At 34.7% G+C, this 144,179-nt stretch overlaps 9 protein-coding genes, 1 long non-coding RNA gene and 2 other non-coding genes across 17 annotated transcripts; 10 read left to right on the top strand and 2 right to left on the bottom strand.

Moving 5' to 3' along the window:
- Nucleotides 1-37,426: 37,426 nt before the first annotated feature.
- Nucleotides 37,427-41,205, top strand: LOC113689322 (protein ULTRAPETALA 1-like). Its single transcript, XM_027207110.2, has 3 exons — nucleotides 37,427-37,692; nucleotides 39,026-39,347; nucleotides 40,881-41,205. Exons 1-3 carry the CDS (start codon nucleotides 37,455-37,457, stop codon nucleotides 41,053-41,055), a joined length of 735 nt encoding a protein of 244 aa, XP_027062911.1. The 5' UTR covers nucleotides 37,427-37,454; the 3' UTR covers nucleotides 41,056-41,205.
- A 13,393-nt stretch (nucleotides 41,206-54,598) lies between these two features.
- LOC113689321 (uncharacterized) lies at nucleotides 54,599-55,312 on the bottom strand. The gene has a single exon (XM_027207109.1). The coding sequence runs from the start codon at nucleotides 55,310-55,312 to the stop codon at nucleotides 54,599-54,601; it is 714 nt and encodes a 237-aa protein (XP_027062910.1).
- Nucleotides 55,313-58,338: 3,026 nt separating this feature from the next.
- Nucleotides 58,339-67,062, top strand: LOC113689319 (uncharacterized). Of its 5 annotated transcripts, XM_072050797.1 has the most exons (10): nucleotides 58,339-58,624; nucleotides 60,030-60,100; nucleotides 64,409-64,513; nucleotides 64,635-64,894; nucleotides 64,983-65,186; nucleotides 65,262-65,354; nucleotides 65,436-65,537; nucleotides 65,675-66,064; nucleotides 66,331-66,567; nucleotides 66,661-67,062. In XM_072050797.1, the coding sequence occupies exons 3-10, from the start codon at nucleotides 64,411-64,413 to the stop codon at nucleotides 66,679-66,681; spliced, it is 1,410 nt and encodes a 469-aa protein (XP_071906898.1). In that variant the 5' UTR covers nucleotides 58,339-58,624; nucleotides 60,030-60,100; nucleotides 64,409-64,410; the 3' UTR covers nucleotides 66,682-67,062. The 5 variants fall into 5 exon arrangements, with proteins under 5 accessions (XP_071906898.1, XP_071906896.1, XP_071906895.1 ...); XM_072050796.1 differs by lacking the exons at nucleotides 58,339-58,624; nucleotides 60,030-60,100 and having other exon boundaries at nucleotides 64,114-64,513; XM_072050795.1 differs by lacking the exons at nucleotides 64,409-64,513; nucleotides 64,635-64,894; nucleotides 64,983-65,186; ... (3 more) ...; nucleotides 66,331-66,567; nucleotides 66,661-67,062 and adding exons at nucleotides 60,728-62,815; nucleotides 62,921-63,229; nucleotides 63,296-63,395; nucleotides 63,482-64,288.
- Nucleotides 67,063-72,070: 5,008 nt separating this feature from the next.
- Nucleotides 72,071-75,277, top strand: LOC140007713 (uncharacterized). Its single transcript, XR_011815076.1, has 2 exons — nucleotides 72,071-74,225; nucleotides 74,655-75,277. It is a non-coding gene; the product is annotated as an uncharacterized lncRNA (long non-coding RNA).
- Nucleotides 75,278-86,808: 11,531 nt separating this feature from the next.
- Nucleotides 86,809-87,694, top strand: LOC113689854 (ribonuclease S-2). The gene is made up of 2 exons (XM_027207646.2): nucleotides 86,809-87,057; nucleotides 87,145-87,694. The coding sequence occupies exons 1-2, from the start codon at nucleotides 86,809-86,811 to the stop codon at nucleotides 87,514-87,516; spliced, it is 621 nt and encodes a 206-aa protein (XP_027063447.2). The 3' UTR covers nucleotides 87,517-87,694.
- Nucleotides 87,695-96,520: 8,826 nt separating this feature from the next.
- On the top strand, nucleotides 96,521-97,701 carry LOC113689853 (uncharacterized). Its single transcript, XR_011815075.1, has 2 exons — nucleotides 96,521-96,649; nucleotides 97,079-97,701. It is a non-coding gene; the product is annotated as an uncharacterized protein (transcript).
- A 4,238-nt stretch (nucleotides 97,702-101,939) lies between these two features.
- LOC113689318 (ribonuclease S-2-like) lies at nucleotides 101,940-102,825 on the top strand. The gene is made up of 2 exons (XM_027207106.2): nucleotides 101,940-102,188; nucleotides 102,276-102,825. Exons 1-2 carry the CDS (start codon nucleotides 101,940-101,942, stop codon nucleotides 102,645-102,647), a joined length of 621 nt encoding a protein of 206 aa, XP_027062907.1. The 3' UTR covers nucleotides 102,648-102,825.
- Nucleotides 102,826-105,945: 3,120 nt separating this feature from the next.
- On the bottom strand, nucleotides 105,946-106,736 carry LOC140007284 (uncharacterized). The gene is made up of 2 exons (XM_072049998.1): nucleotides 106,685-106,736; nucleotides 105,946-106,574 (listed from the first exon to the last, which is right to left on the bottom strand). Exons 1-2 carry the CDS (start codon nucleotides 106,734-106,736, stop codon nucleotides 105,946-105,948), a joined length of 681 nt encoding a protein of 226 aa, XP_071906099.1.
- Nucleotides 106,737-117,445: 10,709 nt separating this feature from the next.
- Nucleotides 117,446-121,318, top strand: LOC113688821 (putative Peroxidase 48). 2 transcript variants are annotated; one of them, XM_027206622.2, is made up of 5 exons: nucleotides 117,447-117,758; nucleotides 119,275-119,466; nucleotides 120,182-120,347; nucleotides 120,455-120,621; nucleotides 120,727-121,318. In XM_027206622.2, the coding sequence occupies exons 1-5, from the start codon at nucleotides 117,546-117,548 to the stop codon at nucleotides 120,940-120,942; spliced, it is 954 nt and encodes a 317-aa protein (XP_027062423.1). In that variant the 5' UTR covers nucleotides 117,447-117,545; the 3' UTR covers nucleotides 120,943-121,318. The 2 variants fall into 2 exon arrangements, with proteins under 2 accessions (XP_027062422.1, XP_027062423.1); XM_027206621.2 differs by having other exon boundaries at nucleotides 117,446-117,758; nucleotides 120,455-121,318.
- Nucleotides 121,319-126,566: 5,248 nt separating this feature from the next.
- On the top strand, nucleotides 126,567-129,130 carry LOC140007283 (uncharacterized). Its single transcript, XM_072049997.1, has 5 exons — nucleotides 126,567-126,764; nucleotides 126,864-127,205; nucleotides 127,314-127,596; nucleotides 128,265-128,416; nucleotides 128,552-129,130. The coding sequence occupies exons 1-5, from the start codon at nucleotides 126,567-126,569 to the stop codon at nucleotides 129,128-129,130; spliced, it is 1,554 nt and encodes a 517-aa protein (XP_071906098.1).
- A 466-nt stretch (nucleotides 129,131-129,596) lies between these two features.
- On the top strand, nucleotides 129,597-130,100 carry LOC140007282 (secreted RxLR effector protein 161-like). The gene has a single exon (XM_072049996.1). It carries the CDS (start codon nucleotides 129,597-129,599, stop codon nucleotides 130,098-130,100), a length of 504 nt encoding a protein of 167 aa, XP_071906097.1.
- A 13,418-nt stretch (nucleotides 130,101-143,518) lies between these two features.
- On the top strand, nucleotides 143,519-143,626 carry LOC113691203 (U6 spliceosomal RNA). Its single transcript, XR_003448615.1, has one exon. It is a non-coding gene; the product is annotated as a U6 spliceosomal RNA (small nuclear RNA).
- The last annotated feature ends 553 nt before the right edge of the window (nucleotides 143,627-144,179 follow it).

The raw sequence follows: 144,179 nt of genomic DNA, 5'->3' as shown, positions 1-144,179 counted from the left end.
GAATGGGTCAAATGTGGACGTAAGAACTTGCATAGTTTCAGGTGGAAAACTTCATTGTCACCTGATTCTTTTGAATTTTAAGGTGACATACATAATGTGGTATCTGATTCCAAGTCATAAAGCATAATATATATAAGTTGCTTAAGATGGAAGCTTATCTGCTATATCACAAGAAAGGTAGGTCTACCATAATTTAAACTTAATCCATAGAAAGAAACCAAAAAACTTATAAGGCAATTCCTACTCTGAATCCTAATGATTTTACCATGAGACAAAGTTTCAAATTGTCAATTAATACCATCAACCATCATAAAACCCAAATTGTAAACAAAGTGTCCAATGCAAACGCTCCACTCTACTTTGCATCTGGAATTTATGAATCATTCTTGGGTGTCATGGTTTTTTAATCTCAAGTTTTTGACTCTTCAGATTAAGCAGCAACTAAGTTATTAACATGATATGCGTAAGAGAAAGACCTAAATTGAAGGGTGAAAAAGATAGATAAAGATGAAGCGGGGAAACTTTCTTTATCTATAGGTGTTCCACCTTATAATTGAATAGCGAAAAAGATGTGTGTGTTTGTGTATATATGTATGTATGTATATATAAACATATTCGACGTTAGCCACTTCATACACTACTAAATAATACTGTAAAATTAATGTGGTGGACAAATCTATTTACGAATGATTTGCTTTGTGAATTTATAAAAAATGAAATAAATGACGTTACTTATTGTAGCATTAAGCTTCTTTGCTAAAATTAGGAGTGTTTATTGCCTGGTAATTGGAACTGTTAACTATTAATTATTTTCAATTTTTTTCCAGTTAAATTGTTAGAATATATATGGTAACTTTGGCATATGACTATAAAAGGTAGGGTTAATTACATTTAGGGTTAAATACCAAAAACCCCCTGTGATTTGACTAATATTCACTTTACCTCCCTATGATTTGGAAACCTACAATTTAACTTCCTATCGTTTCAACTAAAATGAAAGTCTAATAGAAAACATCTACAACAACGGTATTTCTATCAGACTTTCACTTTAGGTGAAACGACAGGGAGTTAAATTGTAGATTTCCAAACCATAGGGAAGTAAAGTGTACATTTGACAAACCACAGGGGGGTTTTTGGTATTTTACACATTCTCAAATGCACGAAACATTCTTCCAAGGGTTTGACTTATAGAGGGGCAATTTTGACATTTTCCGTTCAGACGTTAGTTTAGATATTTTCCGTCAGACTTTTACTTTAGTTCAAACGATGGGGAGTCAAATTGTAGCTTTCCAAACCATAGGGAGGTAAAGTGAACATTAGTCAAATCACAGGGAGGTTTTTGGTATTTAACCCTTACATTTACCTCCCTGGAGGTTTGGACATATTACTAAAGAAACCTTGTAGTATGGCAAAATAACAAAGAACCCCTAATAGTAACATCTGTTAATTTGGTCTAACAGAGCTGGTTAAAAGTCCAAAATGCTATTCCTAGAATAGGGAATTACGAAAACATATGTAAAATGCTAGTAAAACACTCCTCTCCCACCGACACAGTGATGGCTTTACCCAATAATCACACCGGCTTTCCTTCCTCTCCTGCTTACCATGAAAAAGATTATAAACAATTCTTTCTCAACAAAGATGATGCAATAGGAAAAACACAAAAGAGATAACCCAATTGGATTTGCTCCAATCATGGTTAAAATTCATAATGCAGAAACAAAAGTCTGCAAAAGCATCTATAAATTTTCAGGTGAACCATATATGGTTTGGGACCTCTTCATCTACACCCAAAAGCCACCTCAAATACCATCAGATCAATCTCCTTAATTTTCCTCCAATTGGTTAGCCATGAGTTTATTATAAAAAAAAACAGAAAATATGACCCTCTCTCACGAAATTTTATTTTCAACAAATACCACAAAGGTGGTCCTCTTCTCTTGTATGAATATGATCTGCCATCAGTAGAATCAAGAGGAAATCATAATTTGTATAGATTTGGCTAGTAAGGAGATTTTGTAGTGTAGTTTTAATTGGTAGAATTTGAAGGAAGTTGCTTTGCTATTTTTTGGTTGATGTTCTTAGAGGTAGGGAGGGAGTTATGGACTTAAGGAGATTGGGAAGGGGTTGTGGATGAAGTTTGGTGTTGGAATTTGTGGAAGAACGATGCTATGCTATGTAATGTGGGGACTGCGGAATTGGGGAAAAATGAAGAATAGAAAAGAAGAGAACTTTGTGTCTGTGGAGAAGAAGGATATTTTGGGATTATCTTTAACGACTGAAGATGGCAGGAGAAATTTGATGAACCTTTTAATAATCAAAGGAGTTGACTCTTATTTAGTCAAACCACAAGGTTTATTTGGTAATATGGCTATACCTTAGGGTAGGTAAATGTAATTAACCCTAAAAAGTATGAGAGAGGAGTGTTTAAGTGAAAAAATTATTGTTAGAATTGCACAAATTTTTTTTGTGAATTTTGATTTTTTCGTTTCCAATTACTTTTTCTTTTTTTTAAAAAAAAATAATTGTTAGAATATCAAGGGTAATTTAATATAAAGTTGATATAGTAGAACTAGAACTAGATGAGAGAGATATTTAAGTGCGAAAGTACTTGTTTAGTAGCCATTTTTTTGCAAGCATTTAGTATTTTCTCTTCCAATTTTTTTTTCCCTAACTAAATGTTTAAATTGCAAAGACGATTTAACATGAAGTTGGCATTAGAGGCATAAGAAATTTAGAGAGGGGTTTAAGTGCAAATATACTTGTCATAGTAGCCATTGTTTTTATCGATGCAAATTTTTTTTTTCTAGATTGTTTTCTAAAATCTAGAGTGTTGGGCTTCCATAAAACCCCATGCCCAACATAGAGTTTATTAGTCATATTTTTATTTTTTATTTTATCAATTATGTCTCTTTCATATTTTTTTTGCTAAAGAATTGTTAAAGTGGTGATAGTTTTTTTTTTATAATAATTCGTACGATGTGTTGGTGATTAATGGTTAGGTCAACAGACTTTCTATTTGTCGCATTATTAGAGTATGAGAATATTTGATTAAAATAAAAGGGTTAAAAACAAAAAAGTCCCCTGTGCTAAACCTAATATACAAATAAGCCCCCTATGGTTTCAAAATATACAACGCGACACCTCGTGCTTTGAACTAAGTTGTAATCGTGACGGAAATCGGTAAAATTAACGAGACTGGTGTATTGGAAGTTAATAACAAATTCTTTATACTTAATTTTTAGCAAATATTCCTATTGTACCCCTTAGCCCCCAATAAAACTCCCTTCCAGCGATGCTTGTGTACAGAATCGATTTCTACTTGATTGAGAGAAATTGAACTAGCCTTTGGGAGAAATCAAATTACCACCCGAATTCCCACCGGTATCATAGAATTACTAGGTACCGTATGAACAGGCATGAGAAAACCCCTGTATGGCTTCTTCAATTTCTCGATAAAGAGAAATATGACCAACAGTGGTTCGAATATATAGAAAAAGAATTTCTTTTTTTATACTTTTTACTATTAGATAGTGTCCATAAATCTCATAATAAATCCCTAAAGATTCATAGTGAACTTCAATGGGAATTATAGCACGACACTTGTATTGCTCTCCCACAACCCCGTTTTCACGGTTTAGGCTGCTCCCATTTCGCTCGCCGCTACTACGGGAATCGCTTTTGCTTTCTTTTCCTCTGGCTACTAAGATGTTTCAGTTCGCCAGGTTGTCTCTTGACTGCCCATGGATTCAGCAGCAGTTCGAAAGGTTGCCCTATTCGGGAATCTTCGGATCTATGCTTATTTTCGACTCCCCGAAGCATTTCGTCAATTACTACGCCCTTCCTCGTCTCTGGGTGCCTAGGTATCTACCGTAAGCCTTTCCTCGTTTGAACCTCGCCCTTCACTTTTATTTTAAGGCTATGCCATCCTAAGGTGCTGCTAAATGGATGGATCTTATCAACGTCCATGAATGATAGATCATAGATCGAACCACCGAATTGGAAAAATTGGGTGCTATTATATAGCTTTGTATCGGCTAAGTTCACGCAGGAGGTTTGAAAGGTAAAGCCATTCTCTAGATACGAAGTCAACCTGCGAGGAACTACTACACAATCTTGGCTAAGGTAAAAGGATTTGATTTTGGGTTTTGGCTAACAAGTGACTGAGTCATACTCAAACACACAAACACACACAAACAGATCCTACTCAACACCCCTAATCAGCAAAAATTTCCCATCACAAATGGAAATTTCAGAAATTATTTGCTTCACCTAGTCAACACCCAAATATCAACAAAAATCTCGGCTTTAAATCCAAACTTGCAGTCCCAAATCAGCAAAAATCTCCCACCAGAAATGGACATTTCAGAAATTATTTGCATGACTCCTAGTTCCAACACCCAAAATTTTAAAAAAAAATCTCGGCTTCAAAACCAAAGTCGTAGTCCCAAAACAGCAAAAATCTTCATTTTAAATCCAAAGTACTAGTCTCAAAACTCACAAAATCAGGAATTTTCTAAGGTAAACACCCAAATATTGCATATTTGGATGTAAATAACATCATCAGCCCTCAAAATCTAAGATGGATAACCCTAAATTGTAAACTAATTATAACATACATGAACTGATTTTAATTAATTATAACATGAACGAAGTATAGCATACATACCCATTTGCCTTCGATTTTCTGGAATAAATCTTCGTCTCCTTCGATCTTTTTACTTGATTCCGTTTGGTTGGGCTTTACTTCCTCTCTCTCGCTCTCGCTTTCTCTCTCTCTCTCTCTCTCTCTTCGTAGGGTTTGAAGGGAAGAAATGAGTCCGTTCAATTGCCTTTTGGGTATTATACAAGGGCATTTTGATCCTTTCATCAGTTCCTGTTAATTTTACTGATTTCCGTCAGTGTTACAACTTAGTTCAAAGCACGAGGCGTCGCGTAGTATATTTTGAAACCATAGGGGGCTTATTTGTATATTAGATTTAGCACAGGGGATTTTTTTGTTTTTAACCCAAATAAAAATTATGGCTAACTTTTCGCAATAGTGACAAAATTTATAGTCTTTTCTGTAATATATATATATATATGTATGTATTTTGGGTCCTATATCAGCTTTGGAAAAAAAAATGGAAATCAAATTCATCAAATGACGTGTAAATTTTTCCCAAAATTATTAGTGGAGATCTCAATGCATTGACCCGGGAATACGCAAATTGTACCTTAATGGCAAAGCATCCAGCGTAGCATATCTGTTGCCTTGTTAGTTATGTAAAACAGGCCATTTTTAACAAGTCATCATGTATTGCTATAGCAAGATCAAAATATTGAATGAGTAAAAGTTTAAATTTTTCATAAAGCAAAGGGAAAATGACCTGTTTCATCATTCACATTTCGTAAAAATATTCTTTTCGTGCCTCACTTTTTAAATAAAGCAAATTCATCTTTGACATTTAAAAATTAAAGCTATTATATTCCTGAACCTAATTTTCAATCTGAATCAAACCATTTAATAGCCCAGTAATAAATTTCGGAAATAGAATTAATAGATCACTTGGTCAATTTCATCATATTCACATGACATTTATTAAACCAAAAAAATAAAAATTATAACATAAAAGGCCAATCTTTGTCTTGGAATAGTGGGAATTTTTTTTTTTTTGTAAATCTTTTCATACACCGTTAGTATATCCGCTTGTGAATCTAAATGTGTATCATAAATATAAAATTTGGTGTTTAAATTTAAATTGAAATGATATGGCGGTACATAAAACCGCCAGTGTATACAATGACAATGTAGGAAAGATTAATCTTTCTTTTTTATGTTATAATTTTTTATTTTTTCTTTTTTGGTTCATTAAATTTTACATGAATATCAAATTGAGTTAACCAAATGATCTACCAATTACACTCCCAAAATTTGTAATCAGGTTGATTGGTGGTTTGATTCAGATTGAAATTTGGGTTCGGGGATGTAAGAACTTCAGTTTTTAAATGTCAAGGATGAAATTGCTTCGTTTTAAAAGTGAGGGACGAAAAGAATATTTTTGTGAAATGTGAAGGATGAAACCGATCATTTTTCCTAAAGCAAAAGCTAGGTAAATAGCAGCATATCACGTATATAGCTAATTGATATACTTAATCTTAGACTACTATATCATCTTTGATGTAAGACAAAAAATTAAATATCACATATTGTAATAAAATTTTGGTGTACTATATTTTTATTGATTGAAATATTACTATAAAAAATACATAATAGAAGTAAATTATAAGTATTGAATTGTAATATTACTTTTAAAAATTGATCCTCATGCTCAATTTGAGATTGTCGAACAGGATGCATCAACAAATCCAAATACTACTCTTTGTTGGTACGATTAGAATTCCTTATTATCTTTGTGTAGGGTGGAATTCAAGAACGCATGATTGAATAAAAGTTTGGTTCATAAATTTTGCAACGGTGTACGTGTTGAAAAAAAACTAAAGATTGAATGGTGGGTTAATACTCTTGAATTGAGTCACCTAAAATTAGTTAACAATTAGCAGGATGGGATCGGAAAACTTTGAACTCGTTTGGATTGTAAGCTTTTAGAGTTTATGTTTTAAAAAAATATATATTGTAACAATTTAATATACGTGAAGTAACAAAATAATTAGAAAACATGTCTGATACAATGTAAAATGTAACGCATATATATATATATATATATAAGTTGTTAGTTAACTATGTTATTTGATCTTTTATCTTATGTAGAAACTATTTGATTTTGTTCTTATATTGTTCAAATAGGTCAAGAGCTCAATTGGAGATAAAACCGGTCCAAAAATGTGGCGTGAAAAAGTAATGGAAGAACAAAACATGAAGAGTAAGAGGTTTAGTAGGATTGACATATTTCAATATTTTGCAATAATTTGAGCTACTAAAATCGGATTGAGATGATTCTTGATTCAATTTGAAGTTAAGAGAACAATCTACAATTATTATGAGACATCAAAGTCTGGTTCTCATGTTTTCATAACCAAATATTCAAAATACTAAAGTATAGTTGCGCTGCGATGTTCTTTTGACCAATTCTTAGTATTTTGGGCAGATTTCAGCTTTTAGACCTCCAAATAATATGATTCTTATGGCATTGGAAAATTAATTCAAAGGATTACAAGTTTCATGTTTGAGAAAGAGCTGATTCGGCCTCGTTGATGGAGATTTTTGGCCTTGAAATGAATCCGTGCGCGGATCGGAATCGATCCATCTGCAAATCCAGTGTAACTTGCACCAATCTTAAGTTCGGTTTTCTTGCTAGTATTTCTCTGATCCCAACACTAGCGCTTGAGTTTAGGCAGGTGTTTGCGCCAGTGTTCATCAGAAAAATGTGTGAAATTGTCATTTTTTAACTGCAATAAACCCAATCCTACTTCGTTTCAAGTACTACTTTAAGAAACTATAAATTGGAGCTATCTAAGACCTATTTCAGTATGGAAAAACATTAGTCTAGACCAATTTTAACATCTTTTCATCATTTATTCTTGAGAGACCAAGATCAAAGAAGGCAAATCAAAGACCACGCAAGGAGAAGATTATAGCAAGCAACTGAGAAGTTTTCTTACTCTTTTTCTTATCTTTGTAACAACTCTTTAAATTCATGGTTTTAATTTTCTAATCATGCTGAACTAAATTGTTTCTAGGGTTAGGGTTTTTATGAAGGAATTTAATTAGTTTTTCTAGTTTAATTTCTTATCTTTTGTTATGATTTATTTATCTTGATTTAATTACGTGTTTATACTTGGCCACCATAGACAGACTCTTAGGGTTTGTATTGAATTGAAAAGGGATACACAGCTATACACTATATAAGTAAATATACTTAACCTAATTACAAGAGTAGGTTGGGGTTTGTATAATGCACTTATATCACCAAAGTTTTTAAAGGATTTAATTGAATACTTGTGATTTCGAGAAAGACGTAGGATTTAATTAGGCACATAGATAATCTAAAATACAATTATATAATGCATTTATAGTTTGTTAAGAAATTAACTAGATAATTAACTCAAATTCTAGATTAAAGCCTGAAACCCTATGTTCACATCTATTATTTACTTACCACTACTTTACTCTTTTATTACTTAGTTAGAAAATACAACTTGTTAAATTTTAAATTTTGTTGTTTTGATTGAATAATTAAAACAAAAAATTAACTTGTTTATATGAATTTGATCTTGATAATTTATTATTACGATCGAACCTGTGCAGTTGTAAGAATCTGTCGATCAATGTCAGGTGAATTTTTCTACAAAAACTCAGCAATCTTAATAAGACCCTTGACTAATTTGTAAGCTACATTACCTCGGACTAGGGGTGCAATCAAGTCATCAAGTCAAGTTGCTCGCGAGTAGCTTGTGAGCGGTTTGGTCAAAAGCTTGGCTCGAGTTCGGTCAAACCAAGTTCGAGCTCGAGCTCCAAAAATAAATACTCGAATGCTCGACGAGCTTAATCGAGTTTTTATATTATATTTATATTATATATTCATATTATATATATTATATTTATATTATATATTTTGAGAAAATATTACAGGTTTAGTTCAAAACTCGAGCTCAAACTCGAGTAGATCGGGCTTGATATTTACTCAAACTCAAACGAGTCGAGCTCGAGTTTAATTTTATTTTATCGAGTCGAGTTCGAGTCTAAATTTATATACTCGTTCAAGTTCGAGTAATACTGATTGTGATCGAGTTTGAACTCGAGTATGATGCTACTCGAACTCGACTCGGCTTGATAGCACACCTACCTCGGACCCAAGGGAAAGGTAGTGCTCCTATTACAATTGACAACTTGAGGAGTCCCACCACCATCCTTCCCAACTAAGTGGCCAACCAAGTAGTCATGTCACATTCCGGAATTCTAACTTTAGGCAACCAATTGACGGTATTTTACTATATCTTTTGCTCTTCTGTTTAGTCCTGCCTTCGTACGGATTTGATGTGATAATTCTATAATAATTGTATCGGTTTGGACCACTATACCATATTTAATTTAGATGTTTATTGTTCTACAAATTACTCCTAGAAATTAAGAATAGACTCACACACGCACCTATAGAAATAAAAAGATGGCTCCCATATTCTCTCTCCCTAATAAATGCTAGCGGGCAATTATACATTTCCTTTACATGTTTGCCCTCCATTCTTTTTTATTTCAAGGGAGACAAGTAGGGAAGCATACAAGAAATTTTGCACTATTTCAATGGTATTTTTTTGAAAGTCAAAGGAAGGGTTTTTTTAATATAAAATGATTTGAATCCAAAACCGCTTACTTACAACCCTTCCCATCTTTGCACCCAATCCAACCCCCTCCCTTCCTCACTTAGGAGGGGTAGTTACTTACCCTCATCTCTACATATAGGCTATCAATCGAGTTATTTGAGTCGAGTTTTGATAAGTTTAAGTTCAATTCACAAACGAACTTTTGAATTTTTGGACTTTTGGGTTCGAGAGTAGATTAAAAGGCACAAGCTCAATTCATACTTGTACATGAGCTTTGGGTTCAAATTGAGCTAAGCCTAAATTCATAATTAAATACATAATTATATTTTATAATTATAAATTACTATGAATTTAAATATAAATTATTAATATTTTATGTTATAATATGTACACTTATAAATTATAACTATTATTATATATTTTTTATATGTATAATTTATAATTATACTTATACATGACCAAGTCTTAATTGAGTCTGAACCTAATAAAACTTAAATTCTACTCATATTTAATTCAGATTTAATAGTTAAACCTAAATTCCCTGATCCAATTAGTATCAGGTTCAACGGGGTTTTGAGTCCGACCTAGTCCCTTGACAGTCCAACATAAAGCTGTCTCTGCCCCTATCCTTCTCCATCATTGTTTCAGATATGATTGTCCAACCAACATCGGTGGCTTAAGGGAGACGGGGCAGGGATGGTCATCAGAAGGACCGTCCCTGAACAGTTAACGGCTAGGATTTTGTTCAAAAAAATTGTACGGTTCAGATCACTTCTTGTACTGCATTGTTAATAACGTGTGTGGGATCCATAAAAATTTATTCTAAAGTTACACGTTGTGCAAACAAAATTACACCGTGTGCAAACAAAGTTACACAGTATGCAAAATGCACAAAATCGTTAGAAACGGTTGCAAGTGCAACCGTTCCTACCTGGGGTCTAGAAGCTAGGCAATTCCGGTAGCCTTCCTTCCTGCCTTTCTGGGAATTCCCTCGACAAGGGCCCGCTATCCTATACCTAAATCAATGGTGGTCTCCTGTTACTTCAACTACTACCGTCTTCCTTAATACTCAAGAATCGTGCTCCTAGAATTAGTGAAAATTCAAAGATAAAAAGGGAACATATTAACATAATACGTGCTTTTGGCAGAGTCTCAAGGTTTTCAGCTTCTTCAAGTTTGCCTGCAATTTCAAGGTAAAAATAGATCATACTTCATATGATTTTGTAATTTTTGGAGTTGTTTTCTTACTTTATCATGTTATAATAGCTTTACGTGTCATGGAAATCTTAATTCGATTACCATCCATTCACCAACACTCAAAAATCATGCTTCTTGTAGTAGTGAAAACTAAATGAAAATATATAACACACTTTTGTCTATTGGCAAAATCTTGCAGTTGTCAGCTTCTTCAAGATTTACTTTTCCTAAAAATTTGCTTCTCAATCTTAATTTTGTAATTTTTTAAAAGTTGTTTCTTATTGTCATCATGTCAAATTTAACTTTATGAGGCACAAAGATCTTCATCACTTCTTTTTTCTTTCAACTAGGGGTGCTCTTTTTTCGCTTTCACATGATTGACATTTTACATAGGTGCAGGGTAGGGAAAGGGAGGGAGGGGGAAAGAGGAAGGGGGAAGGGAGAGGAGGAAGAAGGAGTGGGAGGTTGGCTGTGGAAGGTGGAGAGTGGTGGTTGCAAGAGGTGGGGGTGATGGTGGAGGAAGAAAGGGGGTGGTATTTTATTTTTATTTATTTATTTTGTGTGTAGATAAAGAAGAGTTGTATTTCGGAGTTTTTGGATTGTTTTTTGGGGAGCTTTGGAGTTAATGTCACTATAGCATACAGTTGCAGTAGGGATAAAAATTTTTGGAAAAACTCTAATCCAAGCAGAGTAAGTTTTTTTTAGGAGACCTTTATGGCTAGATTTAGGGATTGAAATACTAATTTCATCTCATTCATTATGTAGTTCAGCAAAATCAGTTGTAACTCATAAATTCTTCTGCTTTGTAGTCATATTCTTCATTACTACTACATATTTATAGATTCATTTTTAACTGAAATCTTAAAGTACAGAAATGAACAAAAAGCTTCCTCAATAACTTGACAAGATAACCTCTCTCTCAAAAACGTTAGCCGGTGATTAATGTACCTGTATGGGGTGCAATTTTTAGCACATGATCGCTAATCATCTGACTGTGATTCTGTCAGGATGCAGAAGTTAAGCCATCATGCGGCATCGTTTTTGTAATCAATCAGTAGGGAAACAGGTTAAGTGCAACGGTGTCGTTTCAGGACCAATTAGTGGAACGGTGGCGTTTCATGGGTATCAGATTCAGTTAGAATTAGTTAGTTGAGATTAGTTGGAGTCGGTTAACCACACTTATTTGTACGTAAACATCCAACAGAAATAGAAGGCAAGAATAATCACAGAATCTCATTCTTTTCATTCTTTCTCTCTCTATTCCTCGCTCTCTCTCTTTCTGCTCTGTTTTCTCTAGTTCTCTCTCCCCTTTTTACTCGTTTTTCCCCCAAATTTAAGTGTAGAATCCCGAATGTTGAATCCAGGATCCTGACATTTGGTATCAGAGCAGGACGGATCCTCGGAGGAAGTGGAATTCCATGGCAGAAAGCACCCGGTTCAAGACCTTGGAGGAACAAATCAAGAAGCAAGATCTCAAGCTCCAGGAAGTAATGGAAGGATTGCAGGCTTCACAGGCGCAGCAGCTGAGAATGAGGGAGGAGTTCCGGACGGAATTGGAAGGAAGCAACTTGAGGATGGAAGGTTTGGTGGCAGAAATAAAGCAAGAACTCAGCATCTTTATGAAGGCGTTGATGAACAGGGAGAAAGCTGCATCAGAGGAAGATAGGTTGAGGATTGAACAAACACCACTGTTGCTTACACCGCCATTAAATCAGAGACTACCAGTAGGAGTTGATAACAACAGGATGGCAAGGAAAGAGGTAGGTAGGTTCTTGGTCCCAAATCCTCCAAAAATTGACTTGCCTATGTTTAATGGGGAGAATCCGAGGGAATGGATTAGAAAATGAAACAAATATTGTTTAAACTATCAAATTCCTGAAGATCATAAAATGGAAGTCATAGAAATGTACTTAGAGGGAAGGGCAGACAACTGGTTTCAAGGAGTCAAACTGGAGAAACCAGGTCTAGTATGGGGAACCTTCATGGAATTGTTGTATAAAAGGTTTGACCACAGGAGTGGCAGGGATGTGGTAGAAGAATTTAATAAACTACAACAATTAGGGCAGGCAGAGGAGTATCAAGAAAAGTTTGAAGAACTCAAAACCCTCATGATGCTTAAGAACCCCCACCTAGGAGAGGAATACTTCGTATCTAGCTTCATCAGTGGACTCAAGAACGAGATTAAAACAATGGTGAAAATGTTGAAACCCGCAACCTTGTCCAAGGCATTTGAGATGGCTGTGCTACAAGAAGATGCATTGAAACTCCAGACCAAAAGCTGGAAAAGTGCACCTGAAGGCAGGTTTGGAATTTCCAGAAGTCCTTCCCAACAGCAGAGCCATAGTCCTCACTATAAAGTTCCTTCTGTCAGTACCTTCAGGAATATCTCATTCAAAGGAAAGCCAATTTCTGCTGCAGATATTGAACCTAAAAGGCTATCAGCTCAAGAATTACAATACAGGAGGAGTAATGGGCTTTGTTTCAAATGTGGAGAAAAATTTGGACAAGGTCATCAGTGCAAGTCAAGTCACCTAAATCTTTTGATCACAGAAGAGGAAGAGGATTCTGAGTTTAAGGATGCAGTGGGTGAACAAGATGAAGCTACAGGCAATCCTGGACAAATCATGGAAATGTCCCTTCACACATTGTCAGATGCATTGCAAAGGAAGACAATAACTCTGGTAGGGAAGCTGGATGGGGAAGAAATGCTGATACTAGTTGACACTGGGAGCTCAGACAGCTACATCAGCAGTGAAAAAGTAATTGCCTTTGATGTTCCTTATCGAATGGTTGAGCCTTTCTCTGTGATAGTAAGGAATGGAGCTTGTGTAACTAGTAAGGTCATTGTCCTAAGGTGGAGTGGGAAATCAATCAGCACAAATTCTGCTATGATTTAAAAGTAATGGACCTGAGTGGCTGGGACATCATTTTGGGAGTGGACTGGATGACTCGCTTTAGTCCCATCACTTTTGATTTCCATCAGTTAACCATCTCCCTACACAATCAAGGGGAAGTAGTTCAGCTAAGGGGACAAGCTGAAAATTGTGACTTGGATCTTATTAGGGGGAGTGATCTAAGGAATTTTATTGAATATAAGAAACAGATGTGTCTAGCAATGAGGATGGGACAAATGTGCAATCAGAAAAGGGGGATATGCCTACTGAGGTTCAAGGCATCATTGATGAATTTGCTGATGTTTTTGAGACACCCTCTGACCTTCCTCCAGCCAGGGAAATAGATCGTGAGATACCTCTCAAACAGGGATCCCAGGCTTTTAAAATGAAGCCATATAGGTACCCTCATTCCCAGAAGAGTGAGATAGAAAGACAGGTCACAGACATGTTGCAGCACGAGATTATCATCCACAGCAACAGTCCCTTTGCCTCACCCATGCTGTTGGTTAAAAAGAAGGACGGGACATGGCACTTTTGTGTGGATTACAGGCGCCTGAATGAAATGACCATCAAGGACAACTATCCTATTCCAAACGTAGATGAGTTAAACAATGAATTGGCAGGCTCAAGGTACAAATCCAAGCTGGATCTCACTCCTGGCTATCATCAGATCAGAGTCAAACCCAATGACACTTACAAAACTAACTTCCAAACCCATTGTGGCCATTATAAGTTCCTGGTAATGCCTTTCGGACTAACTACCGCACCTGCAACCTTTCAGGCCCTTATGAACCAAATATTTCAACCCTATCTAAGGAAATTCGTGTTGGTTTTCTTTGATGATATTTTAATATACAGTCCCACGTTGGAATCCCACCTAGAACATCTGAAAATAGTGTTAACTGTGTTGAGAGAGCACAAACTGTTTGCTAAGAGATCGAAATGCTCATTTGCACAGCATACTGTGGACTACCTTGGTCACACTATATCTGAGAATGTAGTATCCATGGATCAGTCCAAGGTGGAAAGCATTAGAAACTGGCCTGTCCCTAGTACAATTAAAGAGCTAAGAGGTTTTTTGGGGTTAACAGGCTACTACGGGGGTTTATCAAGCATTATGGGACCCTCTGTAAACCACTTACGCTGTTGCTCAAGAAGGACAATTTCTGTTGGAATGAGGAAGCACAGAAGGCTTTTACATCTCTGAAACATATTATGTGTACTGCTCCTATTCTCAAACTGCCAGATTTTCAGAAGCCTTTCACAATCGAAACCGATGCTAGTGGGAGTGGTATTGGAGCTATACTAATGCAAGAAGGCCATCCCATTGCATTTCTGAGCAAAGCTTTGTCTTCCAGGAATTTGGGGCTGTCAGCCTATGAAAAGGAACTACTGGCGTTGGTGATGGCAGTTTCCAAGTGGAGGCATTATTTGGTAGGATATCATTTTATTATTAAGACAGATCATCAATCCTTGAAGTATTTGTTAGACCAAAAACTCACCACTACACTGCAACACAAATGGTTAACCAAGCTGCTGAGGCTGGACTATGAAATTCAATATAGAAGGGGAACAGAAAATAAGGCAGCTGATGCACTGTCAAGATTACATGGGACGACTCAAGAACCTTCTACTCAACCAGGATCTTGTTTTGCCCTTTCTACTGCCCAACCACTGTGGATACAAGAACTCCAGAAAAGCTATGAATCAGATTCTCAATGCCAGGACATTATTTCTCAGCTACTACTGGACCCTCAGGCTCACTAACCTTTTGAGTGGGACAAGGGATTGCTGAAGTACAATGGCAAACTTTATGTAGACTCAACCAGTGGACTGCGGGACAAGCTCATCCAAACACTCCATGCATCAGCAGTTGGGGGCCACTCGGGACAAAGAGGCTGTTGGCAGAAGTTAAAAGCTTTGTTCTATTGGCCTACTATGAAGAAGGATGTTATCAGACTTATTCAAGCCTGTGATACCTGCCAGAGGTACAAATTTGAGCATGTATACTACCCTGGTCTTTTGCAACCCTTGCCTGTTCCTCGCATGGCCTGGACTCATGTGACTATGGACTTCATAGAGAGTCTGCCAGAATCATAAGGCTATGACACAGTGATGGTGGTGATTAACAGATTCACCAAAGTGGGACATTTTCTTGCATTATCTCATCCATTCACTGCCAAACGAGTAGCTCAACTCTTCCTGGATCACATATTCAGGTTGCATGGCATCTCAGAATCCATAGTATCTGATAGAGACAGGATCTTTACTAGTGCTTTCTGGCAGGAGCTTTTCAAGTTACTGGGCACGGAATTGAGTTACAGCTCAGCCTATCACCCTCAGTCTGATGGACAGACGGAACGTCTCAACCAGTGTGTCGAAGCCTACCTGAGATGCATGACTGGGGGAATTACCCCACCACTGGAACAGGTGGCTAGCACTAGCTGAATGGTGGTACAACTCCTCCTATCACTCAAGTTTGCAAATGACTCCATTCGAAGCCTTATATGGGTACCAGCCTGTTCCCTTGCCTTTAGGACCTCATTTTGACACAATCATACCAGCAGCTTCCCATCTACTCCAAGAGAGGTTGAGGATCTCCAGCAGCATCAGGGATCACCTACTCAAGGCATAACAAAGGATAAAGTTCTTTGCTGACCAGAAACGTACTGAACGACTTTTGAGGTAGGTGACTGGGTATTTCTGAAGCTGCAACCTTATAAACAGCAGTCAGTAGCTATTAGGAAGTGCCTCAAGCTGTCTGCAAGGTTCTATGGTCCTTTCCAGGTGACAGCTAAGATAGGGCATGTGGCTTATCGTCTTGCATTACCTGCAGGAGCAAAGATTCACCCCGTATTCCATGTCTCCTTGCTTAAGAAGAAATTGGGACCTCTGCAGCCCATTTCAACTACACTGCCTGAGATTGACACTGATGACCAGTGTCCTCTGCAACCAGAATCCATTCTGCAACGGCGGGTGATCATGCGAAATGGACAGTCGGTGATACAATACCTCATCAAATGGTGCCAACTCGATCAGGAAGAAGCTTCATGGGAAGACAAAGATTTCATACACGCACAATTTCCTTAGTTTTAGTCTTGAGGACAAGACTGTTAAAAGGGGAGGGCAATGTCAGGATGCAGAAGTTAGGCCATCATGCGGCATCATTTTTGTAATCAATCAGTAGGGAAACAGGTTAAGTGCAACGGTGTCGTTTCAGGGCCAATTAGTGGAACGGTGGCGTTTCATGGGTATCAGATTCAGTTAGAATTAGTTAGTTGAGATTAGTTGGAGTCGGTTAACCACACTTATTTGTACGTAAACATCCAACAGAAATAGAAGGCAAGAATAATCACAGAATCTCATTCTTTTCATTCTTTCTCTCTCTATTCCTCGCTCTCTCTCTTTCTGCTCTGTTTTCTCTAGTTCTCTCTCCCCTTTTTACTCCATTTTTTCCCGAATTCAAGTGTAGAATCCTGAATGTTGAATCCAGGATCCTGACAGATTCTTGGCTCATGATGACTAATTTGTTCAATGCATGAGCTCTCAACTGAAAGTTTTTTGTTAGCTCATCACCAGATGCACGTGCATCACACGTGCTTTTTCCTAGTTCTTTTTTTAGAAATACTACAAAAGGTATCTATCTGAGAAACTGATAGAGGTGGAAACTGATAGAGGTGGTTCTCGTGCATAGATCTTTTTTGCCTTTTCGGGAGAAAGAAAAGACATATAGTTGATCGATGAAATTTCTATCGCATTGCATTGAAGAAAAATGACAACCATCAGCTACATCAAGTGAATTAAATTTACACTACTAGGTACAAAACCAATGGTTCTTAGATTTCTTTATTTTCATTGACTCTTCTTCAGATTCTGATTATGTTGGGTATTAATCAATTCGAAAGAATAACTAGTTTACAAAGATAAAAGATAAATGGAGACAGGGTATGGGACGATTAGTAGGGTAATGTATTAATGTCGTGTTCAGTGAAATTATTAAATTAAGAATCTAAAAATGCTTGATTAATTCAGTGCTTTACAATTCAAGTTCTTTAAGTTTTACAAGATTGATATTCATACAGTTTTGACATTTCGCCAAATATTGAGTGAATTATTCTACTTTTGGCGGTCGGAAGAAACTCTAGATAGGCTTAAGCTGCATAATTGTTGGATTGACTGAAGAACTTATATTTTTCCTTCTAAATCTATGGTGATTGTGTTAAACAATGTGCATGGTAACTTTGACGTCCTCCTTCATTTTAAGATTCGGATATACTTTAATTTGCTTTATGCATCTAAGCTTGACACATTCTTGCAATCTCTAATCCTACTAGATGATACAATCATTTGGAAAAGCTCTCGCCAAAATAACTGTGGAGTTGGTAGTAGAAAATTGCATGGGAGGGAGCGATGTGGACAACATGCAAACGCTTAAAAGAAATTGGCAAGAATTGAGCTGCAAAGCATCAGACGTAGAAGGGGAAGTGAAGAGAGAACAAATGTCAGGTAAAAAGAAAAGGAAATATGAAGTTGTCAATTAGTTGAAGAAGGTTAAAATTTTAAATCCTGATATCGATGCACTAGAAACAAGATCATCTTGGAGGCTTTCATTGAAGGAGGATCCTGTGCGGAAGCTGCAACTATAGGTGAAAGAACTTATTGATCAGAGCCGTCACTTCAATGGGTTTGTGCTCCATGCTCATGAGAACAACGGAGAACCATGCTTGCCAACCAAATTGTTTAGAGAAAAGTTCAAACAAAATTTAGAGAGAATTTGGCCATGCTTGCTGATAACATATCAAGCATTGGAATTTATGGATGGGAAGAGTTGGTAAGACCACATTGGTGAAGCACATCAATTACTGTCTCTTACATAAAATTTATCAAGTTTTTTGGGTGACAATTTCTCTAGAGCTCATATTAAGAGTTTGCAGGATAAGATTGCCAATGTCTTAGGTATTTGTTTATCAGACAAGGATGAGGAAGTAGCAAGGGCATATGTATTGCATGGGGCATTGAGGAAATTGGAGAAATTAACAATGCTCATATCAGATGATGATTGGCAAGTTACGTACTAGTACATAATGTGATATTTGATCCCAAATCATGAAACATGGTATAATCTATATAAGATGGTGGCTTATCTACTATATCTCTAGACAATTAGGCTTACGACAATTTAAATTTAATTCATAGAAAGAAACTAGGAAACTAACGAGCCAATCCTACTGAAAGTCCTAATGATTAAGATGTGGGCCTATGTGCTGTATTTCAAGAAAACTAGGTCTACCACAATTAAAACTTAATCTATAGAAAGAAACCAGGAGACTTATGAGCCATTTCCACCTCTAAGTCCTGATGATTTTACCATGAGACAAAATCCCAAGTTGTCAATTAATAGCATCAATCACCATAAAATTCCAAACTGTAATCAAATTATCTAGTAAAACTAAGTTCAATGAAGTAAAAGTTGAAACAGAATCCAAAGTTAGATTGAATTAGTCGCAAACTATCCAACCTATTCTATTGGAGATTTCAAGTTCAAAAGACAATAATAATATTGGATTGGATTGGCATATATTGCCTAATCTGTAAATTAAAAGACCACTTTTAGCTTTTGCCATGCCTTCCAAGTCTAGAAAAGATGAGTTCTTTGAGGGACTCCTTTTCTTTTGCGCTTGGACCTGGCAACACTTGTAGCATCTAAGGAACACTCCAGTGATGAGCTCTGCATTGCAAGATGCTATTTCATTTCTTTTATCTTTCTTGAAAATGCCTCCACCTATAGATATTCAAGTTCAAGGATCCAAGAATATATAATCATGATAATTCTTTGATTTCTTACTAAATAAAAAAGGATTGTGCAACATAGAGCAAAAATGTTAAGAGTATAAAGTGGTTGATTGCAATGCACCTCTTAAACTTTCACTCAATTGCAAAAGGCCCAAAACATTGAATTTTGGCTCTATTCTATCTTGGATTATTGATGTTAAAAATTTGTTTAAAACGAACCAAGACAATTTTTCCCTTATTCAAATATTTGAAAAACTCACATTTTTGTCTCTTTCTTTGGTATCGTATTCCATTCACATTTTATTAATTTTCTCTCGTACACTACTTTATACATATTTTCCATCCTCTCAAACACCACTATTCAATTTCGTATTGTATGTTTTCTTTTGCACAACCCTCTTATATCTACAATTTCAACCATTCTTATATAATAAGGTACATAAACTTATTATCCTCTTGATAGCCTTTCCTTAATGCTGAATCAGAAGCTTGTTAGGGTGGTTGTTTCTATTTAATTTTTGGTGAAAATTGTCACCTATTAAATCCAAAATCTATATAGCGATTATTAATAAATAAATTAACGATAAAATTGTGGAAACGTACCTGGATTCATATCGACAAACTACTATGTGAATCTGTAAAGATATTGGGGTGGCATTTTAGGTCAACATGTATTTGCCAATTCTTAAGAGAGTCCTTTAGTATCTCTATGGTATCTTTCCTGACGATAGAATATTAGGGAAGAGTCAATTTTGTGGTATTAGAAAATACGACAAAATAGAATACCTGTGACCTGGGGACCATAACCCTATTTATAAATAACATTTCTATTACCTTTTGGATCCCTATTTTAGCCCATCATAGAAATAGGAACCCTTAAATTTCTACACATTAAATACCTACATCTTATTAGATACATTAAATTCAAATCATGTTTGATTATTTTAATTGGATTTAACCTTGTTTGACAGTTTGCATTACATAATTATTCATATATTAATCCAACATTAGATTAAGGATCCAACAATCTCTCACTTGGACTACATGTGTAATTTTATAATTATGTTTTGCAATTAACTGTATGACCTCAATTTTACTATCATTATCATAATGTATCTGTAACCAATTCGGTCCATCAATTATATCAACATAGGATCAAGGAGGTCTTTGTTATATTTTCATAACTTGACCCTTCAATGGTCACATATACTGATATAATTGAATGACATGAATCATGATGTGGATGTATAGCATAGAAATTTCATGTATTGTGATTATAATATGTCTATTTCTAATTGGTTCATCTTAAATTTTTATGAGATCAAACCATACCAAAGTTAGAGTATAAATAAATCCAAATTTAATTTATGCATAAAATATTCTTAAATCATTAATAACCGAAAGGTATCATAAGAACATCTAAAATAACAAACTCCCACTCAAACTATATATCGTTTGATAACATAACACTCATACGAGCAGTATGTTTATGAAATATTTTGGGTGACAATCTTTTAGTAAGCGGGTCCGCAACCATGGAGTTTGTCCCAATATACTCTATCGATAACTGTCCACTCTGTACTATTTCTTTAACAGTCAGGAACTTGATATCCATATGTTTAGATTTTGTTGAACTCCTGTTATTATTAGAATAGAGGACTGCTGACTTATTGTCACAAAATAATTTGAGCGGTCCTTCAATACTATCCACTACACGTAATTCTGTGATAAAATTTTGCAATCAAATTTGATGATTGGATGCCTCATAACAAACTATAAACTCTGCAATCATAATAGAAGATACTATGAGAGACTGTTTAGCACTCTTTCAAAATATGGCACCTCCAGTCAATAAGTAGAAATAGTTTGACATTAATTTCATAGTATCTTGGCATCCAGTATAATCAGAATCAGTATACCTAATGATCTCTAACTCATCTGACATTCGATATGTGAGCATGTAATCTTTTATTTTCTGTAAATACCATAAGACCCGTTTGATTGCTTTTCAATGATCTAATCCATGATTACTTAAATATCTACCAAACATTTCAATAATGTACGCAATATCCGAACATGTACATATTTGAACATATATTAGACTCCCTACTGCTGATGCATAAGGATTCTTTTGCATCTATTTTTCCTCAAAAGCATTCTTAGGACATTGTTCAAAATTAAATTTGTCTCCTTTAGTCACAGAGGTGTCACCTGATTTATAATTTTGCATACCATAACTTTTTAAAATCTTTTCGATATAGTCCTTTTATGATAGTGTTAAAATATTTCGAGAGCGATGCCGGTGTATCTGTATATCTAACACAAAAGATGCATTACCAATATCTTTCATCTCAAAATTTTTAATTAGAAATTTCTTGATTTCATGCAATAGACCCATATCATTACTTGCAAGCAAAATGTCATCAACGTACAATACCAGAAAAATATACTTGCTTCCACAGAATTTATGGCATATACAATCATCTACTAAACTCATTTTAAAACCAAATGAGATGATCATTTGATGAAATTTGAAATACCATTGTTGAGACGCTTGTTTGAGCCCATAGATGAATTTTTTAGGTTTGCAAATCATATTCTTTGGATCTCATGATACAAAGTCTTCTGGTTGTACATATAAATTGTCTCATCAATGTTATCATTGATAAACACTATCTTTACATCCATCTGATGTAACTCAAGATCGAAATGCACCACTAATGTCATGATAATTCTAAAAGAATCCTTTAAAGAGACCGGAGAGAAGATTTATTTATAGTCGATACCTTCTTTTTGTGTAAATCTCTTGGCGACAAGACGAGATTTGTATCTTTCCACATTGCTTTTTGAATGCCGTTTGATTTTAAATATCCATTTACAACCAATGAGTTTCGCTCCTTCTGGCAATGGGATAAGATCTCAAATATTATTGTCCTTCATGAATTTAATTTTCTCATTCATGGTATCGATCCACTTTTAAAAATTTGAACTTGTCATGGCTTGACAAAAGTTGATTGAATTATCTTCCATCAATCCAAAGTCATCCTTATATTCTTGGAGAAAAATAATATAATCATCTAGCACTGCACTTCTCCTTTTCTCTTGTGGATCTTCTTAATGGCACTGGTTATTAGAAAGGAAGAGTTTATTCTTCTATACAGTTTACTCTTCGATATTGTCTTGATTTGTCATGTCATGATCAAGTTCAAGAATAGGATTTTGAGCAAGATCAATGACACCTATTGGAATATTAATATATTTCTCTTTAAAGACAATATGCTTTACTGTATTTTCTTTCCCAAACTCGATATCCTCAAAGAACCGGACATTTTTTGTCTCAAATATCAATTTAGTTGTGGAATCATGAAACTTGTAACCTCTGAATCTTTCAGATTATCCAATAAAATAACAACTACCTATTTTTTAATATAATTTCTTTTCATTTGGCCTGTAAAGCCTTACTTTAGTTGGACACCTCCAAACATGCAGATGTTTTAAAGTGAATTTCTTTTTTCTATCCAAACCTCATAAGGGGTTTTGATAGTTGCTTTAGTTGGAACTCTGTTAAAGATATATGCTGCAGTTTTAAGTGCTTCTCCCCAGAGTGGTTCTAATAAGGTAGAATGACATACGTCTTTAAACGTTCTATTTTGTCTTTCAGCTACACTATTCATAGTGGATGAATCCGGCATAATATATTATGGGACGATACTGTATTTCTCTAGGTATTTAGCAAATGGTCTTGAATGTTGTTTATCTGAACCGTCATATCTACCATAGTACTCACCACCACGGTCAAATCTGATGCTTTTAATTCTTTTATTGAGTTGATTTTTAACTTCAGCCTTAAAAATTTTTAACACGTCTAGTGATTATGACTTTTCTAAAATGAGATATATATATAGCTATATATTAAAAATTTGTCTATGAATATTATAAAATATTATTGACCATTCCAAACAGATGTAGGAAATAGTTCACAAATATCTGTATGTATAAGTTCTAAAACATTTGAGGACCTATTGGGTTCAAATCTCCTTTTATTGGTTTGTTTTTCCTTTATACAGTTAACACAATTATCAAAATTTATAAAATTTAAAGGGTCGAGAATTTTATTTGACACAAGTCTTTTCATTCTTCATTTGGAGATATGTTCCAATCTCTTGTGCCATAATGCAACTAAATTTTCATTGGTTAATTTTCTCTTTACTCCTCTAGTACTCAATTACAGAGATTCATTAAATGAAACAATTGTATCAATCAAATATAAATTATCGTAGTGCATTGAAGAACCAGAACCAACCATTTTTGAGTCATAAAAATAAGGGCAAATTCTATTTTACCCCCCTGTGGTTTAATGTTTTTTTACATAACCCTTCTATGATTTCAAAAACTATACATAACCCCCTTATGGTTTAGATTAAAGTGTCAAAGTGACGGGAATGACCATTCGTAATGAAGTCACCTAAAATGTCAAAAATACCCTTATGTAAAGTTGAAAATTATTTATTAACCAATGGGGGTTATGTGTATAGTTTGAAAACCATAAGGGGGTTATATGGTAAAGTATTAAATCATAAAGGGGTTATATAGTAAAATAAAAAAAATCATAGGGGGTTAATGTGTCATGTATTTATAAGGGTAATTTCGACATTTTTAGAAGTTCCGTTACGAGTGACTATTTTCATCATTTTGACACTTTAATGCAAATCATGAGGGGGTTATGCATAGCTTTTGAAATCAGATGGGAGTTATGTAAAAAAATAGTAAACCACAGGGGGGTAAAATGTAATTTGTCCTAAAATAATTCAAATTTTCCATTTCAAATGAACAAGGATATTCAAATTTGTTCAAAGCAGAAATAGAAATTAAATTTTGTTGAAAAGACAGTACAACAAATGTCTCATTGAGATCCAAATAAAACCCGTTCTTTAACAATAATCTAAAAACTTCAATTGCCTCAACTTGAACTGTTTTGCCATCCCTCACGTATATATATTTTTCATTGTCATTAGGCTTTCGGCAATTCAGGCAACCCTGCATAGACACATTGATGTGAGTTATTACACCAGAATCTAACCACCATGTGTGTCTAAGTATTGTTACACCAGAATCTAACCACCATGTGTGTCTAAGTACTTGAGTTAAATTAACCTCAGAACAAATAAAATTAAGAAACATATCTTTCTTAGTATATCAAGAGTGATAGTTGGTGCATTACTTCTTTTTATGCCACTCAACTCCACAAAAGAAACAACTATTCTTTCCCCGATCATCTGATTTCTTTTGTTGTTTCTTTTGTGGTGCTGTACCTACAGCTCATTTTTCTTTCTTTTTCTTAAGTCCCATACTTTTATTATTAGTGGTTGACACCAGATGGCATTGATGTGAGTTGTTGCACCAAAATCTAACCACCATGTGTGTCTAAGTACCGAAGTTAAATTAACTTCAGAACAAACAAAATTAAGAAACATATCTTTCTTAGCACGCCAAGCGTGATAGTTAGTGCAATACTTTTTTTTATGCAATTTAACTCCACAAAAGAAACAACTATTTTTTCTCTGATCATCTAATTTTTTTTTTGTTTCTTTTGTGGTGCTGTATCTACAGCTCCTTTTTCTTTCTTTTTCTTAAGTCCCTTACTTTTATTATTAGTGGTTGACACCAGATGGGCACTTTCTATCTGATCTTGCTTCAACCTTTTCTCTTACTATACACAGTGTGAGATGAGTTCATTTAAAGATCAAGTCTCCTTTTGACAGTTGTAACTCACCTTAAATTGGTTAAACTATATAGGGAGAGATATTAAAATCAAATGTACTAGTAACTCTTCAGAGAGTGTCAATTTAAGTGCATTTAATTTTGAAACAAGATGAGATATTTTCATAATGTACTCTCTGATATTACCTTTACCACTAAATTTTATTGAAACTCGGCATGTCAAGAGTGTACTAATTTCGGCATTTTCGTTCTTGACAAACCTTTTTTTAATGTCTTGAAGAAACTCTTTAGCGGTTACTGTCGTTTCTGATATTGTTCCTCTAAATGCTTTTGGAACGATTTTTTTAATGATCATAAGACACAAGCGATTCGATCTTTCCTACCTCTCATTATTTCTTTTTTTATCAGAGGTACTCTGATCTGTAAGAGGTAGGGGAGGATCATCCCTTAACGCAAGGTCGAAATCTATTACTCCAAGTACTATTAAGAGATTTTCTTTCTAGAACTTGAAGTTTGTGCCATTCATCATTGGAATATTATTGATGTTGGTAGTAATATTCGTAAAATCATTTGCAATTGAACAAAAAATATTAAATAATTAAAACAAACTCACATAAACCAAAATAATAATAAATTTAAATAAAGGTAACTCCATCTCAAGATACTGATGTTTCATTAATATTTTATCTTTAGACAAAAATATTAATTTCTAAGTGATATCTTGGTGCAATAATAAATACTGATAATAATAACATGTCAAAAAATAAATTTTTCTTTGGGTCAATTTATAAATTACATGTAAAAATCTAAATAATTATCACGTATTTATTACCACAAGTGTACATGTAATTTTATTAAATATTGACCTTCTTTTGGGCCGATCAATATTCATAAAATCACAAGTACCCAACTAATTATATTCTAAAATAAATTAATTTTTACAATAGAGGTCATTTTGGTGACATATTGTTTCAATTAATTTATTCCAAAACATATATAATTATACCAATATTAAATTTAAAATTATACAAATTAAACAAAATTTTTTTATCAAAATCAACTTTGGTCAACTCTGGTCAAAACGTGGTCAAACCTGGTCAATCCAATTAAATCTGGTCAAACGAGTCAATTGGATCAAGACTTATTGGACCAAAGGTCCATATCTATAATTTCACCTAATTTATTATTCAAGCCCAGAATTATTTTTTAAGTCCATAAATACTTTATAAAATTATATATTTAGTGGACCAAGCATATGGACTTTTATAGGGATTAAATGTCTTATCAATTTTATTAGAATTCACTTAAATTAGAGAAACTCTAATATCCTAAACACAAATACATACATATTTATTCTTGCATAAGAAAACAAGCCAAAGAAAGCAACTTAAGAACCGAAAGGCCTGACTTCATGAAAGCCGAAAACATAATTTTCGCATCCAACCAGTGAACATAGTTTGAGAAAAAAAAATGTCATGCAAATCCATATCATGACTTACGTAAACAGTCATGAACATTGAAAGTGCATGAAGACTTGTCGTCAATCATGTAGCGGAACCCACAGATGCAAAAGTAATGAAAACAATGAATGGGCACGTGACTAACTCACACAATCAATAGGACAAACAATCATAATTCTTGTGCCAGGTGTCAATTCCATTCATGTTCCAACACAATTAATTTCATGCAATATCAACAACCGTGATTTTCAAACAACCATAAAGCCGTAAACCCAAAAGTCGAAACATAAAGTAATAAATTGTGAACGGAAAAGTCAACAATTATGATTTCAACAAGTATCTTGTTAGCTGATTGTTCACAAATATCACACATAATTTTCTTAAAATAAAAATTATCAAATCGAAATTATTTCCTAATAATCAACCATATTTAGCTTTGATACCACTTGTTAGAGTGGTTGTTTATATTTAACCTTCGGTGAAAACCGTCACCTATTAAATTCCAAATATATATGGCGATTATTAAGAAATAAATTAACGATAAAATTACGGAAGCGCACCTGAATTTATATCGACAAACTGATATGTGAATCTCCAAAGATATTGGGGTGGCCTTTGGCGTGCGCGAGGTATACATATAACATTTAACTCATCCACAATCAAGTTTTACATTTATAATTTCTAAATACCCCACACGCGATTTATCGCAAGTATACGAATCGTGAGCGAGTATAGGGTATTAAGGGTCGATCCCACAGGGAAGATTGCAATTACAGGTATTTTTCGAACTCCTTTATTATTTAAACTACCATAAACATATAAAAGTAGTGAAAATAACACTAGAAAACTTCTAGAGATATGAAATTCCTTACTACTCTTGCAAATGAGATTACCGGTTAAGTGAATGCTATTATTTTGGCTAGTTATGACGTAATTTCCTAATGTATGTAAAACCTACCCTCATAGTGAATCAACTATACTTGTAGTTAAACTATACCTACTCTCGTGCTCATGATATTAATTACAAACTCATTTTTCCTATGAAATAACATGAAATAAGTCATTAAAGCCACATAGGTGCACCTCTACTCTCGTAAGTGTACTCCCTAGGATTATCACTTCTTTGAACTAGTATTAAATTCCAATTTTCATTGCAAACTTAACACCTTAAGATTATCATAATTAATGGGGGTTTGTTTGGATTGTGGTTTATTTGTCAAAATATATTTACTTATATCATCATTACAATTTCCAACACACCTTTGTATCTTCCTAATTACCTTTTTATCTCACATACATCACATCACAAAAAGTGCTACAGTAAAAATATCTCTAATAATTCACAATCCAAACAAACCCCATGATTAGATAACCAAAAGTGATAAATAACTTGCTCAAAATAATATCACCAAATAGCCAAGTAAACATTACAAACAAAATATAGCAAGTTCAATCATAACTCTAGGCATAAATTTTAACTAAACATAATAAAAACACAAAGCCAACTTGTATTATAATTAAACATGAAATCCAATACAAGAGAGAAAGCAGTAGAAGAGATATCACCCTTGTCACATGAGATCAACCTCTTCATCTTTGCTCCTCAATCTTCATCCAACTCTAACTATAAATACAAAATGAATAAACTACACTAACTACTCTATGCTAATGAACTGAGAAAAGCTAGTGAAGACTACATTTTTGTGGAGTTTCTCTAGTCTTCCAAAGTTATCAAAATGGTTCTCCAAGGCAGCTATTTATAGAGAAATTTCTTACAAGAAATAAGGTGTTAAATCATGTCTTGAGCCCATAAACAAGCTAGAATGAGTTGTAAAACTTCTTTTGCAGCTATCTTGGACTGTTTCCATCGATATTCTTGCAGGAAAAATGGACCAAAAAGCTTATGTGGATAAAACACAATTCCTGAGAAAGTTGCAGCCGCAATTGAGGAATACGCGACTTGAGAAAACGCGGCTTCATGCCACGTTTTCACTTCTAGGCATTTGACATTATTTCGACTGCTATTTGCTCGATGATGAAGGCTGAACTAACTCTTGTGTAAAACATAAAAGTTGTAGCCCTTTGAGTTAGCTTTCCAATACCTCAAGAATCATCCCATTTGGAGCTATATAGACCGAGATATGACCAAAATAATAAAGATTGGTCAGAGCTCTATTTTCAACTTTGGACAGCTGAGTTGAATTTCGGTATTTCAACTTTTAGACTATAAAAACAGCTGAATTGGACTTTGATGTCTTCATACCAAATGTAGATACATCTCTTAGCTTCAAAATGGTTAAAGATCATCTCAATCCAATGTATGTAACCCAAGATATAGCTAAAATACCGACAGATGCCAAAGCTGACTTTTGTTTGATTCTTTTGTCCTCAAATTGCATTTCTCCTTTTACACTTCATATTTTATTTTCAGCACTCTAAATCATCATCATTCATCCAAATATCTTCTCAATGGTCTCCATTTGATGATTAAATCATTAAACCTGTAAAATATGAAATTTTTACCATAAAAATCCATAGAAATGCAATTTTCACACTTTAACCACAAAATGCATATTTTCACTAGAATCTTAGTTAATTATTTATAAAACTAAATAAAACACACCAAAACTAATCAATAATGCATACTAAAAATACGTAAAATATACTCTTATCAGCCTTCTAGATCAACACATATTTGCCAATCCTTGAAAGAGTCCTTTAGTATCTCTCTGATATCTTTCTTGACAATAGGATATCAGAGAAAAGCCAATTTTGTGGTACTAGAAAATACGACAAAATAGAATACCTGTGACCTAGGGACCATAACCCTGTTTATAGATAACATTCCTATTACCTTTTAGATCCCCATTTCAGTCCATCATAGAAATAGGAGCCTTTAAATCTCTATACAATAAAGGCCCATATCCTATTAGATACATTAAGTTCAAATCATATTTGATCCCTTTAATTTGATTTAACCTTATTTGACAATTTGCATTACATAATTATTCACATATAAATCCAACGTTGGATTAAGGATCCAACAAAGCTCCCCTTTGAAGCCTTTCGCCTATCCTTCTCATACTACATATTAAAGCACCAATACTCAATCTATAGTTAAAGTAGATCAGCTAATCCCTATATCATTCTAGTTTAATATTGTGGAAGATAAATTCTCAACTTTTCATTCACGTTTTCACTTTAATATCCCTCTTTTCTAAAACCCTCATTTTAGCATATCTTTTCCATTCCCTAAATGCTAATATATATATATATATATATATATATATATATATATATATATATATATATATATATTCATTCTAAAGACTTAATAGGCTACAGGAATAAGAGTTCAGGGAGTATGGAGTAAGAAAATTTAATTTCTTGGTTTCAAAAAAAATTTCTACATATGCAAAGGGCACATTATTCTTATATCCAAGTCCTTACAATTAAACTCAACTATGTATTTAAGTGCTCATAGTGTTAGTTTAGCACAACTGAGAGGTGGACACATTGAAGTTTTGAATTTGGAGCAACTTGTGCAATCACCATTTTTTTTACGAATCTACAAATGTTTGTCATTTGCTATTTTATTATGTATAACAGAATTTAACTTACTCTTCACTATTATATTTCCCAATTAGTAACTCTGTTAGACACACAAAAATAAAAAGTATACCCATGGCTTTAAGTAGATTGAGACCCTGGGACTTGGAGACCCTCGGTTCAAATCTCCCATCCATCTCTTCATTTCTTAAATCCCAACGTTCCTTTGCTAGAAAGATGACAAGCATGGGGTATACATATAACAATTAACTCATTCTACAGTCAAATTTTACATTTATAAACTCCTAAATACCCTACACGTGATTTTTTGCAAGTATATGAGTCATTTATTAAGCATAGGGGTATTAGGTGTCGATCTCACAGGAAAGATTTTCAATTACCAGTGATTTTCAAACTTTTTTATTATTTAGACTATCATTAATGCAAGAAATTGAATATACACTATAAACATGAAATAAAAATAATAAAAATAACACTAGAAAGTTCCTAGAGGTATGGAATTCTTTACTACTCTTACAAATGAAATTACCAGTTAAGTGAATGTTATTATTTTGAGTTATGGCATAATTTCCTAATGTATATGAAATCTAGTCTCGTAGTAATCAACTATACTTGTAATTAAGTCATATCTACTCCTGTAGTTATGAAATTAACTACAAGTTCATTGCTTCAATGAAATTACATGAAACAAGTCACTAAAGCCACAAAAGTGCTCCTCTACACTCGTGAGTGAACTCCCTAGGTTTATCACTTCCTTGAACTAGTGTTAAATTTCAATTCTTATTGCAAACTTAACACCTTTAGATAATCACAACTAATGGCCGGTAAATCATGATTAGTTAGTTTAGCACAACTGAGAGGTGGACGCATTGAAGTTTTGAATTTGGAGCAACTTGTGCAATCACCATTTTTTTACAAATCTAAAAATGTTTATCATTTACTATTTTATTGTGTATAACATAATTTAACTTACTCTTCGCTATTCTATTTCCCAAATAGTAACTCTGTTAGGCACACAAAAATAAAAAGTATACCAATGGCTTTAATTAGATTGAGACCCTGGGACTTGGAGATCCTCAGATCAAATCTCCCATCCGTCTCCTCATTTCTTAAATACCAACATTCCTTTGCTAAAAAGATGACGAGCGCGGAGTATACATATAACAATTAACTCATTTCACAATTAAGTTTTACATTTATAAACTCTTAAATACTCCACATATGATTTTTCGCAAGTATACGAGCTGTTTATTAAGTATAGGGGCATTAGGTATCGATCTCACAGGGAAGATTTTCAATTACCAGTAATTTTCAAACTTCTTTATTATTTAGACTATCATTAGTGCAAGAAATTGAATCTACACTATAAACAAGAAGTAAAACTAATAAAAATAACACTAGAAAGCTTCTAAAGATATGAAATTCTTTACTACTCTTACAAATAAAATTACTGGTTAAGTGAATACTATTATTTTGACTAGTTATGATGTAATTTCCTAATGTATTGAAATCTAATCTCGTAGTAAATCAACTATACTTATAATTAAACCATACCTACTCTTGTGGTTATAAAATTAACTACAAGTTCATTTTTTTCAATGAAATTACATGAAACAAGTCACTAAAGCCACAAAGGTGCTCCTCTACTCTCGTGAGTGAACTCCCTACGTTTATCACTTCCTTGAACTAGTGTTAAATTCCAATTTTCATTGCAAATTTAACACCTTTAGATAATCAGAACTAATGGCCAGTTAATCATGATTAGATAAGAAAAAGTGATAAATAACTTGTTCAAAATAATATTATCAAATAACCAAATAAATATAACTAACAAGATATAGAAAGTTCATTTACAACTCTAGGCATATTTTAGTTGTAGCTTAAGATGGTACAAGAATCACCATATTGTAGCTCAAGATGCTTGTAGCTCAAGATATTATCACCTCAAAATGGTATAAGTGCATATTTTACATATTTTTTAGTGTGTTTTATTAGTTAGTTTTGGTATATTTTAACTACTTTAATAGCTAATTAACTAAGTTTTTAGTGAAAATATGCATTTTGTGGTTTAAAGTATAAAAATTGAATTTCAATGGATTTTAATGGTGAAAATATCATGTTTTTGTAGGTTTAAGAATTCAATCATCAAATGGAGTGACTTGAGAAGATAATTGGATGATTGATGATGGTTTAAAGTGATAAAAAGAGAATATGAAGTGCAAAAGATGAAATACAATTAAAGAAAAATTTTCAACTTTGACACCTTGTAGTATTTTGGTTATATCTTGAGTTACAGGCATCGGATTAAGGTGATTTTTAAACCATTTTGAAACTAAGAGATAGATCTACTTTTGACGAAGTTTAGTTCAGTTATTTTCCTAGTCAAAAAGTCAAAATACAGAAGTACATGTTCATTGTCGAAAGCTGAAATAGGGTTTTGACTAGTCAAGGGTATTTTGGTTGAAAGCTAAACTTCATTATCTATTTTTGGCTATAAGTTCGACCCTTACTACTCTATACTCAATTACGAGTTATACTTGCAGAAAATCGTATGTGGAGTATTTAGAAATTTAGAAATGTAAAATTTGAGTGTGAATTAAGTTTAATTTTGTATGTATACCTTGCACTCGTCAGATGTTCATTCATGGCTATCTTCTCCACTACTCTTTCTAATCTCAGCTTGTGCAACATATTGCTTCTCATGGCTTTATCGTCATTGCTCTGAAATTTTCGGTCCTATGGTTGATATAAAAAACTAATGCATCTTACTTATCACCCCTTTTTCCCCTATTCACTCTTCACATTCACGAGTTTTTGTGTTGGCTTCTAATACGCGATTATTACAGTACCAATAACATTTCTACTACAGTTTGGATATTGGGGACCTTAGAATGTCTCCCTAAATCACCTACACATGAGAATGGACAATGATAACATTATGTTACAACTGGAATGCAATGATCATCTGGGCTTGGTTTAACCTACTGCCTGTTCCATTTTTGAGTTTCTTTCAGCTAGAACTGGAAACATATCTTATGATAATTGAAAAACTGCACGTAACATTTTTCAAACACATTGCATTTGCATCAGTTAATACAGCATGGCAGGACCGGACAGAATAGAAACTAAGGATTATGGCCTCCTTGACATGTTAGATGATGATACTTCAGTGATTGGAGGTAAGTTCACACCTTGTTTGCGTAAAAATGGGGAGTCCAGAGACCCCATGAGAGGATTTGTTGGAGGAATTATATTTTCTTTCACGAGAAATTACTTGGAAGCCAACTCCAGGAATTTGCAGGCCATTCGGGATGGACATCTAACAGCACCTGTAGAACTACAAAATGTTGAGTTTCTTGGATACAAGTGATTGAAATACTTTTACAAAATGCAGCAGTTGTTGACGCAGATCGCTGCTATCTTAAATCGATGCATAGACAAATATTTTGGTGTAACAATATGCGAAGAATAGGTTGTCTTTAGTTAGATGTGAAATCTTATTGTTAGCCTACTTGTTTCAGAGGCACTCATTCTCATTGCTGTGTCAAGCATTTTACATGCAAGGAGGGGGAGACTATCATAAATCTTAATTATCTAATGCTCATATTCAGAAGATATATCTGGACGAGCAAAGTCTTGTTTTCAACTAATGCAGCCCCTTATTAGGCTCAGAATTAACAAGGCATCATGCTGATGAATTGCCATGTCGTCACTGCGTCTGACAGGCCAATCTCTGGTCAGCTCTGCAACAATTCTTCACGTACTATAATTGAGTGCTATACTCAATTGCTTGAAATTGATGAAATAATTACCAACACCAATTGATAAGAGCACCCAAACAATAATTGACTCTTCTTTCCTTATTTCTTTATTAAGACATCTAGTAATTTATTTTTATTAAAGTTCTTTAAAATAATACTATAATCTAGAGACGACGGACTAGAGCCATTTATTGGTCCTTTTTGGGCCAAAATAAAGGAATAATGTGGTTTCTCTTTTGATATTGCAATCCAATGATTACTACTACATAGTATACTTTCATTGGTCTTTCATGAAATGTAATTAAATATCATAATTTACTTTTCTGTTGATTATTTGTGCAACATATCAAATGGCAAATTGCTAATTTGTTCATCTTCATATTTTCTTTCATCTTGAATAGTAGATTCCCACATCTATGCAATTTTCTCAACTTCACTAAAACATCTCAATTTTTTCCTTTCCAAGTCTTTTTTCCAGACTTTGCAACTGTCAAAATCAGTAAGTGTATCTGGATTGGACAGAGGAAGAGTGATGCAATTTTGCAAAAACGAACTTATTGACCGCTGCCTGTCTTATCCATTTTGGATTATCACAGCTAAATTTATCGCGCAAATCCATGGAAGTTGTGCTCGTAGAGTAGAACTAGATGCATTATTAATCTGGCTTTGTCATGGCTCGTGACATTGCTGAGTCGTTAAGCCAGCCCAAATCAACTAAAAAAATGATTTGAAACGAAATGCATGGCGATGGAAGACAGTTCACTATTACGAAATCTATAGAAATTTTCCCATTTAAATGTCGAAATTCCAATGTGTTTCCACAATGCAGCCAATAATATTTTCATGCATGACTAGAATTTATTGTAAATTAAGGAATATGTCTTTTTTTTTTTTAAGAATTTAAAGATGGGACATATTTAGCCAAAAATAGTTTTCGTGGCACGGAATGAATCAAAGGAATTAAGAACGTTTTCACTAACAAGACAATCTCTCGTTGGAACAATTGAAAGGAAAATAGATATCGTGATGTGACTGGAATCTTATCACTTAATTGTTGTGACTACATTCCTACAATAAATATCTCAAAATTCTAGCGATATTAGCCTTTTAATTAGTTACTTATTGAAAACGTAAATAGCTTGCTTTGCTTGTAAATGTAATTTTCTCTCTATCTTTTATCTTTTTCTTTTTTTTTTTTTCAAACTTTCATTCAGCCAAAAGCAGTAGTAATATTTTCCAGGGCTTTAAATGTCTTGCAAGCATGGAGTTGGACATCTTACGCCTGTCACTATGCTGGTTTTGAAGTTTGAAACTGTATTAAATCAAGAGACATATGGTTTATATCTCATTAACTTTGATGATACTTCTGCACTTTCACTTCAGCATCTACTCTACAATTAATGTCCCAGATTGAGTAACCAGAAGATAAATATGCTTATTCTGAGTAATCTGCAAATGTGTGAACATTAATGATCAAACCGTACTTCATTCATTATTTTCTTCTGGCAGGGATCATATCCTATACTAATTTACAAGCACAAAACTAAGAATATAATATAGATCTTGTCATATAGTATCAACTACAGTGTAAAATCTGTTATGATAATCTGTATACATATACGTGTTGCAAGCTGACCATCATGATGAGAGAAAGGTCATATTTCATAGAGCCCACAACTCAAGCCAAATTAAATAAAAATAAAAATAAAATCACCCTTTAGCCAACTTCAACTTCGAAAACCACCAGCCTCCTATTCTATCACTATGGACTCTTGTCACATTCACAAACACCACAAAGTCTGGATTTTTCACAAAGCTGGACAGCGTTGAAGCCTGGAAACATGTTGCTCAGAATCCAAGGGCCAATTGTAAATTCTTCTGGGATATTCTTTGATTAAGGAATTCTTGTTAAAGATTAGGTATCTAGTTCGGAAGTAGGATAGTTTGGTTCGTGGCCTTGCATTATGGCGGCGCACGTTACTGGGATAATGATTAAAAGATGCAAGCAAAAGTAAAGCAATTTGACCCTTCCCCTGAGGAAGAAACACATGAATTAACATTAGTTAAACAAAGGGACGGCTGTCCTGACTCCTGAGGTGTTCACTTGACTGGTGGGAGAAAAAATCGCATACATTACGAGTACATGTCTAAGCCTTAATCTGTACGATTAAATCATGCAAATGTGGTCTCACTTTTCTGCTATACCAATAAAAGTTAAGCGCCACATAATATTACCAAAGTTTTCTCGAGCACGTGACTAGACAGTAGACATGGAGGCTCTTAAGAGAGAAGGCTAAGTGTAGTGCACAGGAGATCAGAAACAAGCAGAAAGAATCAAGAAGTGGCAAGATTTCCACAAGAAGTGGACAGGGTGCAAAGAAAGGCCACTAAATCAGAGTAGACATATAAAGACCAAATCTACGCATCATACACTAGATTATATATTCATTAAGCTGTGGCATTTTAGCCAATATCATCAGCTCTAAACCATAGTCGGCTCAATCTGCTGGAAAGATGAGACGCCACCATATGGCAATCAACACTACTGCATGTCTGTTTTGTTATGTTCAAATTCATCATGCTGGATAAAAATATAAGTCAGACTTTGTTTATAGAAATATCGAGATCATGGACAACTCAAAAAACCTTGAATAATTGACTATTACACGCTACAACACTTCGTGACAATATTAATTTTTTGTGACAACTTGTGTTATTGCCATCCTGTATACAATGCCTTTTAAGAGTTTAACTCCACCCAAATACACAGCAAAAATACTACAATACCACACTTCAAAATTCAAAAACTGAAAGTACAATTCTCAAAAACCCTCGTCCCTCCCCCCGGCCCAACCAAGCCCCAAAAATAAAAAACCCTGAAACTCACTGGATTTCCGCCCTTCCGCATACCTTCCGCTCCCACAAAGTCCCCAACCCTTCTCATCCCTGGTCGTCATGCAAGACTGCAACTTTTACTGGTTCTCCAAGCAAATCTTTTCTCCTCCAAAACCAAAAACTCTGCTCCATCAAGAAAACGAGAAAACTGGCCGTTAATGCAAACATGAAACACCTCTCTATCTTGCAATCCAATCCCACACAACCCCACCCCTGCATTCCCCGCGTGGGACGCCGAAATCCCACAAAATGAATAAAGAAAACTGTGAAAAATCTAATTTTTACAAGTTATGTACAGCTCATTCACTACTCAATATTCATTTCCCTTTTCTCTAGCTCTTATCCACCCATCCATTTCGGAAGGAATATATACGCACATAATCATGTATCCTACTTGCCTAAGAGAGGGAAAAAAAAAAAAAAAAGAAATAAAACCCACTATAAAAAAAGCGGGAAAAGAAAGGAAATCCCAATTCTCTCTCACACACCTCACACACAGAAAATCACAGTTTATCTATTACTACTAGTATCTGTCTATACAGCGGCGCACATACATCACACACACACTCTCCTTTTCAACGCTCTCTCCCCTTCATCAGATCTCTCGGACGTATTCTTCTTTGGAGATGTGTGCTCTTTGAGCAGATTTTCCCAAAACCCCAAGAGCTCCTCACCCCATAACCCCTTCTCCTCCCCATTGGAATCCATCGCAACAAAAGTATTCATGTTTATTTAATATATACTCATGTATGACGCAACTGGTTGGAAATCGATTTGTTTTTTACCTTCTTTTTTGTTGTTTTCTCACCGTTTCGCCCTGAATTTTCAGATCCAAAGCCCTGTTTTTTCTTGCTTGTTTTTTGTGTAACGGAACTTGGGATTCTTGATAAAAGTCCTTGGAAATGGAGGATACTGATACTGCTAATACGATGAAGATGACGTTGTTTAGTGAAGAAGAGGTGAGGGACATTTACGGGTTGAAATGGGGCTGCGGCGGTGGTGGTAGCGATGACGATGACTACATAGAGGTGTCGTGTGGCTGCACCAGCCATCGATATGGGGATGCCGCAGGTCGACTTCGGGTTTTCTCTTCTGGTTTTCTTGAAATCAGCTGTGAATGCTTCCCTGGTTGTAAGGAAGGTCTATCCCTTCAATCCATCCTCCATCCTTCCTTGGAACTCTTGGATATGTACTCTTATGTACAGCATAGGAGTTTATATCTTGATCCCGTATGGGATATGGGATTTTGTTGAATGCATGCAATATAGGTTATTTTGTGCGTAAATTTTATAAGGGGATCTGTTTTATTTACTGTATGACACAATAAAATGGATGGTTTTAGTGGGATTTTGTAGATGGTATGAATGTTAATTTGTCTGGGAGGGTTTGAGTTTTGATCAGTTATCTTAGTTCAGTATCAGACTCCTTTGAGTCCCTTCTGCGGTGGTATTCGTCTGTTCAAGTTTGAACTGAAGGATTGTAATTTTTGTTGTTTGTTAGGATGAATGTTACACTGAGAACTATGTTGAAGGTAAGGAACCAAGCTATACTGTATTTGTTTACGTGATAATGGTTGCATTTGAGCTATTTTTCGTGTCAATTTTAGATTTTTTTGAGGCAGAGTTCTGGTCTTGTGGTCGGAACAATCTTGTGGTGGAATGTTCATGTATATTTTTAGTGCGAGGGGATTTACTTAACTTTTGTTCACGATTGGCTCTTTTCACATTTATGGCTATGTCATGGTTTGTTGTGTTCTTATAAAGCTTTTGTTAGGTCTTAGATTACTGTCTGTGTACTATATAATCTATGCATTTGTATTACTAAGTATGCATCTTCTCTAATTGAAGTTTTGCGGACTTGTCCTCCTGATGTATAACATGTTGCTGCACATTGCATTTTGTACTTTGTGTACGCTTGATCAGGTTTTCTGACAGTATATTCTTCTACATGTTAAGAGTCTTGTTCTTGGAACTGTGGCTTGGAATGGCCATCTTTTGAAGTTTACTGATTCGTAATTAGACTTGCATTTCATTTAGCCATCTCAAGTAATTCTATTTGGATAAATTTAACTACCTGCTTTTACTCAAAATGAAAAAAAAAAAAAAAAAAAACTGGTAGCGAGAACTGTCTGCTGTAATAATTAAAATGGCTGCCTCAAATTGTTTCATGGTTATACAGCTTAAATTCAGTCATTCAGTGCAGTTATGTCATATATGCTTCTCATGCTTTAACTTTTCCATCAGTAGCTATTGTTGATTCTATAGTTTTTGGTATGCATTTAAATATACTCCTTTGCCTGCTGATAATATCTGTTATAGCTATGGTTTATGTTCTCCATTATGTCATTTTTGTTGTCTTCACTTTTGGTGGTACACTTTTGGTTATAGCTGTGGTTTACTTTTGCTTTCAGTCACTTTTGGTTATAGTTATAGTTTACTATTGCCTTCTAATAGTATCTGCATCTTGTTATTAGACAAGCTGACACCAGCTGCATTTGAGCAACATTCTGGAAGAGAAACATCTAGGAAATGGAAGAATAATATCTGGGTTATTGTTGATGGGTACAAAATGCCCTTGTACAAGACAGCATTGCTCAAATATTACAATCAAGCATCAAAAAGTGGTAATGGTTCAAGCAGATCACGCAATGTGAAAGTCCATCGTGACGAGTTTGTTAGATGCAGAGAATGCAATAAAGAGCGCAGGTTCCGTCTCCGCAACAAAGAGGAATGCCGTAGTTACCATGATGCTTTGGCAGATTTAAATTGGAAATGCTCTGACATGCCTCATGATGAGTATGCTCGACACAATTATAGATCCGTAGCTCTAATACTTGCATCAGTTTTTAGTTAAAGAGCACTTGTCAAACCTGGTTCTACCGCCCTCCTCATCCTCTCCTCTATGCATCTATTGTTGCCATTATTTAGTAGGAAAAAGCATGGCTCAATTCTTATGGCATTTTTCAGAAAGTAAATATTATTCAGTGTTGAAAATCTTTCAACTTGTCTTTGCTTTTGTAGTGCTAAAAATTAACAATGAGTAGCATGTTTCTTCCATTTCCGTCCACTTAGTATAAATACAATGCACCTTTTCACATCTATCATCACCTAGAAATAGCGAGACTATGGGTGATGCATATTAGTTCATGACCATAGACCTGTGTTTTTTTGTGGTTGAACTCTTTGGTCTAGCGGCTAAGTTGTTCATAGAGTGTTTATATGCGAATATTGGGAAGACTGGGATTTATTAAGGGAAATTTAAAGATGCTATGTGTACAATCACATAGTTGAGATGCTCACACATAGAAACTAATATCTAGCTTGTGATTCGATTAAACTTTTATCTCTTTTTAAAGAATGGATGAATCTTGGTCGAAAAGGACAGGAACTGATGCTGTTTTACTCCTAGCTTCTGGTCTTCCTTTTAGGAAAAATGGGTAACTCCCTGAAAGGCCAACATGGTATAAGCTTGTATGTTTTCTTTGGGGCTAACTGAGATTTTGTATTTGAGGATTATATCCATAGATTGGCCAAATTGAATGAGTTATGAATCAGGAAGGTGAAAATGTGATAACCTCACATATTAAATGTGGTCAAGGAAACAAATATTTGCTGGTTGGGGCGTAGCCCTTTTGGAGGTTAACTCGTACCTTTGAAGCTTTTTCACCTAGTTTGGATGCTAAATGTTTTTATATCCCACTAAAAAAACAGTGTAGTTTGGAAATGCTTCTAAACTAAATTAAGTACTGGATTTTTCTTTTGACTATGAAATTTGCCTGCCCACAGACAGCTGTCGCACCTAATTGTGAATTAATGTTCTCTCAACTTTAATGCTCTCTGTTCATTCTCTTGTGAAAAAATATGTGTCATTTTAGTTTCGTTTTCTGATTTTTCATGATTGCATGTATGACAAATTTTTTACGATGATGTATCCAATATAGGCATGGCGCTGTCCAAATTTGAGATCTAATAGTCCTTTTTAGTTGACCTTCCAAGAAAAAGTGGGCAGAGATATTATGGGGACGTATTGGGGCTTCATTAGACGTAACCCTTGTAACACTTGAACATATGTATAGGACTTTGATAGGATATATATACTGGTGATGTAGATATAAATGTGTTTATTTCTGATGATCTAAGTGTAGGTTAAAAAGATCTTAACAAAGTTCTCATAAACCGATTTTCAAGTAGTTAAATGGAAAACATTTATGCTTGTGCACCTGATGCATATTGATGTTCATGTGCATTTGTTTTTTCTTTTTTTTTTTTTTTGTTGGTGTTATGAATGCTAATCAATGTGCATACTTGTGTTCGTAACCTATATCCCAGGGTTAACTGTGACGATGATGAAGAAAGAGCAAGTCGCAGGATCTACAGGGGCTGTTCCCAATCTTCAACATGCAAGGGTTGCACCTCTTGTGTCTGTTTCGGTTGTGAAATCTGTAGGTTCTCAGACTGCAGCTGCCAGACTTGCTCTGATTTCACTAGGAATGCAGAAGCTTAAGTTAGCAATATCACCAATACATCCCTTCTCAAATGCTTACATTTCCCTTTTGTTTGGTAGATGTTCTACCCATCATTTCTTAATTAAACCTAAGCTGATATTCCCAGAAAGCTCTCTGACATTCTCTTAGATCAAATTTAAATTTCAGTCTTCAGCACATGTTGCTGTGTTTTAAAGTATTACAAAATAACTCCGTTGCTCACCATACTATAATTAAGAGGAAAATTGATTATTTATTTCTTGTTTGCATTTCATCATGTTATTTTATGTTTAAAACTACCCTCTTCCCAGCTGTTTATGACCACTGTAAAAGCTAGACTTCAATCACTAGAGTGATAAATTGCTGAAGCATGATATGTAATGCTAGCTCAAGGCACCAGGCATGCCTAATTGAAGGTTTAATCTATTGCTTCATCGGCAATATTTTGCTGTTGTTGTTGGCCAAGGAAAAGCCTTGTAAGGCTACTGGCTCCAATCTACTTGTACTTCAAATTGACATAGAATATATCTTGTTCTTTCTTCAGTGAGTTCCTCTGCTGTACTTAAGAATTTAAACAACGTTATGATCTCTCACCAGCAAATAGTTCACTAAATTTCTCCATTTCTGTGTACTACAAAAAACAAGTTCTATTTCATGTTGTTCTAACTTGAAGTAAACCCGGTTTGGGTATCTCCACGGAAGGCAGGCACTTGAAAGGTTTTTGTTGCCTTCATTCCTAGTGAGTACCGAGTATCTCAATTCCAGACAAGGATTTTCAGTTTTGAAAGGCCTTTGCTTAACAAGCAAAACCATATCAGATCCTGCAGAACACAAACCAATTGTGAATTAACTAGAATTTCAAATTCCTTTCCACATTCAGTCCACGTACGTTTTTTGTTAATGAACTCTTTGTTGTTTGCACTTTGCAGGCAATCAAAGTGAGCTTCCCATTTACATATAATATAAGAAGAAGACATACTTAAACATTTCATGTAAAATATTTTGAAATCTAAGAATTGTCAAAGCATCCCATGGTGGACGAATTTGTTATGTACTGAAAGCCAGACCATTACATGCTCTTCGAATCTCATAGATGATGATGAACTTATCCAATGTGACATTTGGCAATCATGTGAGCGCTTCGCTTAATATGAGTCAATAGTTTGTACTTCTACCAATGGCCAATTTGTACTTCGCTTAATATTAGCAATGTTTTCTGTTTCGACCTCCCCTCCCCCCAAGGCTCTAACCAAAAAAAAAAAAAAAAACCTTTCTTTTCGAAATTATATAATGCAATTCATTTGTGAAAAGATAATTCAAATTCAGTCTGTTATTGCTTGTACAAGTATTCACAAGGGTAGGAAGTCCACAGCTAGAGAGTCATTAAAGTACTGATGAATTCTCAAGTTGGTACGTATTGCACTACAAACAACACAGAGGACGCCATCATTCGGCCATAGCAAGACTATGTTCCAAGCTGACACTTTAATAACCAAGTAGCAACTGCAGCACACGCAACTAAGCCAATTAACAAAGCCGCGAAATCAATCAACGAACTGAACTTAGCCATGTTGTTTCCTGCTCCTTCCACCACCAAATTGACCACGACCCCTACGATTTGGTTTTCTACATCCACGTTATGCTTACCATGTCTAAAGCTTTGGTATGTGTCCCGTTTGCCAGTAAAAGATGCAAGTTACTGTGGTTCATAATGATGCATTGTCTCAGACAAGTTTGCTGGAGCTGCTTGATCTCCGACGTTTATGGGGAAGGGAGGCCTGTTGACCTGGTGTAGTCAATCCAATTGGTGAACGGCGACTCGAGCTTCAGCATGTGTCCTGATTATCCAGCAGTCCGCCCATTCTCAATAGGTACTTACTTTTAAACGAGATGGGTTAGAGTCATAGGTTTGAGAGCTCGTGAGGATTGGACGCTTTTCGCACCCGCATACACATGCACGCACATACACATACATATATATAATTGGATTTGGATATAGATCAATCCATTTACACTCCTTTAATGAATAGATATGAATATATCTAATTATCCATTTTGCTGAGTCTAGCATTGTCTATGGAATCGAACGAAAAATTGTAATTGCTCATTAACATCTACTTTCTCCTAGCTACCCTGCAGAAAAATTTCTACTAGAACTGAATTGTATACTTATGGTGGTATCTTAGAGCTGAAGGAACTATAGAATTTGATCTTGATAGCTGCTCTTTTTACAAGTGAATTCTTCGCATTACAAATTTGTGGGAATGATTCTATTCGGCAGCTGAATAGTCTGACAATTATGCTCTCATTCATTGTCGGTTTTAACCAGAAGTGTCAGCCACAGCTTAATTGTGTTAATTCGCCCAAATCTGGCCATAATAAGTAAATTTGAGTATGCAATAAATTTTGAATGGATCTAAATAGATATCCAATTAAATCCATTTAATTAGTGGGTAGTATATTGATTCAATTCACCTATTTAGAAAAAATTATGCATTTAACTTAATTTTTAGTGAATGTTAAGCAAATAAATTTGATTTTCTAACAATTTAATAACAATAAAATATGATTACTTCTTGTCAAAAAAAATGTGCAAAGAATGAAAAGAATAAGTAGAATTTCAAGTGAGTTATAAATGGGTAATTGGACATATACATTATCATTTATTAAATGGATATAAATGAGTTGATTCATTTTGACCCATTTATTGAAAGGATATAAATTGATTGATTCAATTATATCAGTTACCCAATTATAATCCGTCCAAACCAGCTTGAATAACTCAATTTGACACTTCTAGTTTAACTTGGGTCAGGGGAATAAAAAAGGGCTATATAAATAGGTTCAAGCTGTCTCATCTTAAAATGGCGAAATTAGATACTAATATATACTTCCTCCGTCCCAAAAAGTTTGTCACTTTTTGAGAATTGGACTATTTTTCAATAGTAGGCAAAAAAAAGAGATATCCGTCTACACTTCCTAAATTGTTCTCGCCAAGATGCCCAAACTTTGCCTATAAGCAAACAAGTCAACAATCTGGGTAGTGCTTGAAGGAGTAAGTTAGAAGAAGAAGAAAAATTCATTTGTCATTTTAGGCATGTAACAAACATTTTGGAACAGACCAAAATGGAAAGCATGACAGTTTTAATGAGACGGAGAGAGTAATTAACTCGCCTTGGGGTACTTGTAACAGGTGGGCTTACGAATAATTCATTTACTGGGCATGGAAATTAACTAGAAAACTTCAACTGTATTGGAGAGGAATGCTGCCAGACGCCAGGGGCAAGGGATCAGAAAGCAAACTTCATGTTTAACCTCCCCAGCACCATCTCTTGAAATAAATCCCCTTATTTAATGGATAATTACAACAGAAACACTCCTATAGAGATGAATTAGTACAAAAGCCTACAAACTTTATTGCGGATTAGTGATGACAGTAGCAAATTATTGAAGATGACAAAAACTAGTATGACTTGACCGCAAGAAGAAACTGGAGCCTCGAGCAATAAATGATGGAGTACGTAACTAATATAGTAAAATACTAACAATGGTTATGCTACGGAATACACCTTGATTCCTACCCTTCCAGATTTGAAAAACTGCAGAGGCAAAGATTAATATTTTAACTTGATCAGCAAAGATCAGTCTTTCAATGTTGGCACAAACGGTGAATTTCTTCAGCTAGAGCATAGTACCCTCTGTAGGTATAGCAAAGACACACCGGAGTATAAACTGCACAATCAAAGAAGAGACGTTGAATTGATCAGTGGAAGCCTTGCATACACACGCTGATCATCCCCAAAACAACACCCCGATTCTGTAGAAGATCCCCAAAACACATCGATCATGGGAGATAAGCTTGAGCACTAAACAATAATCCATACAATTAATCTGCTAAAGCCTGCAATATTACATTCACCTGCTTGTTTATAGTGTGCAGGTAATGATGATTGCATTGATCAAACCTGCATTGTTAAAACTTTATTCAGTATGTAAACTGTACACCAATTGGAGCCTACAAGAACTTGTCAAAATCTGCAATACAATTCTTTCATCTGTGTTCAGCTTTCAAGTAGTTGACTGTAGATGGAATCTGTACAAAACTTTGTTCATCGTGCAATTAAGTGAAACAGCGATAAAGCTTCATTCTCATCAACCAGCTCTTGATTATGTTCTAAATAATAGGAAACTGATCAGTGCTCTGCAGATAAACAGCTGCAATCTTCGTCCATTTCATCAATATCTTCTTCTTCAAGTACTCCATCATCATTCAATCCATTCACAAATGGATGATGTAACAATGTCTTAGCCGACAGTCTACTCTGAACCATTCTTTCGAGACAACAGTTGAGAAAGCTCTTAGCACTCTGGGACAAATTTCTTGGTTTTTTAGGAACTGCAGCCCCTTTACCAATCTTGTTCAAAACACTCTCCTCATCCATCCCTTCACCCATGCAGGCTTTCCAGTTAACATCTCAAGCATTACACATCCAAGTGACCAAATATCACAAGGGGTTCCTTGCACACCATCCCTTACGGCTTCGGGCGACAGATACATATGAGTGCCGTTAAAGTAATGCTCTAGTTTCCTCTTCTTACTCTTCTGAACTCTTCTAGCAAGCCCGAAATCACAGATTTTTGCAATAAATTCTGTATTTGTTTTTCTTGATTTTGGCACAAGCAAGATATTTTCAGGTTTCAATTTCAAATCACAATGCACAAAACCAAGTTCATGAATGTAACTCAATACTTTCAGTATAGACCTAGTAAAACACCTTACCTCGTGTAAGGGCAGTCCCTTGTAGCCCAATTTCTTGATCCTATCTGCAAGCTTTCCACCAGAACCATTCTCTAACGGTAAGTTGTAAACCATTCTGCGATCGCTGCCAATTGTTGTTTCATCACCAAAGCACGGAATGACATCCGGGCAGCCACTGAGATAACTCAATACTTCTCTCTCCTTCTGAAGCGAACTTGAAACCGAAACATCTGCTGATTTCACGGCCATGACTATAGGAAAGCAACTATAATTGATTGATGAATTTTTGGAAGTGGCAAGATACACACAACTAAGAGTTCCTTTCCCTAGCACTGGACCTCGCCGCCATGCAACCCCATCTGCATATGTATACTCTTTGATGAGTTTCTTGAGCTTGGTTGTCAGGTTCTTGATATCCCCGAATCCTTAACTTCACTTTCATAACTCTTGAGCTGCAATTGCTTGCTGAAACCTGGCTTTGTATTTTTGGATGCAAGAAAGTAGAAAGAAACAAAATAGATGGTATTGCGCTGCGGATCTTAGGTCAAAAACTAGAAGACGGTTTATATCTGCGGCCGATTAAGAATAAGCGTACATAATAGGGTTCATTACAAACGTGATGGTGTATATAGCTGAAGGTGGTCAGTGATTCCAAGGCAGTGGCCAACTTGAAACTCATTAACGGTCCAGAAAATTTTTTTCCTTCTATCTTTTCCTAGTTGAAATAGATCGAAAATTATCTTTGGAAACTACAAGATTTAATCAAGCTATTAATTAATTCAATAAGCTTGGTTTTCGTATATATCCCAATCGAAAACATAGTTTTGGTGGCTAGGTTAAATAGTAGTAATACTCTTTATTGCCAAAATAGTTAAATTTGTCCATCCCATCTTCAAAATGTTTCAAGTGAGTCCAATAAAATTTTGAGATGAAGTTTATTGGTACATGACATATTTAAATTTGATTTTCCACCCAAAACATTTTATGCAATTTTAACACCAGATTAATGAATTTAATGTATACTTTTTTTCTCTTGCAGCATTTTTTTAGCACCAAATTAAAAAAATTCCCGTTGGGTTTTAAAACGTTAGTGCATCAAAGAGTACTATTAATTAACATGCTTTTAAAGTTTTAAAAACTGAGAAATTATTCATTAAGTCAATGCATCATGTCATCCAATAAAAATTGGCCTATTAGGAAAGAAAAGCATTTTTTTCCAATGATTTTTCTAACGGGTGCCCATAGGCATTTGTTAAGATATAGTTCAAGTGTTATATTTTTGAAAATATATGATTAATTAAGAAAAGTAAATAAATACAAAGGAGGCTACGCAAGATTAAATAGGAAAAGTATATAAATGTAAGAGAGGTTAATAATTGTTAGTATGTGTATACATATGGTAGATTAGATGAATATTAGCTGTGTTAACGACTACCTTTAGGGCACTCGTTAGAAAAACCTTTTCTCCAATATTTACACCATTGAAAATGGTAATTCACATACAACACCTACATTTATTGGAGTGTTAAATGTTGTCCCATTTAATGTTGTTTGTAGGTCCTTAACGTCCAGCTCTTTAAAGGGCTTGACTAATGAGTGGTGAGGGCTTGACTAACGTCCTTCGCACTAAGTTTTAAAAATCTAAAAACCCCATTTTCTGTAAGTATATATATCATTTATCGGTCATAGAGGATATTAGGCATCAATCCCATAGAGAAAATTCTCAATTACTGATGATATTTAAACTCCTTTATTATTAGATTATCACACGTGCAGGATATTAAATTTACATTGTAATATGTCATGAACAAGAAATAAAAATAACAATAAAGAGCTCTTAGCGTTATGAAAGTCCTAACTACTCTTGCAATTGAAATTACAAGTTAATTGAATTTCATTACCTTGGTTAAATTATAATGTAATTTCCTAATATATGCGACACCTGCTCTCGCTAGTATATTGACCATATCTATAACTAATCAATGGCTACTCTCATAGATAAAAAAAAAGTAACTATAACTTCCTTACATCTATGAAGTTACGTGAAATTAACCACTAAGACTAGAAGAGTGCACATCTACTCTCGTGAGAGTTTTTCTTAGGTTTAATACTTCCTTGAACTACGATTAAATTTCAATTATCATTGCAAGCTTTGACAAGTGTCTATATTACCTAATAATTTGTTATATTTTAGTTTATTTATAGCTAATTTTGAGCTCCTAAAACAATGTGAATGACCATTTTGACAATATCTGATATCCTTGAGTAACTTTGAGAAGATTTGTGAATTTGTCCCTTTTACTTGTTAAAGTTTGTCATTTTTTATAGGGACGAATGAGTAAGGACAATATGGGGTCGTTTAGAAAAAGTCATCACTGGATTGAATGAGAGTATACGGAGCCAGATTGTGAATTTCGAGTCAAATCAGATATCCGTTAGAAGGTTTTGCAAGAGAAAGAGTGTTGAGCAGTATACAACATTGAATTGAAGAAGTGAAGCCAGATAATTGCTCCAAATACTCGTCAGAGGATTTTTCGAAGAAGAGTGTTTAGCAGAATACAGTATCGGATAGTGATATTCGCTTCAGATATCGCATTGGATACTTTGGCGGGAAAAATCTGCAACTTACACAGCTTTTCATCCTTCTTTCTTGCAGCATCTAATTAGCTTTCCAATGCTTTAAAAATCATCTAAATCGGAGCTTCGTAGACTGAGATATGACTAAAATACTAAAGACTGGTCAAAGTTGTGTTTTCAACTTTGGACAGCAGTGTTAAATTTTGGTATTTTGACCTTTTGATTGAGAAAACGGTTGAATTGGATTCCGATGTCTTCATACCAAATTTAGATCTATCTCTTAGTTTCAAAATGGTATAAAGATCATCTCAATCCAATCTGTGTAGCTCCAGATATAGTCAAAATATGAAAATGTGTCTAAGTTGTCAACGCTGACTTTTCTTGATTCTTTTGTCCTCAAATTGCATTTCTCCTTTTACACTTCATATTTTATTTTCATCACTTTAATCCATCTTCAATCATCCAAATATCTTCTCAATGCACTTCATTTGATGATTGAATAATTAAATCTACAAAATATGAAGTTTTTACCATAAAAAATCAATAGAAATGCAATGTTAGCCACTTTAACATAAAATGTAGATTTTTACCAAACCTTAGTTATTTTAGTTATAAAACTAAATAATCAAACCAAATTAACTAATAAAATGCATTTAAAAATACGTAAAATAAACCCTTATCAATGAATAGCAATCTTTTAGAAAGCAAGTGACAAGGACCTCAACGTCAAAAATTAACAGTGACTTTGTTCAAAATATGAGTGAAATTGGAACAAATATGCATGGGTTATGTAGTAGAACTCAGCTGAGTTCAAGAGTCAGGAGGTAAGGATTCAACGAATCAGACATGCATTATAGATTGAAAAAAATCATGATTTCTCAATGAAACCAAATTATAAAGTACAATGATATTCAAAACCACTAAAGTCATCCAACTCATTCGATCATGCCGTATAAGGCCACCTTCGTTTAAGGAAGAGTTTATATACCAAATTTCCACTATCCTCTCAAATGCATTATTGTCAGATTGGGGTAAGTGGATATAAAGAATTCTTAGCAGGCCAGTAATACTAAAACTAGAACTTTGATTTGACAAAATTATCCTTAAAAGGTGTCCATTAATTAACATTAATACATTGGCCAAGGTTAATTTCAGTAAAATTTGTAATTGTCCGTGTGTAGTTCACTGATTATTTGTCTGATATCATGATTTTGGATTTTTTTTTAATGGTTCTTAGAGGAAATATAATGTACTTTTTTTTTCCGAAACGTTAGGAATTTTATATCACAATCAAACTATACACTGTTGGAGCAAGGGATCCTATTTTAACATTAGTGCATTTAGCACTCTGGGGTGGAGTAGTTCCACTCCATACCACAAAAGTTTAGAAGAGCAATTTTGCTCAAACTATAGCAAAGGCTATCAATGTCCTCATTTAACCTATCAAAAAAGCACATTCGAAACCATGAAGTCATTTTCTGTATGTCCTCTATTATAGTGGCTGACTCCAAACTCCTAGCTTTTCCGGCTCGTATTTGGTCAAGCAGCTTTCTATCCTCAATTCGTATCTTGATGTCTCGCCATCCCTTTGTTGCTGCTTTGATCATACAAAGCCTCACAGCCTCGGCATTGTCCTGAGCTTTGTTCCCTGCTTTCCTTTCCTTTAGCGACCAGGCTGCAATTCCTTGGCTTGCGCCATTCGCAGCTGTGATGCCTATACCAAAGGATTTGTTTCCATTCTGGTGTTGGATCGCCAGCTTTAGCGTTACCACTTCTGAGCCAGTTTGCTCTCTTTGATTGTTCTCTTCTTGCCTTCTTGTTTCTGTTGTGCTTTTTCTTGGTTGTTGCTGCATTGCTTCCTGGTACTCTTTCCATTCTTTAGCAGCTTTTTCACTCACTTTAAGGGGATGTTGCTGTGCTGAGTTGAACATTCTGGCATTTCTCGATTTCCAAATTTGCCACAGCACATTGACAGTTAGCGCTATGTGATCATCACCTTCTTGCCTGGTCCTTGCATGCATCATCATGGAGGTCCACCATTGTTTGAAGCAGCCTGTTTGGTCTTTCAATCCGTCCCAGTTAACTAATGCAAATTTCCATATTCCTTTTGCTATCTTGCATTGCAGCAGCATGTGCTCAATTGATTCCTCTTTTTCTCCACATCCACAGCATATCGGTTCTCCTCTTTGTGTCCTATGGAAGATTTGAGCCTTTGTTGGTATTCCATTATTGATGCATTTCCACACAAAAATTTTCAACTTATATTTGATAGGTAACTTCCAAAGTGTCTTCCATAATTTCCTATCTGTTTGTTGATAGCTGCATCCTTCTCCTTTGTTACTTCCTTCCCTTCGTTTCCTCTTCTCTTGCTGCAAATATTTGTAGCCAGATTCTACAGTGTATTGACCTGTGTTGCAGTGTTTCCATACCAGACAATCTCCTCTTTCTGCTAGGCTTATTGGGATGCTGAGGATGTGTTCTGCATCTTCCCTATTAAAAACTCTAAAGATTAACACTCTATTCCATCTATGCTGAACAATGAGTTGTGAGACCTTTTGCAAGCTACATCCCACTGGTTTCTGAGTTTTGATCCTTCCTCCACTGTTGTTGTTGATCCAACTGTCTTCCCATATGTTGGTCCCTCTTCCATTTCCTATCCTTTTTTTGCACCCATCTCTAATTACCTCTCTGGCACTCAGTAGACTTTGCCAAATCCAAGATGCGTTTTTGGGGATCTTGCTCTCAAGCATGGAACCATCCTTGAAGTACTTACTTTTCAGAAACTTGCTTACCAGAAGGTTGGGTTGAGTCATTATTCTCCAAACTTGTTTTGCAAGTAAGGCTTTGTTGAATTGCTGAATATCTTTGAAGCCCATTCCTCCTTCTTCCTTGGTTCTAGTACATCTCTCCCAAGCAATCCAGTGCTGTTTATCTTTTTTCTCCTTTTGTCCCCACCAGCATTTAGCCATCAGTGATCTTATTTCCTTGCATAGCTTTTGGGGAAGTTTGTAGCAGGACATGGCGTACGTTGGCATAGCCATAGTTATTGCCTTCAAAAGAGTTTCCTTGCCTGCTGGACTGAGTAGCCTTGTCTTCCAATGCTCCATCTTTTTCCTTATGTTATCCCTTATAAACCCAAAAATCTGCTCTTTTGATCGTGTAATTATCATTGGCAGCCCCAGGTACTTCCCTTGTTGCACAGCACGGATTCCTCGCAGTTCTTCTCCTATTACTCCCTTCACCCTCTGCTCAATGTTCTTGCTGAAGAAAACTGAGGATTTCTCTAAATTGATTAGTTGACCTGATGCTGCTTCATATTTGTTTAGGATTGCCTTCAATTCTTTTGCTTCTTCTGGATCAGCTTTGCTCAGTATCAACGAATCATCTGCAAAAAAGAGATGGGTTAGTGTAGGACCATTCCGGCTGATCTTCATTCCTTCAATCTTCTTGCTGATCTCTGCTTTTCTGAGTAGGCTGGAGAAGCCTTTTGAGCAGATTAGGAAAAGGTATGGTGAGAGGGGATCGCCTTGTCTTAATCCTCTCCCTGGTTCACAAGTTCTCTCGCTTCTCCATTTACACTGAAGGAGTAAGAGACAGTAGTTATACAGTTCATTATCCACTTAATCCAGGTGTCACAAAAACCCATTTTTTCCATCATTGACTTCAAGTAATCCCATTCCACTCTGTCATAGGCTTTAGACATATTGAGTTTAACAGCCATACATCCCATTTGCCCGTTTCTTTTATTTTTCAGATGATGAAGAAATTCATGGGCTAAAATGACATTATCCAGGATTTGTCTGCCCGCAACAAAAGCAGATTGATTTTTGCTTATGCACTTATCAAGCACAGGTTTGAGTCTGTTCACTAATATTTTGGAAATGATTTTGTAAAGAACAAAGCATAAACTTATGGGTCTAAAGTGCATTAAACTGGTAGGGGTTGGGATTTTGGGAATTAAGGAGATGAGTGTGTGGTTAATGGACTTTAGCATGTGACTTGAGTGAAAAAAAACTTGAACTGCTTCTACTATATCTTTTCTAATGATATCCCAATAATTTTGGAAGAAAAGAGGGGTCATGCCATCACTTCCAGGGGCCTTATTAGGATTCATGGAAAACACTGCAGTCTTAATTTCCTTCTCATCCACAGATTTGATTAATATCTTATTCATTTGTTCAGTGATTGTGGTTGGAATCCCCTCAAGTATCTCATGAATGCTGTCCTCCCTTGTTGCCACTATTGAGGCAGTGAAGAGTTGCCTATAGTATTTGGCTATTTCCTGTCCAACTTCTTGTTCTGATTTAGTCCAGTTTCCATCACTTTTTTGGAGTTGGTTCATTCTGCTTGCCCTCCTCCTCCCATTCACCACTGCATGGAAATATTTGGAATTTTTGTCCCCTTCCCTCAGCCACTGCAATCTTGCTTTTTGACTCCAGAACATTTCCTCTTCTTGATATGCCTTTGTCAATTGTTTTTCCAAATTAGCAATCTCTCCCTTTACTGTTATCCAGTGTTGCTCCTTTTTCTTTTCTAGTTCCTCTTTGATCTCTGCAATCTTCTTTTTTGCATTGCCAATCTTACTCTTGTGCCACTTTAGGAGGTTAACCCTGCAGCTTGTTATCCTCTTGGTAACCTTGTACATCCTGGATCCTTCACATGTTATATTCCAAGCTTCCTTTATCAGTTGATGGACTTCCTCATATTGTACCCACCGTTTATCAAAATAAAACCTCCTTTTCCTTCTTCTGTTTGCAAGGCAGGTATCCAGTAACAGTATACTGTGATCAGAAGCCCAATTTTCCACATGAGTGCACTTCGCATTATCAAAAACTTCTAGCCATTCAGGTGTACAAAGCCCTCTGTCAAGTCTTTCTTTTATTTCAAGTTCTTCATCCCAACTATTCCTCCAGGTCCAGGGCAGTCCTTCGTATCCAATATCCACCAGTGTATTCCTTCTTATGAACTCTCGGAAGTCAGAAAATGTCCACTCATCCCTGTCCCTTCCACCCCACTTCTCCTCTTTACATTTTATGTCATTGAAGTCCCCTATTATTATCACCTTGTCTCCCCAGGCCTTTTTCCTTTCAGTTACTATATCCCATTGCTTTTTCCTTACTTGTTTTTCACAGCTGGCGTATATACCAACTAACCACCAATTAATTCTTGCTTCACCATCTTCTATCATTACTTCAATGGTGAAATCCGTGTGTTGCACCTCCTTCACCTGGACTGAGTTTGTCCAGAAGAAGGCCATACCACCTGCCTTGTTGACAGCATCCACTACATAACTGTTTTCCATTCCCACCTTCTTTTGTATTTGGTACATCACTGCCTGCTTGTTTTTAGTCTCACTCATCAGGATCATATCAGGGGAGAGGAGTGTGTTGCACTCCCTCAGCTGGGGAACTGACAAGGAGCTCCCCGCTCCTTGGCAGTTCCACACCATAACCTTCATGGATTATTGGGGACCAGGTAAGGCTGATCCCCATCCCTTCCCCCTGCATCTCACATTGCTCTTTATTAATTTCCATTCTGGTTTTTTTTCCTGCTTGTTCCTGTTCATTAGCTTCTTCCATTTCCTCATCAACAAGATGGAATTTCCTTTTCCCCACTGCTTGTGTTTCATTTTGTTGACCTGTGATGTCCCTGAGGGGTTGTCTTTTCCTGAGTTGGCATTTGACTCCTCTTTTTTGTTTTCCTCCTTCAATTGACCTCTTAGTTCCTGGAGTCACCTGTGTTTCTGAATCTACCAACATTTCCTCCGTTTCCTTTCTTGCACATCCAGGATTCAGAGCATAGCCTAACACTTTTTTTCCTATTCCATCACAAGCTGACTTTCTTGTCTCGCTACCTATTGGAGTATTCCCTACTTGTTCCTTCAGGTTAATGTTATCACTCACAGGAGCATTGTTTCGGTTGTCCTCATGTTCCATTTCCGTAATTTCAACTCCCTCCGCTTGGTCCTTTACCATACATTTCTCTCTGTCCTCCACAGCCTGTTCCTGTATAGCAGCTAATTCCTGGTGTCGACTTCCTTCACTTTTTTGTTTCACCACATTGGTTACCATCCATCTTTCCATCAGATTCCTCTGTTGAAGTGATGGGCTTTGATACTTGGGAACTAGTTCTCCATCCTTGAACAACCAGTGTTGCTTCTCATTCTCCTTCCTTTGTGAGCTATTGCTTTCCTTTTGTGGTGACATCTTCCCTCCCTCTGCCCTCATTCACGGGCCATATTGGTTCTCATTCTGTCCTTTGCTTAAAACTATATGTGTCTTGCAAGTCCTATCACTGTGACCAATCCTCCCACATTTGTAACAGAAGTCAGGGCACCTCTCATATTTAAATTGCACCCACTTATACACTCCATCCACTTTCACAGCTGTTCCTCTTGGGAGCGGTTGGTTTGTGTCCATTGTTACCCACAGCTTCAAATGCTTACCTTCCTTCCCTCCCCCTTGAGGAATGCTTACCTCCTTCACTGTTTCAAAAACATTTCCTATTTTCCTGCCAACTTCCTTTGCTATCCAGTGTAGAGGGAGGTTCCAAACCTGTACCCACAAGGGAGCTAGCCTAAAGGCATTCTCATCCTCTTCAATCCCTTTTTCCCACGCTCTGAGGATGATTATTTGGTTATCCAGTAGCCAAGGTCCACCATTCAGGATTTTATCCCTCTCTTCCTCTCTTGGGATAAGGAACTGAAACAAGTTAGGTCCTAGTTCAGTTGTCCTCAAATTCTTTGGATAGCCCCATGCTGCAGTAACAAACTTCTTAACTCCTGTGAAGTTTGCTACTTTTTCCCCCTTAATTCTACCAATTATGCTCTTTTGACATTCCTGCACCCCATTACCCAGATCCTCCACATCAATTTCAGCCCCTTTCATTTCAGACATAGATAGAGCAAATCTCTTAATTATCTCTGCCAAATCGTCCTCCATGACTTGCAAACCGTATACTTGCAAGGATTCCTTTTAATCACTTAAAATGCACAAGATCTAACCTTTCTGAAGTGAGAGTTAAACTAAGACAGCAAACAGACAAAAATAGAACAACTTTTAACTACACTCAAGAGAACACAGAAACTAAAAGGGATGCTAAGCTATTTAGGAAAGAAAAGAAGAGAAAAAACAAGAAACACACAAAAGTGAAAGGATTCAGAAGCAACGGGCTTATGGAATGTAAGACAATTAAACTAATATGTTACCACCTACTGAGTGGCTCCTTCCTTTCTTGCACTTTGTCCAGCTTCGAATCAGCACAAGGAATAGCTTTTATTATCTTTCAAAGGTTTTCATCTCGCCGTTTAGGGACTTTGTTGATAGATTGCGTCTAATCTGACTGAACAGTGTTGTTTGCTGATCATATTAAATGACTGCCTTGCATTTTGTCTTGTAGTGTTGAATGTTCTTGGGGCGATGTTTTGAAGGCTGGCGGTAGAAGATTGCTGAATTGTTGAAGTTTCTGTGTTTCAAATTTGAGGAACAGTTGAAGATTTGAAATTTGAAAGGTTAAAAGTTGAGAGGTACGAATTGTTCAAAAGGATGAGCGGTGAAAAGGGTGTAACAGGCGTAAAGAAAGCAAAAAGTGAAAAAGCTCCCACCTTGGAGAGAAAAGCTCACACTAGAGAGAGAAGCTCCCACTTTTGGAGAGAAGTTCCTTAAATATAATGTACTTCACTACACCGAAATATACCCTCCTTACTAATGGTCGACATATTTTACGTAATTTATCTTTTGTTCTTTTAGACTATTACTATTTTAAATTGCACTCTTCCTAGAAACTCAAGGAACTCGTCTTAACAAGTTAACCTACACGGCACCCTTTAGACAAATTTCATTTGGAGGAAGAAAGTCAATTTTACAGCAATTAATGAAACAAAGAGACGTCTTCCCTCCTCCGTGTGCACTATTTTTGTCATTAAAAAATATAACTCTTAAACACTTAGAATTTGCTGATTCACAACAAACTTTACCGTAAACTTTTCCTCTTGACCTTATCTTATCCATTACACAATCTATATTCATAAAAATTTTACTGCAAGAAGTGACTTCTTTTCATCAAACTTTCTTTTTAATTTCTAGAATTAGAATGGATTTGTGATCATCTACACTGAATAAATAGAGATATCTAATTTGACCTACCACTTTCTTTTAAAGTACTAAAAGCAATTAGGATTGTATACTAAAAGCTAATGAATTACAGAAAACGAAAGTTCATTATTATATTTAGGCTAATGAGACTGACGGATTTTCAATATAGGTGCAAGTTAAATCCAAAATATATCCGTTTGATTACAAATATACAGGTATTAAAAAGGGCATAAATCAAGTCGATCCCACAAAGAGCCAATAGTGCAAGTACTAGATCCTTACTTATTCTATTATTTAGAGTAATTATCAACAGAATCTAAAGAAATCACAATTACTTACTAACTAACTTACTCAACTAGATAACTTGCAAGAAAACAATGGAGAAAATCCACTAAATACTTGAGTCTAGGGTGTAGAATGCACTTATGGCATAAAAGATACAAGTGAATAAATTTACCTCTTGTTACTACTCTTGTTTAACTAAGGATTCATTTCCAAATTTACCAAAACTTATTCTCATGATGTAGTGGCTTAGATTAGACTAGTTTCCCTATTCTCATGATGAATAACCAGATCTACCCTTTTGTTCTTCATGAAATGTAAGGATAATCCACTTAAGTGCATCTCTCTTCTCATAAGTCTACTTCTTAAACTCCATTTATGTTATTCCATCATTATTACTAATTTTTATTGAATAACAACAACCAAAAATTTGCTATTGGTGATCAAGAAACAACAAGTGATAAACATGCATATATGGATAAGTTAATACAAGAGGTAACAAGTGCAAATCGTATTCAACTCATATCAAATAGCCACAAGGTTCATCTACTATCTAGATCTAGAAATTTAGCTACTCATGTGATATAAGATAAGAAAGAACATAACTTCATTGCATAAACACATAATAAATCACAAGTAAAGAGATAGATAAAGAAAGATTAGCCAAGATGCTGAACAAGCTCCCAAGATCTTCTATTTGTTCAACAAATGAGTTGTACAATGAAGTTTCCAATTGTTTCTTACAAGCTTCTAACTAGAGAGAATAAGAAAAAGCTATAACTAAGCTCTCTTCCTAATAACCAAGAACTCCTCTCTATTCTAATGATTCTTACATATATAGTATTAAGAGAGTCAAACAATGTCAAATGAAATGACGTAAAGCTTCCTTTTCACTTCCCTAAATATTCTTAAGCATGTGTAGCCGAAATTTTATGCTGGAATTGAGTTAGAAAGTGGTGTAAAATAGGGCAAGTTACAGGGCAAGTTGTAGAGAAATAGGGGAGAATATGCAACCTGAGCTTGCGTATTCAGAGATCACGTTTTCTTTTCAGTGACGTTTCCTTAGTTTCTATTCCAATTCACTACTAGGATCACAAGCAAGTAGCCCTATTTTTGTTCATGCATTGCACCAATAATACTTGCATTATGCTCTTTTACTTTCCAAATCGTAGTTGAATCATACACTAAATGAGTTCAAATGAATCCATCTCGATCCAATGTTTATATCATGTTTCAAATCTTGCAAATATAACCAAATTTACACATTAAACTGTTCAAATCACTACAAGAAAAAAGTCCTATTATGACATACCTATAATGACACTTTTTAGTAAGTGTTATTTTACATCTTTTATGAAGACATGAAAAAGTGAGTGTCATAATAAAATAACATGAACCAAGTAGCATTGCTCTTTGTTTTATATTTTTTCTAAATTGAAAATTTTGATATGTCAAATTAGAATAGCTATTAGGGCATTACCTGTGAATGTCAGCAGAAGTAATAGAAAATTGAGATAGAAACGACATAGTTTTGTCACTGGAATAAAAGAAATGGTGAGAAAGCGCGGGGAAAAGAAAAAAGAACGCGGCAAGGAAATTTTTGCCGCTTCACTAATAGTCTGCCGCTTCACTAAAAATTTGCCCAATACATTCTTTGAAAGCTCCGCCTCTCACAATTCACAGCAAAAGTTCCACCAGTTTCTTCTCCAAATCTAAACCCGTGGACCCTATTCATAAAATCCATCATCGCCAAAATCAATCTTCCAAGCCTACATTCTTTTTTAATTCTTTAATCCCTACCCTTTCTCCGTCTATCTTGGGTTTTAGATGCACTCCAATTTGACCAGAGGAAGAGAAGGATGGTGTAGCGGTTAAAAGGTAAGTGTATTATGGGTTTTTGAAAATCATATGCTTTGCCTGCCGTACGTGAATCATTGCAATTTGATTGTCGATATTTCTTGCAAAATTAAGGGTTTGAGGTATGGGTAATAATTATTCATGCGGAGGAGAGCAATCCTTCAATTTGAAATGTATATAATAATAAAACAGTGCACTGAAGCAGTAATGAAAGCGTAAGAGGGTCTTTGCTAAATTGTGTCCAATCATGATGGCTTTGGCTCTAGACATTTTGTGCTCGCCTGGTCGCGTGGATGCCAGCAGCTACTTGAATCAAATGAATTTCAAGGATAAACAATAAATTTTTACATTCATCCGTTGCTTTCTAGAGCTGTTCTGATAATCTTGAGCTTCTGTATGGCTTCCAGTTATATAGAGGAAAAAAAATTTAAGCCGAAACTTTGTTTTCTCTGCTATTTTGCTTTCTCTCCTCAGACGGACCTTATTTGAGGTCCTTGATTACTAGTTAAGATCTTATTAAGTTCTTGATTACTAGTTAAGTTTTCATTGTTTGTGCATGCGAGAAGTTCTGAGAGCCAGTTGGGGAAAGTTGCTAGGTTTCTGGAATAATGCAGGACAATTGGATTAACCGAGTCTCTAGATATTTATCTTCTGAATGAATTTCCTAATAACATAGGTGAACGCTTAGATGAATTTGGATTTTGCCCATTATAAATTGGGCGAATGTTGTTGTGAAGCCCAAGAAGACAAAATCATGTCTTTGAGCTTACACAGGGACATAATACGAGGGATATGAGCATTCTTTCATACAAGTTTAATACTGAAGGACCAAAAAATAATTGGCACCAATACAGGTTCTGAATTTTAACTTCCAAAGTGAAGTTAATCCCTCAAACATGAACATACAATCTTTATATTTCTTGAGTTTAGATAAAATTCCTGCTATCCCGATGCTTTTCATGAAAATGTTATTCAATGAGAATAATTTGCATTTGTGGTTTTCTGTTCAAATGGGGAAAATGTGCATGTTTTGGATCATTTTCTTGCATATCTTGGTGATTTTATATATGTACACAAAGAAAGTATATTCCTTGGATAGCCACTGATTTAGTTGGAAAATTAAAATCATTGCTCCAATTAGACAAAAAAATTTAAGAGAACTAATCATAGATATAAACAATTAATTTGCATCTCAAAAAGATAAGTTTAAAACTCTTCTATATTTGTTTGTTCTATTTGCATTAGAATAATTAGGAAAAGTCATTCAGCACTTTTGGTTGTTTCTCATTTTCCAAAATATTTGTCAAGAAATTTGCAAGCTAATGTTATTTTCTTCTTGAATAATTAGTGAAGGACGTATACCATCTATTCAAAATATTATACAATTGTTAAAATTTTACTTAAGTTCATTAATGTTTCATAACAGGTTTGAATTGAAGATAGCTATCTATGAAAAGTGTTCGTTCTTGAAGACGGTGCACATTGATTTCGCTAGAGGTACAAGCTAACTTATATTCTTGTGTTCTTTTTTATTAGAAATTAGATTAATTTACATATATGATATTATATTGTTCATTTGTTTGAACCTGTAATGTACGTTCCTTTTCATCTTTTGATCATTTGGATTCTTAATTATTTTCTAAACTGGAGTGTCATTGTAGTGGATATATCATATGACATGCAAATTTTGTTCTTAACATTGATTCGTGTAAAAAACTGTTTACTTGGTGATACGTGATAAATGGCTAGTGGTGGAATACCTTTGGGGTTCGGTCTGTTTGCTAATGGCTTGTACTTTTACCTCAAACAGTGACCTTCTTGTTGACTTCCAAATAGCTTCTTGATATTCTTAATTGCTTTTTTGCTTATATATATATATATATATATATATATATATATATATATATATATATATGTATGTATATGTATGAATGTGCATATTTTAAGGTTAAATTTGTCATGGTTACAGAATATGGATAAAACTTGGATGCAAAAGAATAGACGAAGCAAAGAATATTGGGATGGTTTGCAAAAATTCTTAGATTATGCATTCCAGAATTCAAGTATAAATGGGATGATATTATGTCCATGTAAAGAATGTAAGTGTGGTGTATGTGTTACCAGGGAGAATGCAGAACTTCACTTGAAAGTTTATGGTTTTGTTAAAGGATACACCCATTGGGCAGCTCATGGAGAATTTGTTTACTCTAGTGCACCAAAACCTACTTCTCATGATATCTCACATGGGGTACGGGATGAACTTGATGACATGCATGGTTTGGTTCATGATGCATTGGGAATTTCTGAACAAGATCAGACAAAGACAGATGGAACTGAATACAAAAACCAATTGCCTAATGGAGAAGCTGAAAAATTTTACAATCTGATTGATAATTCTAACAAAGAGCTTTACTCTGGATGTAAAAGATTCTCAAAACTTTCCTTTATGATTCGGTTGCTTCACCTCAAATGCCTTGGTAAACTCAGCAACAAAATTTTTGATATGTTACTTGATTTGTTGAAAGAAGCCTTTCCAGATGCGATGGATGGTTTGCCTAAGTCTTATTATGAAGCTGAAAAGTTAATGAAAGAATTAGGACTTGGGTATGATAAATATGATGCATGTCCGAATGACTGCACTTTGTATTGGGGAGTAGATGCAAGCAGAAAGTATTGTGAAACATGTAAAGAATCCAGATGGATTAAATCTGAAAATGATCCGACTGGTGAGGGAAGAAAAATACCGCATAAGGTTTTATGGCATTTTCCCCTAAAACATAGGTTACAACGCCTGTTTATGTCCTCTAAAATTGCAGGCCATATGAGATGGCATGTAGAGGGTCGTACTAAGGATGGTAACATGAGGCACCCTGCTGATTCTCCATCTTGGCAGACCTTTGACTTTCAGCATCCAGAATTTTCTCAAGATTCTCGTAATGTGAGGTTGGGCCTAGCATCAGATGGATTTAATCCATTCAAAAATATGAGTTCAACTCATAGCACTTGGCCGGTAATATTGATGCCATACAATTTGCCGCCATGGATGTGTATGAAACAACCGAACTTTATGTTGTCATTGTTGATACCCGGTCCATTTGCTCCAGGAAATAATATTGATATATATTTAAAACCTCTCATAGCAGAATTAAAGGAATTGTGGGATGTTGGAGTGAATACATATGATGCATCAAGAAAAGAAAACTTTCAACTTCGTGCAGCACTTTTGTGGACCATTAGTGACTTTCCAGGTTACGCAATCCTCTCCGGATGGAGTACTAAAGGAAAACTTGCATGTCCTGTATGTCATAAATACACATCTTCACAGCATCTACAAAATTGGGGGAAATATTGCTATATGGGCCATCGGAGGTACTTGGAAATGAATCATCCATTTCGCAAAGATGCTAAATCTTTCAATGGGTCTGTAGAGTATGGAAAACCACCGGGAAGGTTAATGGGGTCTGCAATTTTAGATGAGTTAGCTGGTTATGGTATTAAACTTGGGAAGAAAGTTAGCGACAATCCAGAATTGCCATTTAATTGGAAAAAATTAAGTATTTTCTTTGATTTGCCATATTGGAAAGACAATATGATACGTCATAATCTTGACGTTATGCACATTGAGAAGAACATTTGTGAGAGCATTGTGGCTACATTATTGAATCTGGAAAAAACCAAAGATAATAAAAAATCACGTCTTGACCTTCGTGATATGGGTATAAGATCAGAATTGCATCCGATTGAGAAGGGAAATGGTAGGAGTGTTCTGCCTCCAGCTTGCTTTACATTGAAAAAGAAGGAAAAGGAGATGTTTTGCAAAGTTTTGAAAGGGATAAAAGTTCCAGATGGATATGCAGCAAATATTTCTAGATGTGTTAAAGTAAAGCCACCAAAAATTTCTGGATTAAAAAGTCATGATTACCATATTTTGATGCAACAGCTTCTCCCAATAGCTTTGCGCAGAACTTTATCAAAAGCAGTTCGCTCTCCTTTGATCAAATTGAGCAGGTATTTTCGCAAGTTATGCTCCAAAGTTTTGGATCCGGCAGATTTAGTTCATTTGGAAAAAGAGATTGGTATCATACTTTGTCAATTGGAAAGGATTTTTCCACCGCCCTTTTTTAATGTGATGGTACATCTAGCTGTTCATTTGGTTAGCGAAGCAAAAATAGCAGGGCCTGTTCATTATCGGTGGATGTATCCTATAGAAAGGTACTCATGAAATATTTAATTGAAGTATTTTGCAAATTTTAGACATTTTTAGTAATTAACTTCATCTCAATATTTTAAACCTGAATTAAAACTTGCCTTGTCAAGGTATTTAGGAACTTTGAAATCCTACGTCCGAAATAGAAGTCGACCAGAAGGCTGCATTGCTGAAGGGTATTTAGCCGAGGAATGTTTGAATTTTTGTTCCTTATACCTAGCTGATTATGTTGAAACGAAGTTTAATCGGACAAGTAGAAATGATGATGTGGGCGAGACCTCAAGTGAAAGGTTGGATATATTTTCCAGTTCATGTCGTCCATTAGGAAAAGGAACTCCAACAAATTTCAGCAATGAAATTTTGAGAAAAGCACATCAATATGTGCTATTTAATTGCGACCACATCAAGCCATATGTTGAGTAAGTAGATTCCTTTCAATTCAAAAATTTATATATGTTGAATACTTAGTGAGTTTCTATATGCAGCCAACACCATAAAATGGTGGAGGAGCAAAATCCACATGCTGGAAAACATGTCATTGAGCGTATTCATTGTGAGAACTTTGCAGATTGGTTTTCGAACCATGTAAGCTGAACAATCTTACAGGTTCTCTTATATTTTTTATGCATCAAAGAAGAAATTTTGTCATTGTTACATTTTTTATATAATAGGTTAAGCAGATTCAAGTAGCTGATGGTGTTGACATCTCCAAAGATTTGAAACTTCTGGCTAGGGGTCCAAACAACGTGGGGAGAACATATAAAAAGATTCTTGTCAATGGCTTTCGCTTCCATACAAGACAATTAGAATCTCAAAGGAAAACTCAAAATAGTGGGGTTCTTGTCAATGCAACAACATCAAGCTTTTCAAGTACTAAAGATAATAATCCAATTTTAAGTGACATGGCTTACTATGGTATTTTGACGAATATCCTTGAGTTAAATTACACTGAAGGCCGAATTGTCACTTTATTTGAATGCGATTGGATATCAAAAGGCAAAAGATTAAAACAAGATGAGGATGGATTCACATTGGCCAACTTCAAGAATGTAAAGCCTCACCCTGAGCCATATGTGATAGCAACCCAAGTTTCACAAGTTTTTTACGTTGCAGACCCCGTAGCTGAAGGCTGGAGTGTTGTTGTTGCTACATCTCCAAGGAATGAGTTTATGATGGACCCCGTATGTGATACTGAGATGTATTTGCAGAGCACAATTACCTTAGCAACTCAAATGGACAATGAGAATGAAGACATTCGATGGGTTCGAGAAGATGATGGAGATGAAATCCTCCACTAGCCTGAATTGTTGAAATGCTTATTTTTTGCTATTTAAACTGTAAAAGTTGTAACTATGAACATAGTCCCAATTTCATATGCACTTTTTGTCGATGCAAATTCAGATTATCCTTGTTATGTCTTTGCATTTGCCTACTTTGAAATTTCTATTTTAACCCACCTACTTGCACTTTAAAATTGATACCTTTGTAGATGAAAAACTTCAGTCTAGTTATAGCCTTACTATTATCATATTTGTTTGAGATTTTGCTATCCTTTTTGCATTTGTGTTCTTCCATTTGTTAAATGTTTTCATTTGTAGGAATGGCAAGGACTAAAAGACAGAAGATTAATGGAAATACACTTGTTGATCAACCCGAGGATATAGCTGAAAATCAGATTCACATTGAGGAGCCTAATTCTACAGGTACATCTCTAATAAGTCACGCTAAGTTTTGCAGTTCATTCTTGAGATCCAGTTTGAAAATTTCAATTCTACTAGTTCTTTTGGTAATGAAATTCACTGGGGTCATATTTCATGGTTGTAGATGAAGAAAATGCAGATGAAAATTCACAAAGAAAAACTAGAGGGCCAACATATATGACAGAAATATGGGGTAAACCTAGTAGTTGTCATCGGTACAAAGTTAGATTTGATAAGGATAGTGAGCCTGTTGGCAAGAATAAGTCCAAATTTGCTGAGTTCTTAGGAACAATAGCAAGAAATGGAAAGTATGCTCCTATAGACGTGACAAATTGGCGTGAAATGACAACTGATAAGAAGCAAGACATGCTTGTACTAGTGAAGGTAATACACATTTTTCTTGATATAAATGTACATCTGTACCTTTTATATGACAAAAATATGTATCTAACTATTTGAGGTGTTATTGTAGGAAAAATTTCGTCTTCCTCCAGGTGCAGATTTCTGGACTTTGAAATCTATTGGCAAAAAATGGAGAAATTGGAAATCAGCTTTAAAGGCAAAATATTACAATCCAAATGAATCCATTGAGAGTCAAATTAACAATAGGGATCCACGGACCTTGAAAGATCAGTGGAGAAATCTTCTGGCTTATTGGAGCTTAGAGGAAACAAAGGTATAGTTGTTTTAACTATTAAATATCAATCACTATGTTGAGATTATAAGTTTCTACTGTTTTCTATAATTTCAGAATACCAGCGAGAAGAATAAGATGAGTCGGACCAAGAAAACAATGAATCATAAGACTGGGAAGAAATCGTATGCTCAAATTCGAAAGAAATTGGTAAATCTGTTTAACATTTTAGTTTTATTTAGTTTTTCCTTGTATCACCTAGTGGTCTTATGGAGACTTCGTTTTCTATAGACGAAAAAATTAGGTCATCTTCCATCACGAGTTGACATGTTCGAACACTGTTATACTGACTCAAACGGAAACCCGGGAAATGATGACGTTGCAACTACATTGGTAAGTCACTAATTGGTTGATGAAATTAGTACCCTAAATGACTGAAATTGTCTACTAACTTAAGACTGATTTTATCTTGATTGATGTAAGATAATCGATTTTATTAATATTAAACTTTTTCTGGATTTTGAATACAGCAAGCTTTGAAAGAAAAAGTTAGCCAACTTCCTCCTGGTTCTAATGATGATGTTGGTCGTGATGATGCATTCGCCCAAGTATTTGGGGAAGATAAGAATGGACGTGTGCGCATGTATGGTCTAGGCGTGACACCATCAGACAAATGGGGTAATGCACCAAGTCGCAGCACTTGTCAGCGTATTGTTATGGAGCAAAAGGCAGCAATTTTTAAGATGGAAGAAAAATTTGCTGAGCAAGATCAGCAGCTTAAAGACCAAGCCAAAGAACTTGCAGAGCTCAAAGCAATGGTGTGTCAGCAGCAAAATAGTGGCTCAATAACCGGTGGCTCGATAAATTCAACATCCTCTAATCGGGTTTCAAAATCACCTATTGGTGCTCGTTCTCTTCAGGTATGTTCATGATTCTTTTCAAGAATTTACTGTGATTATATCATGTGAGGATGCTTTTATTGTTTGAAACTTGTTGATTAATTAAACTGCTATTTTGTTTGGTTATGTTGAATAGTAAAACATGGCAATTTCAACTTAGTAGGGTCGTGGTTGTTAAGTTTTATTGCTGAAAATTGGAGAAATGTTCAAAATGCAGGGGAAACTCTATCAAATTTTTTAAAATAAATCTATCTAATTCAATTCTATGACTTTAAATTATCTTGTAGGAAGGTGATTGGGTGGATATTTTCAGTTTGTTTGATCCAACAAAATGTCTAGCTATTGGTCGCCTCCAAGGAATTGATCATTCTAAAGTTGTTGGCGGACAATCATTAGGACCATGTTGGTGTGAAATACTAGTACAAATTGTGGTGGAACGCAGCGAACCATTGATTAGGCCTTATGGGCTCTTGCAGACAATTGAAGATGCACTTGGTGCACCGATTGCTTGGCCACTGAAATTGGTATACTTTGACACAAAACTGTTCAAGTTTTTTTCTTTACAAATATTTGTAAGTTGGATGGATAATGAAGTGGTGTTCTTACTTAATGTATAGGTAAAGATTCATGGGGATTGATAGTTGCACTTTCAGAAAAGACAATGCTGCATTTTATCGCAAGAGTTGGACAACAGCCTTTTGTTTAGAGAAGCAATGCTAGTTTTTGAGTTAACTTCAAATTTGTGGAATATTTTTGTGACGATGCTGCTGGATTCTATTGCAAGAGTTGGATGGCAGCCTTTTGTTTAGAGAAGCAATGCTAGTTTTTGACTTAACTTCAAATTTGTGGAATATTTTTGTGACGATGCTGCTGGATTCTATTGCAAGAGTTGGATGGCAGCCTTTTGTTTAGAGAAGCAATACTATTTTTGAATTAACTTCAGATTTGTGTACTTTCAGATTTGTGTACTTTATGAAATGGTCACAAAATTTATTATGAGAGGTATAAACTTTCAAGCAGATTTATATTCTTTGGCATAATGGCTATCTTACTTTTGCATGTTATGTGTTTGGCGTATTGTATTAGGAGATTAGAGTACAAAATTTGGATGAAAATTGCACCAAAAAAAAAACAGACAGCTATTGAGGCACTTGCCAATGTCTACATTGAAACTAATGCATCTACTAAAACCACATATCGTGACACTTTTTTGAGAGTTTGAAGATTCCTTTTAACAACGGTAGAAAATGCCCTGAAAGATAGGCAAACACTGCATTGTGAACTGCCTCCATTAATGTATATAATGCACTTCATTGTGCCTAGACAAACATCTTTTGGTAACATGTACAAGTGTCCTAAAAAGGACAAAAATGATACCAAGTAAAATGCCTTTATAGTGTATCTTTAGAGACATTGGTTTGTGCCTATTTACGATTTCTATCATGGCAATTGTGAGTGCATCAAATTCATTAAACGTGGCATTAAAAAGCGCCTCCAACCTTTTCCAAACGGGTAGTTTAGTAGACATTTCATGTGTGCGCCTCAATAGTCTAAGTGCCTCTAAAAGTTCCCTATTCCATCATTTTGTTGTGCCTCCAAATATAATTTTTCTTGTAGTGAATGAAACTCGCAAAATTTAAAAGTTTAGAGAGCAAGTTATCTCGTAAAAATCCTAAATTATACCAAAAATAAACACATGGTGCTACTTAAAATACACATATAATAAACACTTATCAGAGACATAATCAATCTTTAATTGTCTTTTTCTTGGGAGAGCTATTTGTTTGGGTAAATTGCCTTTATCCTCTTGTGGTTTAATATTTTATCATATAATTCTTTATGATTTAAAAACCTATATATAACTCCCTCATTGCTTGTATTAAAGTGCTACAGTTAGTTTTTCTATCAAAACCAATGGTCAATAGTAAGAAGTCAAAATCAAAATAATAATTTGACAAATTCAACTTATCACTACCTTTTTTTCTTTTTTCCCTTTTCTTTTTCTTTTTTTTTTTTTTTTTGCGAAGAGAAGAGATGATTATGAAAACCTATATTTTGGCTTATAAAATCTTAATTTTTTTCCAAATACAAAAGAGAAGAAAGGGAAATAAAAAATAAATAAATAAGAAACAAAAAAGATGGAAGGAAAATATAAAACAAATAAATAAGAAACAAAAAATACCAAATCATTTTTTACCACAAATATCATTATAAGCTTTTAAATCAAATCTTTAATGATATTTTCTATTTATTATTTATTATTTATTATTTTAATTTCTTCTTTTTTATGTTTTGAGGAAAAAAAGAAGTAATAGAAGGGTAAATTTGTCAATATATTTGTTTGATTTTGAATTTTTACTATTGACCATCAATTTTAACAAAAAAAAACTAATGATGACATATTAATCCAAATGATGAGGAGGTTATATATAGTTTTTAAACGATAGGGAATTTAAGTGGTAAAGTACCAAATCACTTGGGAATTAAAGGTAATTTAACCTATTTTCTTTTCCTAAAACAATGGTTGCGATTTTTGCTCTTTTCCTTTCTAAATATGTTTTTCAAAACCAGTTTCAATCATCACAGATACGAATTGACAAGTAAAAATGGAGCAGAATTATTTGACTAAAAATGGAGCAAAATTATTTGACTCATCAACGCTGTTTTGCTTGTCTTTTGAAAATTTCAGTTCAAGTTCCTTTGGAAATAGACTTGAGTTGAACATTGTAAGGATGGTTATAGTTGCGGTTTTCTTTTGGAAACTCCAATTTTAGTTTCGGTTCTTATTGTTTATAATTTCAGTTCCTTCCGATTACACATGTAGCTCCTTCCAGTTACACTTAGTTACATAAAGTTACAATATTGATTCTGAAAAAAACAGGAAAATGAATTAAAACTAAAGGTAAACTAAAGACAATGAATTTAAATAAAAACTGTAAATTTTATGTTATAATTAGTAAAAGGCAAGATGATAGAAATTCTATAAATAAAAAACCACACGTTATCAAACATTTTGAATAAAAGAAAGGATATACAATTTTGTTAATGAAGTGGAAATGAAATGGAAAATGCAAAATCATTAAATTTGCCAATCACCATCTAAAGGACAAATTTTTTTTAATTGGATGGTTCGTACCAGACAAGAACCACCAGTTTTGGTTCAGGTTCGAATTTTTGAAGGAGTTGAACAAAAATCATTTGCAAAGGTTTTGATTCTCGAATTTTGGTTCTGATCCTAGTCCAAGAACGCTCCGATCATGTTCCCATTTGGTTCAAGTACGAACTTGAACCGTGGTTGTGCCCAGGCATACATCTAAATAATATATTTAATGTACACAGCAAATACTTGTAAAAAAAGTTCCATTAATCTTTTTGATAAGGCATTGCAAGTCAAATAGTCATTGAACCCTGACATATTGTGCTTAGGATTTAGTGAGTTGTTTTATCAACTGATATACTGCTTTGACCTGTCTTGTAAGGTTTTTATTTCTTTGTTAGATATATTTCTTTTTTTCTTTTCAATGCTTTTAGCTTCTTCAGGTTAATGGGCGAAAAAAATCATGTGTTAGACATGTGACATTTTTTGGTCAGGAATATTGTTTTTACTTTAATTTTGTTCCCGAAACTATGGACACCTGAACAGTGCATGAACATTTTTTGGCTGAAACAAATGGCGAAATGAATTCAATAAGCAAATTAGTGATTTTTTTTTTGGGACCATCTTGCCATTTTAAACGTTTCAAGCTAAAGAAACAAGATCATTTTGGTGATATTTCTTTCTGTTTAAATGATTGACATCTAAGCACAAATATACTCTTCCTTCTCTCCTCCTCCTCTCTTCTTTTTCTCTAGAAAAAACTCTCTAACTAAAAACTCCCTTCAACTCTCCCATGGAAGAGATATCTGATTTTTCGGATCTTTTTCCATGGGAGGAGCCCTCTATATAGTTTCTTTTCATTTGTCTGAAAAAAAAAAATCTCTCTTAGGATTTTCTAGTGAGAGTTTCTTCTCTTCTAAATTTTTTAGTGAGAGTTTATTCTCTCCTAGGGATTTCTAGTCAAAGTTTTTGATAATTTTTTTATTTTTCTTTTATTGGATCTAAGTTTGTTTAGATTTTCATTATCAAATCTAGAATTTCTTGAATCTATTCGATAAATCTCATCATAATATATGGACTTGACATAGTTAATCAGCAAATCGAGCGATTGGAAACATGCACAAATGTTCGTGAAATGACAATTATTTTATCTCATTTTTTAAATTTGGAACTTTACAATGTAATTTTTATTGTTCTTCCGATTTGGAGTATCCTTTCTTCAGATATGTTATTTGATAATATATGCACTTGAAATAGTTAATCAGCATAACAAGTGATTGGAAACATGCACAAATGTTTGTGAAATTACAATTATTTTATCTCATTTTTTAAATTTGGAACTTTACAATCTAATTTTTATTGTTCTTCCGATCTGGAGTATCCTTTCTTCAGATATGTTATTTGATATCTGTATATGTTTAATGATGTAATTTTTGCCATTAGTATAGATTTTAATGAAATTATGATATTTTATAAAAAAAAATGATTAACATGTAGACATGTGACCAAATATCGATTCCTCTTATTTTCTGTCAAGGCTCCTACATTGGCAACATTTGAACGAGATAAGTAGAGCTGGCAAAAAAGTCCAAAACCCAACAACCCGCCCATTAATTTTAAAGGATGAGTTGGGTCAGTTGGGTTATGGGTTTTGTTGGGTCAGGTAAGAACAATCCAACTTATTCATTAAATGGGTTGGATTTTTTATTTGGACACCCACTATTCAACTTGTTTAAAAGTAATTCAAAACAATAAATACAAGATTCAATACACAAATGCTTAACCACTTGCATTTGGAAATGTGTTAATAATTCGTTGACCAATTTGTATTCAAAATTCTCATATATATGTTTTCAATCACTTTTTTTAATTTTTATTTAAAAGAAAAAGAAACTTGAAATAAAATCTCATACTTATTTTACTTTTACAACAGTTGTTAAAGTTCCTCAACTTCTATAATAATTTATTATACCTTTTAAGAATATGTTGTTTTCCTCTCCTTTTTTCCTTGTTTTTTTTTTTTGTGGTTGTTCTCAAGTTGCTACTTGCTTCTGTTTGTTAATATTTTGTGTACGTAGAATAAGATTTTAAATTTACTCTAATTGCATTCTTTTACTTTTCTCTAACTCGTTTTATTTCATTGTTAATAATTCTTCATCAATACTATAATACAACAAATTATATATCTCTTACTTCATTTTCAAGCATAATATAATCTAGCATTCAATAATTTAAATACATAGAATATTACAACTTACAATAAAGGATATATGAATAGTAAAAGTGTTAATAAGTTGTGGCAAAAAAAGTTTCAATCAGTTAGTAGTATTAAAAAGTATAAAGTAAACAAAATTATTTAGCAAATCTATTTCAATGCACAATTTATTATCTAAAATTCACAATACAAGCAATATAAAATATTATTCTATTTATGATTTGTTTTCAAGTAGTTTAAGAAGTGAGTGTGAGTTTGTGTGTGTGAAAATGTGTTAGTGTGTGAAAATACATTTAGGTATATGAAAATGTGTTTATGTGTGTGTGAAGAAAATCTTTTTGTGTTTTAAAATGTATGTGAGAAAGTGTATGTATCAAAATGTATCAAATAATATGTTAGGTCATGGATTTGGGATAACCTAACTCAAAATCAACCCATTCTAAAATTGGATGTGTTGGATATAACCTATTTAAATGAAAATCCAATATCAAATCGTCCAAAACCCACCTAACCCACCCAATTGCCAGACATAATAGGAATGTTAGGTTAGTTGATCCCTTCACAAACTCCACATATTCCCAAGAGCTAATGACCGAAATGGTCACTCCACTATTCAAAATGGCATGCTTTGATCATCAAACTTTTTTTGTGGGAAAAAAGGTCACTAAACTCACATAAACGCGTCAACGGAGTCATTTTATCGAATTTTAGCAGTGAATCATCCGGTTACAAGGGCTCTTGAGTTGAACGAATATTCTGATATGGGCAAAAATGTCCAAAAGGTTATTGGGACAAGTGAACTCATCGATTGTTTCATTCCCAAAGTTGATCAACCGATCGAGATTCACTTCATCTTCTCCAGCAAAGTTTACTAGCTGTGAACACCTCTAAACCAAATCGAAGCAGCAAACAATGAGCGCAGCCAAGGAAACTGTGAAGTTAGTGATTTCAATGGATTGGGTGAAGCGATCAAGGGATGATTATGCGGATCCACACATGATGTATGGTAGGTTCTTATAAAATTTGTTTTGGTGAAGAAATTGTTGGTAAAAGATAATGTAAAGTTTGGGAATATTAATACGAAATCCAAAAATGTCAAAAAAAGTTAAGGGTGTGGGGTGTGTGATTTTAGGGTTTAATGGGTTTTTTTATGTAACAAAAGGGGCATGAAACAGAAATTAGCTGTTGTCGCAAATGAAAATCTCCTCCAAAAACAAGCTGTAAGAAGGATAGACGTGCATAAGGAATTATGTATACTAGGCAATCACAGGTTAACAATTAGAGAGCAGCACTTGACTCCCTATCCAACTAGGATAGCAGGAGCTATTTCGACAAGTATTAATCTACATTTTCAAATCTTACATATTTTGCCCAAGTAATAATCATTGTACTAATAACAACCATTCCATTAGAGAATCTCAGCGAAAGATTCCAACTTTATTGCCGCAAGTTATTATCCCAATAATTGCGAAACCGAAAAAAAAACATTTTACAGCCATTTCCCGCTTCAGATTGTCTTTGAATACTTCAGCTGATTCTGTCCAAAAAATTCTAATTCGATGCTACCAATATGAATCAAGTGTGTGGATGAGTGTGAGGTGACGGTGAGCATTGAGCATTTACGATGGATCGGATCTTGCGAACAGAGGAGAATTCTGAGACGCATCCGGCAGCAACGATGTTGTCGAGGAGGGACTTAACGATCTTCCAATCTTGGAGGAAGTATATCTGCATAACGATTTGCGAAGTATCACGTTCGTCATCGTCTTCACTTACCACTTGCTTCACTACATCTTCGATTGCTTCCTTAGTCGCCACTGCCATTCTCTCTTTACATCTCTCTTTTTTTTTATTTCTTTTCTTTCTTTGTGTGGGGGGAGTTGAATTCTAATCTCAGAACGAGCAGCTGAAGAAAAGAGAAAGAGTGAATGGCTGAAATGGAAGGAAATGGAAAACTGGAAAAAAATGAAAGAAGATTTGTCCTTGCATAGATGAAAGAAGGAATCAATGAACTTGTAGATCTAAAGGCATGACTTACAAGGAAGAAACAGATTTGCCATATTTTGTTGGACATTTTTGCCCCCTAAAAAATATTCCTGCATGAGTGAATGCCTTGTAACCAGATGATTTATCACTAAAATTCGGTAAAATGACTCTGCTAGCACGTTTATGCCTTGTAACCAGATGATTTATCACTAAAAAAAAGTTTGATCACCAAAGGATGCTATTTTGAGTAGTTGAGCGATCATTCCGGCCATTCACTCTGTTCCCAATTAATCATAAAGTGAGTAAGTAGTGATCCATTCAATAAATCTTCTCACTACTTCTCGTGAGCTGTGAGAAAATGATCCCACTAAAGCAAGGAGAGCCCTTGATGAAAGCTACAAATGAGGAGTGCCCTTGATGAACCCAAGTGAGTAAGTAGCAATCCATTCAATAAATCTTCTCACTACTCGCGAGGAAATGATCCCACTGAAGAAGGGAGAGCCTTGATGAAAGCTGCAAATGAGGAGACCTCTTGATGAACCCTTATCTTCGCAACCTTATTTTTATTTTTCAGCTCCTCTGCTATCAATCTATTGACCAAACAACCCAGAGAAATGGATGTTCTTCCGGGGGACATCCTGATGCAGATCTTGGTGAGATTACCCGTGAAATGTTTGTTCCAATTCAAATGCGTTAGCAAATCTTGGTGCTCTTTGATCAAAAGCCCCCGTTTCACTGATTTGCATGTCAGCTGAGCCAATTGCGGCGATCAGGAAGGTGTCATCCTGGTGAAGCGCTTCATCAAGGACGAGAGAAAAATTGTTTTATCATTCCATTCAAAGGATGAATCTTTATCTCTCCAGGTTGTGGCCCCTGATTTTGAGGTACCGTACTCAACTTACCTCAATATGATTTTGGTCGGCACATGCCGTGGCATAATTTGTCTTAGAAGTAATGAATATTCTGGTATTCATTTGTGCAATCCTGCAACTCGAGAGTTTCTTACACTCCCTGATCGTCCCTTTCGTTGCCCACAAGGGTATTTTAGTCAGCTGTGTGAATTGGGGTTTGGGTTTGATGCAATTAGTAACGATTACAAAATCATCACTTTTACAACAATTTTTCCTGACGAATACAATGGCGATCCTAATTCCTGCAAAGCTGAAATATACAGTCTCAGTACTAATTCTTGGAGAGAACTCGATCCAGACGTCACCCTGCCGGAAATGGTGTATAACGAGCGCTTCTCTGTTTCATTTAATGGATGCTTCCATTGGTGCACACCATTAAATACTGATTGTTTTGGCCTCCAGATCCTTTCTTTTGAATGGAGCACTGAGCAATTTCGAGAAATTCAATATCCTGATATAGAGTAGAAGACACTGAAGGAGAGTATGGCATGCAGAAACTCATTGTCTTGGACAATTCACTTGCCATGATATGGTATAACATTACAGGGAGTCAAATTTCGGATCAGCATTTCGACATATGGGTGATGATGGAGTACGGTGTGCAGGAGTCTTGGGTTAAAAAGTTTTCCATAGGACCACTCTCCGGAATCGAGAGCCCGTTATCTTCATGGAACAGTGATAAACAGCTTTGGGAAATGAGCAATGGACAATTGGCTTCGTCTGCTGTCCTAGGTGATAATCGAGGAAGTCTTACAAAATACAACATTCATGGGTCTCCAACCACCCTGCAAGCTAATATTTATCATGAAAGTTTGGTTGCTCTTGGTGAACTATGCGGTCGTCGAATGAACTGAACTGGAGATCGAATGGGGGCTTGGAAAAATCGTGCTCGTTAGATGAGTTTAATATTGGTCGTAGTTTTTTTGGTTTGATGCCTTAGCTTTTACAATAAGTCTTTTCATTTGAATCATATGTTAGAAATTTGAACTTTATGATTGTTACTTGGTGCATGTTTGATCTCTGAACCTTCTTTGTTCTTGTTATATCAAAGTTAAAGAGGAGAAGAATGAGTTCCCCATGGCTTCTCGTTGCCTAGAAAGTTGCCTCATGTGATTTAGTATTTTCCTACATAACCCTCTATAGTTTCAAAAGCTATACATAACCCCCTCATGGTTTGAATTAAAGTGTCGAAGTGATGAGAATGATCATTCGTAACTGAGTCACTTAAAATGTCAAAAATACCCTTATGCAAAGTTGAAAATTATTTATCAACCAAGGGGGATTATGTGTATATTTTGAAAATCATAAGGGGATTATATGATAAAGTATTAAATCATAAAGGGGTCATATGGTAAAACACAAAATCATACGGGATTAGTGTGTCATGTATTTATAAGGGTAATTTTGACATTTTAAAAGGTTTAGTTACAAATGATCATTTCCGTCACTTTGACGCTTTAATCCAAACTATTATAGGATTAAGTACAGCTTTTGAAATTATAGGGAGGTTATGTGAAAAATTGCTAAATCATGGGGGGTAAAGTATAATTTGTCCTAGAAAGTGTAATCGAATACTAGAAAATTCAACCGCTGATACAATTACTCTGTCTTTATTGCTGGTGATCCTTTTTGTTTTTGAAAGAGATGGGAGTTGTAGCATTGGAATGAGATATTTATCCCTTACATGTGCTTTGGAGTACTTTAGTAACCAGACTTTGCAACTGGCAAAATGAACCAGAATGGAGAATCAATCAACTTAGGAGGCGCTTGATTCTTGCTTTGGAATTGGAGAGGGAAATGGAATAATGGATAGAGGGCCCATTAATGAGGATTTTGGTTAATTCTTTCCAATTTAGTCGAGTATCATGAATGGCCAAATTTTAAAACATGATTTCAATATTTCAATTCTCATTGTACTGGATCAAGTGCACAGTATTAAAATTATTGTAATCTCAAATACCAAAATTCCTAAAAAAAAGCGGCCCATTAATGTAATAGAGAAATGGGTTCGATGATTGCGAAAAAGGGAGTATAAGTGGGAGGTTTCAAACCGAACCCTCTCACTCATACTTAAAAAAAATTAATTTACCTTAGTAAATTGTGCGGACAACGAAAAAGGGATTTTGCATGTTAGTGCAATTTCAAAAATAACTGATATTTAACCATGGTTTTCAGCATTCTGGAGTCAGCAGTATGAGTCTCGCTGGACTTCAGTTTTTCGAAGAGTGAAAACTTTCAACTTCTGCTTCTTTATGATTCTGTCGAGGGGATTTGGAAACCATGGACCAAGTTCTTTTCCAACATGTGCCTATGTCTGCTGCAAACATTGCCGTAGCACAGGACATGAGCAACACGGCTCATGTATGATACCTTTTATTTTTCTTTTTATTTTTATCAAACGAGTCACGTGTTATATACTTGGCCACAGAAAAATTAAGCATCTTGACCATAAAATGTTGCTTGTTTAAAATTAAACAAAATATAAATGCTATTACACCTTTTGCTTTCCCAACTCAACGACAGAAACCAATTTGTCAAACTATCATCAATTTTGCTAGTCTTATGGAGTGGCAGATTAGCCATTAAATCTATCTCCAATTTTTCCAATTTTGTCCCTAACTTTTATTTTTTGTTACTTTGATACTTGAACTTATTTTGCAGTTCCAATTAAGGATTTATGCAGTGGCACTACTATCTAAAACTAATTTGGCTCCTAATTAACTAACTAAAAGGGATGTCATGGAAATGTCACTCATGGTATTGTAATAAAACAAGTAAATCATAAACCATCAAATAAAACTTTTAAATCATGTAAAAGATCACCACACAAAACTTTTTGACAAGTGCCGAACCTGTGCAATAATAAATACCTACTCGAGAAAAATACAGATTTTGTATATAGCGGTGAGTAGGGTCGAATCCACAGGGACTGGGGATAATTCGTTTCTTCTAGAGTTCAAAGTATGGGGGGTTTTGGATTAAATGCTAACTAAATAAATTAACTGCAGAAAATAATTGATTAAGAGAAATAATTAAGGGAAAACTCTAGCCAAGGGTACACTTCAGAAATGGTTCAGGCACTGATCATTGATTCACAGATAATTCCACATTTATTAATAGACCAGTTATAGTTGTCATGCACGCGATAAATAACCAACCTTTCCTTAATTTCTCGATAGTTAAGGTACGACCGTTAACTATTTCTCTAACCCAAAAACAACCCTAGGTACGACCGTAGGATTTAATTTCTAGATTGCATTAATAATTAGAAATGCCCAATCCTAACTAACAAACACGCTACGAGGGTTTGTTTAAACTAGATCATATGCTCCCCTGACATAAACCCAATTACGCCAGTTGCTACTGAGGTAGAGATAACGAACAATTACGGATTCAATTACCCCTATTTAGCAAAAATAGCCTATATGGATAATTAATTATTGCGCACTAATCAATCATACACAAGGCCATAGGAATTAAAATCAAGGAACATATAAATACCAATAAATGAAGAAAATAATTAAAACAGATTCGATCTCACAGTAATTGTTGAACCAAGTCTTCAGTTGTCCCCTTGACTAGAATTAAGAGGTTAGTCCTCCATTAATGGAGAACAACCATGTGAAAGAGCTAAGAAAAGAAAATCTAAAACTATGCTAAAAGCTGTCTCCGGTAGCCTTTCTTACAATTGTCTTTTTATAGCCAAAAGGAAGATGACCCAAGCTATCTATCCAGTGGTCCCCACAAATAAAGAACAAAAACAACTCTCAAAGCTTCCTACGTTTCTTTCCTTCAAAAGTCCAATGACTAATGCTTTTCCGTGGTCCCCGCCGCAGATTCCAAATCAAAGTACAAAAGGCAAGGCCTCTTGATGTCTCCTCCTCTTTTTCGTCTTTCATTGCTCTTAGGACTCTTAAGTACTCAAGACACTCCCAATTAGCAGAAGAAATGCAGTCCGCGTATATCACCATGTGGGCCAAGTCTGTGGCTTATTTGAAGTCTCAATTATCTCCAAAAGTCCCTCCTTTTTTGTAGTTTTCTGCTTCAATCCCTGAAATTGGGTCCAATACCAAATATAAGTAAATATTAATAATTAAAACAATATTTGGCAAGGATAAAAAGGAAAATTAACAATAAAATTGCTAACAATTAACACCCTATCAATTCCCCCCACACCTGAATCATGCTTGCCCTCAAGCATAAGAACAGCAATTGAACACCAAAATTTGACAATGGCTGTTGCTCTAACTATCATATTACCAAGATACCCAGAAAAACATATATCAAGCGTCACAGTTAAGAGCCAAGAAAAACCACTCCGATTAGCTTCTCAACCACCAACTCCTCCAATTTAAAGCAAACTAATCTAAGAAAAAGGAATGGTTGCTCACATTTATCAACAAATGGTCCAACTATTAACCAAAATCTCGACATTAAAATCACAACACGGAAAACTGACTTATTCACATACTAACACAATCTTTATTTTTATTTTTATTTTTTTTTTCTTTTCTTTTTTTCTTTTGAGTAACAAAAGACTTAGTCTATAGTCCTTAGAGCCTTTTGACGCGAACTCCAACATTTGATAGATGGAGGAGCCCGGTTACTCAGCTCCAATCGCTATAGGACCACGCACTCATAGTAACTACTACCTTTTGACGCGAGAATCAACACTTTAGGTGAAGATCCCCGGTTACTCAGTAGTAACAACTAGCGGAGTACAGTCAACTCTTATTTACAACCATATAGCACAATAACTAAAAAATATCACGAAAATAACAGCAGCCAGCCTCAAATTTCCAAACATGGAGAACTAAAATTAATAATTGGACCAATTCATATGAAAATGCCAACAATCATTCCCTATGCCTAGAAAAGTTAACCAAAAATTGAAAAAGTTAAGCAATTATTGATATTCACCAAAGAGATGTTCCTGAACTCAACCACATCAACTTGATACCTTATTAATAACACTTAGCAATAGCAGAATTAGATACAACAATCCAACATCAAACTTGGTATTCAAATAAAAAAAACTGACCACTAGGAAGAAAGAAAAGGAAATAAACGAAAAATAGAACAAATAACAACGAAAATAAAGGAAAAGAAAAAAAACTAAAAGCTGAACACCAGAAATACCAGCTGTACCACAGCTCTCCCCCCCCCCCCCACACCTAAATCCGACATTGTCTTCAATGGAGATCATAAAGTAAAGAAAGCGAATAGGACAACTACACTTCCCTGAATACGTGGTGGAAGGTCTCGGGCGGCTATGGAATAGGTGGGAACGGTGGAGTGAAAATGGTGCTACGGTAGTTCGCGGCAGTGAAAGATTGTAGAGGGAAGGAGAGCTCCGACGTGCGTCTTGATCCAGGCGAACTAAAGTGCAACAGAGAACTTCAAACCAACAAATTTCCAGACAATGCAGGAGTTTCAATCAATGGCCGAGGACGTCCAACAATGTGCTTGAACGCAGTCAATTCCAACGAATATGGCGATCAAACAGACTAGAAGCGGTAATGGAGTCTAAATAAATCAACAAATCTCAACAAATGAACCCAATTCCCCCCAAAATCGCAACAAATGTTCTAAAGATTTAGCAATTGAAATCAATAGGTAAAATACTCCCAGCAAGTCAATTAGACGCCACCACCAGCAATAAGCAAAGGACGTGGCACAGTAGCCCTCCAATTCAACAAACAAACGCAGAAAATGCCCACCCAAAGGCACTTCAAATGACGCAAGACAGAAACTAGCAAAATAGAACTCAAGTGATACCAACAGGGACCCCAACAGAGCAGTGAATTCAACCAATTTGAGCAAGTGAACCTCAACAAATGTCACCAATTGGACAATTAAGAACCCAATTCAGCCGACCAAAATTAGCACTTGAGCCCAGCAACAGGCACTCCAACAACAACAATTCAGAAATTGGACAGAAATAACTCAATAAAGATGCCCAGTAGTCAATGAGGCAACCAATAACACAGGAGTAACAAATGGTACGTACACTACCCTCACCAGTGCCACTGGTGTATGCACAGGGGAAAAAGTAAATCAAATGGCCAACCCACTGCACCTGATAGATCCGAACACACCCAATAGCACCAAAAATGAGCAGAAATCAAAACGAGAAGCAATTGGCAACAAACTCCCAAATCAACCCCAAAGAATGCACCAATTGTACTTAACGGGACTAGGGACAGTGCTAGTGTGCTAATAAATCAACAAATGTCTCCAATTTAGGAAACCAGCAAGTCAACTTAACAGCACCAAGGAAGCACACAACGGCTATTGAAATGTCTCACGGAGCACATAAACCACAGAGCCGTCAATGGAGCCCAAAAATTGACATTAAAAATGCAGTAGACTAAAAAGCAACTTGGGAACAGGGGGACTCAAAGATACCTGCCCACTGCCCAATGGTGTCGTTGGTGGCAGTGGGTGATGGAAGCGGCGACGGCGGGGAGGAGAGTGTAGGCAGGCGGCTGAGAGGGTGGTGAACTGGAGGAGGTTGCGTGGTGGTGCGCGGCTGGGCAGGGGAGCTCGACGGTAGTGGGTGAAGTGGAGGAGATGGCCGACAGTAGTGGAGCTCGAGGAGGTGGAGCAGGGAAAGGGAGAAGGCCGCGCGAGGGAGAGAGGAAGATCTAGTGGCTGAGGCTTCAGACGCGAGGTTGCAGCCGCTGGTGGAGGGCGGCTGGTCAGCGGCGAGAGGCGCGCGAGGACGGTGAGAGTGGAGGAAGAGGCGGACTGCAGCGGCGAACTGGTGGCGGACGAGCAAACTCGCGGCAGCTCCTGGCGGCGCTCGAACTGGTGGAGCTGTCCTCAAGCTGTGGGAGAGGACGAAGCTGCGGACTGCAGCGGCGAGGTGGAGGGAGGGCCGCGTGGGCGAGCTGGTAGTGAGGCGAGCCGCGGCTGTGCGAGGGGACTAGACAGCGACGGCGTGGGCAGACCGTGGGTGTGCGTGTGAAGGCTGGTGGCGGCGCGCAGGCGGAGTGAGGTGGGGCTGGAATGGGAGGCGGCGTGCGCAGAGGGAAGCAGAGGAGAAGAAAGAAAGAAAAGAGAAAGAAAGAAGAAGAAAGAAAGAAAGAAAAGAAAGAAAAGAAAAGAAGGAAAAGAAAAAAAGAGAAATTGCTGTTTTTTTTTTTTTTTTTTGCAAAAATGTTTCCTTTCTTTTCATCCATTTATGAGGCTCTTTGAGCCACGGAAATAATTTCCCTTCTTTTTTTTTTTTTTTTGAAAAAATTGATTTCGATTTTTTAAATAAAAATTTTTCTTCTTTTTTTTTCTCTTTTTTTTTTTTTGAATCCTTACCTTTCCCGTGAACGTGACGCGGGCACGTCAAGAGAGCAAGAGAGCTCCCAGAAGTTTCTGATCGTGAGCTCTCTGCACGTCACCACGCGGGCACGTCAAGAGGGCAAGAGAGCTCCCAGAAGTTCAGGTCGTGAGCTTCCTGCACATCACCACGCGGGCACGTCAAAACTGAATGACACCTATAAAGCAGCAAAAACGAAAACTAACACCCAAAATCAGTAAAATTAAAGGAAAACAGATTTAAACTATGACACGAAACCAACAAACAACTAAAAGAAACAATTGGGTTGCCTCCCAATGAGCGTCTTTCTTTAATGTCTTTGGCTAGACATTATTATGTTTTTTTCATGGAGGATAAAATCTTGTGGCTCGTCTCATTGCTTCATCCTCTACATAGTCCTGATAGCCCTCGTAGATAGAATAATCTTTGGGCATACGAGTTACGGGCTTCCATGGACTAGTAAATGGCGCCAAACGAGTCGATGATAATTTGCATTCTCCATTCACTCCTCCCTCACTTGCATTTATTGGCACAAGATATCTTGCCATCGCCACTCTTAATTTATTCCTGTCATGAAATTCAAAATTGTCTGGTATAATAAAGTCAATTTCATTAACAGGAATTGAAGAGTAAGAGTTAGGAGAATAGTGATGAAGGAGTGGAGGGGATGTCACCGCATTTGGAGATTGTTCATTGGATTCATCCACTTGAATGAGTTGATCCTGGAGTCTCATTTTTTGCACTTCAACTTCCTTTTCAACTGCATCTTTAAATCCGTTTCCTTGAAACTCTTGCAGTTCCATGTCATTTGACCGGATAATTGCACTCTCATCTCCTTCAAGATTGATATTGGTTTGTGAGGGCAATTCTTCAAGGTGAGAAGCTAATCGCTCTATCTTGGATGTCAATTGACGCAATTGATCTGCCAGGTCGCGACAGCTCGCTTGTGTCTTCTGATGATATCGATTTAGGCTCGCTTGTGTCTCCTGATGAAATCGATTTGAATTAGCAATTAGTAAACCTATCATTTCTTCAAGAGACATACTTGACACGGAGGATGATTGCTGAGACTCTTGCTATTGAAAATCCATTGGCCCCGTCGCATAATTAAAATTGGAATTATCCCACCATTCTTGATCATACCCGTTTGAATAAGGGTCATACTGCGTTTGATATTGGGGTGGAAAATCTCCAAAAGTATCAAGTGGAGAACTTAAATTATCTTGAAATACGGGGCATGTGTCAGTTGAATAACCTGAGTCAAAATAAGTTCCACAATTTGCAACAGCCCATTGATCATTAGGAAAAACATGAGTCTCATAACCCCATTCAGGAACAAAGTCCAGTCTATCATCAAAATATGGAATGTTAGCAGCCATAAACTATATAAAAAAAAGTGAAAAATAAATTAAAAATGAAAACAAGGTGAACTCAAAAGGAAACAAATTAATCTGACACCAGTCCCCTGCAACGGCGCCAAAAATTGACAAGTGCCGAACCTGTACAATAATAAATACCTACTCGAGAAAAATACAGATTTTGTATATAGCGGTGAGTAGGGTCGAATCCACAGGGATTGGGGATAATTCGTTTCTTCTAGAGTTCAAAGTATGGGGGGTTTTGGATTAAATGCTAACTAAATAAATTAACTGCAGAAAATAATTGATTAAGAGAAATAATTAAGGGAAAACTCTAGCCAAGGGTACACTTCAGAAATGGTTCAGGCACTGATCATTGATTCACAGATAATTCCACATTTATTAATAGACCAGTTATAGTTGTCATGCACGCGATAAACAACCAACCTTTCCTTAATTTCTCGATAGTTAAGGTACGACCGTTAACTATTTCTCTAACCCAAAAACAACCCTAGGTACGACCGTAGGATTTAATTTCTAGATTGCATTAATAATTAGAAAGGCCCAATCCTAACTAACAAACACGCTACGAGGGTTTGTTTAAACTAGATCATATGCTCCCCTGACATAAACCCAATTACGCCAGTTGCTACTGAGGTAGAGATAACGAACAATTACGGATTCAATTACCCCTATTTAGCAAAAATAGCCTATATGGATAATTAATTATTGCGCACTAATCAATCATACACAAGGCCATAGGAATTAAAATCAAGGAACATATAAATACCAATAAATGAAGAAAATAATTAAAACAGATTCGATCTCACAGTAATTGTTGAACCAAGTCTTCAGTTGTCCCCTTGACTAGAATTAAGAGGTTAGTCCTCCATTAATGGAGAACAACCATGTGAAAGAGCTAAGAAAAGAAAATCTAAAACTATGCTAAAAGCTGTCTCCGGTAGCCTTTCTTACAATTGTCTTTTTATAGCCAAAAGGAAGATGACCCAAGCTATCTATCCAGTGGTCCCCACAAATAAAGAACAAAAACAACTCTCAAAGCTTCCTACGTTTCTTTCCTTCAAAAGTCCAATGACTAATGCTTTTCCGTGGTCCCCGCCGCAGATTCCAAATCAAAGTACAAAAGGCAAGGCCTCTTGATGTCTCCTCCTCTTTTTCGTCTTTCATTGCTCTTAGGACTCTTAAGTACTCAAGACACTCCCAATTAGCAGAAGAAATGCAGTCCGCGTATATCACCATGTGGGCCAAGTCTGTGGCTTATTTGAAGTCTCAATTATCTCCAAAAGTCCCTCCTTTTTTGTAATTTTTTGTTTCAATCCCTGAAATTGGGTCCAATGCCAAATATAAGTAAATATTAATAATTAAAACAATATTTGGCAAGGATAAAAAGGAAAATTAACAATAAAATTGCTAACAATTAACACCCTATCACTTTTTGAAAATTTAATCTTGTAATTTTTTTTATATGATTTACTTGATTTATTACATCCTCGTGCGATATTTTCAAAATACCCCTATTTAGTTGATCAATTTGATTAGTGCTGCCACAGAGGTCCTTATGTGGAACCACAAAATAGGTTCACATATCAAATTAGTTAGAAATAAAAGTTAGGAACTACATTTGCACTGGTACAAAAGTTTATATACGAAATTGGCTATTTACCCAAACCAATTTATCAAACTATCACCAATTTTGCCGGTCCTACGGAATGGCGGATTAGCCATTAAAATTTCTTGACTATCGATTGTGTGTCTGCATATAGTTGATATATGGTTTAATTGTTTTTCTTTTTCATTTTTTCCTTTCTCCTATCAATTCATGCCATAGAAATCTCTCCCATATAATATTACCTTGTGGACCAATAACATCAACAGATTCAGTACTATTTTCGAACTTTACCTCAGTCACAAAAATCTCAAATTGCTACAAATTACAGTGGTTCTTATGAAAATACCAACCCAAATACAAATACACAATGCTATTAAAGACTAAACATGTCACTGTTCATCCTATTTCTTAACTGAATAAGAGAGAAATTTCCAAGTTGATGATGAATTTTAAAAAATTTCTGCAAAAAGGGTGTTTTAAGTGTAGAATTCCACCAATGCAATGTCCCATTAAATTTCCAATCTGCAAAAGAAAAAAAAAAGAATTACTTCATACCTCGCATTAAACAAATATGAGGCACGGAGCCTTTTATTTTTCGATCCCAGTCTCATGCGTTTCTTTTCTTTTGGAGTGTGGATTTTTTTTATTTTTTTTTTTTGTGAAATTATGGAGAACGAATTTTGATAGGTTGCAATTTATTGCTAAATTTATAATTATTTGTCCCTTGATCTTAGCCAAATATTGTGTTAATTGATGAATTCTACTCATATTTGGTTAATGGTCCTAATTGTGTCAAACATTTAGGAATAGATTGCCTAAACTTCAGCCGGAATATGAATGATTTACAGGAGTTGTAAATTGTTTGATGCTCTAACGTATAAGTTCTTGGGTGCTAAAGCAGACATTGCAGCTTAGCACATGAGCAACATGGCTCATGTATGGTACCATTTTTTCCCTTTTTGTTTTAATCAAACAAGTCACATGTTGCATACTTTTTTTTTTTTGTCGAAACGATATGTGATTTTATAGATGAAAAGAACCTTTACAGTTTCAAGTAAAGATTTGATCGAACTTTACAACCAGTGCATACTAACACTGAGGAATCCAAAATTCCTGATCTACAACAAAGTCTAGCGCTTGCACGCTTATCCTATGAGTTATATGGTTAAGATTCCTATTAATTAAACAAAAGGAGCACATACGAAACAAGGACTTAAGACTATAGATATCCTCCATCAAGGTGAGCATTCGCATTTCCTGAGATTTCCTTTGCTTGAGGAGAGTAAACGTTACCTTGTTCTGGATTTGCACTTCAATCTTCTCCAACTTCTGGACAGCAGCTTTACTCATCAATAGTTTGATAGCTATGAGCTCATCCAGGACCTGGTGTCCAGAACTTCGTTCTTGCAACGTCCACCCTCGTATCATGCTTTGATTGTCCCTTGTTATAGTGACACCTATCCCAAATTTAGGGGTGTATTTGCTCTTTTGTATTGCAAACCTTAGTCACATGTTGCATACTTGACCACAGAAAAAGTAAACATGTTTACCATAAAATGTTGCTTGTTTAAAATTAAATAAAATACTAATGCAATTACACCTTTTACTTTCCCAACTTAACAATAGAAATCAGTTTATCAAACTATCTCCAATTTTTCCAGTCTTATGGAATGGCAGATTAGTCATTAAAATTTCTTGAGTATCAAATACATGTTTGCAAACAGTTGATATATGGTTTAATGGCTTTTCTTGTTCATATTTTTTCCTTTCTCGTGTCAATTTATGCCATAGAAATCCCTCCCCAATAGTATGACCCTATGGACCAATAACATTAACAGATTTAGTACTGCTTTCGAACTTTATAGGTTTGGTTTGTTCTTCCACACAATTTAAGAAAAGTTAATTAATTTTGTTGGAAGAATAAATCTAGCATATTATCTTTCTAAAATTCCCTTACATTAAATGGAGTATGATTAATTAGCTTTACATTAAATAAGTTTGGTTATACTCAATAACAACTTACATTAAAAATAAATATTTTAGAGAAAATTATAAGTTAACTACATTCTTCAATTGAATAGTGGATAATAATTTAGAAGAATGAAAAATAAAATAAACCCAACAAAGTGGGACAGAGGGAGTAAAATTTAATCAGCAGTTCTATAAATAGGCCCGGTTATCCCTAATAGAAGTATAGTCTTCCACTCTCCACAACCAAAATTTTTATGTGCCAATCGCTATACTGTCGTTGGGATGATGGGCATAGTGTTTAAACTTGTCCTTTTGATTCTCATGCTTTGCCCCCTGACAATCAACTCAAGCTTTCAGTACCTTACTTTTGTGCAACAATGGCCGAAAGGCTATTGTACTGTTAATCCAGCTAATCCAAGCAGATGTCAAAGAAACCCTCTACCAACCGTTTTCACAGTCCATGGTCTTTGGCCGGGCAACTTCACCAAAATTTTGCAAAATTGCACAAAATCTGCATATACTCCACTACAGGTAATTTCTACAGGGCTTTCTTATGTCTTGAACATGAAATATGCACTTACACAGGTTCACTAATGTAATGATCATTCTTGTAAGCAGAATTTCCAGGATTGGAACAATAGAAACTTACGGTGGCCAGACCTCGCCAAACCATCGCCAACTATGCAAAATTTTCAACAGCCGAGGTTTCAATCATTTTGGGAACATGAATGGACAAAGCATGGGACGTGCTCGGAAAACATGTATCCCCAAGCTACATACTTCAGCAGGACTATTCAGCTCAGTCAAGGACATAATATTTTGAACTATCTTGCCACAGGCAACATATCTCCCGGCAGCAATCCTACCGTAAGGTCGGTAAATTCTACTATTTACAGAGCTATCAGTAACCATGTGCCAGATTTGATGTGTGTGACTCCTCCCCGTCAAACTGGGAGTTGTGGCACCGGCACCATAAGTTTCCCTGCATAAATCATCTCACCATTTCCACCACACTTTAGTACTTCTGATTTAAAAATGGCATTGAACATCGTTATTGTGATGGAAGATCATGTAATAAATCAAATGAATTCTGAGATGAAGTGTGTGAAACAAGAATAATGAAGACAAGTAAAAGTTACAACATTACAAGAGAGCTATTATGGTATTATTGACTCGCTGTCGGATTTCATTCATTGTCAGCATTTACTTTTCAAACTGAAGCATTAAACTAATTCAATCATTAAATTTAGTTTGTTTCCGTTGCTTAAGTATAAGTTTCTGCTGACATTCATCTTTATGACCATGCCTTGAAACAAATTTTTAGGTTTGGGGTGACAAACAATGTGTGCGGAACAATTGCACCCAAAAGTTGTTAAAAAAAAGGGAGACTTTTATAGTTCTATGAGATGTAGTCAGTTTACACTGCGTTTAGATTGAACTCAATGGAGCACTTATGCGCATCAACTGTTCCTCCCTTGTTAACCAATTTAGATCGTTCTGGAAATAACATGCACAATAAATAATTCACGCTCTAAAGCTGAATGTAGACGGATCTTCTTTGGGTAATCCAGGACCTTCAGAAGGGGTGGGGATTATACGCAACGTTAAGATTAACAAATTTTGTGGCAGATGCTTTGGCAAATCTAACTAGCTCTATCCAGACAGGTAAAACGTACAATCTTATCAATTTACAAAGTTGGTTAGCAGCATGCTAAATTTAGATAGAATCCCTTGATTTTTGTAATCCTCAATTAGCTTGGAAGGGAGTAGTAACCATTGTTTATGTTTTGTTACTTCTACATTCAAATGTGATTTCCAAGAGGTTAGGTACATGCCTCCCTATATTATCTTAGTGAAATTTGGTTTGACATCTCAAGCCCATCTACAAGGTTTGCCATTATTAAAAACAAAAAGTGGTATTGCATATAAAGTAGTTTTCATGTTAAAGATGATCTATCCAAATCAAAAAAAAACATTCACTAAAATACCAATTCATTTATCAACAAACATATATAAGAGATTTTTTTTTAATAAAAGATAATTGATCTAAAAGAAATTACTCAAATACCAATTTGCATTTCAGCCTTTACATTTAAGATTAAAACAATTACAATTTAGCATAAAACCCGTGTTTATTATCGGCTTCTTTTGAGAAGAGAAAAAAAAGGAGAAAAAAATCAAGGCCCAACTCTTTATGATATTCTATTCATCTATTTGGCCTAAATATAAGAGAGAACTACATTTTTTATCCCAATGTTTAGTTGATGTGCAAAACTAGACCCTAAGATTTCAACCAATACAAATGCAGAGCCCAAAGTTTCTAATTTTAGGCAAATTTAGAACAAGCTGTAAGAAGGATAGACGTGCATAAGTAGCTTATGTATACTAGTCATTCACTGGTTAACAATTAGAGAGCAGCGCTTGACTCTCCATCCAACTAGGATAGCAGGAGCTATTTCGACAAGTGTTAATCTACATTTTCAAATCTTACATATTTTGCCCAAGTAATAATCATTGTACTAATAACAATCATTCCATTAGAGAATCTCAGCGAAAGATTCCAACTTTATTGCCCCAAGTTATTATCCCAATAATTGCGAAACCAAAAAAGAAACATTTTGCAGCCATTTCCCGCTTCAGATTGTCTTTGAATACTTCAGCTGATTCCGTCCAAAAAAATTCTAATTCGATGCTACCAATATGAATCAAGTGTGTGGATGAGTGTGAGGTGACGGTGAGCATTTACAGTGGATCAGATCTTGCGACCAGAGGAGAATTCGGAGACGCATCCGGCAGCAACGATGTTGTCGAGGAGGGACTTAACGATCTTCCATTCTTGGAGGAAGTATATCTGCATAACGATTTGCGAAGTATCACGTTCGTCATCGTCTTCACTTACCACTTGCTTCACTACATCTTCGATTGCTTCCTTAGTCGCCACTGCCATTCTCTCTTTACATCTCTCTCTATTTTTTTTTTTCTTTTTCTTTTCTTTCTTTGTGTGGGGGGAGTTGAATTCTAATCTCAGAACGAGCAGCTGAAGAAAAGAGAAAGAGTGAATGGCTGAAATGGAAGGAAATGGAAAACTGGAAAAAAATGAAAGAAGATTTGTCCTTGCATAGATGAAAGAAGGAATCAATGAACTTGTAGATCTAAAGGCATGACTTACAAGGAAGAAACAGATTTGCCATATTTTGTTGGACATTTTTGCCCCCTAAAAAATATTCCTGCATGAGTGAATGCCTTGTAACCAGATGATTTATCACTAAAATTCGGTAAAATGACTCTGCTAGCACGTTTATGCCTTGTAACCAGATGATTTATCACTAAAAAAAAGTTTGATCACCAAAGGATGCTATTTTGAGTAGTTGAGCGATCATTCCGGCCATTCACTCTGTTCCCAATTAATCATAAAGTGACTAAGTAGCGATCCATTCAATTAATCTTCTCACTACTTCTCGCGAGCTGTGAGAAAGTGATCCCACTAAAGCAAGGAGAGCCCTTGATGAAAGCTACAAATGAGGAGTGCCCTTGATGGACCCAAGTGAGTAAGTAGCAATCCATTCAATAAATCTTCTCACTACTCGCGAGGAAATGATCCCACTGAAGAAAGGAGAGCCTTGATGAAAGCTGCAAATGAAGAGACCTCTTGCAAACTGCAAAGAAGATTCTTAACGGCAAAGGTAAAGCTTGATGATAAACTTAATGGCTGAAATCTATAGATAAGACGTACATCACATAATTTTCAATAAAAGACAGGTTCAAGTCAAAAAAGTAGGTGTATTTCTAGAATTTAAAAGTTGAAATACGTCCAGAGAGGAATAAGTTCTAAGCAAGTAAACATCTAACAGCTATATATAATATGGGGCCTTATAGTTATAGCGCCTGTGTCACTTAATATATGGAAATCAAAACCATCGCATAGGTATCTATTTTTCTACTATTTGTTTTGAAGGTATCTCTTAGATATGTAAACTAAACAAAGATTAAAATATGAGTAGTTATATTCCACTGTATCTTCATATACAACCCAGATTGACATGAGCTAGGAATAAAAATTACTGCAATACATTTTTTATTTTACATGTATCAAATCATTAGAATATATATATATATATATATTTTATAAAAATTTTAGAAAACAACAATCCAAATGGGCATTTAGAATATAGATTCAAAAAGAATTACGCTTTTTGCTTTAGGGAAAAAGAAAAAGGATTAGGATCGTTGCTACTTCGTTTCACATCAATTTCCAGTAGAGGTACAATACAGATCAATAATCAGAGTTATTAATCTGAGTAGTTGGCATTTCGTTTTCTTTTCTTTTCCCCATGTGAATAATTTGTCCGGGGACCGGCCGTCCAAATGGGTCGATTCTAAGAAATGACTAAGACAAAATGTTAATCACTAATGCGAAGCTTCAATTGATATCCTCAGGCTGGTTAAAGGAAGAACATCTGTCTAATGCACATGCTTAATAATTACGACCACCGGTACCTCTTTGTACGACCGGACATAAAACTCCGGAACCTGCCCGGTTCACATTTATTTATTATACTAGAAAAAATAATTTTTTTTTATATTGTCATTATATATACTGATAAAATTAAACGGATATCACGTCATCTGAGTTTGAATTTGTACACCAAATTTTGTATATATGATATGCATCTAGATTGATTAATGTATATACTATCAGTGCACAAAGAAATAAACATTTCCATGTCTTTACTCCAAAAAGAAAAAGAAAAGCATTTCCATGTTAAGTAGGCTTCTCAAGAAAAGCATTCCTTGAAGATGTTGGACAACCAACCATTCTCCATTTCTCAAATTTGACGGCCGGCCCCATAACTCCATGATCTATCAGCACAAGTCATTGTTTTTAGACCTCCTATACTTGAAATTATTCCTGCCATCATACCTAACGTCCGTGCTAAGCCATACCCAAATTTTGCATACAATAATGCCTACATATTTGTAGTAATAATAATAATCAATTGAGCTACCTATAGGTGTAGCCAGCAGTCCAGAAAAGAAAGTGAACAAAAATAATTAAAAAAAAAAAAATCACCATTGTTGTGTGAATAGGGCTTAGAAAAGTCAGCCAATATCATTCAACCAATAATGTTAAAGGCCTACACCAAACCCTAGCCAAGTCTTTCATCTGAACGCTTTCAACAACCAATGAAATTTTAGAATTTGTCCGTTTACGGTGCTTACATATCTGACAGGTGTATTAATCATGCAGCTCTCACTAATAGAAGAAACAAATTATTGTTCATTTGCTAAAATAACCGTTTCAGCAGCATCATCTACTGTCAAATGGTCTCAGCCAAAAAGGGTTAGGGTTAATTAAGAGGTCAAAAATAAGAATTTCTTGCTCCAGCCTCACCAATTCATGGCTGTGGTCCAGAAGATAATTTATGCTCGTAGCATATATATGAATCTTCTTCTGATAGAAAATAGAAATGTTTCAGTAATTTATTTATAGGTAGACGTAAAAAATTTCGCAACTCACAATCCAAACAAAATGAATGGATAAATATGAATATCATATCATCACTTTAAGCTGAATGAATATTCATTCATCTGCATGAAGGTAACGGTAACGAATTTATGTAAGGGCCCATACATATATTGCAAGAATAAGATTTGATTGGAACTAGACTTGGGAAGAAAGGGCAATTTGATCCATCCACTTGGCCAGGGGATGCACATTCGTTGCGTGATTGGCATAATTGTTAATGCCCGGGGCTTTCTGTATCTATCCTATTCCTTGAGATGGGGTGAAATTTGAACAGACAAATTCTTTCTTTCTTTGTGGTATTATAAAAATCACACATGTTGGGTAAAAAAAAAAAAAAAAAGGCCAATGTTGACCGTAGTGTTTCATTTGTTCCTTATTATTTTCTTTAACAAACAGCAATATGCAAACTATTATACTTTAAGGGGAATGAGCAAGGAACTCAACTGGCTCGTATAAAATGTTAAAAATCTCTGGATAAATCCCCTCAGGAGGAGGAATTGCCAAGCCATTTGACCCTTCACCCATTCCAACATTTCCGGTGCGCGTTCGTCGCAAAATATTTCTACACCGTATCATACCTAATGCCAGATGGTTGCCAAAAGCACAGACCAGAAAACACAAATATGCGTCCCCGCTATGCCCACGCAACTCCAAACACCCGCGGCACTCGTTAGGAAAAGAGTCATCTAAAATTGAGAGCTATATTACTAACACATCCTTTAATACTAGTACTTTTTATGTGTGTCAAGCGCCAAATTTGAGTTCTTGACTAACCAGCCACGAAGAAATTTTAAATCCCTCTTGATAACTGATTTGCCTTTAGCATTGTTTTATTGTACTCATCCTCAATGCCCCTCTTGACTTGTTCCTCGATTTATTTGAGTTTATATGAAACCAGCAGGCAAATCAAATCTCCACCATTTTTAAAGTGATTCTCTTCTTAGGAAGAAGAAAAAAAAAAAAAGGAATTACGAAAAGAAATGTACGTATTAAACAAGAAGGCAATCACCAATGTGCACACAGAAGATGAGTATCCAATGGTTTTGGGGTGTCTTTACTTTCTGCAGGCTGTGAGGTGTCACCATCTCAGGAAATGCCAAACATAACATTCAAAGGTTTAGACGGGCCCCTTGCATTCAAGTTTTGTATTATTCCGGTTTCTAAAATGTGGTTCTAGGCGAATCGTGCGGAAGTAGCAGGATAATGAAAACAATTAGGTCTATCGCTCCTGCCAAGCCCAAGTGGTCCGATCTTCAGCGGTCCAAAAGCCGTGGATTCTCATTAGATCTTGGGGTCTTTCGCGATTGGGTTTTTCTCTATATTATACATGTTCACAAAACGTACTTTTTCAATAAAAAATTTCAAGATTTTCATACACTAATTATATTAGAGTAAATCTTATATACATTGATAGTGTGTACACTATTACGACTGAATGCACGATGCATATGCAAAATTTAAATTTCAAATTCAAATTTAGATTATGTGTCAAGCATCCTATCCTATGATGAAAGTATGTACATTGTTAGTGTATAAAAAATAAATCCATTATATTATTGATGATTATATTATGCTTTGGTCATAATTAAAAAAAAAATACTAAGCTTTGCTGAAAAGTTTAATCTATCCCTCAAAAAGTTGGTATCTTATATTTACTGGGGATGTCATAGTTATATGTCAATTAACCATCAGCCCAGCAAAAACGTCGATCTATTTTTCTTGGAGAAACTTTGGTGTAAACTATTAAATCAACGGTAAACTATTAAGAATCCAAATAAACTATTAATAAACTTTGGTGTAAACTGTTAATTTAAATCAACAGTAAACTATTAAGAATCAAAATAAAGAAATTAATAGTTGAAAGGTAAATTTTGAAAACTCGGCAAATTTTCAGACTTTTTTTTTATCCATAAGAAATTAATAGTTTTTTCTCATTAGTAGATATCATTCTACTTATAAATGCTTAATTTTCTTATTGCCCCCTTGTTTTTTGTAAATCGTTTTTAGTATGACGTGTCTAAACCTGGACTTCACTTGAAAAAACCACCGAATAGTAGCTAATTCCTTAGCATGTCCGAAGAAAAGGATACGCTCAAACATCTATCTGGCTAGTGGTATTTTTGTCTCCTTGAAGTATACAGACGAAAATAAGGCTAATTATTTGCGCATGTCACGCGCGATTGCTGAATTACGAAACTGTACCGGAAGGGATTTTGGATGCATATGAACCAAAAAGAAAGATGCATTTATGTTTAGGATTAATTTTTTGCGTTAGAAGTTTTAGATGCAAGCCAAAAATAGATTTTTTAAATTTAAATAGAACTTACGTGACATGATGCATTTAGCTTCACTAGTAAAAGATTAGTTCTTATGTCTACCTGTGAAATTTTCTTTTCTTAAGGCTGAGGAGGGACAGGGGCAGAAGCCAAATGAATATGAAGATTGGCAATTGCCCCTCCCCCCCTCAACTTTGAGAAAATTTTGATTTAGGTATAGAAATTTTGAAAATTTTCTGAAATATTTAAAATTCTTATTTTTATCAACTTTGCCACTCAATATTTTTGAAATTCTCTTTCTTATCTATATTGGTCTCTCAAAAAAATTTTTAACGCCTCTTTCTTGTTGGGACTGGCCTCCCTTAATAAATTTGACATTCTTAATTCTTACGCTTCACAAGAGCATTCGATCTAGTTAAGGCTAGTTAATGATATAAATCCAAGAATAAACTCTTTTGACTAGTCTAAACTACCACTACATTATAGAACAACTTAAATGCCAAGATATAATTGACACAATAGAAAAAAAAAAAAGAGTATGTTTAATATAAGCACCTTTTAGTTGTAAATTTAAAAAAGTATGATTATATTTGATGTGGTGTCGAAAATTGAATCCCTAGCCTTGGGATACTGACTTAGCCACTACTGATGGAGATAAGCTAGAAATCATTAAGAAAATCAAGTGTCCATAAAATGGAGTGGAGGGATTTTGTGCCTTATATGACAAAAAAAAAGTAGAATTAATATGCATCTGCAAAATGGAGATGGGGACAGTGGTCCTGAAGGTAGGGTATTAGATGGGCCTCCATAAATTGTTTGTGAAGCAGGGATCAAGTGGGTACCTGCCAACCGCTATCAAAGCTTAGCTTACGGCTTTTAGGCCTTACTTGTCTCTATACAAAGCCAGAGCAAAAGGGACAAAACAATACTGTTTAATGTTGGGCCATGTCCAAACGTATGAATCATTTTCCCTGATTCAAACACCAATTCACTTAGCTGTGGCATGCCAAGGATGCTAAATCTATATATGTCTTTGTGAGGAAATTAGTAGGTTCTGGACCTGAACTTTCTCCTTAAAAAAAAAAAACTTCAGGGGCCGCATTATTGTCCTACTATCCACTTTTAATCACATTTATACCATACCCTCTTGAAATGCTTAGTGTCATTCTGTGATCCTAGACAAAGTACAGGCATTAAAAAAGTTGTTCTAAGTATCAATTGAGAGTATTTTGGTTCATCAATGCGAAGATAAGGGTTCATCAAGAGGTCTCTGCTAGCACGTTTATGTGAGTTTAATGACCTTTTTGGTCACAAAAAAAGTTTGATAACCAAAAGATGCTATATTGAGCAGTCGAGCGATCATTTCGGCCATTCACTCTATTCCCAATTAATTATAAAGTGACTAAGTAGCGATCCATTCAATAAATCTTCTCACTAATTCTCACGAGCTGTTAGTGCAATTTCAAAAATAACTGATATTTAACCTTGGTTTTCAGCATTCTGGAGTCAGCAGTATGAGTCTCGCTGGACTTCAGTTTTTGGAAGAGTGAAAACTTTCGACTTCTGCTTCTGTATGATTCTGTCGAGGGGATTTGGAAACCATGGACCAAGTTCTTTTCCAACATGTGCCTTTGTCTGCTGCAAACATTGCCGTAGCACAGGACATGAGCAACACGGCTCATGCATGATACCTTTTATTTTTCTTTTTATTTTTATCAAACGAATTATACCTGGCAATTGGGCGGGTTGGACGGGTTTTGGACGGGTTAGTATTGAGTTTTCATTTAAATGGGTTATACCCAACCCGCCCAAGGAGAGCCCTTGATGAAAGCTACAAATGAGGAGTGCCCTTGATGAACCCAAGTGAGTAAGTAGCAATCCATTCAATAAATCTTCTCACTACTCGCGAGGAAATGATCCCACTGAAGAAGGGAGAGCCTTGATGAAAGCTGCAAATGAGGAGACCTCTTGATGAACCCTTATCTTCGCAACCTTATTTTTATTTTTCAGCTCCTCTGCTATCAATCTATTGACCAAACAACCCAGAGAAATGGATGTTCTTCCGGGGGACATCCTGATGCAGATCTTGGTGAGATTACCCGTGAAATGTTTGTTCCAATTCAAATGCGTTAGCAAATCTTGGTGCTCTTTGATCAAAAGCCCCCGTTTCACTGATTTGCATGTCAGCTGAGCCAATTGCGGCGATCAGGAAGGTGTCATCCTGGTGAAGCGCTTCATCAAGGACGAGAGAAAAATTGTTTTATCATTCCATTCAAAGGATGAATCTTTATCTCTCCAGGTTGTGGCCCCTGATTTTGAGGTACCGTACTCAACTTACCTCAATATGATTTTGGTCGGCACATGCCGTGGCATAATTTGTCTTAGAAGTAATGAATATTCTGGTATTCATTTGTGCAATCCTGCAACTCGAGAGTTTCTTACACTCCCTGATCGTCCCTTTCGTTGCCCACAAGGGTATTTTAGTCAGCTGTGTGAATTGGGGTTTGGGTTTGATGCAATTAGTAACGATTACAAAATCATCACTTTTACAACAATTTTTCCTGACGAATACAATGGCGATCCTAATTCCTGCAAAGCTGAAATATACAGTCTCAGTACTAATTCTTGGAGAGAACTCGATCCAGACGTCACCCTGCCGGAAATGGTGTATAACGAGCGCTTCTCTGTTTCATTTAATGGATGCTTCCATTGGTGCACACCATTAAATACTGATTGTTTTGGCCTCCAGATCCTTTCTTTTGAATGGAGCACTGAGCAATTTCGAGAAATTCAATATCCTGATATAGAGTAGAAGACACTGAAGGAGAGTATGGCATGCAGAAACTCATTGTCTTGGACAATTCACTTGCCATGATATGGTATAACATTACAGGGAGTCAAATTTCGGATCAGCATTTCGACATATGGGTGATGATGGAGTACGGTGTGCAGGAGTCTTGGGTTAAAAAGTTTTCCATAGGACCACTCTCCGGAATCGAGAGCCCGTTATCTTCATGGAACAGTGATAAACAGCTTTGGGAAATGAGCAATGGACAATTGGCTTCGTCTGCTGTCCTAGGTGATAATCGAGGAAGTCTTACAAAATACAACATTCATGGGTCTCCAACCACCCTGCAAGCTAATATTTATCATGAAAGTTTGGTTGCTCTTGGTGAACTATGCGGTCGTCGAATGAACTGAACTGGAGATCGAATGGGGGCTTGGAAAAATCGTGCTCGTTAGATGAGTTTAATATTGGTCGTAGTTTTTTTGGTTTGATGCCTTAGCTTTTACAATAAGTCTTTTCATTTGAATCATATGTTAGAAATTTGAACTTTATGATTGTTACTTGGTGCATGTTTGATCTCTGAACCTTCTTTGTTCTTGTTATATCAAAGTTAAAGAGGAGAAGAATGAGTTCCCCATGGCTTCTCGTTGCCTAGAAAGTTGCCTCATGTGATTTAGTATTTTCCTACATAACCCTCTATAGTTTCAAAAGCTATACATAACCCCCTCATGGTTTGAATTAAAGTGTCGAAGTGATGAGAATGATCATTCGTAACTGAGTCACTTAAAATGTCAAAAATACCCTTATGCAAAGTTGAAAATTATTTATCAACCAAGGGGGATTATGTGTATATTTTGAAAATCATAAGGGGATTATATGATAAAGTATTAAATCATAAAGGGGTCATATGGTAAAACACAAAATCATACGGGATTAGTGTGTCATGTATTTATAAGGGTAATTTTGACATTTTAAAAGGTTTAGTTACAAATGATCATTTCCGTCACTTTGACGCTTTAATCCAAACTATTATAGGATTAAGTACAGCTTTTGAAATTATAGGGAGGTTATGTGAAAAATTGCTAAATCATGGGGGGTAAAGTATAATTTGTCCTAGAAAGTGTAATCGAATACTAGAAAATTCAACCGCTGATACAATTACTCTGTCTTTATTGCTGGTGATCCTTTTTGTTTTTGAAAGAGATGGGAGTTGTAGCATTGGAATGAGATATTTATCCCTTACATGTGCTTTGGAGTACTTTAGTAACCAGACTTTGCAACTGGCAAAATGAACCAGAATGGAGAATCAATCAACTTAGGAGGCGCTTGATTCTTGCTTTGGAATTGGAGAGGGAAATGGAATAATGGATAGAGGGCCCATTAATGAGGATTTTGGTTAATTCTTTCCAATTTAGTCGAGTATCATGAATGGCCAAATTTTAAAACATGATTTCAATATTTCAATTCTCATTGTACTGGATCAAGTGCACAGTATTAAAATTATTGTAATCTCAAATACCAAAATTCCTAAAAAAAAGCGGCCCATTAATGTAATAGAGAAATGGGTTCGATGATTGCGAAAAAGGGAGTATAAGTGGGAGGTTTCAAACCGAACCCTCTCACTCATACTTAAAAAAAATTAATTTACCTTAGTAAATTGTGCGGACAACGAAAAAGGGATTTTGCATGTTAGTGCAATTTCAAAAATAACTGATATTTAACCATGGTTTTCAGCATTCTGGAGTCAGCAGTATGAGTCTCGCTGGACTTCAGTTTTTCGAAGAGTGAAAACTTTCAACTTCTGCTTCTTTATGATTCTGTCGAGGGGATTTGGAAACCATGGACCAAGTTCTTTTCCAACATGTGCCTATGTCTGCTGCAAACATTGCCGTAGCACAGGACATGAGCAACACGGCTCATGTATGATACCTTTTATTTTTCTTTTTATTTTTATCAAACGAGTCACGTGTTATATACTTGGCCACAGAAAAATTAAGCATCTTGACCATAAAATGTTGCTTGTTTAAAATTAAACAAAATATAAATGCTATTACACCTTTTGCTTTCCCAACTCAACGACAGAAACCAATTTGTCAAACTATCATCAATTTTGCTAGTCTTATGGAGTGGCAGATTAGCCATTAAATCTATCTCCAATTTTTCCAATTTTGTCCCTAACTTTTATTTTTTGTTACTTTGATACTTGAACTTATTTTGCAGTTCCAATTAAGGATTTATGCAGTGGCACTACTATCTAAAACTAATTTGGCTCCTAATTAACTAACTAAAAGGGATGTCATGGAATTGTCACTCATGGTACTGTAATAAAACAAGTAAATCATAAACCATCAAATAAAACTTTTAAATCATGTAAAAGATCACCACACAAAACTTTTTGAAAATTTAATCTTGTAATTTTTTTTATATGATTTACTTGATTTATTACATCCTCGTGCGATATTTTCAAAATACCCCTATTTAGTTGATCAATTTGATTAGTGCTGCCACAGAGGTCCTTATGTGGAACCACAAAATAGGTTCACATATCAAATTAGTTAGAAATAAAAGTTAGGAACTACATTTGCACTGGTACAAAAGTTTATATACGAAATTGGCTATTTACCCAAACCAATTTATCAAACTATCACCAATTTTGCCGGTCCTACGGAATGGCGGATTAGCCATTAAAATTTCTTGACTATCGATTGTGTGTCTGCATATAGTTGATATATGGTTTAATTGTTTTTCTTTTTCATTTTTTCCTTTCTCCTATCAATTCATGCCATAGAAATCTCTCCCATATAATATTACCTTGTGGACCAATAACATCAACAGATTCAGTACTATTTTCGAACTTTACCTCAGTCACAAAAATCTCAAATTGCTACAAATTACAGTGGTTCTTATGAAAATACCAACCCAAATACAAATACACAATGCTATTAAAGACTAAACATGTCACTGTTCATCCTATTTCTTAACTGAATAAGAGAGAAATTTCCAAGTTGATGATGAATTTTAAAAAATTTCTGCAAAAAGGGTGTTTTAAGTGTAGAATTCCACCAATGCAATGTCCCATTAAATTTCCAATCTGCAAAAGAAAAAAAAAAGAATTACTTCATACCTCGCATTAAACAAATATGAGGCACGGAGCCTTTTATTTTTCGATCCCAGTCTCATGCGTTTCTTTTCTTTTGGAGTGTGGATTTTTTTTATTTTTTTTTTTTGTGAAATTATGGAGAACGAATTTTGATAGGTTGCAATTTATTGCTAAATTTATAATTATTTGTCCCTTGATCTTAGCCAAATATTGTGTTAATTGATGAATTCTACTCATATTTGGTTAATGGTCCTAATTGTGTCAAACATTTAGGAATAGATTGCCTAAACTTCAGCCGGAATATGAATGATTTACAGGAGTTGTAAATTGTTTGATGCTCTAACGTATAAGTTCTTGGGTGCTAAAGCAGACATTGCAGCTTAGCACATGAGCAACATGGCTCATGTATGGTACCATTTTTTCCCTTTTTGTTTTAATCAAACAAGTCACATGTTGCATACTTTTTTTTTTTTGTCGAAACGATATGTGATTTTATAGATGAAAAGAACCTTTACAGTTTCAAGTAAAGATTTGATCGAACTTTACAACCAGTGCATACTAACACTGAGGAATCCAAAATTCCTGATCTACAACAAAGTCTAGCGCTTGCACGCTTATCCTATGAGTTATATGGTTAAGATTCCTATTAATTAAACAAAAGGAGCACATACGAAACAAGGACTTAAGACTATAGATATCCTCCATCAAGGTGAGCATTCGCATTTCCTGAGATTTCCTTTGCTTGAGGAGAGTAAACGTTACCTTGTTCTGGATTTGCACTTCAATCTTCTCCAACTTCTGGACAGCAGCTTTACTCATCAATAGTTTGATAGCTATGAGCTCATCCAGGACCTGGTGTCCAGAACTTCGTTCTTGCAACGTCCACCCTCGTATCATGCTTTGATTGTCCCTTGTTATAGTGACACCTATCCCAAATTTAGGGGTGTATTTGCTCTTTTGTATTGCAAACCTTAGTCACATGTTGCATACTTGACCACAGAAAAAGTAAACATGTTTACCATAAAATGTTGCTTGTTTAAAATTAAATAAAATACTAATGCAATTACACCTTTTACTTTCCCAACTTAACAATAGAAATCAGTTTATCAAACTATCTCCAATTTTTCCAGTCTTATGGAATGGCAGATTAGTCATTAAAATTTCTTGAGTATCAAATACATGTTTGCAAACAGTTGATATATGGTTTAATGGCTTTTCTTGTTCATATTTTTTCCTTTCTCGTGTCAATTTATGCCATAGAAATCCCTCCCCAATAGTATGACCCTATGGACCAATAACATTAACAGATTTAGTACTGCTTTCGAACTTTATAGGTTTGGTTTGTTCTTCCACACAATTTAAGAAAAGTTAATTAATTTTGTTGGAAGAATAAATCTAGCATATTATCTTTCTAAAATTCCCTTACATTAAATGGAGTATGATTAATTAGCTTTACATTAAATAAGTTTGGTTATACTCAATAACAACTTACATTAAAAATAAATATTTTAGAGAAAATTATAAGTTAACTACATTCTTCAATTGAATAGTGGATAATAATTTAGAAGAATGAAAAATAAAATAAACCCAACAAAGTGGGACAGAGGGAGTAAAATTTAATCAGCAGTTCTATAAATAGGCCCGGTTATCCCTAATAGAAGTATAGTCTTCCACTCTCCACAACCAAAATTTTTATGTGCCAATCGCTATACTGTCGTTGGGATGATGGGCATAGTGTTTAAACTTGTCCTTTTGATTCTCATGCTTTGCCCCCTGACAATCAACTCAAGCTTTCAGTACCTTACTTTTGTGCAACAATGGCCGAAAGGCTATTGTACTGTTAATCCAGCTAATCCAAGCAGATGTCAAAGAAACCCTCTACCAACCGTTTTCACAGTCCATGGTCTTTGGCCGGGCAACTTCACCAAAATTTTGCAAAATTGCACAAAATCTGCATATACTCCACTACAGGTAATTTCTACAGGGCTTTCTTATGTCTTGAACATGAAATATGCACTTACACAGGTTCACTAATGTAATGATCATTCTTGTAAGCAGAATTTCCAGGATTGGAACAATAGAAACTTACGGTGGCCAGACCTCGCCAAACCATCGCCAACTATGCAAAATTTTCAACAGCCGAGGTTTCAATCATTTTGGGAACATGAATGGACAAAGCATGGGACGTGCTCGGAAAACATGTATCCCCAAGCTACATACTTCAGCAGGACTATTCAGCTCAGTCAAGGACATAATATTTTGAACTATCTTGCCACAGGCAACATATCTCCCGGCAGCAATCCTACCGTAAGGTCGGTAAATTCTACTATTTACAGAGCTATCAGTAACCATGTGCCAGATTTGATGTGTGTGACTCCTCCCCGTCAAACTGGGAGTTGTGGCACCGGCACCATAAGTTTCCCTGCATAAATCATCTCACCATTTCCACCACACTTTAGTACTTCTGATTTAAAAATGGCATTGAACATCGTTATTGTGATGGAAGATCATGTAATAAATCAAATGAATTCTGAGATGAAGTGTGTGAAACAAGAATAATGAAGACAAGTAAAAGTTACAACATTACAAGAGAGCTATTATGGTATTATTGACTCGCTGTCGGATTTCATTCATTGTCAGCTTTTACATTTCAAACTAAAGCATTAAACTAAATTCAATCATTAAATTTAGTTTGTTTTCGTTGCTTAAGTATAAGTTTCTGTTGACATTCATCTATATGACCATGCCTTGAAACAAATTTTTTGGTTTGGGGTGACAAACAATGTGTGCAGAACAATTGCACCCAAAAGTTGTTAAAAAAAGGGAGACTTCTATAGTTCTATGAGATGTAGTCAGTTTACACTGCGTTTAGATTGAACTCCATGGAGCACTTATGCACATCAACTGTTCCTCCCCTGTTAACCAATTTAGATCGTGCTGGAAATAACATGCACAATAAATAATTCACGCTCTAAAGCTGAATGTAGACGGATCTTCTTTGGGTAATCCAGGACCTTCAGAAGGAGTGCGGATTATACGCAATGTTAAGATTAACAAATTCTGTGGCAGATGCTTTGGCAAATCTGACCAGCTCTATCCAGACAAGTAAAGCGTACAATCTTCTCAATTTACAAAGTTGGTTAGAAGCATGCTAAATTTAGATAGAATCCCTTGGTTTTTGTAATCCTCAATTTGCTTGGAAAGGAGTAGTAACCATTGTTTATGTTTTGTTGCTTCTACTTTCAAATGTGATTTCCAAGAGGTTAGGTATATGCCTCCCTATTGTCGCGCCCCATTTTTAAATAAAGAAAAATAAATTTTAGTTTAGAAAAATGAAATTTTTGATTAATTTTGATCAAAAAATGAATTTTTGATTTTTAGAAAAATAAATAAAAAATGTGGGTCTAAATGGGACTTGAAAATGCGACGATTTGACCCAAAATAATAGTTTAAAATGGGTTTTTTGAATAAAAAATCGGAGTCGTCACTTGGTATTGAGTTAAGGTATAGCAAATCACCTAAAAATAAATTTTTAAATAAAATTATGAAAAACTCTTTTTAAACGACTCCTAAGTCTATGAAAATCAGAGAAAGTGTTCGAGAGTCACATTTGAAGAAATGGAAGGCAAGGATAAAAATCCAAGACACCCTTTCAACCTAACCAATGATAGTTACGTGATTTAGTCAAAGATTTTCTTATTTTAACCTAAACATTTATCACATTTTGGAGACATCTACATGAATGCAAACCCTAGATCTAAGATGGTATCGGGGGGTTGGAATTTCTCTTTAAAGCTCAATTGGTACAAATCACATTAATCGTGATATCCAATAAAGACTCTTTGAAGAGGTCACGAATAATGCACAAATATGAGACTCTAAAAAAAGAAAAGAAAAATAATAAAAATAATCATAATTATACAAATATACATGTCTTAAAGGAGTGCATCATGTCGGGTACGGGGGACTAATGTTTGTGACTCAATTTTCTCTTTTAATATAGAGGGAATACGAGCGTGTTAAATCTGGAGAGCCAAACTCGTCCATATCCCATATTTAAGGGGTTTTCTCTAATATAATCAAACAAAATGCACTAATCTATCCCTAATTTCCTAAATAAAATGCAAGTCTAATGTCGTGTCTCATACATAGGGATAGGGAATAAAAATATAAGGGGAATATGGAATAAAGGATATACATATAATAGGGAACATGGGGTAAGGGGTAAATGTATAAAGGGGAATGTCATGCAAAAGTGATAAAAAGCCCTAGAAAGTGAAAAATATGCATGAAAATGTAGTGTAGTCATACAATCATGGTCTAACGCTCGAAGGGCTCCTAAGGGTCTAGCGTTGGACTAGCCTATGTCCAGTGACGGAGTCAGAATTTTTTTTTGGTGGGCCAAAATTTTTTCCTAATAAAATTATCTTAATATATTATGTTCAAAATAACTTTCTTATATTTAAATATATGACATCTAAAAATATCAAATATTAAATTTAATTATAAAGGTATGTCTATTCATAAATATGCAGTACAATCATAACAAAAATTAACAAAAATTAACAAAAAAGATAACATTTGATTAAATATCTTATAACATTACAAACCATAGTTATTAAACCCAACCCGGGAAGGAGTCCGGCGAAGGAGGTGGGTCAACAGGTTACTGGTTCAACCGGTGGGTGAGTGGTTGAACCGGTGGGTCACTAAATATATTTAAATATTATATTTCATAAATTTTTATATAAGATATATGATATAAATTGTAATAAATAATGCCATAGCAAAAGCTCATTTAATTTAATTTGCTATAAAATAATTAATTCATATAAGAATCAATCAAATATAAAGTTATTTAGTAATACACCAAACTTCAAGTGTAAAATTTTATCAATATTTAGTGTGATTATCTAACTTATTTATGAATTTTAAGTGTAAAAAATTATTAAAATAATATTTGTCTTTAAAATGAATTATATAATATGCTATTTTTGAAATCTATTTTATAACTTATAGAGTTTGAAGGGTAATAAATTTTTACTAAAAGATTCCAATATATTTGTTTTAGAGAAAAAAAGGTAGAATTGAAAAAACATTTATATATTATAATAAAGGTAGTTTATTAGCACATGTCGAAGTAGCTTGGTGGTAAGTATGTTGTAGTGTTGGGCATAGATCCAAGGTTCGAACTCCAACAAAGGCACTAAAATTTTTCCACAAAACCGGGTTCAAGGACAAAACCAGCCGGGTTTTCGATTAAGCCGGTCAGACCGCTGGGTCGTTGACTAGTCAACGGTCCCCTTGCTCAAACAATCTGATTTGAAACCTGGCCCAGTCCGATGACCGGGTCACCGGTTTGACCGATTCGACGGCCGGGCCGGGCCGAATTTAATATGTTATAAACTATCCAATTTGCACATTATGAGATGATACTCTCCAATATGTCACCTATGCAATATATATATATATATACATATATATAACCATGTAATTTAAATGTAACTATTTTCAATTGAAAAAAGATAAAAGTTATGTTAACATACTTTGAAATTTCAACATCTTTTCTTAGAAGTAAATTGAGCTCTACGCTCTTTCATAGAACTAAATTCATTTATGATTGAATCACTGCTAAATTTTTCAGCAACTTCCTTTTCTATATACACAGTTAGACAACCATTCAAGAAATTATCTTCCATCTTGTTTTGAAGCTTTGTCTTGATTATTTTCATAATTGAAAATGCTGCTCTGTAGTTGCAATTGATACAGGAAGAGTAAGAACAAGTGTAATCAATCTATTAATAAGAGGATATATCACTGATTTTCTTGTCTTCACCAAGCCTTGACATAACTCATCAATACCAAATAATTCTTGCAATTCAGGATGATTTGGAATGTTGAGCTCAAAATGTTGAAATTTTATTCTTAGACGTACTAGTTCTTGCTCCATAAAATCATTCGGATAGAACTTCTCTGCAAGTTTACAAATATCATCAATCTTGAACAGTATAACTCCATTTCTAAGATCTAAAGCAGTGCTCAAAACAAGCAATTCCACGGTATGATCATTAAACCTGCTATGCAACTCTTGCAATTGATAATCAATTGTTGCAAGAAATATATCCACTCGATAATAATGCTCCTTACTAATCTCATCATGATGACTTCGAGATCTACCACGTCTTGCAATATATTGAGCATTCATACATGGGATATCAATTTGATGTTGCTCACAAAATAATTTAACTTTCACCAAGAAATTATCCCATCCCGAATCTCGAAAATTCTCCAGTAGCTTTGTTGTGCTTGAGACAAGATGCATTGCATTCAAAATATCTTGATATTTACGTTGCAATGCTATACAAAGAAGATGAGTAATTTTCATAATGTCTTTCATAAGATGTAAAGTGCAAAGGATAACAACTGATTCAAAGCAAAATTTGCATCTCCACGTTGAGAGTATGAACCTCCATCTACTGCAATCAATGATGGAGCCAAGGAGGGGCAGAGGGGGGCCATGGCCCCCTTAAGTTTTGAGAATTTTAATTCATAATATGTAAATATGTGTGTAAAATAAAATTGGCCCCCTTCCCCTAAATTTTTACAATTTTAGTTTATATTATGAGAGTTGATATATATATATATATATATATATTAGTCATCTTTGAATGGAATGGCTTGCAAGCTTTAATGTGCCATGAATGTCCATATGCCTATTACATTCATTGTTTGGATCATAGGCTTCAACTTGCTTTACTTGCAGCTTCTGGAGAAGTAGCTACTGTTCACCAATTCTTCTCCAATTTAGTTTTCATTATCAACATTGTTACTGCATCTAGCAAATGTAATGATGAATTAAAGGAGGCTCAAGCAATTGAAGTTGCTACTAAGATTGCTAATGGTGAACTTGAAACTGGAAGGGGGCTTAATCAAATTGGCACGTTAAAACGAGCTGTAGATACTTGTTGGGGTTCTGATTTGGATTCTATTTCTAGTTTACTGAAAATGTTCAATGCTACTTGTGTGGCTTTAAGTAACATTGCAGTCAGTGACGGAGCCAGAATTTTTTTGAGGTGGGGGCCAAAATTTTTTCCTAATAAAATTATCTTAATATATTATGTTCAAAATAATTCTCTTCTATTTAAATATATGACATCTAAAAATATCAAATATTAAATTTAATTATAAAGGTATGTCTATTCATAAATATGCGATACAATCATAACAAAAATTAACAAAAAAGATAACTTTTGATTAAATATCTTATAACATTACAAACCATTCAATTTGCACATTATGAGAAGATACTCTCCAATATGTCACCTATGCAATATATATATATATATATATATATATACATATATACATATATATATATACATATATATAACCATGTAATATAAATGTAACTATTTTCAATTGAAAAAAAGATAAAAATTATGTCAACATACTTTGAAATTTCAACATATTTTTTTAGAAGTAAATTAAGCTCTACACTCTTTCATAGAACTAAATTCATTTATGATTGAATCACTACTAAATTTTTTAGCAACTTTCTTTTCTATATACACAGTTAGACAATCATTCAAGAAATTATCTTCCATCTTGTTTTGGAGCTTTGTCTTGATTATTTTCATAATTGAAAATGCCGCTCTGTAGTTGCAATTGATACAGGAAGAGTAAGAACAAGTGTAATCAATCTATTAATAAGAGGATATATCACTGATTTTCTTGTCTTCACCAAGCCTTGACATAACTCATCAATACCAAATAATTCTTGCAATTCAGGATGATTTGGAATGTTGAGCTCAAAATGTTGAAATTTTATTCTTAGACGTACTAGTTCTTGCTCCATAAAATCATTCGGATAGAACTTCTCTGCAAGTTTACAAATATCATCAATCTTGAACAGTATAACTCCATTTCTAAGATCTAAAGCAGTGCTCAAAACAAGCAATTCCACGGTATGATCATTAAACCTGCTATGTAACTCTTACAATTGATAATCAATTGTTGCAAGAAATATATCTACTCGATAATAATGCTCCATACTAATCTCATCATGATGACGTCGAGATCTACCACGTCTTGCAATATATTGAGCATATCAATTTGATGTTGCTCACAAAATAATTCAACTTTCACCAAGAAATTATCCCATCCGGAATCTCGAAAATTCTCCAGTAGCTTTGTTGTGCTTGAGACAAGATGCATTGCAATCAAAATATCTTGAGATTTACGTTGCAATCCTATACAAAGAAGATGAGTAATTTCCATAATGTCTTTCATAAGATGCAAAGTGAAAACAAACTTAAAGGATAACAACTGATTCAAAGCAAAATTTGCATCTCCACATTGGGAGTATGAACCTCCATCTACTGTAATATTACTTAAAGCCACACAAGTAGCATTGAACATTTTCAGTAAACTAGAAATAGAATCTAAATGAGAACCCCAACAAGTATCTATAGCTCGTTTTAAAGTGCCAATTTGATTAAGCCTCCTTCCAGTTTCAAGTTCACCATCAGCAATCTTAGTAGCAACTTCAATTGCTTGAGCCTCCTTTAATTCATCATTACATTTGCTAGATGCAGTAACAATGTTGATAATGAAAACTAAATTGGAGAAGAATTGGTGAACCGTAGCTACTTCTCTAGAAACTGCAAGTAAATCAAGTTGAAACCTGTGAGCCAAACAATGAATGTAATAGGCATATAGACATTCATGGCAAATTAAAGCTTGCAAGCCATTCCATTCAAAGATGACTAATTTATATATATATATATATATCAACTCTCATAATATAAACTAAAATTGTAAAAATTTAGGGGGGACAATTTTATTTTACACATATATTTACATATTATGAATTAAAATTCTCAAAACTTAAGGGGCCATGACCCCTTCTGCCCCCCTTGGCTCCATCATTGACTGCAAGGAGCAAGTCGGAAAAACTATCATGACTTAAAGTCCAAGGCTTACGCTACAAGCAAGATTCATAATCAGCAAGTAATGGAAATCAATCAATTATTTCCCAATAGTATATTCTCGACTTATACACTTGCATAACTATCCTAAGATACTAACAGAATCTTTCCTTTTTTTATTTTTTTCCCTTTCTGAGGGAATAAAAATTCAGGAAACTTGACAGTAAATTCATTTACTTGCATAGAGAAGTCTTCATCATCTCTAATAACCCTCTTAATTTGTTATTCTGCTCTTATTGTTGGAAGAAGAAAATGGCGACAACCCGAAGTCAAGGATGGACCGTGAATGTAGATAATAGTCCCAGGGCTCCCTTGATTGCTGCTGGTGTTACAGCAGCAGAAGTATGGCTGTTGATCAAGATTGGGACTCGCGATTCTTATAGAAGAACAAGTACTTGCGTTTTAGCCGCTGTTCTTGGCATGATCGCCCTAATCTTTATTGGAATCTCACTGAAGATTTTTGCTCAGATAATGTCCAAGGACCACAGTGCCCGTGCCGGCCATGAGGAAGCTTGAACGATGATTACGATTTATCATAGGTGGGAATAATTATTGATGAATGATCTTGGTTGGCTAATTAATTTTACAGCACTTGTCGAGGTTTTCCGAGTAATATACTTATCTTTTTTTTTTTCCTTTCTTTTTTAAGTTAGAATGTCGGCATTGGCATATTACCAAGATGATTATTTATACTATCATTACCACTTATTGGATAGTTATGGATTCAATAGTCTATCAATGATGAATTATGGTGTTAGCACATAACCAAGATGAATTGTTATGCTATTATTACCACTTATTAGAAAGTTAACTTCTGGATTCAATAGCGACATAATCTTTTTAAAATAACTCTGCAAATTGGAAGATTGTGGATTGAGGCAATTTAGTTGAGTATTTTGATCAATTCAAGATCATTTGCAGGCTTTTTTTTGAGTTGTGCAGAATGTCTATGTATATATTAATTGTAGGGTTAGGAAGACAGTTTACAGTATTGTTTGGGTTTTGACTTGTCCAAACAAGAGAGAAAATTGTGCGCTTTTAAAATTTCCAAGTATATTACATACTTGGGGCTGTTCTTTTTCTTCTTTTCTTTTCTTTTTTTCAAGATTTTCATTTCATCCTTCTTTATAGGGTAAATTTCCTTGTTAGTTCTGGAGAAAAAACCAATTTTTTGCCTTAAGAGTAAATTGATTTGGCAAGATCTCATAATTTTGGTGGTGACTGTCAGCATAAAAAGTTTAGTGACTCAAGAATTTAGTGTGAACTTGACAAATCTTATTTGTTACCTGCTAAAATCTACTACATTGCACTACAATTTGCTTTATTTTTTCCTTGAAAAAGAAAAATTAAAGTTGGTTTATTTGTTATAATATTGATGACATATTTTCTTTAAGGTATATGTTGTATTTCCTTTCCAAGTAACATATTAAACTTACAATCAGTCCCACGAGAATTCTTAGACTAAAATCATATCTCGTCTAATCTAAACTTTTATATTTTCATATTTATCAATAAACAAATCATTGTGGAAGATCAATAATTTTACTAAAATAAAGGTGGAGAATAAAAATTTCTTGCCCTATTTTTTGTAATTTAAAATTTAGGACCAAACTATATCTTTAAAATCTAGGGAATATTTCTAAAATGGAACAAAATTTTAGAAGTAATTGTACGAATATATGACAATTAAACAAATGTTTAGGCAATTTCATATCATATTCATGAGTGGTTGCTTTTATTCAAAATAACACAGTTTGATAGAAAGTGACATCATCTTGAACTTTCAGTTTTTTCATTCCAAATAACCTTTTTGACAAAAATAATTTTATTATTTTGATTTGAAGTGTTAACCTGCGCATTGCACGATTCAGAATTCAAATATGTGTGGGCATGTATGATGATACACATACGAAATACGGTTTTTTATTACCTTTTTCAACTTTTACCACTTTCTATTACTGCTGTATAAACATTGCATTAATATTAGGGAAATTTACTGACAAAATTTTCTTTAATTTCATAAGATGCTACTAAATTCTATCACTACTAATTATTAAATATTCCTGTGGTGTTAAGGCAAGTGCGGTTATGCTTTGATCAATTACCATTACTAGAATTTGATGTACAGTTACCTTGTTCTGCATTTTGTTGAGGGTTAATTAATTTCAGTAACCCCCCCCCCCCCCCAAAACAAAAAAAAGCTCTTTTCTTGCCCTGCTCCCAAAAGGCTTAATTGCACCAACCCTATACTATTATAATATTTCCAATTGGGTATAATTGGGTTAGACAGTTCAATTTTTGGTTGATTTTGTCAAGTGCGCCTTGGTGAAGTGAAGGCTTAATTCCATGAAGTGTACTGTCACAGTATTTCATTTCGCATTTATCTAGGCAGTTCACCTTGGTAATTGTAAAAAAAAAAAAAATTATCTTGGTGCTTTCTACTTCCTTAAGTCATCCATTATCTAACAAATCTTTGTATTTTTAAGACATGAATTACATACCTATTAGTATCGAGTTTTTGGCTAAAATAATCTACTTTTCAAAAAATAATCCCAAAGTAATGCTCTTTCAGTTTTTATTCCCTTATTAATCTAGTTATTGCCATGTAGACTCCCCACGAAAGGAAAAAAATAACTTGTAAATCTTTTGTTTATATATTACGCAGTTTTTCTTTATTTAGTGCTTTAAGGACATTCTGTAAACAAATTAAAAAAGGAAAGTGGATCCATAATTAGTATTTTAAAATTGTTGATCACCCTCCAAATTGCAATGATTTTGCTGAAGAACCATTTTTTTTTTTTGCTGCCATTATTCCTTCCTAGCTTTATTCTTGATTATTATATCACAAGTTCCTTTCTTTTTTTCTTGTTACTTGCAATTTTATATATCGTAGCCTCCTAACTTTGTAAATTTTAAGAAGTTTGCAAAAATTCAAATTGTTTGAAGTACGAGTAAATATTTCAAGATACATAATAATCATAGTTTACGTGAACTATAAAAATTCCACTATAAGGGGAAAGAAAATTTGAAAAAAATTCTCTTGCATTTTTTGACTTATCAAAAGAGAATACATTCCAAAAAAATAGGAGAGAGAAAATATAACTAGATCAGTGTTAGTATCAAAATTAACACGCTACATGAGCCAATCTAATGTGAGAAATACTAATTAACTCAATAATAGATAGAGAAATATTTTTATTTATCTTTAAGATTGTACATAAGTAGCAAAATTTCAACTATTGAAAAAGTATTAAAAATCTATTGATGTGATTTGTACCTCTTAATATAAGATGGAAATGTGAATACTTTCCATACTAAAAGTTCACGTGGCAACAAGTAGATTAATAAGGGAATATATTTTGAAAGTGCATTAGTTTGGAAATAGTTTTCAAGAATGAGGTTATTGTGGAAATAAACTCTATTATTATCAGCCAATACTATTACCAAACTAATTCATTATTACCTCCTTATTCGTTAAGTGCTTGCTGGAAAAAAACTCTAACTACTGACCTAGCTATCTATTTTTATATGGACAAAAAATAAGTACTTTAGTATATGGACAAATCCATCTACCTATTTTTTTTCTTTGGACGACAATGAGTAATATCCTTTCTGTCAGATTTTTATTGCCAGACATGATGATTTTCCAAAACCTTTGTTATGGTATTTTTGGTGTCTTTGTCATCAATATCATAATCTGATGGAATTTCAATCACTCTTCTTTAATCAGCCCTTAAACCGAAATCTACAAACCTTTTTGCAATGGTTTCGACCGTTAACATATTGGTCTGGATTGTTCTCAACCCAATCTAAGTATGTTATTTTCCATTTTCCATCGACCTTGCCACTTGATAATAATATGCTAAACCGGGTTATTCTCCCTCTAGAAAAAAAAAAGCAAATTAATCAGTACATTAATTTATTTTTAGTCCATATGAATTGTTGATTTTTGTTGGGATATTTTGGTCACTCTACAAAAGCATAAGAGCTGCAGCTGACCAAATAAGCGACGAAATTAACCTTTAGGGAGCAATAATTAAAACACATCTTTTATCAGCTTTGCCCCCTGAAGGTTTAATTGCACAAGTCCGTCTCACATACCATTACACGTTCCTAATTAGGTATAATCAGATTGATCCGGGTTGGGTCTCTTGTTCATTTGATTGCTGAAATGGATCCGACCTCGATCCGGTTCGGTGTTAAAAGTGGATCATAGAGCAGATCTTTACTAACAGTCGAAATACTTTTTGTGCCTTTTCAACTTCAAATGATGATTATTTTGGTATCAATTTATGTGTTTTCATACTAGTGAACTGAGGTAGCCAAGGCCCCTAAAAATTTAGTTGAATACATAGTAACAAATCTCTTTAGTACGTAATAAACAGAATTATATATAGGAAAAAATTGATTATCAAAACAATTAAAATTTTCTAGGAAGAGAAATTCAATCTGTGAAGTTAGTCCCCTATTTATTATTATTTGGACAAAGATCTTTTAACCAATATTATGGGTACATAATGATAACAAAAAGGAAGAGAAAGCAGATCCATTATGAGTGCATTGTCGGCTTAATAACAGTATATAGTTTTAGTTGTAATTAGACAAAAAGCAGTCGTAATGTTTCTAGGGGTTTAATAATTAGGAAAAGTTTATAAGGCCACCAAGACCTATCACAGCATTTAACATCAATAAAAACATATAAACGTGCACATTTTTCTTTCTTTTTGAGAGAAAAAATGAGTTAATCCATTCTTATAAATCCTATCTAACAGCATTACAAATAGGTAAGAACATTGTCTCACCAAACAGCTCTAGAATGCAAATAGTAATATTAGATAAAAATATGAACTGCCATCTTTCCAAATCTACATATACAAATTCAAAACTAACAATTTATTTGATTGCAAAAATGTCTTCTTAATTAAAATTGAATTTTCTAATAATATTTTGTTAAGTGGCAGTCTAGGCTGAAAGTTTTGATGCTAACTTCCACCACCAACTACAATCCATTGACAACCGCAATCATTTCAGTTAGTTAAATTGACAAGATATTACCAACTTTTTCAGCCAAATAATAATGATATGTCCAGTCCACACTTGGTAATCATCTCAAACTCTTATTACATTATCTATCATTAGAAACCACAAAAAAGAATAAGAGTATAAAATCATATAAAACCAATTTAAACAAAAGATTTTGAAATTTAATTTTACACTTCTTTTATTCTTGGGCCATTATTTGCTAAAATTAAAAACTATGAAAATAACCTACCTATCATGGATTTAGGCTAGTAATTGAACATGAAGAGATACAAATATTTTCTTCACATCCTACATTGCTAGGCCCAATAATTATTCTACACATCGTCCACCTTATCTAGTAAATAAGTAATTTGCACTATAAAAAAACTTTATATAAATTAAAATGTCAAAATATTATTATCTATCCACAAATTAAGAGATTTTGATTAATTTTTAATTCGATAGGCCTCACCATTTCCTTTTTAATCATCGTTTACCTTGAACCTTCACTTGTCAGATTCTTCCTCCTCCACTCTAATACTATCACCCTCTTATCAAATAAAAATCTTATAAAAAATTAACATTGAAACAAATATGTGTAATGGCGTTTATTATTTTATGGGGGGAAAAGTAGTTACAATTTTTTCTTTGTTAGCTTGAAAATTTTTCATGTAATCACCACCCATCCTTTTATTAGCCTTAGGGAATTTTTTTTTCAAAAAATAAAAAGGCCAAAAAGTAATTTCAGAATAAATAAATTTTAAAAAACTAAAAAAACATGTTTCGTTAGACTAAGGGAGGAAACTATTCATAGCATCACGTACAAACTTCAACTTGCTTCCTTTAGGGGGAAAAAGTTAGTTGAAAGAGGAAGCAGCGAGAAAAAGAATAAGCAAAGGTTTATGATCAAGAGGCAAAAAATGACAAAAAAAAAATTAAATAGCACATACCAGAGAAAAACACTAAGAGTAGAAGATTATTGATCATAATTATTGGACTATGCAAGAAAGGAAATATCAAACTCATCCTTTATCTCCTACAATGAAATCATTCATTTAGTTAATTATGGACAAAATTGAAAGAAAATTCATCAACTAATCCAAATAGAGAAAAAGAGTGGAGTAAAAGATTAGGATGAAGAAAAAAAGAAAAGAGTAGATGAGGGTTTGTTTAGTTGTCTTTAACCAGGAAGGAAAAAGGAAATAAGATGACCAAAGAAAAAAAAAAGAAAGTAAGAGAAAGAAAAGAAAAAATGAAGATAATTTCCTCAAAAAACGAAGGTGTCACGTGTCGAGATTAGACGACTTGACAATCATGGAAGTTGCTTCACTAACTCTACTTTCTTCTTATATAATAAACTAGAGGTATCTCGGCCGTGCGACGCACAGCCATGGCCCCCTTCATAACTTAATTAAACATATAACAGCAAAATTTTTTGGTACACAATAGACAAAAACACGAGAAAAATTAAGCATCAAAAGAAATTTCATCTCTGAAGTTAGCTCTTCTAAATCAATGAGACAATAAACATAGCATCTATTAAATCCATAACTGATCTTGAAGTTAATGAAGGCAAGCAATGAAACAGGTGCACAGTTGAATACAATTGGGAAGGAAGAAATCTGATTTTTCTGTGCAACTTTTAGAAACAATTTATAAAGAAATAAAAAAAGAGACTTTAATTGATTACATAAAGGAGCTGTTTAAATGTAATAGTTGGTTAGCTACTAATCAAACATAATTAATCAATATCCAAGGATTAAAAGTTTTTCATTAATCTATAAAGCTTGATTCTATAGTCATAAATTAGACAATATATAAAAACAATACAAGTTCTTGTAGTTATGCTAAATGGCTTGCAATTGAAATCTTTTGTCTTATCCTGTATGATGCATCTTTTGTGTTGATCCATCAAGATAGAAGTAGGGACATAAAAATGGGAGAAAAATCATAGATTTCTCGAAGGAGAATTATGTCATGTGTTCAAGAAATGGGATTGCTACATTAAATTTCCATGTCTTTTTATATAATATCTAGACAATTAGAACAGAATGAAAATTGATCCAAGGGTTGTAATGTAGTATTAGTATATTAAAACTAATCTAATGGTGATGAATTAGACAGTACACTCACTTAATCAAATAATTAAGATTAAAAAAATTCATTGGGCTTAGAAGGAGAATAAAGGAGCCAGACTTGCTGGGTTTGGCACGAAGAAAGAGCAGAAAAAAAAAAACGATATGCAAGAGGCAAGAAAAACCATGTGCAAGAAAAATATTAGACTTATGCAACTTGTCAAATTATTAGAAAGCCAAGTGGCAACAAGGGAGGCAAACAACTAAACCTCCTTTCTTCTTATATACAAGGTAGATATAGATAGATAGATACATGAGACAAATGTGGGAACTTATATTTTTAAAATTGACAAAGTATCTCAACATATTAACTAACTTTTTTCTAAATTTAATTGTTTTTATTTTGCCGTCAAATTTTATCTCAATCACAGAGGTAATTTGTAAGCTAGCCATTTTGATATAATGGGGACAAATGATTGTGTTATTGTCCCTCAAGATCGTAGCCAATCCCTGTCTAATTGTCTTTAATTAGTGTTTCACCTTCTTTTTTTGATCGCGTTAAATTAGTATTTCAACTTTCTTATAATTTTAACACATACAACGATCTTACTCGAGGTTACACCAAATTAAATCTCAATCACAACTACGGACGTTCAATGGGACATAATTAGGAGCTAAACATGTCTCAACAAGTCAAACATTTTAGTATTTAAGTTTGTTTGATTATTTTGACGAATTTAAAATTTTATTTAAATTTGACTTATTTACTGCTTAAATCTATCGAACCAAACTCGAGTCGATTTCGAATAGTTTGAATCTTTTACATGTAAATTTCACTTGGATGCTAACGAAACAGGGCTCAAATTGGGTTTAAAAGTTTATCAAATGCAAATTACTATTCAAATCTGATTTGATTAATTGACAAACTAAATTCCAACCAAATTGGGTTATAGATTCGAGAGTAGCTAGGTAATTTGATTCCTCTTTCATCATTAGATATAATCCCATAGAAAAAGGGGAAAAAATTGTAAAGTAAATCACTCGAGATGATGCACAAAGTAACCCAACCATTACTATAACGAACTTCTTTTCCCGCCTCTTCTCACTCTCTCTCTCTCTCTCTCACACACACACTAAACTCCAACTCTGCATTCCACATCTCCAAAAGAGGGATAAAACCAATACTTATTCTGCCCCTAAATCCCCCAGCAATCAGCAATCAAGAACTGGGTTTCACGAAAATCATGAAGATCTTGCTGGTTTTGCTGTCACTCGCATCTGGGATCACTACTCTTCTTGCAGAAGCTGATGGCCTGCGCCTTGATTTCTACGAACAGAGTTGTCCAAATGCAGAAAAAATCATCATGTCCCAAGTCCAGAATATCCTCGCTCAGCCTCAGTTCCAGAACGCCCCAGCCCAGCTTCTTCGCCTGCTTTTTCACGATTGTTTCATTGAGGTTGTTCATCTAATTCAGATGTTGAAATGAGTGTTTTTCTTTTTGTGTTGTTTTTTCGTGTTCTTGATGTGGTTTTATCATGGTTTATGGCTATATGAAGTTCTTGATTTTGAGTTAGAGTGTTCTCTGTTGGTTAAGGAAGATTTTATGGGTTTAGATTTCTGTTGATTTTTCTGCAACTTTATGAAATCAGAACATGGTTTTCGGCTGATTAAGTATGTAATAACTTCGGTTTTCAGCATTAACGGCATTGGAAATTTTATCTTTCTCTTTTATTTTACTTGGTGATTTTGCATTGTGGGCATACATCAGATTGGGGTTTTGGTGCCTCACAATTTCGTGTGATGATTCTTGGGAGTTAGGACTGCCAGAAAGAGAGAAAATTTTGTAAAATGATAGTACTAAATGGAATTTCTTTTATCAAGAACCTAATTGTATTTTTTTAATTGTAGTTACTTTGTCGTGAAAGACCTTTTTTTTGGGTAGGATAAACAAGATATGAATAGTTTGATTTCTCTTACAGTAGTTAGGATATGGGACAGAGTGAATAATCCATGCTTCAATCTACATAATGGTACATGTGGTTAGAATTTGGTGTTATAGAAGATCTTATCATAGAGTCAGATAGGAGTCTGCTTCTAATTAATGCCAAAGCTGAGCAATTTCATGAATAGCACGATGAGCCTGTTCAATGACTTAAAATTGTTAGTGATGCAAAATTGCAGGAGTATGGACGTGATCATGTTTTTTAACGACATTTGTTCCCACGACCTTGCCAATATTAGCATCATCATGTATTCAAGCGTATGCATTTGTTGTGCAATCTTACTATTTTTTGTCTAACATCCCAAAAAAAAAAAGAGCAAATATTAAGGACAGTAAAAAGCAAGTAAATGAGTGGGGGAGCCAAAGTTGCAGAGTAACTCATTCAACTAATGCTTTTGGTTTAACTTTCAGATGAGAATTTCGATATTTATTTACATTGGAAAACTTAGTTCTCATCATGCTACCGAGAAAAATCATTCCCCAATGTGGTTAAGTAGTCTAATCGGGGCTTAGCTTTTATTATCTGTATGATTCAGACCTCGCTTTGACGTTCTGTTAGTCTTTCTTGTGCATCAACTTCTTGTTGTTTTCATTCTTTTAGAGAATTGAGGTGTTGGTCTGATGTCAATTGCTGAAGTTGAATTGTTGTTTATTATCATCTGTATTCACACGTATATATGTTGAATATGCCTCCAAGTGAATGCCTTTCGGTGGTGGAGGTGGAAACATTGGAATCAGTGAACACTTACTTATCCTGATACTCTAGGGAAAGAATTTTGGCTTGATATCTTTGTTGAATTCTGATTCTGATGTTCAGCAATGTTGGGTTTCACTCTCTGTATTGTGGAGAAATTATTTTATCCACTAAGACCACATATTACTGATTATCTTTTTTGTCCTTAAGTCATTTGTGATTGCTTGTTCATTGCAAATCAGTAATGTTCATTTTCTGTTGTTTCCATATTTTCAGGGATGTGATGCATCTGTCCTGTTAACAGACACCAATGGAACTTCAGTCGTTGAAAGACAAGCAATACCAAACCGGACATTGAAAGGCTTTGAGTTCATTGATATGATAAAGGAGGAGCTGGAGAAGGAATGTCCTGGGGTGGTATCATGTTCAGACATAATGGTCTTGGCAACTAGAAATTGTATTCTTTTGGTATAAGTTCTATTTTTTAACTCTGACTACTTTGTTGTGTTTCCTTTTTACTTAAAACACTGACTGGGGACCTCTAGTGATTATTTTTCTGATATCCCTCAAACTTAACAATAATGAATAGTTTAAACTATAGGAGTTTGTGGGAGATCTGTTTCCCTTTCTTGTAGCATGTTGATGATCTACATCTCGGTAATTTATGTATTGTTTGAAGAAGTGTGACTATCTAAAGAACTGTTTAATTTTGGTTTCCTCTGAAAAAACATAAGCCTGATCTGGTTTAAAGAGAGGTATTAAAGAAGATCTTATGATGACCATATGTCATTCTGGTGACACTTAGTGCTGTTCTTGATACATTGAACGTTCTCCACCCCTTGAACCACTTCAAACAGGGAAACGTCTGTTAAACATTGCAAAACCAAACTCTTCTAAACGTTTCATAGATCCATTGTTCTTGCCATAGATTCATTATTGGTCCATCTAAAGACATACAGCTGCCCTAATCCATATATAAGCCTGTTTTCTGTCATAAATTTAAGCCTATCCATGATTTCAAATATCAGTTTGGAGTCTGATTTATTTTGCTTTCTGTAAGCTAGAAGGTTCTTGATGTGCTTCATCTACTGTGGTCAATTTATTGGCACACTCACTCTGCACTTCTTTTCAGTTTTCTCCTTAATGTTTTTTGGGTTTCTGAAGTCCATTTTCTTTTTCGTAGTCTGGTGGGCCATATTATCCAGTATACACTGGCAGAAGAGACAATAATCAGTCCTTCTTCAGTGAAGCCTTATCTGACATCCCAAGACCGAACGGAAAAATCTTTGAAGCACTCCACTTGTTCTCCCTCAGAGGCTTCAACACAAGGGAAACTGTTGCGCTACTTGGTATCCACTAATTTGTTCTGTTTTTACTCTTCTAAGATTTCTTTTTGTTATAAGAATAGAGTCGTGTTAATTGACAAATGTTTGTTTTTGATCTTTTGCACATGCAGGGGCGCATAATATTGGTAGAATCAGTTGTCAATTCATTCTACCAAGGCTTGGCACCAACTTCTTGAATGAAGGGTCAGCTGATTCAACTCTTCGTGGTGGCTTCATTGAGGAAATAAAACTGAAGTGCCAAAAGAGTAATAGCAGTTTCAGCAATACTGAATCTTTGGTGAGTTCACTGGGTGTGACTGAGGCTAACTGGTCAATGTCTTACTTTGAAGAAGAATTCTCATCTTCATCATCTCAATCTGCCTTTGGCACTCATTACTATCAGAAATTGATGAGAGGAAGAGGTCTTCTCTTTGCTGATCAGCAGTTGATGGCCAATGAGGAGACAGCACGAATAGTAGGGGAATATACTCTAGATGATGGAACAGTATTTAGAAGAGATTTTGCTCGTGCCATGGTCAAAATGTCCAACCTTGTCTCACTAACTGGTTCACAGGGACAGGTTCGGCTCAATTGCTCCGTTGCACTAAAGTCATCTTGATTCAACCACTCAGAATAATCCCTCTCACTCCAACAGTTTGGACAAACTGTACATCCTTTTATCTTTTATCGCACATGTTTCCAATCTGAAGCTTCAGCTTCATGACGACTGAGGAGTGCACTTGTACTTTTTGTTTTACGTGAAAAAGAAGTCTGCTGTTGCATGAGGCATCTTGACACTTCACTTTTAGAGGCACATTAACACAATTAAAGAAAGTGCTGATGAAGATATTCAACTTTTGTTCTTGAAACATTTGCTTTAAGATCTCTGGCCATAACCATGTAGGCTATGATCTTCCAGATTTGCCGTACATTCTTTGATGCAGTTCTATGTAGAAGTACAGTGTGCACTGTATCATCTCTCTGGATTCTGGTCTTATACGTGTACACAATGCTTGCTCATACCTGCTATCGAGGCACAGAAATGGTTTAATAGCGTACATGGTTTTATTGTACACATGCTTAATGCAAAGAGAGATATCTAACACACTTTCTCCATCTCTTTAATCTCCTTTCTGGGATGATGCGTCCAGAGAGATGGATTAAACATGGCGGTATATAGATTAAGAAAATCACTGGTGTGAAACTTGTATGGATCTTTGTGAGGAAGAAGTTTGGTTAAATAGATTTTGAGTAGCTATGAAAGATAACTCAGTGTTACCTGTGATCTTACTTACTTTTATTTTATTTTATTGACTTATTTAATTATTTAATTATCCATTTTCTCCAATTAATTTATTTCATTCATTTTAATTTCATTTGCATGGAACAATATCTCATTTTATATTTTAAACCGTTTTGCTAGTAAATTTAATTTTTCTACGACTCGTTTAGTACGGAATAGTGAATACATGTTTTTCGAGACAAAATTCGATCCGAGAATGCAATGATCTTGGAGAATTAAGGATGATCAATAGTAGACTAAGAAAAATTAATTGAGAAATTAGAGGTGAGTGAGTAAAATTAAGCTCAATTAGGAGCACTAATGGCCTCCTATTCATATGTTGATTTTTTGTACCAGAAGCACCTTTATGTCATATCTTTCTTTTACTCCATCACTTCACCAACTACCATACAAAACCTCTCTTTCTCTTCTCTTCTTGGCCGGCTCTTCCTCCACCTTTCTCAACCAAAATTTCAGCTAGCTTTCTTCTAATTTTGCTCCAAGAACACACTCCAAACTTGCTCTTTTTCTTGGTTCATTACACAAGTTTGAAGGGTGACTTGAAGGAGGAAAGAACTTTGGTGGTTTAGAGCTTATATACTAGTGGTTGAACTTCATTTTTTGGAAGCAAGGTAATACTCCAAAGCTCATCTTTTCCTCTCAACTTATAGTAGTTAGTTAGTTCTAACTAGTTAGACATTGGGTTGTTGATGGGTCCAATGGACCTTGACTCTAGGTAGAGGACTTGAGGTGACTTTTAGGTAGAGGCCTTGAGATTATTGTATGTTTACTTGGTTGTTTGGTGCTTGTTTTGATGAGTTATGGCTTAGTTGTGAGTGGGAAGTTGAAAACAAAACTTGATGAAAGAAGGCTTGCTGGCCAAAAATTTACTGGTTGATTCCCTCATGTTAAATTCAAATTTTGTTGTTAACTTGGTTCTATAATGCTTGTTATATATTGATGTTTATGTGTGTTAAATATCTCCTTAAAAGCATTTCAATTGGTTGAGTGAAAATTGGGTTAAAATGAGGAAGAAATCTGGAAAATTTTCTGATCAGGAGACCAAACCAGTGCATACATTTCAGCCCATAACTTTTTGTCCAAGAGTCAAAATCGCATGCCGTTTGTGGCATATGAAACTAGACTCCGAGGGCTTTCCAACGGTATAAAATGCAACCCCTAATTCGTTTTCTATGAGCCTAGTGATCCGGCAAAAATGACTGATTTTTCTCACTATTTTCATCCGAGAAACAAGCATAACTGCAGTTTGTAGCTCATTTTTACTATCTTGAAAAATGAATTTTAAGACAGTTCCTTCTAGTGAATTTTAGTATTTTGAATCTAATTTTCGATTCCATAAACCAAACCACACTAAATTTTGAGTTGTGTAGCTCAAGATATGACCAGATTTTGAAACTGTGTTAAGTGCTTCAAAACTGGAAATTCCGTGAAACAGATTCCAAAAATCAACTTTCTTAAAACTATTGTATCTTGGAGTAGAAAGGTCCAAATTGAGTTCCGTTTGTTACATTTTAAAGCAGATTTGGAGTTCTATTAGTGGTATAAATTTCAAGGGCTGTATTTCTATGAATTTTGCCGAATTTCCAAAGTTTACTGAAATAGCAAGCCTGTTTTGCTCTGTTCTGTCTGGAATAGTGACTTTGAGCTACAATCTGAATGATTTCGGATTGGAGTCTGGGAAAAGTGTCTTCTAGAGAGTTTCAGTGCATTGGGTCTAGTTTCCAACGGTATAAAGTTTCCAAATTTTGGACTCACGGAACTAGAAATATGATTTTTCCAAGTGGTGTCGCACCAAGCTTGAATTTTCTGGTTTCAAACAAAGTACTCTTTTAAGAACTTTCAATCTTCCTTTGAGATTGTTAGGCCGTTTTAAGTTTGATTTCATGGTTTGATACAAGGTCTCTTTGAACATTAGGCCTTCATTTTGAATCTTGGTTTCCAAAGGATTAAACTTCCCTTAATGTATTTTCTTGGTTGCTTAACTTTCTTGGATAATTGCACCTCACCTTATACTTGAGAAATGGATTTCAAATCCTAATCTTATGCCCTTAATTTTCATGAGATTGAACTTAAAAAATGGAGCGTTTTAACTAGAGTAATTCTTGGAGAATTTCACTAGTTTTAAACTCGAAACTTGGAATCATTAGCTTTAACATTTACTATGGAAATGGGTGGAGTTTTGATGAATTCTAACTCCATTAGTTTAGAAAATGTGAACGTTCCTTATATTCTTAAGACTTGGGCGTAAGACTAGAAGTTGTGAGAGATGAAAACCATTCTTACTTTTCTCAATTTTCGTGCCGAAAGTATATATGATACTTTCTTTTGAAATTGAGATTACTTGTCACGACTTGAATCGAAAACACCCTTTGAATTCTCTTTGAGTATTATTTCAATGATTTAGCGAGAAAAGCTCTTTTAACTTGACTTGACTTGTGACCTTGAGAGTGGGTAGCAAGAAAATATTTTTCTTTATAACCTTAGTCAAGTACCTAGGTAATCGTGATTGTGTATATCTCAAGTGGTCACGAGGACGCCAAAGAGCTCATCTGACTTCTCGCTTTACTATTATTTTGCCTTGACTTTTGGTGAGTGTCAAGTGCATGTTCAATGTTAATATAATTGAAATGATATTTGTACAAGTACTATATGATACGTGAACTTGCCGAGGCGAAAGTGTACCTTACCGCCCTCGTCCTTTCTCTCTCTCTTGATTGAATGATACTTGTTAAATGAATGTATATGACGTGCACTTGTATTTGAACATGTTTTAATTCGTGAATACTAAGCGGCAGCATGTACCACACCCTATTCAGGTGGGAGGTGCCTCTCAACCCGACTCAGTGCTATGATCGATTCTCTGAGCGATAGCATGTACCACACCCTATTCGGGTGGGAGGTGCCTCTCATCCCGACTCAGAGCCATGAACAATTCTAAGTCAATTGGAGCGTTGTCTCATCGACCAATTATACTTGTGGGGACGCCCCAACCCATTGGCTAACCTTGTGATTCGAGCCGGCAAGGGCTTGGTCGTGAAACTTGGTGAATCTTAGGAAATTTTATAGTTTGATCTTTTGAAATCTTGCTTGGCATACTTGATTAGTATTGCCACCACATGCGTGTTTAGTTCTAGATCCGAGAAGGTGTTATGTTGAATGGAGGAAGTAAGTGGAGCACTACGGTCATGTTGTTACTTAAGTTGACTGAGAGTCAACCCCAGATGGCTTGAAGTAGTCGAGACGTGAAAATAGTTCCTGAGAGCTCCTGTATCCTTCCTTGTATGTTTATTTCCTACTTGTGCATTTAAATAAAAGTTCATGTTAAAGATGCTTTCAAACATGCTATTCGATTAATTGGTTCCATGTGCTTGCTTATTTTCTTGGCCTCACTGAACGTTAGCTCATCCCTTTAAGTTTGTTCTTCCTTAACAGGCTTTGGAGGTGGAAATTGGAGATCCGAGACTAACGACTTTTGGTTGAAGCTAGTATACTTATGTATGTTATTGGAGACCATTAAAGTGTAAATTTTGTTATTTTGGTTGGCGAATTGTAATTATAATTGCTAGCCTAGAAGTTGTAGCTTGTATATTCGAAGTATTTCTTATTTAAGTTGATGGTTGATTTGTGGCTCTATATTAAGCTTGAACAAATGCGTGAGTCCTGACGAAAGTTAGGCAAGCATCCCACTGATATCCTAGGGTTCGCCCTAAGGAGAGGTGGGGCATCACATCTTGAGTCAGCAACATGAAGCCTACACTTCTGTTTTCCAAGATCGAACTATTATTCTGATTGAGAGTGGTTAAGTCGAATAGAAAAATTAGGAATGGCCCAGGTGGATTAGTTGCAAGAGTAAATGGAAGTTCTTAGCATTGGTCAGATGCTTTATATGAACTTCCTCCATTTTGAATGTGTTTGCAAATACAACTTTGTCCAGATTTTGAAGTTTCTTCCTAAATCAAGGACCTAAAAGAATGAAGTACAAGAAGTACTCGATTCACTTTGTCTGATAAGAATCCAAGATCTTGAAGAAAATCCTCAAGCCTGCACATATATCATAGCTCTTGAATTTGAAAAAAAAAAAAGTCCAAGCACCTTCAAGTTTTAAAGCTTAAAATCACAGATTTAGTCTATACTCGGCAGGTATACTTTTTTCACAACCTCTAAGATCAGATCAGCAGAGTCGCTTCAACTGAGATGTGAACTTCAACACTTTCTCTCTTTATGTAAGCCAATTCCTGGCTCTTTCTTAAATTGATTCTATCGTCTTTGTTAAAGAATTGAGCTTTTCCTTGCTTTTATTCATCGTAGTTTGGATCTCGTCTTTGTACTTATGCATCGAGCTAGATTTTATTCTGTCATTACCCAAGTGTGTATGAATATAGAGCATTAGACTATCTTATACATTTATGGCATATAAGAGCATATTATGTACTCATGCCTTAAAATATCTTTAATAACACGTGTAAACATTCTACTAGTACATTCAGATGCTTCTTGCCAAAATGAACATATGTGTTGAATGGCATGATTTGTGGATCTGCTAACAGATTGCAGTAGTTAGTTATTCACTTTGCTATTTTTTAGACAATAGATAAGTCAAAGTACTTGATATGATTCTGATTCTAGGATATTATCTCTAGCAAATCTTTTTCCAGAGTTTTCTCTAATTCTGTTTTCTTTATGCTATATAAAAGCATGGCTTATAAGTCAATAAAATGTGACTTCTGCAATACAAAAGTTTTCACTCTTATTCTACTTTCTCTACTCTAATAAACCAACAAAGTGGTATCAGAGCTTTCATCTTGAGGGATCTGTGAGGATTGAGAGGGCTTAAACATCTTCTTTAAACACTTATTACAGTGAATCCAGAAGTTTCCTCTATTCATCAACTTGGACCTCCCATATTTGATGGAACAAATTATCAAATGTGGGCTGCCAAAATGGAAGCCTATCTTGGTGGAAATGATTTGTGGGAGGCTATAGAAGATGATTATGAAGTACTTCCTCTTCCAAACAATCCAATAGTTTCTCAAATGAGACACCATAATGAGAGGAGACAAGGGAAATCGAAAGCCAGAACAAGTCTATATGCAGCTGTCACATCCACAATCTTTACCAGAATCATGACGTTGAAAATGGTGCATGAGATCTGGAATTTCTTGCAGAATGAATATGAAAGAGATGAAAAAATCAAAGGGATATGAGTGTTGAACTTGTTTCGAGAATTTGAGATGCAGAAGATGAAAGGATCAGAAACTATCAAGGACTATTCTGACAGACTCCTTGATATAGTCAATAAAGTAAGACTCGGTACTGATTTTTCTGATTCAAGAATAGTTCAAAAAATTCTAGTTACATTCCCTGAAAAGTTTGAGGCTATAATCGCGGCCTTAGAAAACTCAAAAGATCTGCCAAGTATCACCTTGGCAGAATTGTTAAATGCATTGCAGGCACAAGAACAAAGACGACTGATGAGGCAAGAAAGATCGATGGAAAGTGCCATTCAAGCCATATCACAAAACAACAACAGAGGCAAGAACAAGAACAACCAAAAGGTGCCTAGAAACAACAAATCTCAAGTATTTCCACTTTGCCTTTATTGCAAAAAAAAAAAAAAAAAAAAAACCAATCATCCACAGAAAAGGTGTTGGTGGAACCTAGATGTAAGATGTCACAAATGTGGTCAGTTAGCGCATGTGGAAAAGATATGCAAGTCTCAACAGCAACAAGGAGAAGCCAAAGCTGCGGTGAATCAACCTCAGGAGGAGCAATTGTTTGCAGTTTCATGTTTCGCTACTAATAGCTCCATGGAAAGTTGGCTTATAGATAGTGGTTCTTCAAACCACATGACTTTTGATCGAGAGCTTTTCAAAAAGCTTGATAAAACTGCTATTACTAGAGTCCTAATTGGAAATGGAGCTTATCTTGCTGTAAAAGGCATAGGAACAATGGCAATTGAAGGGTACATAGGTTTGAAATTCATTTCTGATGTTTTATATGTTCCAAAAATTGATCAAAACCTTTTGAATATTCCTCAGTTATTGGAAAAAATTATAAGGTGCTATTTGAAGATAAAAGTTGCATTATTAAAGATCCAGAAGGTAGAAAAATGTTCAGAATTCAAATGAAAGGCTAAAGTTTTGTTTTGGATCTTATAAAAGAGAAGCAAGCGGTTGTACACAAAGAAGTTAGCAATGTAGTGCTTTGGCATAAGAGGTTGGGCCATTTTCATCATGCTGCTCTATTGTTCATGGAGAAAAACAATTTAGTAGAAGGTATGCTTGAGTTAGATGAAGAGCTTCCTACATGTGCTGTTTGTCAATATGGGAAGCAATCAAGGGTTCCTTTTCCCCAAAATATAACTTGGAGAGCTACACATAAGTTGCAATTGATACATACAGATGTAAGAGGACCTCAAAAAATACCATCCTTGAATGGTAGTAAGTTTTATATTCTCTTCATTGATGATTATACTAGAATGTATTGGATTTATTTCATGAAATTCAAATATGAGATTGCTGTCATCTTTTGGAAGTTTAAAGCGTGGGTTGAAAATCAAAGCAGTTGCAGCATGCAGGTGATCAGGTCCGATAATGGAACTGAATATACCTTAGAAAAATTTAAAAAATTTTGTGAAGATTCAGGCATAGAGCACCAACTGAAAGCCCTTTACACTCCCCAGCAAAATGGAGTGGTGGAGCGTAAAAATAGGACGCTTATGGAGATGACAAGATGCTTGTTGCATGATAAAGGGCTGCCAAAGAAATTTTGGGTGGAGGCTATGAATACGGCAATTTTTTTACTAAACAGATTGCCAATGAAAGCTCTGTAGAAAAAGACGCCATTTGAAGCATGGTATGGCTACAAGCCAAAATTGCTTTATCTAAAGACCTTTGGTTGTTTGTGTTTCTCTTATATTCCTCAGGTTAAAATAGACAAGTTAGACAAGAAAGTAGAGCTAGGGATTTTTGTAGGCTATTGCTCATCTTCAAAGGCCTATAGAATCTACTCACCACTAAGTAACAAAATAATTATGAGCATGGATGTTAAATTCCTTGAGCCAAACAGTTGGAGTTGGGAAAATAAAGATAAATTTGAATTGCAGGTATGGAATGATAATGTTGATGAAGAACCTGTTAGAGGAACCAGATTACTCTCTGACATTTATCAGAGATGTAATGTTGCTGTTATGGAGCCTACAGGATATAAAGAAATAGCAACTGATCAGAAATGGATAGTTGCAATGAAGGAGGAGCTTAAAATGACAGACAAAAACCAAACTTGGGAGTTGGTGGATAGACCTACACACAAAAAGGTGATAGGTGTCAAGTGGGCTTGTAGAACCAAATTCAACTCCATTGGTTTTGTAAACAAGCACAAGGCAAGAATCATCGTTAAGGGACATGCTCAGATGTTTGGAGTAGATTTCTCCGAAACGTTTGCTCCGGCTGCCAGATTGGATACCATACGAATATTGTTGGCTCTTGCTACACAAAAAGGCTAGCTTATACATTAATTAGATGTTAAGTCGGCTTTTCTAAATGGATACCTGGATGAAGAAATATTTTGTGGAGCAACCTAAAGGATTTGCTGTTCAAGGAAAAGAAAATAAGGTGTATCACCTAAAAAAGGCACTGCATGGTTTAAAACAGGCACCGAGGTCTTGGCACAACAGAATTGATGCACATTTGATGAACTTAGGCTTTGAAAAAAGTCTGAGTGAATTTACCTTATATATCAAAAAGGTTGATGGTGAAATACTTGTGATATCTTTATATGTTGATGACCTTCTTGTTATAGGAAGCAGCAAGGAGTTGATTGACAAGTTCAAAAAGGAGATGGAAGACGTCATTGAAATGATTGATATTGGTATGATGTCATTCTTTCTTGGTATGGAGATACAATAGAAGCAAAATGAAGTGTTCATATGCCAGCAAAAGTATGCAAAGGAGGTCCTGAAAAAATTTAACATGGAAGGATGCAAATCAACTGCTACTCCAATGAATCAAACAGAGAAGTTTTGCAAAGAAGATGGAGCTGAAAAAGTTGATGAAGGGCTGTATAGAAACTTAATAGGCTATTTAATGTATTTGACTGCAACCAGCCCATATATCATGCAAGTAGTGAGTCTGCTATCAAGATACAAGCACTGTGCTAGTGAAATTCATTTTCAAGCAGCCAAAAAGATTTTGAGATACGTTAAAGGTACTGTTGATTATGGAATAAGGTTTAGTCAAGTTAGAAATTTCAATTTTCATGATTTTTCTGATAGTGATTGGGTTGGATGTGCTGATGATATGAGAAGCACCTCAGGTTACTATTTTACTTTTGAGTTTGGAATCTTTTCATGGTGTTCAAAGAAGCGGGATGTCATAGCTCAATCCACTACAGAAGCAGAATATGTAGCTACCGTTGCTACTGTGAATCAAGCACTTTGGATAAGAAAACTCATGACTGATCTACACATAAAATAGGAAGAATGCACCCAGATATTTGTTGACAACGAGGCTGTAATTTCTATTTCTAATAATCCAGTTGTTCCATGGCAGAATGAAACATTTCAACATAAAGTTTTATTTTTTAAGAGAAGTGCAAAAGGAGGGAGAAGTGCAGTTGATTTTCTGCAAAACAGAAGATCAAAGTGCTGATATGTTTACAAAGGCTCTTCCCAAGGAAAGATTTGAGTTCTTGAGCTAAAAGCTTGGAGTATGCAGTTCCAAAACCAAGGAGGAGTGTTGAATAGCATGATTTGTGGAACTGCTAACAAATTGTAGTAGTTAGTTACTCACTTTGCTACTTTTTAGGCAATAGATAAGTCAAAGTACTTGATATGATTCTGATTTTAGGATCTTATCTCTAGTAGATCTTTTTCCAAAGTTTTCTCTAATTCTGTTATCTTTATACTATATAAAAGCATGGCTTATAACTCAATAAAATGTGACTTTTGCAATACAAAAGTTTTCATTCTTGTTCTACTTTCTCTACTCTAATAAACCAACAATATGAAACCAGACTAATTTGCATCAGCATATTCAGTTTTGTAATTTTGTATTGGACATTTAGAATGCACAAGAACCTCTCTTATAGTATGAATATCTATTCCAAACACTGATGTTTCACAAAATCATCCGATGCTAATACCCAATTTGAAAACATTTTGAGATTCACTACAAAATTTCCACACTCCAAGAATTTCACTCCAGGCTGATGCTCTGTACAATACTTGTAGACACCAAAATTTTAACATTTTATTTCTATTTTTGTGCACTTTAGTTAAATTTTATTATTTATTTTATTTGTTTCATTTCTATTTTTTGGAAAAATCATTTTTAGAAAATCAAAAAGAAAGAAAGGAAACGGCAGAAAAAAATTCGATGAAAATGCAGTTTTTCAAAAAAAAGAAGAAGAAAAGAGATCTTCTTCGTACATGGCCATTGACGAGGCTATGTACCAGATTGCAGCTACCATTTTGGGTCCAATTTCCACTTGAATCTGGCTCCATTTTCTTCCTTTTCAAGTCTTCTAGTACAAGTGCCAGATCAACTACCAATTCTTATCCAAAACCCATCATCTAATGGTTCATAATCATTCCCTAAAATCTAACCCATCCCCATCGTGGCTCCAAGGGTTTTTGAGGGTTTTGTGCCATATAAATGGATGAAAACGCATTCAAGTACAGAGGGGAGGAGAAAAGGGGGCAGCGGAGAGATCAAAGGGAGAGAAAAACAGCAAAAAATGGGGAGAAAAGGAGAGAGAAAGGAAAAGAAAAAATGCAGAAAATTTTTGAGGAAGAACATGAGCCAGGGTTGATCGTTTGGCTCACTTGGTGATCAAAATATGATCTCAGTTTTGCCCCTTTGGGTGTTTTCTTTATATCTGCACCATCTACGTTCATCAGTGAACAATTCTTATTCAGATAATCTTTGGAAAAGACGCTTACAAGTCTCTTGAATCTGGGCCAAAATTCATCGCGCCATCAATCTTGAAGTGGGTTTCCAGAAGTTGTCAACTTCATTTTCCAGCTCCTGAATTCGTCTTCCTTCCAAGTTTACTGTATATTTTCATTAAAGGTAACTCCTTTTGCTCATTACCTAGCCGTACAAGCTTAAATCCTTTCAAATCCATCAAAAATCTGGTTGCATCTGTGCTTGTTTTGTTTTCTTTTGATGTTCATTTTTTAGTTTAGATTTTGGGGTATGATCTTGCTTTAGATCTTGGAAGATTGAGTTTTGGTGATAAATCTGCATAATTTTCTTGTTTTGGTTCGGAAGTTTTGATGTTTCGTTTGGACTTTTTGCCTGCATTTGATAACCAATGTTTTGAAAACCGGACCGGACCGGCCGGTTCGACCGGTTGAACCGCGAACCGGCCATGGCACCGGTCCGGTTTAATGACATTGTTGACTTTGCTAGAAACCCGGTCAAAGACCGGTTGAACCGTGAAAACCGTCGAACCGGATTGAACCGGCGATTTTTCTGTTTTCAGCTTTCCCTTTTCTTTTTTTTTTCTTTTTTTTTTTAAGTTTTGCAAAATGCAACAATCAAGATTCGAACCCAAGACCTTTGTAATAAAAGAACAATGTATTAACCGTTGCACCATCACATCTTATTAGTTTTTTTTGATAATTTATTTATATAAAGCAAATACTCATATTTCTTTTTTCCATTTTTCTTACAAAATCTCATCCCCTCATGGCTCTTTCTTTTTAATTTTCAACTCTCTCTCTCTCTCTCTCTCTCTCTCTCTCTCTCTCTCTATCATCTTTTCTTTTGTCACTCCCTTTTTAATCAAACCTCTTTATTTTTAATTTATTAATGTTTTCTTCCATCTTTTAATTTTGTTTTTGTCCATTAAATTGAAAAAAGTTAAAAAAGAATTTTTTTTAACCCAAATTATTTAATGCCACAACCACTCACTTTTATCTTATTTTTTGTTTCTTATCAAGTTTACATTTCTATTTTCGATTTTCTTGATTTCCTTCGAACTCCAAATTTTCTTTTTTAAATTGCAATATCTAAATCTCAAAACGTAAATTAAAATTTCAATTCATAATAACTAAATTCTCAGATACATGAATTTTGTATAATTTCAAAATATTGTGATATTTTGGGGTTGGATTTAGATATAATTGAAATTGAGATGAAATTTATTTGTTTTAACTTATAATTTAAAAAATTTATTTTTAAAAATCCAAGTTATTAAAAAATAGTAAACTTTTCATCATATAAAATATTAAATTAGTCCATTACATGTCTTATTTTGTACATATATATATTTATATAAATTAATTTTTTAAAAAATTCATTGAACCGAGGTTGAACCGGTCCGACCGGTTGAACCTCGACCCTTTCACTTCACCGGTTCAATTAACGGTCGGTTTTTAAAACATTGTTGATAACCGAGAAAAGTGCATAAGAAAGCCTTTTTTGTAACTTTGCATGCAAAATTTCCAAAATTTCAATTTAACCCCCCAACTATGAGATAATCTCACTACGGCCCAAAAACACCTGCAAATTAATCAATTTTGCCCTTTTACTTTAATTTTTTTCATATTTTAAGTGCTTTATTGGATAGATTAATTCTGGGTTGTAGGACGTAATTAGACCTTAATTTTTTATTTAGATGATTTACTATCTTATTGGGTCTTTGGTAAAATAAGTGTAGTTTTGGGTTGTGGTTTGTTGTTTGGGTTTTGATAGAAAAGTTGGGTTTATTTTCTGGGTTTTGACTTGGGTTTAGGAGGTTAAAGTCCAACACTTTTGTTGGGTTTTAGGATTTGATTTTGATTAATTTGGTTGTGTTTTAATTGGTAAAAAATTGGGTTGACTCGCTTTATTTTCTTGGACTTCTGATCGGGCCAAGTGGTCTTGGCCCAAGAAGAAGTCACAAAATGGCCCAGTACCATGATTCACCAAGAAACTAGAAAATATTTTTACAGAATGGTCCCAGTGCTTTTCTTTAATTATACTATTACCCTAAAAAATTTGATTTCTGTCAATTAGGTCCCTAATTTAATTGTAAATAGGTCCCTAAACTTTATTTTTAAATTTTGATCCCTAATATTTATGATAATTACAAATTTATCCCTAAAACTTTATTAATTTTGTCAATTAGGTCTCTACTTGTTTTAATTTTCTTAAATAAAGGTTGTTTACTTTCATTTAAATGGTTTAATTAATCAATTTCATTTCTTTACATGTTATTGCTTTTATTTATTAATTAAATTGGTGCCTTGATGATTTTTGTTAATTTTGGAGTTAAATAGGGCAATCCAATCCCCCATTAGCTACTACTTCAAAGGGAAGTATCCTCTTGTGTTATCTTTAAATTCTTTTATGTGCTCCTATGTGATTTTATGTATGTAATTACATGTTTTCTTTCGAATTTTTTATTTTATTTTATTTATTTATTTATTCACTTTATTTGTTTTAAATTTTGTATAATTTAATGTTTGATTATTTGAGAGGCATTTAGATACCAAATTGTAATAATTAGGGTGTTCAAAACATGTATTTAGATAGAATATGTAATAGTTAGGTAGTTATTTTATTATTTTATTCTTTCCCCCTTAGATTGTAGTTAGGGTCCCCAAATGTAATAGTTAGGTCTCTATTTGCTCTTATTTGTTTTGTGTGTGCTTGCATGTTTGTGTGCTTATGTGTTACTCGCTTTCCTTAGGCCCTTTGCATCTAGATATCATGCTTATGTGTTATGTGTTTTATGTGATTTATGTATTTACTTACTTTTATTATATTTTATATGATTTGTTTAGTTATAATAAATGTATGACGTCACCACACTAATCCAACGTTAGTTGTGGCCCTTTTTCCCGTTTTTTCACTAGTCCAATGCTAGTGAGCACTTAGAGACATGGGCTAATCCAGCACTAAACCCTTAGGAACCGTCCACGCGCTAGATCATGTTTGTGTGACAAATCACCACATTTCATGCATATTTTCCACTTTTTAGGATCCTTACCATTTTTGCTTGATATTCCCTCTATACGTATATCCCTTATCCCTATGTGTGAAACATAACATTTACATTTACATTCTATTTAAGAGAATTAGAACTAGGTTAAATCATTTGCTTGATTAGATAGGGAAAATACCCATCGAATATGGGATATGGACGAGTATGGCTCTCTAACCTTAGCACGCTCATATTCTCTCTATTAAAGGGAAAATTAAAGTAACGAATATTAGTTCCCCGCGTCCAATATGATGCATTCCCTTAGGTCATGTATATTTGTATATTATTATTTTTCTTCGAGTCTCACTTTTGCAAATTTCTTGACCTCTTCAAAGAGTCACTTTTGGACATCGCAATTAATGCGATTTGCACCAATCAAGTTTTGAAGAGACATATTGACCCTTCCGATATACATTAGATCTAGGTTCGCATTCATATAATAACATCCGAGTGTGATCAGTTTTAAGGTTAAATTAAGAAAATTTTTTGACTAAATCACGCAATTAACCTTGGTTAAGTTGAAAGGGTGCCTTGGATTTTATCCTTACCTTCCCTTTCTTCAACTATGACTCCCGAACCTTTGTCTCTTGATTTTCGAAAGTTTGGAGTCATTTAAAAAAGGTTTTTTCTACTTTTTTTTATTTATTTAACTCATTTTAGGTGACTTGGTACACCTTAACTCAATACCAAGTGGCAACTTCTATTTTTTGTTAAAAACCCTTTTTAAACTATTATTTTGGGTCAAAATCGTCGCACTTTTAAGTGACATTTTATGCCCTTTTTTCTTTATTTATTCTCTACAAATCAAAAATTCATTTTATAAACCCATAACTTTATTTTTTTAAAAAAAAAATGGGGCACGACAATGCTTACCAGCTACAAGAACATATATTACTTTTCTTTTTTGGTATGAGTTTATCTGCTGATTAACCTGCTTGCTTCACTGAAACAACTGTTTAGGCTCCATTAGTGAGCAACTGCAACTTGTGATTGTGTCAATGTAACTAGACAAAATGAAAGTACTTCTGAAAAAAACAAGGCACCTACAAAACAAGAAAACTATAAAGATATAATCGATAAGATAGTATAACTAAAGAGAATTTTGTTATAGAGTTCATCTGAACACCAACCTATTAGCCTTACTCTCTAAGTACTAGCTATTACCAACAAAGTCGATCCAATAAAGATCATCAGCATTTTACATGAAAAAAGCAAGCAAAAAGCAATTTGCAATTCTGCTACCAATGTCTCAATCTATTCAATGACACATCGCCTAAACCTCAACAAGGACAGGAATTCATATATATACATATATATATAGAGGGAGAAAGATTCTCCTGGTATATACCAAGGGTTTCCACACAACTTATCCCGTACATAATCACTTGAGTTGCATGTATTTGATTCTCCAGCCTGCCCCATTTTCTCAGTTGCGAAGCTTGCGTTAGAATTAGTCTTTTCAAATGCCATGAGTTTCTGTCACGTCATCAACAGCAAAGCATTGTAGTTGCGTTTAGGGACAAATCTTCTAAACTCTGATTAAGTTACGCTTGTGAAGTTACTAGTCTGGCAAATCACTATGACTCAAGTACTTCTTGAAACCATAGGAAAAACATGTAAATTGGAAATATGTGGAACACTTTCTTCACTGTTGCAAAGATTTAACATATATGTGCATATGACAACATAAATTTATCAGACAAGACCAGTACAGGGAAGGGGTTGTCCACAATCTAAAACCATCATATGAACCTGAACGATGCAGTATTACTGTGTTTCCTCCACCCCTGTTTAGCTCATTCACTGATCACCTGTTCCACCGGGGGAAACCGAACTCTCCATGTAAATAAGGCTTGTAGCCTAAGTGGAAGCCCATAAACATTGTACTTCTAATTTCACCTCCTTCCTCATTGTCCATGAGTGCACATGAGCCTGATTGTCCACTGATAATTTCAAGAAGTAGTTTGTCATTATCCCAAGAACAAAAGACAGGGTATGCACATTGAAAAGGCCCTATGGTATATCTTCTAATCCAAGACTCTTCCAAACCACAATCTATCATCATCCATGCATCAATGAATTGCTCTACATATTCTCTTACATATCCATCACCAACGCAGTAATATTCTTCCATTTCAGATGCTTCTGGCCATGGGAATCTTATCAAGGTAAGTGTACTGTTCAAGACGATGGGGTCCTTGGGCGATTTTCAGCAGAAGGACAATTTGTTTCACTCAATACCTTAGTGCTGATGTCAAAAGAAAGGTTCAGGTAAGATTGTTCATCCATGGCAAACTAGTGGATGGATCTGTTATTACATAAGACGGGGGGTCAGACAGGAAATGCATGATTGTGGGCCTGATGAAGGTTTCCATATCTATCCAACAATTTGTGTTGAGATTGTAAATTTCGAATATGTTCTTGTAAAAATAAAGCCCATCTTTCGGGATACACATCAGTTTGAAATTCTTATATTTGTCAGTAGTTTGGTCAAACCCATCCCATACCATTTTCTCATAAGAGAGCCCATTCAGGTGATCAAAAGGCCTAAGAGGTAGTTTTCTGAATTCACGGGTTGCAAGATAACACAAATAAATATCGTCACCCTCCAAATTGGAGACACAAATGATCCCATTACAATTTACGAGGGCTAGTTAAATTAACATTTTCATAATTCAACTCAGCTGGAACCTCTGAATCAGGGCCCAAAACCTGGAGATTTTCTGATAGATCATCACCTGAACAGAATGATAAGATCACTTCGATCTTGTCCTGGATGAAATGCTTGACCACGATAATATATTTGTCCTCTTTGTTCTTGGCGCGGCTGAGATGCATATCAATGAAATGGGGTTCTGATACAATTACTGAAAAATAATAAGAGAAGCAAGGACTAGACTTTATTTCTTTGTAAATCTGATACACAAATCATAACGTGAAACTGCTCTATTTATAGAGTTCAAAACAACTCCACTAATTTCACTAGTCACTCCACTAACTCCACTAACTAGGTAGGACAAAACAAACAAACATGATTAACTAAAAATAAGTGAATATTTCTAATAATCCCTCCCTTAAATTGAAAGTTTTCCAAACATTTAGTTAAATAGAACTTATCAACTGCACAGACTCCAAACAACTTCATTAGTTTCTGAAATGTGGATAACTTCAATGGTTTGATAATTATATCAACAACCTGATCTTCACTTTTGCAGTGGAGAAAATCAATTATTCCATCTCTTATGAGTTCCCTTAGAAAATAAAATCTCACATTTATGTGCTTGGTTCTTCCACGTAGAACTGGATTTTTAGAGAATTTGATGACAGAACTATTGTCACAGTAAATTGTAGTAGTTCCTTCTTGCTGAAAATGCAACTCTTTAAGAATATTTCTTTCCTCTCCCTTCTCCCTTCTCCCCCTTCCCCTCCTTCCCCCCAATCCCAAACCCCTCTCCCGCTCGTGTGTGGTGGCCACAACTTTAGCCACCACTCTAACCACGACCGTCTTAGTTAGGGATGGCAACGTTAGAAACGGGGCCACCCGTTTGAAATATATATATATATATATATATATATATATATATATGTACATAATTATATATATATAATGATATTATCAATTATACTACTAATTATACATGTCTATTAATAAAAATTATTAATTATTTATACTAAATTTATTAATACATTTATGTTAAATTCCTAACTACACTTAATACAATAACACTTTTTCTAAAAAAAGACACAATAATAATATAGTGATTGTATTTGTATTGAAAATGAAAATTTGATTATTTTAGTTATATTTGTTTTATCATATTAAATTGTATTCAAATAATTTTTTAATTATTTTTATGAGTTTCAATTGTGAAATTACAATGAATAATAATTTGGTGATGTATTGATATTTTAATACTTGATTATTTGCTCAAATTTAATTATAATGAATTTATTTAATAAATTTTTTTTAACCCCACGGGGGAAGTGGGGCGGGACGGGGACGGGGCGGGGGAAGCCGAGGGCAGGGAACGGGGCGGAGTGAATTAAAATACAACGGGGCGGGGGTTGGGGGAGGTGTCCCCCGCCCCATTGCCACCTCTAGTCTTGGCCACAGCTTCTAGTCGCGATTAGATTAGATCGTGACTAAGAAGGTTGCTGTCAATGGAGGGAAAGGAAATTAAGGTGCGAGGAAAGGAAAAGAAGAAAGGAGAAAGAAGAAGAAGAGAGACGAGAAGGAAAAAAAAGAGAAGCAGGAGAGAGAGAGAGGATCGTGGGTGTGGGGGTTGTGGTGATAAGGCGGTGGCCATGGTGGTGAAGAGTGATGGATAATGGTGTATTTTTTTGTATCTTTGGAATTATTTTTTATATATTGTATGGATATGGTATTTTTTGGAGTTATTTTTGTTTGTGTATTACTGTAGTATTTTATATGAAAAACTAGGGAGGGACAACCCGCGCAACGCGCGGGAATTTGGTGCTTGTGATTCAAAATAATTAATAATTATTGTTTAATATTTTGTAGTATAGAAACTGAAGTATGATGATTTTATCATGTGATTTTAATAGAAAAATCATAAGTTACATAGTGTGTCAATAAAAATAATGTGCAATGAGACATTCTTATCATTATACTATATAAGAATCTATTGTGATCAAAAGTTATGTTTGAATTTCAACTGCAAAGATAAGGGTAGTTTGAAAATGTAAGAATGTTTGAAGTGCAATTGAAAAGTATCCAAATGTCTCTTCTAAAATTTATCTAAGATGATAAAACATTTTAAAGTATCAAGTGGACCATTCATCTCTCGAATCTATATATGTTCATGAAAGATCCCTCAAGCAATGCTTCTGATTTCTCTCTCGACTTAAGCTCAACCTGAATTATCAAGTCAAGTTTATCCATCAATCACTTAGCGTCCAATCTAATCTGAAATAATTTTATTTTTGGCTAACTATTTATATAATTTGGTGGGCATAATACGACTTAATCACATGTTTCTTACAGAGATAATAGTGCCCAAAAATGATAAATAAATAAAAAACTTAAGTGGTCTTTTTCAAAGTTTTGTTGAAACTATTCAGATTTGGTGTTTTTTGCTAGGGGCATTTTTTTATAATCTCATAAATAAGTTCAAATCTGCATAATTGTTAAAGATCTGAATTGAAACTATCTTGATTATAAAAAATTGGTGCAAATAATATTTTCTAAATTTGAAATTGTAGAAAATGGTAACTAAAATCAGAAGAAATTCCTCATACGAATTCGAATTGCAAACTATAGGTAGAAACTGCTTAATGATATTTTCCAATGTTTACTTGTATAAGTATCCAATATAGCATCTCTACTTAATTGACTCGTTTAAACTATGGATAATAGTTGCTTCAATCAAATCAAGAAATATTATTTATCATTATACAACATACAATTATGAGTAAATAAATTAATACAATGCAATCAAAATGGTACTATAGTTAAAGCATTTAAACTCATCAAGTTCCACTACAAATTGTTTTAGATAGCATAAAAAGTAAATTTTTTGTATTTGAAACTATATAAACAGTAGAATACAATAACGAAATCATAACATGGAAAGCAAATAGAGTGCAATGACATCTTAGTACTATGTAGCATGATTAATTTTCTTTTTTAGTTTCAATGAAGTACAAAATTCTAAGTTAATAAATTTTACAACTATAAAATTCCCAATTAAAATAAACACAAACTGAATTCCAAATCATATTACATGAAAAAATAACTACTTGAACTATAACTATTGGAATGTAGTCAACAGATCCCTGGAGTCAAGAACAATAGGAGAAAGTTCGTGAGAAATAAGGTTATTTGACTTAAATAAAGAGATAATACCTTGGCCGAGAAGGAGAAGATGATAAAATTACTTTTCTGATTATTTTAGAAAGTGACAACATTATCTCAAATTATACTTTGACCAGAGACAGAATCTCTGGGATCTATTAAAGAAAACAATACAATTAGTCAGTTTTTGGAATTGGAAGTATCAAAAAGCAAATTATATGGAGTTTTTGAATAAACCAATCATCAGAAAAAAAAAACTACAATCGAAGAAGACAAACTTAAAGAACTCACCTCAATTTAAAGGAAAAGCTACGCATTCCACCAAATATTTGATAATCATAATAAAACCAAAGGGGTGAAACCGAAAAAGAATAAAGGGTATCGACTAAACATGGGGGCATAAATATGATAATGATTGTTCAGATAATAATTAAGTTAATTAATTGTAATTAAAATCCAATTATGTAAATATCCAATTAATTCCTTAACGGATGAGAAAGGTTTCAAGAAATTGGAAGGCTTGGATGTCAGTATAATAAATGATTAAAAGAGCTTTTATGTAATTCTATCAAAACACAAGTTTAATTCACTTGTACTTGATACTCAACTTGGCACCAAAAATTGTAACATATCAAATCTGCCCCTAATCTTAAATACCTGAAAGGTTATATAAGTAATTATAGTGAAATTAAAGTTATAATAACTTGTACTCAATGTTTCAATTACACTTCAAATACTCTCATATTCTCAAAATAGCCCCACTCTTGCGGTTGAAATCTAAAAATCGTTTTTGTCCTAAACTCGTTCTTATATGATACAAAATGAATTATTTTTCAAAAATTGAAAAATCCAAACAAAGCCCTTAGTATCAAGCATTAACTATTACACCAAAAGCAATTATTGTTAGTGAAAATCCAACTTTATTTTCTTCCACTCCGTGGCAATGCAAAGCATTTTACTACGCCTAGGCAACATGAGGTGATTGCATTCCAATTACTTTCTCCCGAGTAGTGAAAGGATAGCACTGACCATAAAGGCTAACAATCAACCCTCAGTATCCACCTGGCAGATTTTGAAATTGCAACTTCACTTTGATGCTGACTGTCGTGATCAAGTATTTATCACCATGTAACCAACTACTCTAGCCAACTACTCTAGCCACCGGGCAGAGTTTTAAAGTTATTCTTGAATATAGGTCAAGGATCGCTTGACCTGCATTTTTATTCAAAATTTTCTGAAAATTTCATCATCAGGTGTAAAGACGGTGACGATTCAATTTCCTTTAAATTCTCTATTGATCATCTTGAATCCACTCGTTCAATGACGATTCAGATATAGAATAAATTTATCGTATCCAAAAAAAAAAATTTTATCATTAAATGAAAAAGAATTGCTGCTATTAATAAAAGCGTAACTGTATTCTTTTAATACACCTTGGCAGCACAAAATGCTGCTATCACCGTTGGATCAACACGAGGTGATTGCAACTCAATGGTGCCGTGAGTCGGACGATTAGTCCACAGCCAGTTTTGTTATTCCGAATTAATGGATGCTGCTGATCATGTCCCCAGCAACTGCCACAGATCGAGTAGAAAAGTATATATTGATCACACACAGCTTTTTTGCTTATGACAAGTTACCTAATCTCCCTTATCATAAAGCAAGCATGCTTTGCTATCACGCATGCATGCTTAGCAGGTAGCAGTGAGCGTCAATTTATCCTAACTGTTCAAGATATTACAAGGATTTGTATCTAGAGATTAGGTGTAATCCAACTTACACTGGTTAATTGCTCCTGAGATATAGCAGAACTCAGCTACATATGATTTTACATTTGAAATCCAAATTTTACATATATATCGTGTATCCAATTGTAACAGTACATACATCGTCAATATATAAAAGATTAACTCTTATTTGATATGTTGAAGAAAATTTTCTTAAATAACCCATTGAGTTAGGTCATGTGTTTGGTGAATTATTTTGTGATATATAATTTCTTGAACTTCAACAAACATACCAAAATCTACTGATGAAACTGACCGATCCAACGTTGTTACACTTCTTAAAAAATTATTAAGTGGTGTAAATCTCTTACATTTGTACTAGGTATAAGTAGCCAGATACCTTTACTTTTATTGACTTTGCATTAGATGTATTTTTTAAATGCTGTAGATTCTGAAAATCCAGCTTTTGTTATTCACGTTTAGAAATATTTCAGACTTTAATTAAATTTAATATATGTGACAAAATCTAATTAATTCCTTGTTTTGTGTAAAATATAGCCGTTACTATACTCAATTATTATACAACTTAATGCTGGCGCGATGGATATTCCAAAACCACCAGCCTTTGAATTGGTGGACACCACCAATGCATTAAGGCATGGTGGGATGGGAGGCAAGACCTTGTCTCCCACCAATTTGTCACAACTAAATGTGGTCTTACTTAAAAAATCTAGATGAGTGCGTAGTGCACCTGTCTAGTTCGATAGTGGTTCAGTCCCCTCCGAATCAACTCAGGATCTCTTCAGGTCGTCCCCTCCCCATAGTATAGGAAGCTATTGTATCGATAAAAAAAAAAAGGGAAAAAAATGATGGATATTCCAAGTTTAACAGCTGTCACAAATCATAATCAGTGAGAGATTAAATGCCCTTACACATATAGGCTTCTATAAAGATACACCATCTACACAAATTTGACCACCCCACCGAATTCTTATATTGAATTGCTTTAATTTGATTTTTTTGGTGGTTGAAGCAATTGACATGTTCTTAAATGATACGAATGATTAAGCATGGTCAAAACGGAATTCTTTATTGCATTACACAAAGGATCACAACGAAAATTTACCTTCCATCTAATTAAATAGTTGACCGAATTATGTTAATATTGAAGGAATTGAATCTTTTTCTTTTTTTTTTTTTTTTTGAAAATTCTTTGTTATGAAAGATCAGATGAATTGAATCTTTGAAGGGCTTAACGAGTTAAAATTTTTAAACTCATTCTAGGTAAGTGCCATGATATCCTTCATTGTCAAGTTTAAAAATGTTTTGAAATAATTAACTATTATCTTGTTAAATAAATTGTTGTTAACGTGCTTCAGTCCCTTCGAAGACATCCGATAAAATTGAAACGATACAAAGAAGATCAGCATGGCCCCTGCCTGCACAAGGATGATACATGTTGTTAACGTGCTTCAAATACATATTTACCATTGAGATAATTCAAAAAAGGGACGCAAAATCTTATTTCTTGTGTACATATTTACACTAAGAATATCTATCGATCTATACAATATATAGGACAAGAGCACCACTATGTGGCAAGTGGAGTTAATACATAAATGATACTCCCTCCGTCCCGTCTTGTTAGTCTTGATTTTTTTTTCACACAGATTAAGAAAGTGTAATTAATTTGGTTGGAAACATAAATTTAGATTAATAATTTCCTAAAATACCCTTATGCTAATCACGAAGAGTGCCAATTAATATCAGCTACAACTAATGGGTTTGTATTGGAAAAGCTCAATGTATTCAATATAGTGGGTTAGTATTTAATAATAATGTATTAATAACAAGATATTTAATAAGGGTATTTTAGACAATTTGAAAGATTACTACATTTCTTAATGGGAAAGTGGATTATAATTTGGGACAGACGAAAAAGGAAAATAAGACTATCAAAGTGGGACGGAGGGAGTAATACTCTATTATGGATAATAATAACACGTGGTACTTTTTAAGTAACTATCGGTTAGTATTGC

This window comes from Coffea arabica, chromosome 5c (genome assembly GCF_036785885.1).
Source record: "Coffea arabica cultivar ET-39 chromosome 5c, Coffea Arabica ET-39 HiFi, whole genome shotgun sequence".
Lineage (NCBI taxonomy): Eukaryota > Viridiplantae > Streptophyta > Magnoliopsida > Gentianales > Rubiaceae > Coffea > Coffea arabica.
This window is presented reverse-complemented; position numbering and strand designations above follow the sequence as displayed.

Bases quoted from the DNA above. Each gene is read 5' to 3' on its own strand.
- LOC140007282 (XM_072049996.1), top strand. From the start codon at position 129,597: ATGGAAGGATGCAAATCAACTGCTACTCCAATGAATCAAACAGAGAAG.
- LOC113689321 (XM_027207109.1), bottom strand. From the start codon at position 55,312: ATGGAGGACGATTTGGCAGAGATAATTAAGAGATTTGCTCTATCTATG.
- LOC113688821 (XM_027206621.2), top strand. From the start codon at position 117,546: ATGAAGATCTTGCTGGTTTTGCTGTCACTCGCATCTGGGATCACTACT. The intron at 117,759-119,274 runs GTTGTTCATCTA...CCATATTTTCAG, and splicing joins TTCACGATTGTTTCATTGAG to GGATGTGATGCATCTGTCCT. The intron at 119,467-120,181 runs GTATAAGTTCTA...TCTTTTTCGTAG, and splicing joins CTAGAAATTGTATTCTTTTG to TCTGGTGGGCCATATTATCC.
- LOC140007284 (XM_072049998.1), bottom strand. From the start codon at position 106,736: ATGGCCCCCCTCTGCCCCTCCTTGGCTCCATCATTGATTGCAGTAGAT. The intron at 106,575-106,684 runs GTTCATACTCTC...TTCTTTGTATAG, and splicing joins ATTGATTGCAGTAGATGGAG to CATTGCAACGTAAATATCAA.
- LOC113689322 (XM_027207110.2), top strand. From the start codon at position 37,455: ATGGAGGATACTGATACTGCTAATACGATGAAGATGACGTTGTTTAGT. The intron at 37,693-39,025 runs GTCTATCCCTTC...TCTTGTTATTAG, and splicing joins CTTCCCTGGTTGTAAGGAAG to ACAAGCTGACACCAGCTGCA. The intron at 39,348-40,880 runs GTATGCTCGACA...CCTATATCCCAG, and splicing joins TCTGACATGCCTCATGATGA to GGTTAACTGTGACGATGATG.
- LOC140007283 (XM_072049997.1), top strand. From the start codon at position 126,567: ATGGAAGCCTATCTTGGTGGAAATGATTTGTGGGAGGCTATAGAAGAT. The intron at 127,206-127,313 runs GTATTTCCACTT...AAATGTGGTCAG, and splicing joins CTAGAAACAACAAATCTCAA to TTAGCGCATGTGGAAAAGAT. The intron at 127,597-128,264 runs GTTTGAAATTCA...AATTTTGTGAAG, and splicing joins GGCAATTGAAGGGTACATAG to ATTCAGGCATAGAGCACCAA.
- LOC113689318 (XM_027207106.2), top strand. From the start codon at position 101,940: ATGATGGGCATAGTGTTTAAACTTGTCCTTTTGATTCTCATGCTTTGC. The intron at 102,189-102,275 runs GTAATTTCTACA...TCTTGTAAGCAG, and splicing joins CTGCATATACTCCACTACAG to AATTTCCAGGATTGGAACAA.
- LOC113689319 (XM_072050793.1), top strand. From the start codon at position 60,576: ATGGATAAAACTTGGATGCAAAAGAATAGACGAAGCAAAGAATATTGG. The intron at 62,816-62,920 runs GTACTCATGAAA...TGCCTTGTCAAG, and splicing joins TGGATGTATCCTATAGAAAG to GTATTTAGGAACTTTGAAAT. The intron at 63,396-63,481 runs GTAAGCTGAACA...TTTATATAATAG, and splicing joins CAGATTGGTTTTCGAACCAT to GTTAAGCAGATTCAAGTAGC.
- LOC113689854 (XM_027207646.2), top strand. From the start codon at position 86,809: ATGATGGGCATAGTGTTTAAACTTGTCCTTTTGATTCTCATGCTTTGC. The intron at 87,058-87,144 runs GTAATTTCTACA...TCTTGTAAGCAG, and splicing joins CTGCATATACTCCACTACAG to AATTTCCAGGATTGGAACAA.